Source organism: Pseudophryne corroboree, chromosome 3, assembly GCF_028390025.1.
Source record: "Pseudophryne corroboree isolate aPseCor3 chromosome 3, aPseCor3.hap2, whole genome shotgun sequence".
Taxonomy (NCBI): domain Eukaryota; kingdom Metazoa; phylum Chordata; class Amphibia; order Anura; family Myobatrachidae; genus Pseudophryne; species Pseudophryne corroboree.
Window position 1 is genome coordinate 241,103,101 of NC_086446.1, and position 144,179 is coordinate 241,247,279.

Consider the following 144,179-nt stretch of genomic DNA (forward strand, 5'->3'; position numbering starts at 1 on the left):
TGGTTGCGGAGAAACACTTACGCACAAGGGGAAACGATCGCATGCGCCTCTGGACATCCAGCTCCCGATTTTCAGCAATGATAACCGTTGAAGAGTGAGAGCTGGATGTGATCGGCTTGTCTATTTATGCCCCACACACAATACAATTCAATGGTCCCTACAATCTCATTGTTCATTGGACACAGGAATTCCTCCTCGCACTATAACAAAAGGTCATAGGTTGATTCATACAGGTGGGCTGTGACTATTTCCAACAGCTCAGGTGGGTGGGATACTGGGTTTCCCGCCGCATGACTAAGTAAGAGCAAATAATAGTAAATGGACATAAACTTCTTATGTCCATAACTATTCGCACGAGCGATTAATCCGCTCCAAACCAACACCGGAATATTGCTATTTAAATACTCTTCCGATGGGTACCAAACACCACTGTATGACCCCTGTTAGACCCTTCGTACAATACAAAGAGGGATCCCTCTGTCCAGGAACATGCTATATTAACTAAACTTTCAGAATCTATCAAAGGGACCATGATCTACAAAATACATTATATAGTGAAAATATGTAACGATTGAGTCGCACGCTACGATCACATAAACTCTACCGTAAATACGCATACCGTGCGCCTGCGGGTGCCCGCGACTGTGAGTATGCGCACGTACGGGAGAGCGTACGCATGCGCAGCACGGACCTGTGTGAGGTGCAAATATGGTAGTGTGCATAGAGATATTTTTCTGACTTTGACAGTCCACCCTTTGGCAGTCAACAATAACTGCCATCTTCTAAAACATTTCAAAAAGAGAAAAATATATGTCAGGGGTTAATACATTTCCATGGTTGGGTAAGGAGGAGAGAGGAGAAGGTGTGAAGAGGGTATGACCTAGTGAGATAGCAGAAGCATGTGTGTATGAGTCCATGTTTGGGGGGTCATGTATCATCGTGCCGTACGTGTGGTACATCAAGCTTCGAGGTATTGCGAAGTATACATTTGAATTCCTTCTTATCCCGTGGTACGGGTCTGTGGATGGGCTGTCAAACTTTACCGAGCTCTTTTCGGCTTTTGGTTGTAACAAAATGGGGGAGCACATTTTAGTTGATGATACATGAATGGGGGAATATGTGATTGCTGATATCTGTGCCTGGATTCCCTATCGACTATGTGTGTCATTACCTGAGGGTTGTAGAAATGAAGATAAAGAACACTTATGGTAAATGCTGTGGTATTCTATGTCAGGTTAATGTACATTTGTCGGTTGAAGTCTTGTTCGGTGTCTGTTGGTTGCAGTCTTCTTTGTGCTTTTGCCCATAAGGTGCGAGCAAAAGCTGTCAATGTCCATAGATTTACAAAAGTGTTGGGCTAGCGTAATTTTAAAATTTCTAGGAAAACTGGGGATCTATGGCAAAGTTCATCAAAAATCTGTGCATCAGGTTGTCAAAACTTCTTCTTTAATCCCTCTGTTGTCTGTATATCGGCTCATCAAATTCCTCGTCCAAGTGGGTCTTTTTACCTTGGAGGAAACGGAAAAACAGGTGAAAGAAACGGACCGTAGAAATCGCATTTTCATCACATCATTGTTTCTACATTTGGGTCATAAATCAGATCCATGGGAATTACAGTTTCCTCACTCCTTAAACTCATTACCCTAGTACGACGATTGCACTTCATTAAAGCCTGACCGCATCTAAATATCAAACCAATTGATATGACAACACCTAAGATACATAGGAGAAACTTCCCAACATCCATTATGACTCCTTGAGCCCACTCTCCTAAACCAGAGAACCAATTTCGCGGGTTCAACCATGACACCCAACCAGTCAGCTCATTACCTACAGCAGCAAGAGTGAGATTGTGTCTCCTGCGAAATTCCCACTTCAGTTGGAGAATATCGTCCATCTTTTGGTCTATGACCTCGACCGGGTCCTCGGTGCTATTCGTAATATATGTGCAACATTTCACGCCGTATTGTGTTGCCAGTGTGACACAATATCCGCCTGTCACTGCTGTGAGGTAATTAAGAACCATTCTATGCTGTACCAGTTCTGTTTTATAAGCTTGAAGTTCTCTTCCAGTATACCTAAACGTGTCATCATACATTTCAGTGATATTATCTAACAAATTTGCAAGCGCAGATATGTATTTATAATTCAGCACTCCTCTGGTGGTGCGAGTGATGTCTAACGCGATTAGAAACTGAATCCCGGTGGATTCATGGATCATGTCAGAGGCCGGATGCTCTGTTCTTTCTATCAGGTGCCGTTTAACTACGTGCTCGTAATGGGTGTGAGTATAAGGAGTTTGGGCAACACGGTGTATGTCTTTCATTTTGTCATGTGATACAGTCATTACTTCAGGCAGTACTTTTCCAATATAACACAATCCTTCAGAGTTTGTGGCAAGCCACTTATACGCCTTTCTCCCGCATATGAAATATGCATCATCGGGGAGAACATATGGGACGGAGTAAGACATAACCATATTACACACCTTCCATGTGAAATCTCCTAACCCTAATTCTTCCATCTGCTTAGTACACGTATCAGGTTGTACGATATGTACACAGTATCCTGGTGATACCTCTCCAACTCTCGTAATCCTATTTCCTAAGGTATACCTATATCGGAAAGATTTTCCTCTACTGGCTATGTGGCGTATAAGCTCTGTATCTGTAGGCATTCTATCTGCTCTATGCGAAAAGGTCATGGTTTGGTTACTCCATGATACTTCCCAATTTCCTGGCTTTCGGGGATTGGAGATGTTGAAACATAATAGGGACCTATCCACATGGTATTGGTGGAGCTTCAAACTAGGAGGGCTGGAGATATTAAACCTCCTGTCCACCGGTCTCCCACCACTTAACTCAAGTACCTCCCCTAACGTTAAAGGAAATGGTACTAGCCCTGATTTGCTATGACCTTGAGGTACTTGAGAGCATACCCAACAATCTGTTTTATTTAACACACTACCCACTAAGGAGTGATAGTCACTCAATGGATGCCGGTCCATATGGATATTAAAACTGGATTGGCATTTCTTAATGCACCCATCCTCCACTACGTTGTCACAGAGCCTACAGATACAGTTTTCTTCAGCTAACAATCCTTCACAATTCCTTCTATGGTCAATGCTATCGGATCGTTTTCTGATACTCGCCTTTGCTTGTTGATTATGTTGTTCTTGGAAAACTACGCCTCCATCTCTGTCATCAGAACCCATTCCAGAACCTCTCTCGACCTCCATGGTACTCTCGCCGGAACAGACTGCTCTGGTCAACATCATGGTCAACAGGAAAATCCGGATCACAGTCTCTTGGGGCAAGTCCATCTTGTAGGATGAAACGGAGAAGAATGAGAAGGGGAAAAAAATAATTTGAGGGAGAGGGGATGGGAAGTTGGAGAAAAACAATAAAAGGGAACAGGGGATCGACAACTGCTTTTGGTCTTGTGATTTTCAATGCTCAGGTGCCGCCTCAATCCTCCTGGAACAGACACTCCAGTGATACAACCTCTACCGTCTGTTCCTTATCACGGGACCTCTCTGGATCAGCAACCTTCTTACAGTGGGACGAATGAACCCAAGTCTCTCTCTCAGCAACCTTCAATGCTGTAGTGCTAGTCAATAAGACCTGGTATGGTCCTTCCCATCTGTCAATAAGGCAACCTGAGCGTAGAAAATTCCGTATCATTACATAATCCCCAGGTTCAATGTCATGACAATTACTATCTGGTAAATCAGGAATCACTAACTTCAGATTATCATTTTGATTCCTTAACTGTTTACTCATGTTAATCAAGTATTTTACAGTCACTTCATTGTTACACTTCAAATCATCCTGAGGGTTAATCATAACATGCGGTTGTCGACCAAACAAGATTTCAAAGGGAGACAGATTAAGAGGGGACCTGGGAGTGGTTCTGATGCTGTACAGTACAATGGGTAAAGCTTCTGGCCATGTCAATCCTGTCTCTGCCATCACTTTACTCAGTTTATTTTTAATAGTGCTGTTCACTCTTTCCACTTTCGCACTCGCCTGTGGACGGTATGGAGTATGCAGCTTGCTATCAATTCCCATCAATTTACACATTCCTTGAAAGACATCACCTGTAAAATGGGTACCCCTATCACTTTCAATTATTCTAGGGATACCATATCTACATACAAATTCCTGCACAATTTTCTTAGCAGTAAACATAGCGGTATTTGTGGCCGCCGGAAATGCTTCGACCCAATTTGAGAAAACATCTATACAAACAAGTACATATTTCAAATTTCGACACGGGGGTAATTGAATAAAGTCAATCTGTATTACCTGGAAAGGGCCTCCGGCAGGTGGGATATGAGATGGTTCTGTAGGTATTGCCTTTCCGATGTTCTTTCTCAAACAGGTAAGGCATGACATTGCTCTTTTACTCGCATGAGATGAAAATCCTGGGGCACACCAATATGCTCTTACCAACTTGCACATCCCTTCCTTGCCCAGATGAGTCAGCCCGTGAGCTGCCTCAGCTAAACATGGAAGGTATGCTCTGGGGGCCACTGGTTTACCGTGTCCATCCGTCCAGAGTCCTGAGGACTCCTGGCCATATCCTTTTGCCTTCCAGACTGCCTTTTCCTGTGTGGAACACAAATTTTGCATCTCACACAACTTCTGTGTGTTGATGGTATTAAATACCATCAGTTGTGTGGTGTCTGTCTGTCTGGGGGTAGCAGCTGCTAACTTAGCAGCTTCGTCTGCTCGGCTGTTACCAAGTGATACTGGGTCTTGGCTATATGTGTGTGCTTTACATTTGATAACAGCCACTCTGTCGGGTTCCTGTATCGCTGTTAGAAGCCTTTTTATGTGAGCTGCATGCGCTACCGGTGTACCAGCTGCCGTCATGAAATTTCTGAGGCGCCATAGGGCTCCGAAATCATGGACTACCCCGAATGCGTATCTAGAGTCGGTGTAGATATTGGCTGATTTGCCCTTAGCCAATTCGCATGCTCTGGTTAGGGCGACCAGTTCAGCAACCTGGGCTGAGTGAGGTGGGCCTAGCGGTTCCGCTTCTATGGTGCCTTGGTCATCTACGACTGCGTATCCAGTACACAAGTCTCCCGAGTCTGACTGTCTATGACAACTACCGTCCGTGTAGAACGTAAGTTCTACATCTTCCAGTGGGTTGTCACTGATGTCAGGCCTTGCGGTAAAATTTTGGGTCAAATATTCCATACAATCATGTGTGTCTTCCTTTGTATTAAATCCTCCTTCCCCACCACTCTCATCCTCCACCCTTTGTGCCTGTCCAGGCACACCTGGGAGATATGTTGCAGGATTTAATGCACTGCATCTCCTTATGGTGATGTTTACGGGGGCCATTAGTGCCAATTCCCATCTTGTAAACCGCGCTGATGAGACGTGCCTGGTTTGGGCAGAATTCAGCAAGGCTGACACTGCATGTGGTGTATGAATTGAGAGGTTGTGACCTAGCACTACATCTTCGCTTTTCGTTACTAGCAATGCTATCGCAGCAACGCTTCGCAAGCATGTGGGGAGGGATCGCGCTACCATGTCTAGCTGAGCGCTGTAATATGCTACTGGCCTGCTGGCATCACCGTGCTTTTGGGTTAGTACGCCTGCCGCGCAACCAGCACTTTCTGTTCCGTATAGTTCAAAGGGTTTCCCATAGTCTGGCATACCTAATGCTGGTGCCTGCGTTAGGCACTGTTTAAGTCTCTCAAATGCTGTCTCAGACTCGTCTGTATGCGAAATCCGATCAGGTTTGTTTGAGGAGACCATCTCCTGCAAGGGTAACGCTAGAATGGAAAACCCTGGGATCCAGTTACGGCAATACCCACACATTCCTAAAAACGTTCTGATCTGTTGCTGGGTTTGTGGCAGAGTCATGTCTCTAATTGCTTGAATTCTATCAGCGGTCAGGTGTCTCAGTCCTTGTGTTAGACAGTGTCCCAAATATTTTACCTTAGTTTGGCATAATTGCAACTTGTCTTAGGAAACCTTGTGTCCTGTGTCTGAAAGATGAAACAGGAGCTGTTTCGTATCCTTCAGGGATGCTTCCAATGAATCAGAACACAGTAGTAGATCATCCACGTACTGTATTAATACTGATCCACTCACTGGTTGGAAAGACTGTAAACAATCATGCAAAGCCTGGGAAAATATACTTGGACTATCTATGAATCCTTGTGGTAATCGAGTCCATGTGTATTGGACTCCTCTGTATGTAAATGCAAACAAATATTGGCTGTCAGGGTGCAGAGGTACCGAAAAGAAAGCGGAGCAGAGGTCAATAACAGTGAAAAATTTCGCAGTGGGAGGGATTTGCATTAGGATGACAGCTGGATTTGGCACTACGGGGAACTGACTCTCAACTATTTTGTTAATCCCCCTTAGATCCTGCACTAGCCGGTAACCCCTCCCCCCACTCTTTTTCACAGGGAAGATGGGACTATTGGCAGTGCTGGACGTTCTTACCAGAATGCCCTGTTGTAGCAAGCGCTCTATTACTGGGTAAACTCCTAACTCCACCTCTGGCTTCAGAGGGTACTGTGGGATTTTTGGAGCTATCCTTCCATCTTTTACTTGTACAACTACCGGAGCTACGTTTGCCATTAATCCAGTGTCCTGTCCATCTTTAGTCCAAAGTGACTCTGGTATCTGGGATGTCATTTCCTCTACTTGGGATGGAGTCCTATTTGTCATAATGGTATGTGACATTAATTTTGACGGGAGTCTAACATGTCTCGCACTTCCTGAGCGTGATTCTCAGGTATGTCCAAGAATACACCTTCAGGAGTACAATAAATGACGCACCCCATTTTGCACAACAAGTCTCTTCCCAGGAGATTAGTCGGTGCCGATGCAGCTAGCAAAAAGGAATGCTTGGTATGTAAAGGCCCTATTGTAATCTCGGCTGGTTTGCTAACAGGGTAGTGCTGGACTACTCCTGTTACTCCCATGGCTGGAATTGTCCTACCAGTGGTTCTCATGCCCACTGTCGAATTTATCACTGATTTGGCCGCCCCCGTATCTACAAGAAAGTTTAATGATTTACCAGCTACATTGATTGCAATTTCTGGTTCACTCCCAAGACTTGCAATCAATTTTACTGGCTGCAGATTACAGGTATGGCCACACCCCTATTGGGTATGGTGACCTCCCTGAATCCCGCTGGCAGCAACAACTTGTGATGGAGTTAGCTGGGAACTACCAGAGGCGTGCCAGTCTCTGTTCGGGGGATATCTTTTTGTTTCCCCTGCATGTGGCTCATAACTCCGTTTCTGCGGACCCTGATCCCAATGTCGTGTATCGTGTCGTTGTCTAGGGGGTTGATAAGATTTTTGTATATTTCTCGATCTACAGTCTCGTGCAAAGTGTCCCTGTTTGTGACAAAAATAACATGTTACCACATTTGACTTACCCACAGGGTTTGGTGATATTAACACAGGCTGTTTTGTGGTCAAGGCCTGTATACTTACTGCCATTAACTTATCACCTTGTTGTTCCCTGTGTCTGGTGATATTCCGGTCGTGATCAATAGCAGCCTCTCTCAAAGTAGCCACAGACAGACCTCGCCAACATGGTTGTGTGGTCTGTACCCTAGTCTTTAATGACTCTTTTAAACCATCCATCAGTACCGATACTGCTACTTCTCGATGGTTTATGTTTGTTTTAATGTCCTCTATGCCTGTGTATTTTGCCATCTCTAATAATGCTCTGTGAAAATACTCTGTAGCTGTTTCTGACTCCTTTTGTTTAATGGAGAATATCTTGTTCCATTTAACTACCGCTGGGAAATACTCTTTTAACTGTAAGCTTATTCTTTTTACATTGTCTTTGTTGTACACTTCTGTAAGAGGTACATCCTGATCTAATCCACAGTCAGCTAAAAATTGAGTTGCGTCAACATTGGAGGGTAAACATGCTCTCAGCAATATCTGCCAGTCTTTGTTGTTGGGCTCTAACGTGTTACCTAGGTCTCTGATGTATTTTTGGCTGGCAACTAAGTCTTTTCTAGGGTCAGGGAATTCAGACACTATGGTCCTTAATTCCATTCGGGAAAATGGGCTATACATGGCAATGTTCCTAACAGGAGTGACTCCTGAAGTGTCTGTTTTCCCATTTGGAACTACTATTACCTTAACAGGATTAACTCTAACAACCTCATTCTGTGTAGATTCTACAGGCTGTGGTGAAATAGTTTCAGCATAGTGTATGGTGCCGTACTTACCCGTTGATACGACCTCACCTATCCCTCCGCTAGGGGCCTTTGTTACTAATCTCGGGGGTGGAGCTGTGCCTACTGTGGTCTCTGCTATGGTGGCTGCTAGAGAGAGCGCTGAAATTGTTGCCTATTCGTCCTCTTGATCACACTCCTGAGGAAAGTTCAAAACAGGGTACAACTTGCACGGGTTAATACTTGCATTGGTTAATTGGTTAACATTATCTTTAACATTTACACAGTTGCTAAGTGTTTGTTTGTTACACCTTAGTGCGTCATTCTCCGCAACCAATTTCTCTCCTGATATGTATGGTGGCGGTGGGGCCGTGGCTATCAGTTTCCTGATCGAGCCAGATCCCGCCGCCTGAGCCAATCCTCTCTGTATGTCACCCTCCTGTTGCCACAGCTGCAAATAATCATAATGCTTGATTCGTCTCTTTGCTGATTTAATGAGACATATCCTTCTCCTTAAATTCGTTAACACTTCTGTGCTGAAGCTACCTACTCTTGGGAATTTCTCCCCGTCATGTACTGTCATTCTCTCCCATTCATCACATAAAGCTTCTGTGTGACTTCCGTACTTTTCACACATTACGTACCTTGCCGACCCGACTGGTCGGTTTATGGAATCAACCCGAACCGAGGTTGATCGCCCCCTTCCTGAAAACTGGCCCCCATAATTTGCAGGTGTTACGGACCCTTACAAAAAACCAAGATATTCACGATAGGTTGACGGTAAGGTTTACCGAGCACCTTACTCACTCTGCCCACGCCGACCAATACGACCTGATCACACCGATATGGTGCTGGCGTACTCGACCCAGGGCACCTATTAACCTTTGTTTACTGGAACATGCGAGGGATATCCGCAGAACACTTACTCTTTCCAGTAAAGGTGAGGTTGTTGGATAATTCCTGAGTGACCAGCGAACTTCCCTTTGTAAAAATAAAAAATTACACAAATCACGTCAGAATGTACAAATAGCGTTTATGACCTTCGTACACAAATAGTACCGGTCAGGTTTACTAATGCACACAATTACGTGCGGTACAATCGTTCAGCACATAAGCAACTAATCTTATGTACGGAGCGACCAGCGGAATCGAAAATTGCGGCTGCGAATTCCTTCAGCAAGAGCTTGTATGGCCTATATGGGTGTTGCACCAACCCTTTTAGGTGTTGTGCCTGTGGACTGTATAGCGGACTTCCTTGTCTGCTGTACCTGAACCTGCTGGTCTGCTATGACCTCCTGGTCTGTTACAGTATGACCTCCTGGTCTGCTATACTCTAATGCTCAATTTTTTTATGTTTAACCAAGGATGCCTCCCTAGCCACCGTGCATGTCACTTACACGTATGTACCTCACGAGAACTCGATGATTTCTTTTGGTTCAATCCTCAAAATTGTAAAAACACACTCACTCACCACATATACACTTTTGTTTCTATTTCTATTTCTGCGCAGAAATTTCTCTTTAGACCAGATGTGTTACAAATTAGGAGAAGGATCTGTTAATTTAAATTTCGAATTTAAAATAGATTTGCGCTATTTATCGCCTGTTGCGTTACTTAAAAATCAACACTATCGTGTGACTTGAGTTACGTGGGCGTACCCAGACGCTCCGTTGCGTAATTTACGCTGCGTGCGTCGGCCTTTGCGTACGCGAGTCTCCCTTTGTTAGAGACACGTGTACACCAGTCTTTGTCTACCGTAACACAACTAACACGTTTTATCAATGTAGATGATCCTCGATCATCTACCGCACACCACACCAATCTCTCCTTTTACCTTTAGGTAGAGCTGTGTGTATTTCTATACCTTAACTGTATTACCTTTACTCTTTAACTATGAAATAGCGGCAAATCTCTCTTAGTACGTTTATCAATTATACAATGGCAAACAGGAGAGTGATATATGAAAATACACGAATGAAAAGAAATGCAGATATGCGTGCGTGTGTACGCAAGACAGAAATAAACAGTTTAAAAAAAAAAAAGACACTATCGTTTTGTTCTTACCTCCGGTCCCGGATTCCTTCAGCACCCTTTACTAAGCGAAGCAGACGCTTATCCAAACAGCACTACGAGGAATATGACCTCCCGCCATTTGCTGCTGGATAATGTCTGCTGAAATTACCTAGTGCAGATATGTGAAGGACGGGCGAGCCGCCAATTGATAAAGCTGAATATTTATCTTATATAAAACCCTTTATGAGGTCTAAGAACACTGTACGCTATTTACGTATGGAGTACCGTAAGGGTACGCACGTTGCGTAGCAATCGCTTAGCCGTAGTCGAGACGCTCAAGCGTCACGTTCGCTCACGGCCAAGAGATCACGGGCAGGCACGCTATTGGCTGCTGACTAACGTAATGATTCGCTATAGCGTAGCGGACGCTCGGGACCAAGAGGAGATCACCAGCGGCGCTGACGCTAACAATGTTAAACCTTTGCATCTAAACCATAAACAGTGTATTGTGCAGTAAAACCTTAGTGTAATGATAGAGTGTAAATGCAACACAGTATAACCTTATTAACTCAAAAGCTGTTTGAGCGTCACCGACGCTCTGAGAATACTAAACACTATAAGAAATACACAGATACCTGGGCTTAGGGTCCAACGCCTAATAAATATATATTATGAATGATATACTTGCAAAAGAATTAACACAATACAAGTCATACACTACAATATAACATAGACTACCTAACCAGATAACTACACAGGAAATACAATACAATACAATTACGTTTTAAGGGAAAAATAAGAGAGAAAGAGGAGAAGAGAGAGAGAGAGAGAAATGGCCCACAATAACAGTAAGAACAATATGGTTGCGGAGAAACACTTACGCACAAGGGGAAACGATCGCATGCGCCTCTGGACATCCAGCTCCCGATTTTCAGCAATGATAACCGTTGAAGAGTGAGAGCTGGATGTGATCGGCTTGTCTATTTATGCCCCACACACAATACAATTCAATGGTCCCTACAATCTCATTGTTCATTGGACACAGGAATTCCTCCTCGCACTATAACAAAAGGTCATAGGTTGATTCATACAGGTGGGCTGTGACTATTTCCAACAGCTCAGGTGGGTGGGATACTGGGTTTCCCGCCGCATGACTAAGTAAGAGCAAATAATAGTAAATGGACATAAACTTCTTATGTCCATAACTATTCGCACGAGCGATTAATCCGCTCCAAACCAACACCGGAATATTGCTATTTAAATACTCTTCCGATGGGTACCAAACACCACTGTATGACCCCTGTTAGACCCTTCGTACAATACAAAGAGGGATCCCTCTGTCCAGGAACATGCTATATTAACTAAACTTTCAGAATCTATCAAAGGGACCATGATCTACAAAATACATTATATAGTGAAAATATGTAACGATTGAGTCGCACGCTACGATCACATAAACTCTACCGTAAATACGCATACCGTGCGCCTGCGGGTGCCCGCGACTGTGAGTATGCGCACGTACGGGAGAGCGTACGCATGCGCAGCACGGACCTGTGTGAGGTGCAAATATGGTAGTGTGCATAGAGATATTTTTCTGACTTTGACACTACTGTGCAATGTAATGTGAATTGATACGATTCTGTGGCCACACCTCTACCCCATGAACCCACGCCCCCTATACAGTATGTTCCTGGGCACATGCCTGCCTCATGCACTGTCCCTATTTTAAGTATCGGGTGGGAGACTGCACCAAATCTCTTTCTGACACAGGGCACCAAAATGACTAGTTACAGCACTGATAGAAGTGTTAATTGTGTGACACCCCATCAGAGTTGCCACAGACATTTAACTTATTTCTGCGCCCTTTTCCCCCCTCTACAAAATGCAGCCTGGCTAAACGCTTTGAGATTTCAGCAAGGAAAGGGTTAAGAACATTTTCTATGCTATAGCTGTCATGCGCTGGGACAGTTAACAGCCGTGTGCCGAGTCTGTTGGCAGTTGGGCGGCGGCCATCTTAAGAGGATGGGCAGAGTGGAACAGGACCTAGGAGCAGAAGGTGCTGAGCTGTACTTAACCTGATTTGGTGGTGTACATGGTGACCAAAGGAGACTCCTAATCTGATCTTCAGTAAATCAGAGTCCAGCAGCTGACAAAGAGAGTGTCTATGGAGTGGTGAGCAGATTACGTCAACCCTGAGGCAAAATAGCTACATCTAGTAAGATTCAGGAGACCCATTGCATTCTCACACTCCATAATAGGAGTCTCAGTAATTGTTGAATGATCACAGACTCCCTGCTGAAATACCCTGGTATACAAGAGAACACATTTTTATACAGTAAATTAGCCAGTTTCTATAGTACCAACACCCTTTATGAGACTGATAAGAGCCATCAAATAGTAGTAAGCAGACAGTCACGTGCTGCAGTTTTCACATCACACAGCCAGAACTTTGTAGCGCAGTAAGGAACATTACTGTCTTAGTTACACAGACAGCTTAAAGCAGGGGTAGGAAACCTCTGGCCCGCGGGCCGTATAAGGCCCGCAAAGCCGTTTGCTCCGGCCTACCCGCTTGTGTCAGTGAGACACGCCGCCGCTCAGTCTGGCAGCAGCGTGTCTCAGATGTCAGGGCAGGGAGGAGAGCGCAGCTACATGTCCGGCGGCAGGTAAGATCTCAAACCAGCCGCCGGTTCGTGAGCCAATCAGAGCTCGCGGACCGGCAGCCAATCAGAAACCGCCGCTGCCGGTCCGCGAGCTCTGATTGGTTCACAAACTTGCGGCTGGTTTGAAGTCCTACACGCCGCAGCCCGACATAGCTACGCTCTCCTCCCTGTCCTGACCCCCTGACACCCGAGACACGCCGCCGGATGGCGCAGCAGCAGCGGTAAGCAGCACAGTGGGGTGGGGGGGAGGGGCACTGTGGGGGCATTTGTGGATCTGGCACTGTGGGGACATTTGTATACCTGGCACTGTGGGGGCATTTGTGGAACTGGCATTGTGGGGGCATTTGTATACCTGGCATTGTGGGGGCATTTGTATACCTGACACTGTGGAGGCATTTGTATACCTGGCACTATGGGGGCATTTGTGAATCTGGCACTGTGGGGGCATTTGTATACATGGCACTGTGGGGGCATTTGTATACATGGCACTGTGGGGGCATTTGTGGATTTGGCATTGTGGGGGCATTTGTGGATTTGGCAGTGGGGGCATTTGTGGATTTGGCACTGTGGGGGCATTTGTGGATTTGGCACTGCGGGGGCATTTGTATACCTGACACTGTGGGGGCATTTACGGATCTGGCACTGTGGGGGCATTTGTATACCTGGCACTGTGGGGGCAATTGTGGATCTGGCACTGTGAGGACAATTGTGGATCTGGCACTGTGGGGGCATTTATGGATCTGGCACTGCATTATTGGGGGCATGTGTATCACGTCCCATTTTAATTGGCCACACCCATTTTTTGGGCTACTGGGGGGCAGGGTAATTTTTTAAGTTGAGAATTTTTGTATGGCCCCCGAAGGATTTTATAAATATCCAAATGGCCCTTGGTAGAAAAAAGGTTCCCCGCCCCTTGCTTAAAGGATTCAGGACTCAATATCACAGGGGCCTGTAGCTGATGTTGTACTGCTCTCAGTCAGACAGCGTAAATGTAACAATTGAGTACAGTATCCTTTTTGGAGCACAGGTTAGTTACTAGAGATGAGCGGGTTCGGTTCCTCTGAATCCGAACCCGCCCGAACTTCATGTTTTTTTTCACGGGTCCGAGCGACTCGGATCTTCCCGCCTTGCTCGGTTAACCCGAGCGCGCCCGAACGTCATCATCCCGCTGTCGGATTCTCGCGAGGCTCGGATTCTATCGCGAGACTCGGATTCTATATAAGGAGCCGCGCGTCGCCGCCATTTTCACACGTGCATTGAGAGTCATAGGGAGAGGACGTGGCTGGCGTCCTCTCCGTTTAGAGAAGAGAGAGACACAGTAGAGACGAGAGAGACACAGTAGTAGTAATTTTGGGGAGCATTATTAGGAGGAGTACTACTATACTACTATACTACTTGCTGAAGTGATATAGATTAGATAGTGTGACTGTAAGTGTATTGTATTATCTGACTTGTGGGGGAGACACTGACAGTGGGGAGCAGTTAGAGTCTGAGAGCAGGACTCAGGAGTACATATAACGTACAGTGCACACTTTTGCTGCCAGAGTCAGTGCCACACTGCCATTGTTTGTGACCACACTGACCACCAGTATAATAATATATTTTGTGATTGTCTGCTTAGGACTCGGAGTACTAGTTGCAAGTTGCAACGTGAGTGACCTGACCACCAGTTTAATAATCAATCACCACCAGTTTAATATATATATATATATATATATATAATTGTATATAATATATATATATATATATATATATATATAATATTGTATACCACCTACCCGTGTTTTTTTTTTTTTTTCATTCTTCTTTATACATACTACTATAGTAGCTTACTGTAGCAGTCTGCGGTGCTGCTGACCTGACAGTGTCCAGCAGGTCCGTCATCAGTCATTACATAATAAATATATATAGTACCTGTCCGGCTGCAGTACTAGTGATATTATATTGATTTCATCTCATTATCAATAATTTATCATCCAGTCTAGACTCTATATTAGCAGCAGACACAGTACGTTAGTCCACGGCTGTAGCTACCTCTGTGTCGGCACTCGGCAGTCCATCCATAATTGTATACCACCTACCCGTGGTTTTTTTTTTTCTTTCTTCTTTGTACATACTACTATAGTATAGTAGCTTACTGTAGCAGTCTGCGGTGCTGCTGAGCTGACAGTGTCCAGCAGGTCCGTCATCAGTCATCATTACCTAATAAATATATTATCTACCTGTCCGGCTGCAGTACTAGTGATATTATATATACATACATATATATATTGATTTCATATCATTATCATCCAGTCTATATTAGCAGCAGACACAGTACGTTAGTCCACGGCTGTAGCTATCTCTGTGTCGGCACTCGGCAGTCCATCCATAATTGTATACCACCTACCCGTGGTTTTTTTTTCTTTCTTTCTTCTTTGTTCATACTACTATAGTATAGTAGCTTACTGTAGCAGTCTGCGGTGCTGCTGAGCTGACAGTGTCCAGCAGGTCCGTCATCAGTCATCATTACCTAATAAATATATTATCTACCTGTCCGGCTGCAGTACTAGTGATATTATATATACATACATATATATATTGATTTCATATCATTATCATCCAGTCTATATTAGCAGCAGACACAGTACGTTAGTCCACGGCTGTAGCTACCTCTGTGTCGGCACTCGGCAGTCCATCCATAATTGTATACCACCTACCCGTGGTTTTTTTTTTTCTTTCTTCTTTGTACATACTACTATAGTATAGTAGCTTACTGTAGCAGTCTGCGGTGCTGCTGAGCTGACAGTGTCCAGCAGGTCCGTCATCAGTCATCATTACCTAATAAATATTATCTACCTGTCCGGCTGCAGTACTAGTGATATTATATATACATACATATATATATTGATTTCATATCATTATCATCCAGTCTATATTAGCAGCAGACACAGTACGTTAGTCCACGGCTGTAGCTACCTCTGTGTTGGCACTCGGCAGTCCATCCATAATTGTATACCACCTACCCGTGGTTTTTTTTTTTTCTTTCTTCTTTGTACATACTACTATATTATAGTAGCTTACTGTAGCAGTCTGCGGTGCTGCTGAGCTGACAGTGTCCAGCAGGTCCGTCATCAGTCATCATTACCTAATAAATATATTATCTACCTGTCCGGCTGCAGTACTAGTGATATTATATATACATACATATATATATATTGATTTCATATCATTATCATCCAGTCTATATTAGCAGCAGACACAGTACGTTAGTCCACGGCTGTAGCTACCTCTGTGTCGGCACTCGGCAGTCCATCCATAATTGTATACCACCTACCCGTGTTTTTTTTTTTTCTTTCTTCTTTGTACATACTACTATAGTATAGTAGCTTACTGTAGCAGTCTGCGGTGCTGCTGAGCTGACAGTGTCCAGCAGGTCCGTCATCAGTCATCATTACCTAATAAATATATTATCTACCTGTCCGGCTGCAGTACTAGTGATATTATATATACATACATATATATATTGATTTCATATCATTATCATCCAGTCTATATTAGCAGCAGACACAGTACGTTAGTCCACGGCTGTAGCTACCTCTGTGTCGCCACTCGGCAGTCCATCCATAATTGTATACCACCTACCCGTGGTTTTTATTTTTCTTTCTTCTTTGTACATACTACTATAGTATAGTAGCTTACTGTAGCAGTCTGCGGTGCTGCTGAGCTGACAGTGTCCAGCAGGTCCGTCATCAGTCATCATTACCTAATAAATATATTATCTACCTGTCCGGCTGCAGTACTAGTGATATTATATATACATACATATATATATTGATTTCATATCATTATCATCCAGTCTATATTAGCAGCAGACACAGTACGGTAGTCCACGGCTGTAGCTACCTCTGTGTCGGCACTCGGCAGTCCATCCATAATTGTATACCACCTACCCGTGGTTTTTTTTTTCTTTCTTCTTTGTACATACTACTATAGTATAGTAGCTTACTGTAGCAGTCTGCGGTGCTGCTGAGCTGACAGTGTCCAGCAGGTCCGTCATCAGTCATCATTACCTAATAAATATATTATCTACCTGTCCGGCTGCAGTACTAGTGATATTATATATACATACATATATATATTGATTTCATATCATTATCATCCAGTCTATATTAGCAGCAGACACAGTACGGTAGTCCACGGCTGTAGCTACCTCTGTGTCGGCACTCGGCAGTCCATCCATAATTGTATACCACCTACCCGTGGTTTTTTTTTTTCTTTCTTCTTTGTACATACTACTATAGTATAGTAGCTTACTGTAGCAGTCTGCGGTGCTGCTGAGCTGACAGTGTCCAGCAGGACCGTCATCAGTCATCATTACCTAATAAATATATTATCTACCTGTCCGGCTGCAGTACTAGTGATATTATATATACATACATATATATATTGATTTCATATCATTATCATCCAGTCTATATAGCAGCAGACACAGTACGGTAGTCCACGGCTGTAGCTACCTCTGTGTCGGCACTCGGCAGTCCATCCATAAGTATACTAGTATCCATCCATCTCCATTGTTTACCTGAGGTGCCTTTTAGTTGTGCCTATTAAAATATGGAGAACAAAAATGTTGAGGTTCCAAAATTAGGGAAAGATCAAGATCCACTTCCACCTCGTGCTGAAGCTGCTGCCACTAGTCATGGCCGAGACGATGAAATGCCAGCAACGTCGTCTGCCAAGGCCGATGCCCAATGTCATAGTACAGAGCATGTCAAATCCAAAACACCAAATATCAGTAAAAAAAGGACTCCAAAATCTAAAATAAAATTGTCGGAGGAGAAGCGTAAACTTGCCAATATGCCATTTACCACACGGAGTGGCAAGGAACGGCTGAGGCCCTGGCCTATGTTCATGGCTAGTGGTTCAGCTTCACATGAGGATGGAAGCACTCAGCCTCTTGCTAGAAAAATGAAAAGACTCAAGCTGGCAAAAGCACCGCAAAGAACTGTGCGTTCTTCGAAATCACAAATCCACAAGGAGAGTCCAATTGTGTCGGTTGCGATGCCTGACCTTCCCAACACTGGACGTGAAGAGCATGCGCCTTCCACCATTTGCACGCCCCCTGCAAGTGCTGGAAGGAGCACCCGCAGTCCAGTTCCTGATAGTCAGATTGAAGATGTCAGTGTTGAAGTACACCAGGATGAGGAGGATATGGGTGTTGCTGGCTCTGGGGAGGAAATTGACCAGGAGGATTCTGATGGTGAGGTGGTTTGTTTAAGTCAGGCACCCGGGGAGACACCTGTTGTCCGTGGGAGGAATATGGCCACTGACATGCCTGGTGAAAATACCAAAAAAATCAGCTCTTCGGTGTGGAAGTATTTCAACAGAAATGCGGACAACAGGTGTCAAGCCATGTGTTGCCTTTGTCAAGCTGTAATAAGTAGGGGTAAGGACGTTAACCACCTCGGAACATCCTCCCTTATACGTCACCTGCAGCGCATTCATAATAAGTCAGTGACAAGTTCAAAAACTTTGGGTGACAGCGGAAGCAGTCCACTGACCAGTAAATCCCTTCCTCTTGTAACCAAGCTCACGCAAACCACCCCACCAACTCCCTCAGTGTCAATTTCCTCCTTCCCCAGGAATGCCAATAGTCCTGCAGGCCATGTCACTGGCAATTCTGACGATTCCTCTCCTGCCTGGGATTCCTCCGAAGCATCCTTGCGTGTAACGCCTACTGCTGCTGGCGCTGCTGTTGTTGCTGCTGGGAGTCGATGGTCATCCCAGAGGGGAAGTCGTAAGACCACTTTTACTACTTCCACCAAGCAATTGACTGTCCAACAGACCTTTGCGAGGAAGATGAAATATCACAGCAGTCATCCTACTGCAAAGCGGATAACTGAGGCCTTGGCATCCTGGGTGGTGAGAAACGTGGTTCCGGTATCCATCATTACTGCAGAGCCAACTAGAGACTTGTTGGAGGTACTGTGTCCCCGGTACCAAATACCATCTAGGTCCCATTTCTCTAGGCAGGCGATACCGAAAATGTACACAGACCTCAGAAAAAGAGTCACCAGTGTCCTAAAAAATGCAGCTGTACCAAATGTCCACTTAACCACGGACATGTGGACAAGTGGAGCAGGGCAGGGTCAGGACTATATGACTGTGACAGCCCACTGGGTAGATGTATGGACTCCCGCCGCAAGAACAGCAGCGGCGGCACCAGTAGCAGCATCTCGCAAACGCCAACTCTTTCCTAGGCAGGCTACGCTTTGTATCACCGGTTTCCAGAATACGCACACAGCTGAAAACCTCTTACGGCAACTGAGGAAGATCATCGCGGAATGGCTTACCCCAATTGGACTCTCCTGTGGATTTGTGGCATCGGACAACGCCAGCAATATTGTGTGTGCATTAAATATGGGCAAATTCCAGCACGTCCCATGTTTTGCACATACCTTAAATTTGGTGGTGCAGAATTATTTAAAAAACGACAGGGGCGTGCAAGAGATGCTGTCGGTGGCCAGAAGAATTGCGGGACACTTTCGGCGTACAGGCACCACGTACAGAAGACTGGAGCACCACCAAAAACTACTGAACCTGCCCTGCCATCATCTGAAGCAAGAAGTGGTAACGAGGTGGTATTCAACCCTCTATATGCTTCAGAGGTTGGAGGAGCAGCAAAAGGCCATTCAAGCCTATACAATTGAGCACGATATAGGAGGTGGAATGCACCTGTCTCAAGCGCAGTGGAGAATGATTTCAACGTTGTGCAAGGTTCTGATGCCCTTTGAACTTGCCACACGTGAAGTCAGTTCAGACACTGCCAGCCTGAGTCAGGTCATTCCCCTCATCAGGCTTTTGCAGAAGAAGCTGGAGACATTGAAGGAGGAGCTAACACGGAGCGATTCCGCTAGGCATGTGGGACTTGTGGATGGAGCCCTTAATTCGCTTAACAAGGATTCACGGGTGGTCAATCTGTTGAAATCAGAGCACTACATTTTGGCCACCGTGCTCGATCCTAGATTTAAAGCCTACCTTGGATCTCTCTTTCCGGCAGACACAAGTCTGCTGGGGTTGAAAGACCTGCTGGTGAGAAAATTGTCAAGTCAAGCGGAACGCGACCTGTCAACATCTCCTCCTTCACATTCTCCCGCAACTGGGGGTGCGAGGAAAAGGCTCAGAATTCCGAGCCCACCCGCTGGCGGTGATGCAGGGCAGTCTGGAGCGACTGCTGATGCTGACATCTGGTCCGGACTGAAGGACCTGACAACGATTACGGACATGTCGTCTACTGTCACTGCATATGATTCTCTCAACATTGAAAGAATGGTGGAGGATTATATGAGTGACCGCATCCAAGTAGGCACGTCACACAGTCCGTACTTATACTGGCAGGAAAAAGAGGCAATTTGGAGGCCCTTGCACAAACTGGCTTTATTCTACCTAAGTTGCCCTCCCACAAGTGTGTACTCCGAAAGAGTGTTTAGTGCCGCCGCTCACCTTGTCAGCAATCGGCGTACGAGGTTACATCCAGAAAATGTGGAGAAGATGATGTTCATTAAAATGAATTATAATCAATTCCTCCGTGGAGACATTGACCAGCAGCAATTGCCTCCACAAAGTACACAGGGAGCTGAGATGGTGGATTCCAGTGGGGACGAATTGATAATCTGTGAGGAGGGGGATGTACACGGTGATATATCGGAGGATGATGATGAGGTGGACATCTTGCCTCTGTAGAGCCAGTTTGTGCAAGGAGAGATTAATTGCTTCTTTTTTGGTGGGGGTCCAAACCAACCCGTCATTTCAGTCACAGTCATGTGGCAGACCCTGTCACTGAAATGATGGGTTGGTTAAAGTGTGCATGTCCTGTTTATACAACATAAGGGTGGGTGGGAGGGCCCAAGGACAATTCCATCTTGCACCTCTTTTTTCTTTTCTTTTTCTTTGCATCATGTGCTGATTGGGGAGGGTTTTTTGGAAGGGACATCCTGCGTGACACTGCAGTGCCACTCCTAAATGGGCCCGGTGTTTGTGTCGGCCACTAGGGTCGCTAATCTTACTCACACAGTCAGCTACCTCATTGCGCCTCTTTTTTTCTTTGCGTCATGTGCTGTTTGGGGAGGGTTTTTTGGAAGGGACATCCTGCGTGACACTGCAGTGCCACTCCTAGATGGGCCCGGTGTTTGTGTCGGCCACTAGGGTCGCTAATCTTACTCACACAGCTACCTCATTGCGCCTCTTTTTTTCTTTGCGTCATGTGCTGTTTGGGGAGGGTTTTTTGGAAGGGACATCCTGCGTGACACTGCAGTGCCACTCCTAGATGGGCCCGGTGTTTGTGTCGGCCACTAGGGTCGCTTATCTTACTCACACAGCTACCTCATTGCGCCTCTTTTTTTCTTTGCGTCATGTGCTGTTTGGGGAGGGTTTTTTGGAAGGGACATCCTGCGTGACACTGCAGTGCCACTCCTAGATGGGCCCGGTGTTTGTGTCGGCCACTAGGGTCGCTTATCTTACTCACACAGCTACCTCATTGCGCCTCTTTTTTTCTTTGCGTCATGTGCTGTTTGGGGAGGGTTTTTTGGAAGGGACATCCTGCGTGACACTGCAGTGCCACTCCTAGATGGGCCCGGTGTTTGTGTCGGCCACTAGGGTCGCTTAGCTTAGTCATCCAGCGACCTAGGTGCAAATTTTAGGACTAAAAATAATATTGTGAGGTGTGAGGTATTCAGAATAGACTGAAAATGAGTGTAAATTATGGTTTTTGAGGTTAATAATACTTTGGGATCAAAATGACCCCCAAATTCTATGATTTAAGCTGTTTTTTAGTGTTTTTTTAAAAAAAACACCCGAATCCAAAACACACCCGAATCCGACAAAAAAAATTCGGTGAGGTTTTGCCAAAACGCGGTCGAACCCAAAACACGGCCGCGGAACCGAACCCAAAACCAAAACACAAAACCCGAAAAATTTCAAGTGCACATCTCTATTAGTTACCCTGTTTTACTAACTACTCATCGGAAGCCCTTCCAGAGATAGAGAGAGTGCTCATAACAGGGACAGAGACACCTTAGATGCCTATATTGCATTTAAGGGTGAGTCAGGATCAAGTGGCACAGTCGTAAACCTAGTTATTGCCTGACACAACCATGTGTATATAGCAGAGAGCCTCCTTTAAGAGAATAGTACCTACAGTACAGTCAGCTAATATAACATCCAGAGTAGCACAATAGACCCACAGTTGCCTAAAAATAGTGTGCTGCACCATATTAGAACTTGCAAAACTGCCTGGTTGGACAGAACCAGCTACACTTTATTTGTTGTAATCCATCCATCCATCGCTACATTCATCCCAGATTTGTATTAACTGTTCTCGGGATATAACTTTCCTAGAAAGGTGCACTATACTCAATGTAGCTAGCTACATAACTAAAGGCCCCAATTATGAAGGTGTGTACACACGGTGAGATCCTTGCTATGTCCGATTTTGACTATGCAATTTCCCTTGAACTCCCCCAGAGCACAGATAGCACAGATTTTGACTATCTGTGCTTGAGATTTTGTCTATGTACAATTTTGACTAAGTGCCAATTTTGACTATACTTTGTACTAGATAGTACACTAGATAGTCAAGATTGACTTGCCTGTCTATCTAGCCTTACGATACAGACCCCACGGGACCGCGCATCGGGATCAAATCTGTATCGCAAGCTGCCTAACACCTTGAGATATGCACTAACTTTTCATAAGATTTCTCATACGTCCTAGAAGATGCTGGGGTCCACTTCAGTACCATGGGGTATAGACGGTTCCGCAGGAGCCATGGGAACTTTAAGACTTTTCAAGGGTGTGAACTGGCTCCTCCCTCTATGCCCCTCCTCCAGACCTCAGTTTTAGAAATGTGCCCAGGCAGACTGGATGCACTCCAGAGGAGCTCTACTGAGTTTCTCTGAAAAGACTAATGTTAGGTTTTTTATTTTCAGGGAGAACTGCTGGCAGAAGTCTCCCTGCTTCGTGGGACTGAGGGGGCAGAAGTAGGAACCAACTTCCTAAAGAGTTTCATGGCTCTGCTTCTGGCTGACAGGACACCATTATCTCCTGAAGGGAACTGAACGCTAGCCGTGCCTAAATGCTCACTCCCACAGCACGCCGTCACTCCCTTCACAGAGCCAGAAGTCAGAAGACAGGTGAGTATTAGAAGACAGATCTTCAATCAAGAAAGTGACGGCTAAAGGTACCACGCGGCTGGTGGGAGCGCAGCGTGCCATACTGCCCACACAACACAGGCACTGCAGGGTGCAGGGCGGGGGGGGGGGGGCGCCCAGGGCAGCATGAAACCTATTGAAACTGGCATAAATAAGGGGCATAAGTTGCTGAGGTACAGTCCTACCCCCGCCAGTAAAAAAAAAATTACCTCATAAAAGCTGAGGAGAAACACGCCATTGAAGAGTGGAGCTTTCTCCTCAGTCAGCCAGCACACTGCTCAGCGCCATTTTCTCTCCTTCCAGGCTGCAGAGAAGAACGCTGGTCCTCCTCCACTGCTGAACAAGTATCAGGGTGCAAAACCGGGGGGGCCACAGTGAATTTGGTGCTATATAATTGTTTGATTAACATTATAAAAGTGCTGCATGTCGGTGGGCATTTTGTGTTCACAGTAGTGATGAGCGGATTCGGTTTTACTCGGTTTTACTCGGTTCACAGAATCTTATTGGCTATCCAAAACACGTGACATCAGTGAGTCAATAAGATTCTGTTTTGAGAACCGAGTAAAACCGAATCCGCTCATCACTAGTTCAGACATTGTGTTACTGGCGCTGGGTTGTGAACTGGCAAATCCTATCTGTGTCCTTCTGACAGATTTTACTGTGGGTCTGTCTCCTATAAGTCCCGGAGTGTCTGTGGTGTGGTTGTGCACGTGTGTGACATGTCTGAGGCAGGGAACTCTTCCTCTGTGGGAGACATGTTAGGGACACAGAGGTGTAATATGACGCCAAGAGCCTGACTGGGTGAAAGGTTACATGATAGTGTGAATCATATCAGTAAGAGGTTGGACTGAATCTCATGAAGAAAATAATCTGTTGAAGATGTGATTTTTAATAGTTCTGCCTTTCATCCACAGGGACTCCTCTGGGTCACATACAAATTTGCACAAGTAGTACAAACTGATACCAAGACGGACTCTGATTCCTGTGTCGACACTAGTGATTCCAGGGGAATAGGTCCTAAGTCAGCAAAAAGCATTCAAAACATGTTTTAGCTATAAAGGAGGTGTTAGAAGTTACGAAGCCCCCTCTTTTACCACAAGGAGAGGGTTTACTTTAGTAAAGAAGTAATGTCATTTTCCCTCCACCTCAGGAGTTGAACAGTCTCTTGGAGGGAGTCGGATTTAACCTGAAAAGAAATTTCAGGTTCCCAAAAGGAATTCAGGCAGCTTACCTTTTTCCAAAAGGTGGGAGTCACCCCGCATTTTAGACAGGGCCCTGTCATAAAAGAGAAAAGGTTTCTCCCTGCGCCTGGAATGGCTTCACTTAAGGAGCCGACAGACCGCAAGTGAGTGAGGTGATCTATTGATGTGGCCAATGGGACACTACTCAGGCCTACCATTGTCTGTGAGTGGGTAAGTAGTGCTATTGAAAAGTGGTCAGAAAACTTGTCATTAGACATTGACACAATAGATGGAGACGAGATACTCCTAACGTTAGGTCATATCAAAGACGCTGCTACGTACATACTAGAAACCATGAAATATATTGGTCTCTTGGGATCAAAAACCGCTACCATGGCAGTATCGGCTCGGAGGGCGTTGTGGATTCGCCAGTCGAATGCTGATGCAGATTCCAAAAGAAATATGGAGGCTCTCCCGTATAAAGGTGAGGCCTTGTTTGGTGATGGGCTGGATGCGTTAGTCTCGGCGGCTACCGCAGGTAAGTCGACATTCTTGCCTTATGCTCCTACACCGACGAAAAAGACACATCACTCTCACATGCAGTCCTTTCAGCCCAACAAATACAAAAAGGCCAAAGGTTCCCCCTTTTTTGCAGGTAGGGGAAGGGGAAAAGGAAAGAAATCTGCAGCGTCTCCCGGATCGCAGGAGCAGATGTCCACCCCTGCTTCTGCCAAATCTGCAGTATGATGCTGGGGCTCCCTTGCGGGAGTCCGCTTGGGTGGGAGCACGTCTGAAACTTTTCAGTCAAATCTGGATTCAATCTGGCCTGGACCCATGGGTCTTACAAATAGTGTCCCATGGGTACAAGCTAGAGTTTCAAGACGTCCCCCCATGCCGATTTTTCAAATCGACCTTGCCAGCTTCTCTTCCAGAAAGAGAGGCAGTAACAACGGCAATTCAAAAATGATGTCAGGATCAGGTCATTGTCCTGGTACCCTTGTCACAGCAAGGAGAAGGTTTTTATTCAAGCCTCTTTGTAGTTCCGAAGCCGGACGACTCGGTCAGACCGATTTTAAACCTGAAAAATCTGAATCTCTTCCTGAAAAGGTTCAAGTTCAAGATGGAATCCCTGATGGTAGTGATTTCAAGTCTGGAGGAGGGGGACTTCATGGTGTCAGTAGACATAAAGGATGCTTACTTGAATGTTCCCATTTATCCTCCTCACCAAGCTTATCTGAGATTCGCAGTACAGGATTGCCATTACCAGTTCCAGACGTTGCCGTTCGGACTCTCCACGGCACCGAGGGTATTCACCAAGGTGATGGCGGAGATGATGGTTCTCCTTCGTCAAAAAGGAGTCAATATAATTCCTTATCTGCACAATCTCCTGATAAAAGTGAGATCCAGGGAACAGTTGGTGCAGAACATCGCACTCTCCCTGTCAATACTCCAACAACACGGTTGGATCATGAATTTTCCAAAGTCGCATTTGGAACCGACGACAAGATTGTCCTTTTTAGGGATGATTCTGGACACAGAAGTACGGACAGTATTTCTTCCAGTGGAAAAGGCTCTGGAAATCCAGAAAATGGTCAAACAAATATTGAAAGCGTGTCGATCCATCAATGCATTTGGTTGTTGGGGAAAATGGTAGCAGCCTACGAGGCCATATAGTTTGGCCGATTCCATGCCAGAGTATTCCAGTGGGACCTGTTGGACAAGTGGTCCGGATCCCACCTACACATACACCGGAAAATAATCCTGTCCCCCAAAGCCAGGATTTTGCACCTGTAGTGGCTACACAGTTCTCACCTACTAGAGGGACGTAGGTTTGGGATTCACGACTGGGTCCTAGTAACCATGGATGCAAGTCTCCGAGGCTGGGGAGCTGTCACACAGGGGCAAAGCTTCCAAGGAAAATGGTCAAGTCAGGAAGCCTGCCTTCACATAAACGTTCTGGAATTGAGAGCCATTTACAGTGGCCTTCTACAAGCGGTACATCTTCTTCAAGATCATCCCGTGCAGATGTAACAGCAGTCGCGTACATAAACAGGCAAAGCGGAACGAAAAGCAGAGCGGCAATGGCAGAGGTGACAAGGATTCTCCTCTGGGCAGAGCTCTGTCAGCAATTTTCCTTCCGGGAGTGGACAACTGGGAAGCAGACTTCCTCAGCAGACGGGATCTCCATCCAGGAGAGTGGGGCCTCCACCAAGAAGTCTTCGCCGAGGTGACAAGTCTTTGGGGAGTTCCTCAAGTAGACATGGTGGCATCTCATCTAAACAAGAACCTTCAGAGATATTGTTCCAGGTCGAGAGACCCTCAAGCAATAGCAGTGGATGCACTGGTGATCCAGTGGGTGTTTCGGTCGGTATATGTTTTCCCTCCACTTCCACTGATTCCAAAAGTTCTCAAAATAATAAGAAGAACAAGAGTTTGAGCAATCTTCATTGCCCCAGACTGGCCAAGGAGGGCTTGGTATCCAGATCTTCAGGATTTGCTCATAGAAGATCCTCGGCCTCTTCCTCCTCGAGAGGACCTACTACAGCAGGGGCCGTGTGTGTATCAAGACTTACCGCGGCTACGTTTGACGGCATGGCTGTTGAGCGTCGGATCCTAGCCCGAAAGGGTATTCCCAAGGATCTCATCCCCACTAGGAGTAACAACTAAACATTACCACCGTATTTGGAGAAAATATGTGTCTTGGTGTGAATCCAAGAAGTATCCTACGGAATAGTTTGAGTTGGGACGTTTTCTCCATTTTCTGCAGGCTGGTGTGGATGCGGGCCTTAGATTGGGGTCAGTCAAGGTCCAGATTTCGGCCTTATCAGTTTTCTTTCAAAAACAATTGGCCTCCTTTCCAGAAGTTCAGACGTTCGTGAAAGGGGTTCTGCACATCCAGCCTCCATTTGTGCCTCCAGTGGCACCATGGGACCTTAATGTGGTGTTGCAGATCCTTCAATCAGATTGGTTTGAACCTCTGCATGAGATAGAATTAAAGTTTCTGCTGCGGGGTACACTGGGCTCCACAAGGAATGGACAGTGGGGAGTAGAGTAGGATCTTGATCCGAGGCACCAACAGGCTCAAAGCTTTGACTGTTCCCAGAATGCATAGCGCCGCTTCCTATATCACTCCGCCTCCCTGCACAGGATCTCAGTTTTGTAGTTGGTGCTGCAGTAGCAGGCACTTAACAGAGGGGCTGCTCCAAGCAGCCCTGAGAAGAGCTTTTTTTCTGAGGAAAAAAGTGAAGACTTCAAGGGCAGCAGCAGTGTTACATGTTAGTGGACATTCACGGCTGCAGCTCCGGCTCTCCCCAGCGGCGCTGTACACTCCCGAGCCCTGGTTGCCGGGTAACTACAGCAGGAGACTCCGGTTTTCTTCTTCTCAGGCACACACGACGGGGACTCTCCGGGATCGTGTGGCCGCGCTTCGGGAGGTGGTAAGTGGGATCCGGCGCGGTCAGTGGGAGGCGGGCCGCGCTCTGGCGGTGGACACTGTGGCAGTACAGGCGATCCCACTAGATCACCAGGGCATGGGACAGGTCAGGTTTTCTCTATAAACCGTTTTATTAGAGCCCGCAGTACCCGGTGGTTTTGCCAGCAGGGGGATAGAGCTTGGACCTCGGCTACATGGTCCTCTGTGAACACGTTCATAAGGTTCTATGCCTTCGATACTGCCGCTTCCCAGGATGCTTCCTTTGGACGCTGGGTTCTTGTGCCCGCTACAGTGCGTCCCCTCCCATAAGGAACTGCTTTAGGACATCCCCATTGTCCATTCCTTGTGGAGCCCAGTGTACCCCGCAGCAGAAAACGAGTTTTATGGTAAGAACTTACCTTTGTTAAAACTCTTTCTGCGAGGTACACTGGGCTCCACAAGGCGCCCACCCTGACGCACTTAGCTTCTTTGGGTTGGTATGGCATTAGCCGCTGACACGTCTCCTGTCGCGAGAATGCGGTGTTGTGGCTACTAACCGTTGTCGTCTCTTTTCCTGCTACTGCATTGGACTGGTTAACTAAAAACTGAGATCCTGTGCAGGGAGGCGGGGTGATATAGGAGGCGGCGCTATGCATTCTGGGAACAGTCAAAGCTTTGAGCCTGTTGGTGCCTCGGATCAAGATCCTACTCTACACCCCATTGTCCATTCCTTGTGGAGCCCAGTGTACCTCGCAGAAAGAGTTTTAACAAAGGTAAGTTCTTACCATAAAACTTGTTTTCTCACTTGGAAAGTGGTGATGCTTTTGGCCTTGGCATCCGCAAGGCGGGTGTCTGAGTTGGGGGCCTTGTCTCACAAGAGCCCTTACCTGATCTTCCATGAAGATAGGGCAGAGTAAAGAACTCGTCAACAATTTCTTCCAAAAGTGGTTTCGTCCTTCCACATAAACCAACCTATTGTGGTGCCAGTAGCTACTGACACTTTCACTGAGTCACAGTCTCTAGATGTGGTTAGAGCTTTGAAGATTTATGTCGCAAGAACAGCTCAGTTACGGAAAATAGAGACTCTGTTTGTCCTGTATGCTCCCAGCAAGATTAGGTGTCCTGCTTCTAAGCAGAATATTGCGCGTTGGATCAGAGGGACGATTCAGCATTCTACGGCAGGCTTGCCGGTACCGAAGTCGGTGAAGGGCCATTCTTCTAGGAAAGTGGGCTCATCCTGGGCGGCTGCTCGGGGCGTCTCGGCTTTACAACTTTGCCGAGCAGCTACTTGGTCAGGGTCAAACACATTTGCAAAATTTTATAAGTTTGACACTGGCCGATGAGGACCTCAAGTTTGGTCAATCGGTGCTGCAGGGTCATCCGCACTCTGCCGCCCATACTGGAGCTTTGGTATAACCCCAAGGTACTGAAGTGAACCCCAGCATCCTCTAGGACGTATGAGAAAATAGGATTTTAATACCTACCGGTAAATCCTTTTCTCCTAGTCCGTAGAGGATGCTGGGCACCCGACCCAGTACGTACTTTACTTGCAGTTTGTTCTTTATAGTTACACAAGTTGTGTTTCATTTGTTTTCAGCATGTTGCTGTAAAAAGTTCATGCCTGTTGGCGTGTGTCATGTTGAATGCCATGTTGTGCAGCATGGTTGAGGTGTGAGCTGGTATGAATCTCTCCATTAGTATAAAAGTAAATCCTTTCCTCGAAATGTCCGTCTCCCTGGGCACAGTTACTATAACTGAGGTCTGGAGGAGGGGCATAGAGGGAGGAGCCAGTTCACACCCTTGAAAAGTCTTAAAGTGCCCATGGCTCCTGCGGAACCGTCTATACCCCATGGTACTGAAGTGGACCCCAGCATCCTCTACGGACTAGGAGAAAAGGATTTACCGGTAGGTATTATAATCCTATTTTTGACTATATAGTCAAAATCTTACAGATTTATCTCACTGTGTGTACACACCTTAACAGGTGATTGTTAAAAACTTGATATTAGTGTGTAAAGATTGTCAAATGTAGATATTGTTTCTTGTGCTTTATTGTTCTTTGTGTGAAAATGGTATGTGACTAGCATACTCATTGAGGTTAATCTAAATTGCAATCATATGAGATAATCTCACATTTCTACATCTGAGAAAAATTTATAGCAGTGTTTCAGTTAAATAAAAAATTCATATAGAGAAATTGTGTAATTATTGTCTGTGTGCAATATATCCTGAACTATATTGTGAGTTGCTGGTGAAACTTATTCCTGTTAGAAGTTATAGACACTAGGTCCAGGTGAGGATCACCAGAAGAGATAAAGTAACACATTAAACCAGAGGGTTAGACTTCTTAATACTTACCTGTAAATTGTTGACTTTAGTGATACCTACTTCAGGATGTCACAATTGTTTCATTTTTATCAATTAGCAAAATGCAAAGTGAATGAACAGAGGACAGATACAAATCAAATCAATATTGGGCGTGACTGCCCTTTGCCTTCAAAACAGCTTCAAACTTCTAGGTGCACTTGCACACAGTTTTTGAAGGAACTCAGCAGGGAGATTGTTCCAAACATTTTGGAGAACTAACCACAGATCTTCTGTGGATGTAGACTTGCTGAAATCCTTCTGTCTCTTCATCTAATTCCAGACAGACTCGATGATGTTGAGACCAGGGCTCTGTGAGGGCCATATCATCACTTCCAGGACTCCTTGTTATTCTTTACGCTGAAGATTGTTAATGGCATTGGCTGTATGTTTGAGGTCGTTGTCCTATGGTAGAAGAATTTGGAGCCAATCAGACACCTCCCTGAAGGCATTGCATGATGGATAAGTATCCGCCTATAGGGCGTGGCTTGGCTGGCAAGTGGAGAGGACGTACAGTGTCCCAGCTCTCCCCAAACGGCACACATTAAAGCCCCTAATCCCCTATTCCCGCACCCCTGATAAACAAAAAGATACCCAGAGGGCCCTCCTTACCCTGCTGCTAACTCCTGGGGGACCCGCGGAGTCGGGGAGCGCTTTTAAGCGCTCCTGCGGGCTGCGGCCTACCCCCCCAAACGGAAGCCGGGGCCTGGAGTGGAGAAGACAGCCGACGGCACCCGCCCACCATCCACCAGCTACACATGGGCTCCCTGCTGGGAACGAGCAGCCCTCTCTGCACATACCGAGACCCGCCGGCGGGACGGATCTCCACGAGGCGGTGAGTGCGCTCCATAGCCGGAGCCCGCCCTGCGACTGCTGCGTCAACTACCCGCACTGATCCGCCAGGTCATTCACGGGCTGGCTCCCTCCCTTCCGCGGCTCCGAGTCACGGCTGCTTCTCCCACCCGGACCACACAGCTGCTCTGCGGCCTCGGGGAAGGGACACTCTGAGGTCACACCTCACACGCTCTGAGGTCTGCAAAGCCCACTGTACTCCTGGACACCCGGCCTTTGAAGAACACTGACCTGCCAGGCACAATACACCCCACATTAAAACACACTCCCACCTCACCTGCATACTCTCTGCTCTTGGGGCTGGGTTGTGGTGCTGAGGGGGGCTCCATCGCTCACCTGCAGGCCGGGGCCTAGTTCCCCTTCTGAATCCGGGGTCTCCATTCCTAAATAATACCCAGCAGGCACCGGTACTCACCAAGCCACAGGCTCTATATTGCAGCTCACATCGAAGACTCCCCCTAGTGGAGTAATTTACTGAAGAAATATACCTCTGCTTGAATGAGAGATATTATATGATCACATTTCAGCATCTCAGATCCTATAATGCTTTAAGATATACATTTAAACCGGCTGCCGTGGACACTGACGCCGTAATGTGCCGCTGATGCCAACCCACGGGGAGCCATACCGCTGAAGGCACTTTTATGCCAATCATGTAATCATATCTCACCTCGTCAACTCGATCCCGGGAAATTAAGCATCTCGACGCAAGCTGAGTGATGTCCAAGAACAAGAAATCTTCCCAGAAGACCGGCAAACCGACTCCTCGGGGGAACATGTCGCAATCTGCAATGAGGCCCTTCTTACAATCTACTTCGCCCGCTCCATCTAACAACCCTCCTGCAGCAACCTCCCCCATTCTCCCGCCAGCTCCCCACCCGTCTTCTCCAAGCGCAGATACACCATATGCTTGCCCCTCGGGTGACAAAGGCCTGCAAGATATATTAGCTTACATGAAGACCCTACCCACTAAACAAGACTTACAAGACACAGTGAGACGGGAACTGGCTGCTATGAGACAAGACATTTCCCACATCTCTGACCGGGTGTCGAGCTTGGAAGATCATCAAACCTCCTCTGATACTTTTCTAAAGTCATTGACGACCGTCATTGAAACTCAATCATCGGAGATCCGCTCCCTTCAGCTGCGGTTGACAGATTTGGACAATAGAGAGAGGAGAAACAATATTCGCATACGCGGCCTACCAGCAGAAGTTCCTCCAACTGGCCTGATCGACGCCCTAACGAAGATCTTTAACGAGATCCTAGGTAGCGACCCTAATGATACCATTACCTTTGATAGGGCCCATCGCGCTCTGAAACCAAGGGGCCTCCCCGCAGATAGACCACGAGATGTCATATGCAGGCTGCATTATTTCTCCCAAAAAGAAGACATCATGCGCAAAGTGCGCCAACTTGATGGAGTGGACTTTAACGGTTCCGCGATACAAATATACCAAGACCTGTCCTGGCACACATTACAACAACGTAAAGCCCTCAAGCCCCTGACGGAAGAATTTTGCAAACGTCAATTGAAATATCGGTGGGGCTTTCCCTTCAGCCTCTAGGTCTCTTCATCCGGAAAAACCCACACCCTAAACTCCCACTCGGATCTCCCAGAGTTTTGCATGGGACTTGGCATACCAAAACCTGACCTACGCGATTGGGACTTCCCTATTCCAGATTTACCATCTTTCCAACCCCTGAACACAGGACCACCTTGGCAGGTGGTACGAAAGGCTGGAGGGAAAGGCACAACTGGATCCCCTCCCAACAAAGATTCACATGTTACCTGACCGATTATCTAGACCCTTTTGTTTGCCCTAGTCCTACTTCTGGAACCTCTGCAGGTTACAGCGAGACACTATTCTTGGATTATAGCGTGATACCACTTCACGCTAATGAAGAACCTCCATGTGAACTTCCGCTGATACTGAGGCCCTGACCTCACCTCCCCAATACGTAATGGGTCATTGATTATTACTATGTCTTGTGCTATTATTACGGGACTTCTTATATATTTTTCACTATTTGAAGATTTCCTTATGTTGATAAGGTTTAAGATTTATAGCTTATTTACACTCAGTTAGTTTATATATGTATATTGTTTACTACAATGTCTTATCTCATTATCACTATGCCTTTGGCGGTGGCTCCCTTATCCGCCCCACACCCGCCTCTGGCTGTTTGGCCTCTTGGGTGTCCGATCCTTAGACGGATCGGTTACCCCAATGCAGGTTTTTTTGAATGTTGTTTGAATGTTATTATAGTTTTTTCTCCATGCTCTGTCCCTTTTCTTTTTATCCTCCCTACTTCTCTTTCTCTCCTTTCACTGACCATTCTGAACTCAACGCACTCCATCATAATACATATCTCCCATGACGTCCACCGGCAAAATTAAAATTGCTTCGATTAATGCGAAGGGTCTAAATGTCCCGGAGAAAAGGTCATCTCTTTTAAGGTCCCTTTGGGCCGATAGAATAGACGTTGCAATGGTCCAGGAGACGCATTTTAAAATTTCTGCTAAGAATCCTCCCCTGACCAATTACCGCTACCCCCAGGCTTTTTACAATAACAATCCAGATTCTAAATCGAAAGGCGTAGCGATAGTGTTTTCTAGGACCCTCCAGCTGTCAGACATCTCGGTCCATAAATTGGTCCCGGGTCGTCTCCTGATGGTGCGTTGTAAAATATGCACCTGTTCATACACATTTATTGCACTCTACGCCCCAAATAAGGATCAGGTTCCATTTTTCCGCAATGCACTCCTCCGAGTGGAGCCACTCCTTTCTGGGGTGGTGGTTCTTGGAGGTGATCTGAACTGGATAATGGATCCATCACTAGATTCATCTTCTAATGCTCCCCGGACTTCCCAACGCCAATACCGACAGGTTAGGAAAATGTTTCACGACCTCCAACTGGCTGACTCCTGGCGGATTCTTCACCCCTCAAACAGGGACTACTCTTTCTATTCCCCCCCACACAATGCCTATTCCCGCCTCGATTATATATTTTTGAGTCACAGACATCTCCCCTTATTGATAGACTCTTCTATAGGCTCGATAACCTGGTCTGATCATGCCCCAGCACACATGACGCTTTCGACCCCCCAGAATACCCCAGGTCAATGGACCTGGCGCCTCAACGAGTCACTGCTGCAAGATCAATATTGCAGAGGTGAAATAGAAAAAGCTCTGACTGAGTTCTTCTCCATGAATGACACCGATGATGTCTCAAAGATTACCCTATGGGAAGCACATAAATGCACCATACGAGGTAAACTCATACAGCTGGGGACATTTATGAAGAAGCAGAAATCAGCATTAATCACTAAACTGCTAAACCAACTACATCGTCTCGAATCCCTACATAAATCGACTATGTCGGAAACTGATTACCTAGAGCTGCTAGATACACGGGCCCAACTAAAGAAATCCCTTACTGATAGCATCCAACTCTCTGTACGAAAATGTAACTCTAAATACTACCAATGGGGTAATAAACCTGGACGCCTTTTGGCCCAGGCTCTCAAGGCCCAACACTCCTCCTTATACATTAATACTGTAAAGGACCTCGGGAATACCCTCCGATTCAAAACCCCAGAAATCGCGGCAAGCTTCAAACAGTACTACTCCCTTCTATATAATCTAGAAAATCGACCGGACAACACCGCTCCCCCATACGATTATTTACAGGCAAAGGCATACTTATAAAAGGTGTCCTACCCCGTCTTGCTACCTTTAGACAGGGAAGCATTGGAACTACCCTTTACCCAACAAGAACTGGAGACTGCCCTGACCATGACGCCGTCTGGTAAAAGCCCAGGACCAGATGGCTTCACCATCACCTATTATAAACAATTCAGAGATCTCACTTCTCCTTACCTTCTCCAAGCCTTTAATTCAATATCCGCAGACACCCATTTCTCTAGCCAATCCTTGGAAGCACACATCTCCGTTCTGCCCAAGTCTGGTAAGGACCCCTCGGTATGCTCCAGCTATAGACCCATATCTCTCCTAAACGTCGATGTCAAGCTCTTCCTAAAATTAATGGCAATCAGATTGAACGCATTCCTGCCTTCCCTAATCCACAACGACAAGGTGGGGTTTGTCCCTGGCCGCGAGGCCAAAGATAACACCACTAAGTTACTGAACCTGATTCATATCGCATCCCAAGGTGGCCCACCCACAGTGTTATTGTCCACTGATGCTGAAAAGGCTTTTGATAGGGTCGGTTGGGGCTTTATGAGGTCCGTGCTGGAGCATATTGGACTGGGTCCCCAGATGCTTAATAGGATAATGGGTCTTTATGGATCTCCCACAGCACGGGTACGAGTGAATGGATCTTTGTCCGAATCCTTCCCCATTAGCAATGGGACAAGACAGGGTTGCCCATTATCTCCTCTACTTTTTGTCCTCTGTATCGAAGCTCTTGCTAGAGCTATTAGGGCCAATGAAGACCTCAAGGTCTTGATGATTGCTGACACGGAGCACAAACTTTCCCTGTTTGCGGACGATCTACTAGCCACAATAACACACCCGATCTCCTCCCTCCCCCACTGTATGCGAGAGCTATCCCACTTCGGATCACTCTCCAACTTCAAGATCAACATGTCCAAATCATGTGCCTTGAACATCTCCCCCCCCCCCCCCCCCCGACACCGTAGCTAAACTTAAACAATCCTTCCCCTTTACTTGGAATGCCTCTCATTTGTCTTACCTGGGAATACAACTACCAAACGTCCTATCTCACTTATACACTTTAAACTTTACCCCCCTCCTCCGAACACGCAGGGCTGATTATAGCAGATGGTACCTCAGGCCACTCTCTTGGCTGGGGAGGGTGAACATTGTAAAGATGAATACTCTCCCTAAACTACTCTACAAACTACAAACCCTCCCCATACAGATCCCAGACTCCTGGTTCAGATCCATCCAACTTTTAATACAACAATTCATCTGGTCTCGGAGACGACCAAGAATAAGCCGATCCATTATGATCCGCTCTACCCGAAGTGGTGGTTTTCAATTGCCTGACATTAGAGGCTACTACTGGGCAATACTGCTCAATAGGGTTCTGGACTGTACGAGGAGTCGAGACACAAAGCAATGGGTGACTATAGAGGGACTATACATGCAACAATTCCCAGAGATCTTTCCCTGGCTCCCCTCCCTGCCCAAACCCCCCTCCCCTCACCCAACTATTACAGCGACCCTCTCCTTCTGGAAAAAGGCACGCCGTTGGCCCTTCCTCTCCTCTGATTTTGGCCCACTGACCTCTTTTCTAGCCAACCCCGACTTCCAGCCCGGCTTAACACCCTCTACTTTCGTGACTGGGCCCTCGAGGGCCTCTTTAGAGTGGGTCAGATGGCAGTATCCTCAGGAGTTAAGCAATTCTCAGAAATACGATCCAAGTGGGAAATCCCGCAACGCGACTTTTGGAAATACCTGCAACTTAGACACTTTTTGCACTCCGAGCGTAGGTATCTCCAGGCCTCACGAGAGTTAACCCAGTTCGAGGGGATGTGCGTCGCCACATGCCCCCCCCCAGCACACCATCTCCTCACTTTATAGGCTACTGCAGACCCCAAACGCCCAGATGCCCATACCCTTTAAGCTGGCCTGGGAAAGAGATCTCGGGATCTCCCTGACAGACAAAGACTGGCAGACGATATTCCTCAAATCCCACAAAAGCTCAGTCTGCATACAAGTTAGGGAAACCCAATATAAGCTCTTAATGAGATGGTACAGGCATCCCTCTCTCCTCCACTTCATGTATCCTGGAGTGACGGACAGATGCTGGAGATGTCTCAGCGCCACAGGTTCCCTAATGCATATCTGGTGGAACTGTCCCTTACTAAAACCATTCTGGAGGGATGTTATATCCACCTCTCAAGACATACTTCACACACCCGTTCCCACAGACCCAGCCTTCTGGTTACTTTCCCACTTCTCAATCTCACTGGCTCAACATAACACGTCGTTACTTCGACACCTGTCTAATGCAGCGAGGGCGGTCATCCCCACATTATGGAGATCACAACTTCCACCCACTAGGAAATTATGGTTTAACAGAATTAGTTATTACATGAATATGGAAAATATCCTTCTGGTCTCCAGAGATAAACTCTCGGAGTTTATGACCATATGGATGCCCTGGATGGAGTATGTGTCTTCCAGGGATTATAAGGACTATGTCTACGCTGTCAAATGATTTACCCACGCAATTGATTGAACAGATAGATTGTACCCCCCAATTTGATAGCTATCCCCAGTCTGGTCACACATTGCTCTCTCTCTTCTATTCCTCTCTTTTCATTCCTCTCTCTCTTCTACTACTTCTCCACAATGCTATTAGGGATACTACGATTGCATTATAGTATGGATTGATGCCGAAAGGACATCAGATGGATGTTACAGAAACACCTACTAACGCTAGTGCCTATACTAAACCCCAGCGATGGGGACGATGCGCTACCCTACTCTTTATAGCTATGATATATTAGACCTTCATTTGTGTCCTGGCGATCTCCTTCTTCTTTTGTTGAAACGTGATGCAACCCCTGTATTGTTATATTGTTCTAAATAAAAACAGATTATACAAAAAAAAGTATCCGCCTATATTTCTCAGAATAAAAGCAACAGGGCAACGTTGAGGACCATAGACGCAGCGGTCAGCCAAGCAAACTTAGGGTCTAATTCAGAATTGATTGCAGCAGCAAATTTGTTAGCAGTTGGGCAAAACCATGTGCAGTGCGGGGGGAGGTGTGGACAGATATAACATGTGCAGAGAGAGTTAGATTTGGGTGGGGTGTGTTCAAACTGCAATCTAAATTGCAGTGTAAAAATAAAGCAGCCAGTATTTACCCTGCACAGAAACAAAATAACCCACCCAAATCTTAAGGCCCATATAGACGGGAGAGATGTGTGCTGAGTGTACCGCTCAGCACACATCTCTCCCGCCGCTCAGCACAGTGCGATGTGGGGGAGGACATCAGATGAAATGAGCGACGTGCTAGATTGGTCTGCATGCAGGCCAATCAAGCACTGGCGATAGCGATGTGCGGGGCCGCGCATCGCTATCGCTGAGGGGGGTACACACGAGTGATCTGTGCTTAAAATCTAAGCAATCTAGTCATATTGCTTAGATTTTAAGCATGGATCTCTCTCTCTGTGCAAATTTTATATCTGCTCCACCTGCAGTGCACATGATTTTGCCCAATTGCTAACAAATTTGCTTCTGCAATCAACCCTGAAATACCCCCTTAGTACTTAGGATTGAGAATAGTAACCTGTGCAGCAAGGCACATTGCCTATGTTTGCCACGTGAGGGGATGCAGTACACTAATGGGAGCTTTTAGTAGGGCAAAAGTGAAAAAACATACAGAAAACTTGTGTCAATCCTTTTTTTGTGTCGACAATTTCCATATCAACCTTTTGACCCTAACAACCTTTTGATCCTGTTGAGCTTTTTCACATCGACCATTTGGGGATAACCTATTGACTATAGACCTTTTTACTGTAGATCTAATGAACCAAACCGAAGCCACACATGTGTAATGGGGGAAGGGGGGATCAGAGGCAGACATGGGTAATGGGGAACATAATAATGGGGCACCCCCTTTCATTTGGGAAAAATGTATTTTTTTATTTTTTTTATAACTTTTTATTAAAGCATCACATCATATAGATCAAATGTGGTGTTTCGATTTCTGAACAATAAATGTAAAAACATCACATCCACAACATCTTATCAAAGCATCAAAAACAGCAATTTTATCACCTTCCATATATCATGTCACAATTACACATGGCAGAATCCAATCAGTATATAAATCAAACAATAATCCAAATATCCCCTTTATCAGGGACACGGGGAGCCTAGAGTCTGAAGGAGCCAAAGTATCCCAGAAAATGCAAAGTGTCAAGCACTGTAGGAGTCTTCCCCAGTAACAATCTAGTCTCATACCATTCTGTCTTCCTTAGGGAATTTCTAATCCTTATTTGGAAATCTGCTGGCAGAGAAACAATATGGATTTCCCAAGAATCAAAAAATGCAGAAACACATTTTTCTGTATCTAAAGTTGTCTCCAACCAATCTAGTTGAACTATATTATGCAGGAAAATGTTCATTTTACTTTATTCAAATGCAGCAACACGGTGTGCACAGGCATGCATCGGTACAGGGGAGGGGGGACAAGGGGGCGAGAGTCAGTGTCATGGGGTGCAGTGCGCTGAAGAAACGAATACCGTTTGCCTGTCGCCTGCATGTCTCTGACTGCAGTGCTGCTGACTAGGCCAGGCGATCCCCCCACTTCCCTAGGACCGCCGTGCATCTTTGCACACTTTTGCTGCACTTGAATAAAATCAAGTAAAAATGTCCTTAAATGACAGGGGATACCTGTTTCTTGGTGACCCTCCCCCTCCCCGAATCTGCTTGTGCATGCGTACCTTGTTGCCGCATCACCACCACCACCACGCACAAGACAAAACCTGTGCAAGTGAGACAAACTAAAGTCTACGTTTATAGCACTCCCGGTCACATGGGCACTGTGTGAGTGGAATTATGCATTGGAAGTGTCCATGTGATCTTTAAGAATTTTCATTTTACGCCATCTTTGCACTTTTATTTAGATATAGTTTTATTTTTCAATGGTATTTTGTTGCTAAAAGAAATATTACTCAAATAAATAACTAGAAAATATTAAGACAGACGTGTGAACTAAAAAATTGTGAAAGAAAAAATGCATCATTGAATAAAATGGATAATCATTCGGCAACAATGGGTAGGCACTGCTAGTAGTAGTTGCATAAAAAGGGTATACCAAGGTGTATTTGGGCGCTGAGTAGATGAGATGCCTTGCTAAGCTGCAGCCAAATTTAGAGGGAAGTCACTCCCACTATAGCAGTGAAATACAACAAAATGGAGGATGTGCTCAAAATTAAATAAAACAGTGGTAACTAATTTCCAAATATGTCAATTAAAAAAGACAATTTAATAAAAAGCCACAATGGTATACATTAAACAACATACAACATGAATTCATGTAATTTAAAAGGAATATATTACCCTGGATATTGGGTCAGGACATGTATTTTTTATTTTTTTAAATCTGTTTATTATTAAAGAGAAAAATACACGTGTAACACACACACTGCACACAATAGCTGTATAGCGACAATATCAAATCTCAGGTTGTATAGGAATGTACAACATTATTTCCATACAGGAGCAATCACGTACATTAGTAGAGAAAGTGATAATAACAGTAGGTTACGGGTAATGCTAAATATATTGCAAGGATCTGTCATTTCTCGGTGTCATGCCATTAACAGTGTGTATATGCTAGTCTAAAACAGTGTTCCTGAAAACAGTAAAGTTGGGATTAGAAGGGTGGTGATCCCCTCGTAAGCATTTCTATATTGTACCATGTAGTATATTTAACCACTTTCCGCATGTTATCACGAATTGGTTGTGGCAAGGTTATCACATAGGGTAGCCATATTGTAAAAAACTTGGAAGAGTTGGATTCCGCTCTAAGAGAGCATTCAATCCAGTCCATTTGGTATAGATATGTCAGTCTAGGAAATAAAAGGGTTATGGGTATAGGGGTTCCGTGTATCCATTGGGATAGTATGGTCTTTTTCGAAGCTGCCGCTATCCGAGCTAATAGCAGTTTATTGCCTGTAGATAATGAGCAATGATCAGAATCATATTGATTCCAGAAAGCCCAGAGTAAAGTTGGTTTGATAGGGAAGTTTAGAGTCGTTGTAATATAATTACAGACGTCTTTCCAAAATAGCTGTATTATAGGACATGACAAAAGACAGTGGATGATGTCAGCATCATGTGTGGAGCACTTGAAGCAATTGGAGTTATCAGAGATGCCCGTGAGGTATCTGAGACGGGGAGTATAATATGCCCTGTGCAATATTTTTAAATGCATTTCTGCATAGGAGGAGGATACTAAATATTTCTTAAGTAACAAGTGCCAATGTATTATGGTCTGTAGAGGGATGTCTGGTAGAGTGGTCGACCATTTAGCTAGGCCCGTGGTTTGACAATCTAGGTCAAGTTGGCGTCTGGTGTGTGCATAAATAAAGGATGTTGGATAGGAAGACTGGGGGTTTAAACGCAGTTGGGTGTCCAGGGAAAGTTATAATCTGCTGGCCGTAAACGTGTTATCAATTGTGTTGCAAAGCTGCGTACTTGAAAATATGCGAATAGTGGTATATGTAAGTTCGGGAATTTAATCTTTAATTGCGACAAGGTAAGTACTTCGGTGCAGGTGACATTTAAGAATTGATATACTAAACGTAAGCCTTGGGAGTACCAAGTCTTGATAATAGCATCTGTGTCTCCGCCTTGAAAGTCTGGGTTATGCAGGAGCGGTTGGAATAGAGAGCAGGTAGTTGTCAGCCCTTTGCGTTTTCGAAGATGTTGCCACGCTTTGTATGGAGCGAGTAGCAGCTAGAGATGAGCGCCTGAAATTTTTCGGGTTTTGTGTTTTGGTTTTGGGTTCGGTTCCGCGGCCGTGTTTTGGGTTCGAACGCGTTTTGGCAAAACCTCACCGAATTTTTTTTGTCGGATTCGGGTGTGTTTTGGATTCGGGTGTTTTTTTCCAAAAACACTAAAAAACAGCTTAAATCATAGAATTTGGGGGTCATTTTGATCCCAAAGTATTATTAACCTCAAAAACCATAATTTACACTAATTTTCAGTCTATTCTGAATACCTCACACCTCACAATATTATTTTTAGTCCTAAAATTTGCACCGAGGTCGCTGTGTGAGTAAGATAAGCGACCCTAGTGGCCGACACAAACACCGGGCCCATCTAGGAGTGGCACTGCAGTCTCACGCAGGATGTCCCTTCCAAAAAACCCTCCCCAAACAGCACATGACGCAAAGAAAAAAAGAGGCGCAATGAGGTAGCTGTGTGAGTAAGATTAGCGACCCTAGTGGCCGACACAAACACCGGGCCCATCTAGGAGTGGCACTGCAGTGTCACGCAGGATGGCCCTTCCAAAAAACCCTCCCCAAACAGCACATGACGCAAAGAAAAAAAGAGGCGCAATGAGGTAGCTGTGTGAGTAAGATTAGCGACCCTAGTGGCCGACACAAACACCAGGCCCATCTAGGAGTGGCACTGCAGTGTCACGCAGGATGGCCCTTCCAAAAAACCCTCCCCAAACAGCACATGACGCAAAGAAAAAAAGAGGCGCAATGAGGTAGCTGACTGTGTGAGTAAGATTAGCGACCCTAGTGGCCGACACAAACACCGGGCCCATCTAGGAGTGGCACTGCAGTGTCACGCAGGATGTCCCTTCCAAAAAACCCTCCCCAAACAGCACATGACGCAAAGAAAAAAAGAGGCGCAATGAGGTAGCTGACTGTGTGAGTAAGATTAGCGACCCTAGTGGCCGACACAAACACCGGGCCCATCTAGGAGTGGCACTGCAGTGTCACGCAGGATGTCCCTTCCAAAAAACCCTCCCCAATCAGCACATGATGCAAAGAAAAAGAAAAGAAAAAAGAGGTGCAAGATGGAATTGTCCTTGGGCCCTCCCACCCACCCTTATGTTGTATAAACAAAACAGGACATGCACACTTTAACCAACCCATCATTTCAGTGACAGGGTCTGCCACACGACTGTGACTGATATGACGGGTTGGTTTGGACCCCCCCCAAAAAAGAAGCAATTAATCTCTCCTTGCACAAACTGGCTCTACAGAGGCAAGATGTCCACCTCATCTTCACCCTCCGATATATCACCGTGTACATCCCCCTCCTCACAGATTATCAATTCGTCCCCACTGGAATCCACCATCTCAGCTCCCTGTGTACTTTGTGGAGGCAATTGCTGCTGGTCAATGTCTCCGCGGAGGAATTGATTATAATTCATTTTAATGAACATCATCTTCTCCACATTTTCTGGATGTAACCTCGTACGCCGATTGCTGACAAGGTGAGCGGCGGCACTAAACACTCTTTCGGAGTACACACTTGTGGGAGGGCAACTTAGGTAGAATAAAGCCAGTTTGTGCAAGGGCCTCCAAATTGCCTCTTTTTCCTGCCAGTATAAGTACGGACTGTGTGACGTGCCTACTTGGATGCGGTCACTCATATAATCCTCCACCATTCTATCAATGTTGAGAGAATCATATGCAGTGACAGTAGACGACATGTCCGTAATCGTTGTCAGGTCCTTCAGTCCGGACCAGATGTCAGCATCAGCAGTCGCTCCAGACTGCCCTGCATCACCGCCAGCGGGTGGGCTCGGAATTCTGAGCCTTTTCCTCGCACCCCCAGTTGCGGGAGAATGTGAAGGAGGAGATGTTGACAGGTCGCGTTCCGCTTGACTTGACAATTTTGTCACCAGCAGGTCTTTCAACCCCAGCAGACCTGTGTCTGCCGGAAAGAGAGATCCAAGGTAGGCTTTAAATCTAGGATCGAGCACGGTGGCCAAAATGTAGTGCTCTGATTTCAACAGATTGACCACCCGTGAATCCTTGTTAAGCGAATTAAGGGCTGCATCCACAAGTCCCACATGCCTAGCGGAATCGCTCCGTGTTAGCTCCTCCTTCAATGCCTCCAGCTTCTTCTGCAAAAGCCTGATGAGGGGAATGACCTGACTCAGGCTGGCAGTGTCTGAACTGACTTCACGTGTGGCAAGTTCAAAGGGCATCAGAACCTTGCACAACGTTGAAATCATTCTCCACTGCACTTGAGACAGGTGCATTCCACCTACTATATCGTGCTCAATTGTATAGGCTTGAATGGCCTTTTGCTGCTCCTCCAACCTCTGAAGCATATAGAGGGTTGAATTCCACCTCGTTACCACTTCTTGCTTCAGATGATGGCAGGGCAGGTTCAGTAGTTTTTGGTGGTGCTCCAGTTTTCTGTACGTGGTGCCTGTACGCCGAAAGTGTCCCGCAATTCTTCTGGCCACCGACAGCATCTCTTGCACGCCCCTGTCGTTTTTAAAAAAATTCTGCACCACCAAATTCAAGGTATGTGCAAAACATGGGACGTGCTGGAATTGGCCCAGATTTAATGCACACACAATATTGCTGGCGTTGTCCGATGCCACAAATCCACAGGAGAGTCCAATTGGGGTAAGCCATTCCGCGATGATCTTCCTCAGTTGCCGTAAGAGGTTTTCAGCTGTGTGCGTATTCTGGAAAGCGGTGATACAAAGCGTAGCCTGCCTAGGAAAGAGTTGGCGTTTGCGAGATGCTGCTACTGGTGCCGCCGCTGCTGTTCTTGCGGCGGGAGTCCATACATCTACCCAGTGGGCTGTCACAGTCATATAGTCCTGACCCTGCCCTGCTCCACTTGTCCACATGTCCGTGGTTAAGTGGACATTGGGTACAGCTGCATTTTTTAGGACACTGGTGACTCTTTTTCTGAGGTCTGTGTACATTTTCGGTATCGCCTGCCTAGAGAAATGGAACCTAGATGGTATTTGGTACCGGGGACACAGTACCTCCAACAAGTCTCTAGTTGGCTCTGCAGTAATGATGGATACCGGAACCACGTTTCTCACCACCCAGGATGCCAAGGCCTCAGTTATCCGCTTTGCAGTAGGATGACTGCTGTGATATTTCATCTTCCTCGCAAAGGACTGTTGAACAGTCAATTGCTTACTGGAAGTAGTACAAGTGGGCTTACGACTTCCCCTCTGGGATGACCATCGACTCCCAGCGGCAACAACAGCAGCGCCAGCAGCAGTAGGCGTTACACGCAAGGATGCATCGGAGGAATCCCAGGCAGGAGAGGACTCGTCAGAATTGCCAGTGACATGGCCTGCAGGACTATTGGCATTCCTGGGGAAGGAGGAAATTGACACTGAGGGAGTTGGTGGGGTGGTTTGCGTGAGCTTGGTTACAAGAGGAAGGGATTTACTGGTCAGTGGACTGCTTCCGCTGTCACCCAAAGTTTTTGAACTTGTCACTGACTTATTATGAATGCGCTGCAGGTGACATATAAGGGAGGATGTTCCGAGGTGGTTAACGTCCTTACCCCTACTTATTACAGCTTGACAAAGGGAACACACGGCTTGACACCTGTTGTCCGCATTTCTGGTGAAATACCTCCACACCGAAGAGCTGATTTTTTTGGTATTTTCACCTGGCATGTCAACGGCCATATTCCTCCCACGGACAACAGGTGTCTCCCCGGGTGCCTGACTTAAACAAACCACCTCACCATCAGAATCCTCCTGGTCAATTTCCTCCCCAGCGCCAGCAACACCCATATCCTCCTCATCCTGGTGTACTTCAACACTGACATCTTCAATCTGACTATCAGGAACTGGACTGCGGGTGCTCCTTCCAGCACTTGCAGGGGGCGTGCAAATGGTGGAAGGCGCATGCTCTTCACGTCCAGTGTTGGGAAGGTCAGGCATCGCAACCGACACAATTGGACTCTCCTTGTGGATTTGGGATTTCAAAGAACGCACAGTTCTTTGCGGTGCTTTGCCTTTTGCCAGCTTGAGTCTTTTCAGTTTTCTAGCGAGAGGCTGAGTGCTTCCATCCTCATGTGAAGCTGAACCACTAGCCATGAACATAGGCCAGGGCCTCAGCCGTTCCTTGCCACTCCGTGTGGTAAATGGCATATTGGCAAGTTTACGCTTCTCCTCCGACAATTTTATTTTAGGTTTTGGAGTCCTTTTTTTACTGATATTTGGTGTTTTGGTTTTGACATGCTCTGTACTATGCCATTGGGCATCGGCCTTGGCAGACGACGTTGCTGGCATTTCATCGTCTCGGCCATGACTAGTGGCAGCAGCTTCAGCACGAGGTGGAAGTGGATCTTGATCTTTCCCTAATTTTGGAACCTCAACATTTTTGTTCTCCATATTTTAATAGGCACAACTAAAAGGCACCTCAGGTAAACAATGGAGATGGATGGATTGGATACTAGTATACAATTATGGACGGGCTGCCGAGTGCCGACACAGAGGTAGCCACAGCCGTGAACTACCGCACTGTACTGTGCCTGCTGCTAATATAGACTGGTTGATAAAGAGATAGTATACTCGTAACTAGTATGTATGTATAAAGAAAGAAAAAAAAACCACGGTTAGGTGGTATATACAATTATGGACGGGCTGCCGAGTGCCGACACAGAGGTAGCCACAGCCGTGAACTACCGCACTGTACTGTGTCTGCTGCTAATATATAGACTGGTTGATAAAGAGATAGTATACTCGTAACTAGTATGTATGTATAAAGAAAGAAAAAAAAACCACGGTTAGGTGGTATATACAATTATGGACGGGCTGCCGAGTGCCGACACAGAGGTAGCCACAGCCGTGAACTACCGCACTGTACTGTGTCTGCTGCTAATATATAGACTGGTTGATAAAGAGATAGTATACTCGTAACTAGTATGTATGTATAAAGAAAGAAAAAAAAAACACGGTTAGGTGGTATATACAATTATGGACGGGCTGCCGAGTGCCGACACAGAGGTAGCCACAGCCGTGAACTACCGCACTGTACTGTGTCTGCTGCTAATATATAGACTGGTTGATAAAGAGATAGTATACTCGTAACTAGTATGTATGTATAAGGAAAGAAAAAAAAACCACGGTTAGGTGGTATATACAATTATGGACGGGCTGCCGAGTGCCGACACAGAGGTAGCCACAGCCGTGAACTACCGCACTGTACTGTGTCTGCTGCTAATATATAGACTGGTTGATAAAGAGATAGTATACTCGTAACTAGTATGTATGTATAAAGAAAGAAAAAAAAACCACGGTTAGGTGGTATATACAATTATGGACGGGCTGCCGAGTGCCGACACAGAGGTAGCCACAGCCGTGAACTACCGCACTGTACTGTGTCTGCTGCTAATATATAGACTGGTTGATAAAGAGATAGTATACTCGTAACTAGTATGTATGTATAAAGAAAGAAAAAAAAACCACGGTTAGGTGGTATATACAATTATGGACGGGCTGCCGAGTGCCGACACAGAGGTAGCCACAGCCGTGAACTACCGCACTGTACTGTGTCTGCTGCTAATATAGACTGGTTGATAAAGAGATAGTATACTACTAATATTATATACTGGTGGTCAGGTCACTGGTCACTAGTCACACTGGCAGTGGCACTCCTGCAGCAAAAGTGTGCACTGTTTAATTTTAATATAATATTATGTACTCCTGGCTCCTGCTATAACCTATAACTGGCACTGCAGTAGTGCTCCCCAGTCTCCCCCACAATTATAAGCTGTGTGAGCTGAGCAGTCAGACAGATATATAATATATATAGATGATGCAGCACACTGGCCTGAGCCTGAGCAGTGCACACAGATATGGTATGTGACTGACTGAGTCACTGTGTGTATCGCTTTTTTCAGGCAGAGAACGGATATAATAAATAAACTGCACTGTGTGTCTGGTGGTCACTCACTATATAATATATTATGTACTCCTGGCTCCTGCTATAACCTATAACTGGCACTGCAGTAGTGCTCCCCAGTCTCCCCCACAATTATAAGCTGTGTGAGCTGAGCAGTCAGACAGATATATATAATATTATATATAGATAATAGATGATGCAGCACACTGGCCTGAGCCTGAGCAGTGCACACAGATATGGTATGTGACTGAGTCACTGTGTGCTGTGTATCGCTTTTTTCAGGCAGAGAACGGATTATATTATGTACTCCTGGCTCCTGCTATAACCTATAACTGGCACTGCAGTAGTGCTCCCCAGTCTCCCCCACAATTATAAGCTGTGTGAGCTGAGCAGTCAGACAGATATATATAATATTATATATAGATAATAGATGATGCAGCACACTGGCCTGAGCCTGAGCAGTGCACACAGATATGGTATGTGACTGAGTCACTGTGTGCTGTGTATCACTTTTTTCAGGCAGAGAACGGATTATAAATAAAAGTGGTGGTCACTGGTCACTATCAGCAAAACTCTGCACTGTACACTACTGAGTACTCCTAATGCTCCCCAAAATTAGTAAATCAAGTGTCTCTCTAATCTATTCTAATTCTAAACGGAGAGGACGCCAGCCACGTCCTCTCCCTATCAATCTCAATGCACGTGTGAAAATGGCGGCGACGCGCGGCTCCTTATATAGAATCCGAGTCTCGCGATAGAATCCGAGCCTCGCGAGAATCCGACAGCGTCATGATGACGTTCGGGCGCGCTCGGGTTAACCGAGCAAGGCGGGAAGATCCGAGTCGCTCGGACCCGTGAAAAAAAACATGAAGTTCTGGCGGGTTCGGATTCAGAGAAACCGAACCCGCTCATCTCTAGTAGCAGCGGGTTCGAGCGGATGGACGTCAGTGTGAAGGGGTCTGGAAAATGTAATATGGTAGACAAAGTACCATGGGATAGCATACTCTGTTCCAAAGATATATTAGTGTAGTCAGAGGAACCTCTCACCCAGTCAAGGGCATATCTGTAATTAGCGGCTAAAGAATAGTCTTCTGGGCATGGTATATTCACGCCACCCAGCGTTGTCTGTTGTTTCAGTTTAAAAAGGGCTATACGTGGACGTTTGTTTGTCCATATGAAAGTATTAAGGGCCTTGTTAATTGTTTGTATATCTCGTTTGGTCAGAAGATATGGGAGCATTTGGATCGGGTATAGTAGACGGGGAAAGGAGATCATTTTATATAAGTGGCATCTACCTATATATGAGATTGGTAAGGTTTGCCAGCGTGTAAAATCTTCAATCATTTTGTTAATGGCACGGGAAAAGTTCAGTGGGTACAGTTCGGCTAGGGTTGGTGAGAAGCGTAAGCCCAGGTAGGTTATGAAACCAGACGCCCATTTAAAGGGAAATCTGGAGCCCCAATTTCGTGCGGCCTTGGGTCCAAGAGCCAAAGCTTCTGTTTTATCGAAATTGATTAAGAAGCCCGAGATCAAGTGGAAATCATGTAGCGTGGTCAGTAATGAAGGGAACGCCTTTATAGGATCACTAAAATATAATAAAAGGTCATCCGCAAAGGCTGAAACCTTCACTGGTTGTGTGCCAATTTTTATTCCTTCCCAGGCAACATTTTGCACGCAAGTGCGTATCAGTGGATCTAGAGCTAGGTTAAAAAGTAAGGGAGATAGGGGGCATCCCTGGCGCATACCTCTATGTAAAGAAAAGGCCGGTGTGTTCAATCCATTAATGGTTAGGTGGGCTTGTGGATTAGAGTAAAGCATACTGAAGACTTTAGTGAACCCCTCTCCGAATTGTTGAGTGTGGAAAATTCTAAGTAGATGTGCCCATGATACACGGTCAAACGCTTTGTCAGCATCACAGCTGACCACAAGTGCCTTAGATGTTGTGGAGTCTTTGACACTATGTATTGCTGCTATCAGGGTTCGTACATTATGTATTGATGTTCTAGTTTTAACAAACCCCGTTTGGGCAGGATGTAAGATACGCATTAGTATCGGTTGGAGACGAGCGGCCAATAATTTGGTGAATAGTTTTAGATCTTGGTTAAGAAGAGATATGGGTCGGTAGGACTGGACATATGATGGGTCTTTACCCGGCTTAGGGAATACTACTATTCTAGCTTCTGTGAATCTCGGGGGTGGTGGGGACCCTTTCAGCAGTGAGTTAAACAACGTCAATAAATATGGTGTTATGTGGGGAGCTAGCATTTTGTAATATACTGCTCCAAACCCATCCGGGCCTGGTGATTTTCCATTGTGAAGTGACTTAATCAAGAACAACAGCTCTGTGTCTGTTATAGGGCACGTTAGTGATTCTCGTTCTTCCTCTGTCAATGTAGGTAAGTTAGCTTCGTCCAAAAACTTCATACCCTCTGTGGGCCTATCTAAAGGTGCCGCGTATAAGTTTGAATAGTATTGTAGGAAGGTGTTTGACATAATTTGTGTGTCCATAGTTGAGGAAGTCGGGTCGGTATGTAAGCTAGTTATACGGGAGGGGGCAGTAGATGATCTCACTAAGTTGGCCAATAATTTACCCGACTTATTACCCCCTCAGAAGAATTTATTCCTCTGTACGTCATAGGAGAAACTGGCTCTCTCGGTGCAAAGTGCATCATAGAGATGTTTTGCGTCAATATAATTTTGTCTGTTGTCTGAAGAATCATTTAATGTCAGTGTATTATACGCTGCGGTCAAAGCCTTGCTCAGGTCACTCAACTGGGTATTCAGATGTTTATGTTTTCTGGAAACGTATTCTAATATTTGTCCTCTGACAACTGGTTTGGAGGCCGACCAAAACAAATTAATGTCGTTCTCATGAACCTTATTATCCTCAGTGTAGTTAAGGAAGGCTCTGGTGAGAAATTGTTTAAAGTCCTCAGAAGTTTCTAGGTAAGCGGGGAAGCGCCAATTATAGGACCTAGGTAAGGGAGTATCTAGGTTGATTGATAACCAAATCGGAGCATGGTCCGAGAGTGAGATTGGTTCAATTTTAGTATCCACTACATGATGTAAAAGAGAATCAGTGATTAACCAATAGTCTAATCTGGAGGAGGAATGGTGCAGGTGGGAGTAGAAGGTATATTCGCGAGCGTCTGGGTTACGAATTCTCCAGGGGTCGGACAGTCGTAGAGAAGTGGTGAGTAAGGTGAGTGAGGGTGGAGTGGTGATCGTATGAGTACCGGATATAGTTGTTTTGTCAATAACAGCTGACTGTACACAATTAAAGTCTCCTCCCATGATAATTTCTCCCTCTGCCCAATCTTGCAAATTTTTGTAGATATCAGAAAAGAATGATGCGTTAGGGCCATTAGGGGCATATATGTTGGCTATCGTATAGGGCGTATTTAGTATTTTTATTTTCAAAAACAGGAATCTACCCTCTTGGTCGACCAAGCTATCTAAGATAGTGGCAGGGAGTGATCTATTGAGGATAGTTAGTACGCCTCTACGTTTGGATGTGAAGGAAGCTGTTCTATACTCTCCAACCCACGTATCCCGTAATACATTCGGATCTGACATCCGCCAATGAGTTTCCTGCAATAATACTATATCTGGTTTCAGTCGTTTCAGACAGGCCAGGACCTTTTTCCGTTTAATTGGAGTATTAAGCCCATCTACGTTCCAGGACACTAATCTAAATCGTGACTGCATTATGTGGAAGGATCATGAGTCGACGGCATTCAGCCGATACCAACCCTAGGCCATCCACGGGGAGTAATATACCATAACTGTCGATCCCAGTCCGTCCCAGCGAGCGGACCGATGTGGATCGTTGATGATAAATAATAAGTGTAAAACATCAGATACATTCCTATCATTATACGTAAACCATGTGTGTGCACAGTGTCAATATTATGAACTAAGTTATAAAACCATTTTAACTTTTTGCGAACCCAAATGGGCGCCCTGTTAAACAATAGCAATCTCCAAATGGAGAGCAGTAAAACATGTGAGGAGGATATTCTCCAACCTGGTAACCAGGAGCACCATATTCTAAAACAATATGTCAAAAGATGAGAAAAGAGGGTGAGGGGAAAGGGAGGAAACAAACAGAACAATGTCAGAGACAATTGTACAGGGGAAAAGTTATACAGAGAGAAAATTAGTAGAACACAACCAATATGGTGCTGTCGCACCGTAGCCTTCTCCAGGCTTCGGTCGCTACAGTAAGCCTTCTTCACAGTGTATAAATACCTAATATTCAGCTTATCAAACAAAAAGGCGTTATTTGACTGAAACATTAAAGAGTCAAGTAATGGTGGCGATCAACCCACTTGAGAAGGATGTATTAAGTCAGTCAGCATCATCTGTACCCGATAGAAGAGCTGCATCCAAGGAGTTCACAAAATTTCTAGCCTCTTGCGCTGTTTCAAAAAAGTGGATTTTTCCACCATAGGTGATTCTCAGCTTGGCTGGATACAATAACGCAAACCTGTGGCCCATCTCGAAGAGGCGTTTGCAAATAGGTGAGAATTCTCGTCGTCTTGCAGCAACCAGATATGAGAAGTCTTGGAATAATAGAATTCTGGAGTCTTGGTATCGGAGATCTGTGTGTCTTCTATAGGCCTCCAGCAACCGAACCTTATCGGCGTAGTTGAGAATTCTCATGATGACCGGCCTGGGTCTATCTCTGCCGGACTGACTATCAGGACCAATTCGATGGACACGTTCCACTAAGATGGAACCTGTGGCAGATACGCATCCTAGCTCTCTGGGTAACCACTGGGAGACCAGAGCCATGAGTTCGGAGAATTTCACAGATTCTGGTAAGCCCACCAGACGTACATTATTTCTTCTATTCCGATTTTCCAAATCTTCTAATTTGTCTTGCAGAGATGCCATCAGCTTGTAGTGTTCCACCTGAGTTGTTTTAGCTGCTGATAGATCATCCTCTAAATCCGAGATTCTTTGCTCTGCCTCCGAGATACGTTGATCATGGGCTGTGAGTTGTGCGAGCGCTGAATCTAGAGAGGTTTTCAAAGGTGCCAGTTTTTGATCTAGCAGGGATGATAGTATGTTTGTGATTTCATTCGTGGAGAGGGATTTAGATGGATCCATAATTGGTGCGGGTTGTCCCCGGGGGCTAGAGCCTTGACTATACGTCGGGAAGACAGGGGCACTACTAGCGGGATTTTCACGATTTTTGCCTTTACCCGACTGAGCACCCCGTGGGTTCCGTAATGATTTAGACATGAATTTGTCCATAGCAATTATAGACTCACTGTGCACTTCTAGCCTGCAATCTGCAGGGGGCGTCAGGCTTATGTTTCTTCTATGTGCTTCCACGTTACTCCTCTCCTTTTCTCTCTTTCCCTCTCCTTCCCTCTCCTTATTGAAGTTTGAAGGTATGAAAATGTATAATATCGGGGGGGGGGGGAGGGGGGTGTCAGGTGGGGGAGGTTTTATTCAGTTGCTGATGCTTCAGTATCTGGCTAACCAGCATAAAAATAGATAGTGTCTCAATATGAGTATGGAGAATGCAAGGCCCTCTGGTGGATGAACTGCAGGTAATAATTGAGGGTCCAGTCACCGCTGTCCAGTACACCTCTTTGCAATATCACTGCCCTGCTACCTCCTTGCTCCGCTGGGGTCCCTCAGATAAGTGTAGTGATGTGTGAATGTACTTACAGGGCCCAGCAGGAGTGGAGTAGCAGAGATGTGGCAGCTGGGAGCCGTAGGCGTGCAGCTGGGGCCGTCTCCGGTCGTCCTGCGGCCTCGTCCCGCGTTGCGGTGTTCAGCGGCTCTGTGTAGTGAGGGTGTGCGGCGGGTGGTAAGGAAGGTCCCTCAGCCGCGGCCAGCGGCAGTGCGGGTGTCCGGCGTCCATGAGCTATTCACGGCCGGATCTGTGAGTCTCCGGAGCCACCTCCGGTGTGGGGTGAAAATCGAGGCCCCGGCTTGTGGGCTTCTCCTAGGCCGCAATCCGCGGGAGCAGTAAAAACTACTCCCCGATTCCGCGGCTCGTTCAGGGGTGCTGCAGGGGGAATAAGGGGGACAGGAGGGGCACTAAGTGTCAGTTTGAAGCCCTGGAGTGGGTTATTTGATGAGTTAGGAGCCCCGTTTTGCAGGAGCTCCTGTGATGCACTTCTGTCTCCTTCTGCAGCCAGGCCATTCCCCCCAGGACATGTATTTTTAATGCAGAAAAAGGAGTCTGTTCCAAAAAGTGCCCTTTGTTGCAAAAGGAGTCCAGTGAGCAAGAGTTTCTTGTGTATGTAGAGAGTCTAGTAGGTGAAAATACGTGCACCATTAGAGGAGTTGGCAATATAAGTAGTCCCGTTTTGTTGGTGGGTACCTCCTGCAATACGGTGTTTGGAGTAGATTAAGCCTCTCATAAACTCTTCTGGTTAGCTGGCACATAGCAAGGGCTGGTCCAAATGGAAAAGTCATCCTGGTCCAATAGGTAACACTAACGCGTTTCGCTGCATATAGCTTGCAGCTTTTTCAAAGGTATGGTGTGTTGTCTGTGTTTGGGGTTTATGTGTTTGGGGTTTATATACCCTGAACAAAATGGTGGCTTAATTAGCACCTGGGTGTATAATTCCATTGATCAAATACAATATGCCTACAAACAATTAAAACATATATATGTGTGAGGACACTGGGTTTATGTGCACTTATTATGGGAGCAGCCTTCAGAAAGGCTGCCCTTTACAGCTCTGTGCGGTTACCCCAGTGCCCGGTATGGGTCGGGCATCACACAGTAAGGCCACAATAGCAAGGTACAAAACGCACCTTTATTTCATATTTAACATTGCATATGAAAACCATAACCACCTTTGTAACACACTATACGGGTAGCACCACTACATAACAAACACAGACTAAACTACTATGAAAAACCACACAAGGAACTCTCCCCGTCCCTAAGCAGTTAATAGTCACCTCAGGCAATATGTGAGCTGGGACACAGCATGCTGGGAGGATCCTGCTGTCTGCAAAAAGGCCACTGGTGAGCTGGTTGTGAGTTCTGGCTGCTCGGCCTGCTTGTGATGAATCCCGGCCGCTCGGCCTGCTTGCGATGAATCCCGGCCGCTTGGCCTGCCTGTGATGAATCCCGGCCGCTTGGCCTGCTTGTCCTCTATTTCTGAGAATAGGAGGCACTGGGGAGTCACCAGCTTTTGGCCGGCCCACTCGACCCAATTACCTAGGACAGTTCCTGTGAGAGCGGCTAGCCCTGCCTGTGTCTCTGCTGCTGGGGAGCTGGCTCTGCTGGAGGGTATGCTGTTGGTCTGGCTGATGTCAATAAGCCTAGCTGGGACTGGAGGGATCTCAGCCTCCTCCACTCTGGATATTGGGTATAAATGAATCATGGTTAGCATTAGTACACACAGAGCCGGCCATAGGCATATGCAAAATAGGCAATTGCCTAGGGGCATCATCAGCTTCTGCTGATTAAAATGATATGCGACATGCCTATATTCTGAATGTAGCATTTCATATGCAGATACAGCCACAGTCTCACACAGTATATTGGCATGCTGCATATCAGTTTAATCAGCAGAAGCTGCTTGTGCATCCTAGCCACATAGCAATGCAAATAAGATGCATTTTCATTAAAAAAAAAGTGGCCGACGTTAGCATTGATGCAAGATTTGTGAGGACACATCTGTATCCAAGCAGAGGCAGAGGTCACAGTGTTAGTGGAAGTGTGAGTGCTGTGTGCATGTGACTGGATTGGTTGTGCAGTAGTGTTCAGAATATGTGTAAGGAGCATTATGTGTGTCATGTAAAAATGCATTAATAATGTGCAACATATGTGTAAAGGGCCACTATGTGTGTCATTATGTGTATAAGGGCATTAATAATGTGCGGCATATGTGTAACAGGGTACTACTGTATGTGTGTCATTATGTGTATAGGGGCACTAATAATGTGCAGCAAATATGTAGGGGGCACTATGTGTGTCATTATGTGTATAAGGGCATTAATAATGTGCGGCATATGTGTAAGGGACATTATGTGTAACAGGGCATTAATAAAGGTTGTCATAATGTGTAAGGTGCATTATGTTTATAAGGACATTAATGTGTCTCATATGTGTAAGGGGCATTACTGTGTGGAATTGTGTATAAATGCATTACTAATGTGTGGCATTATGTGTATAAGGTGCTCTACTATGTGGCGTTGCAAATAGAAAAGGCACTACTGTGTCGTCTAATGTGAATAAAGAGCAATAAGGTGTGGTGTAATGTGAATAAGGAGCAATTCAGTGTGATGTAATGTGAATAAGGGGCTCTACTGTGAGGAGTAACGTTTATAAGGTAAAGTGATACTACTGTGGGATGTAATATGAATTATGGACACTATCGCAAGATAAAATGTGAATAAAGTTGCAGTACTGTGTGGCGTAATTGGAATTGGGGTTACTATTGTGTGGCCATGTCCCTTCCCAGCAAGAAGATGCCCCTTTTTGGGCTGTGCGTCAAATGTGCAAACTGTTCCTATTTAAAATATAGGGGGTACAAGGACTGCTATGGGTGAGGGGTAATGGTGCTGGGAAAGAGGTGCAAGGTCAGAGGCAGAACCAGCGGTGGTGCTAGGGGGCACCAGCCAAAATCTTGCCTAGGGCATCATATTGGTTAGGGCCGGCTCTGAGTACACATTGGTACAAAATACTGTGGTAAATTTTGGGATGTGATATTAGTATAGTAGCCTCTTATCTTCTTTAATATAGTTATACTGTTGCGCCATAATGGTGGTGTTTGACATTTTTCGTTCCACACTGTCTGGTTTAGTATGGGTAAATAGAAGTGATGTCTCCTATTGGCGCTGGTCCTGAATCCATGACCCCACCCCTTTTATTCTGGCGGTGAGTGTGGCAATAAATGATGTGAGTGTCTGAATAGACGGGTGGTCAACGTAAAAAAAATGTACAGATTTATTGCACAATACTGACACAGACTTACACATTTAAACCACATAAAATCAACACAGTTGGTATGGGCCAGATGGAAAGCCAAAAAATTGAATTAGTCCTACTGATGTTAGAATCTGAGCCACAGGTGTAATTGGTGCAAGGTACTCCCGGGAAATACCCTGCATCTGGCTCTGAGAGGCTTTTCCCCAAAAGTAGAGCTCCCAACAGGTCCAAACATCCTCAACTGGTCCACAGCACTGGATGACTCACCGACGCGTTTCGGGACACTTCAGGTCCCTTTTTCAAGGCTTGATGTCCCCCAGTGCTGATGGAATAATTGCTGACCATGTGTCCAATGTCACTTCTGGTCCGGAGCTTACCGGAACCGGAAGTGACGTCCATTTGCGTTCCACCCGATGACCGGAAGTCATATGCGTTCCACCTGACCGGAAGTGTCCCGCAAAAAGGTCCTCCCGCAGGTAAACAATGGATTGGTCGATTTACTTGGTTCCATATTTCCAATTTTAATTCTGGGATTTCTTTAATGGTGGGCCTTAGTTTCAAGTTTCATGACTACTGGTCAATTGCCTTGACATCTATAGTCATAAAAACATTTGAACATTTAGTGCTAAACCATCTGAAAGTGATGGCAGGTCCACGCCTGGACTGCTTGCAGTTTATCTATCGGACAAATACGTCAGTTGATGATGCAGTCAATATGCGGCTGCATCATATTTTGCGACATGCTGACCTGCCTGGAACAAATGCAAGGGTCCTGTTCATTGACTTCAGTTTAGCATTCAACATGATTGTTCCAGGGATATTGTTCTCCAAATTGTTGAATTTGGGGGTTCCGGATTCCACTTGTGAATGGATTGTTGATTTTCTGACAGATATTAGACAGCATGTGAAAGTAGGAATGTAGGATTAGCACAGGGCCCCCCAAGGGTGTGTCCTTTCCCCCATGCTTTTCTCTCTGTATACCAAGGAGTCAGCATACAGAAGTGGTGGACTAGTTTGCCCTGTGGTGTTGCAAGAACAGTATCTGGACTCTAGTTTGACACTGTCTAAGATGACACATTAGGTCAATGCCTATTTGTCGACATTGAGTAGGTCAACACAGGAAATAGGTTGACACGGCCATTAGATCGACATGAACAAGGTCGACATGGAAAAAGCACAGTCTTCAGACTTAAACACCATCAAACTGGTTTGGGGATGAACTGTACAGAAGGGTGAAAGCAAACCAACTACAGTACAACACATTTGTGCCAATTTCTGCATCATTGTTGTTAAGAACTTCCCAAACAATATTTGATTTCATATATATTACCAATAATTCTTTTGACATGGTTATATACCTGTGCAGTCCTCTAGCACTGTCATAGCTCTATCTAATCATGTATTCAGCATACAGTAGTTTTCAATGGTGACAAAAAAGGAAGAAATCGACAAGCAGTTAAAATAGGGAAAAGGAAAAAGTCTTGTGACAGAATTTCTGACTGACCCTTTTCAGAAAAGGGAAGGTTCACAAATGATAGTACATGTATCTATTTTTGTATAAATTCTGTGTAGTCTACAGTAGATTGAGAAACATAAGCCATGTCAGCAGAAAATGTTTTGTGAAATGGATAAAACTTGGACTACAATGAGTCAGATAAGGTTTCCTGTGCAGAGTAAGTAACAAAAGCCATAATGTACATTATACAGTAACACTGCTGGTCTAACCTCACACGCTGACAACAGGATAGGATACTGTATAAGAATGTGTACTGTACACACTGTGACAGCATTAGACGTTAAACCGTATAATAATGCTCAACATCATGTACAAATGACGGGACAATCATTTAAAACCTTTTGTTTCCATATACAAAGGGGGCTCATCCACACGTCTCCTTCCAACTGTAACTATTTTGAAACTGTTAAATGATGTTCTCCTTGTATTTATGTTATTTTACCCAAGAAGAAAGTAAAAGTCACCTATACTTTTGAAGTGTGTCCTGAATACATCTTTAGCCCCTGAACATCCATGTGCCAATTAGCAAATGTGGGAGAAGGGTGCTAAAACCTCGTCTTACCTTCACTGCAAAGTGTGACTAGTTATATTATATATGGTATATCAAAAGTGCTAAGGACAAGTCGCACTCATACTCCGCATTGCCAGGATCAAGGAGGGTATGCCTACAAGTCCACTATGCCTTCTTTCAGGCACTACACACAGAATGTATTTAGACATTACATTTCTATATATCTCCCATTACAGCACCTAGAAACTTGGAGGCATCCTCCTTTGAGAGGGCATTCCGCTCCAGGGCCGAAACTAGGATTTCGTCACCCAGGGCAAGGCAGTAATTTGGCACACAATTCCCCCCCCCCCCCCCCATCCAGCCCACACCCCCAAAAAACAAACAAAAAAACCCAAGCCATGTCAAAACTAAAATAATCAGATTATCAAAAATTTTGAAGAAAAGAGGATACTATTGGACAATATTCCCCTATGTGCCCCATATGCCCTAAGCGTCACATGCCCCCCCAGCAGCGTGTTCCACTACATGCCCCCCTGTGTGTCCCCGTACAGTGCACTATACCATAACCCTTGATCACTGCACTACATCACTATACTACATCCCCTACACTCTGAACTACATTACTACACTACATGTCCCTATACACTGCACTACATAACCTATACTACACTATACTACATCCCCTACACTCTGAACTACATCACTACACTACATGTCCCTATAAGCTACACCAAATCCCACTAATCTGGGAGGCAAAGCGAAGGTTGATACTACTAACTGGGAGCACAGTGCCAATAATAACGTCTGTCTTTAAACTCACCACAAAGCTGCTGTAGTGATACTCTGTGAGAGTTGGAGATTGTCCAGGCTCTTAGTTTCCACTGTCAAGTGGATAGCTAGCAAAGGTATCCTTTTATTTCTGTAACATCGGTGACTGCACCTGTTAACAAGCAAAAGCCTGGGGCAGCGTGTCCTCTCAATGGTGTGTAGCCGGCAGCTTGTTATTAGAGATGTGCACTTGAAATTTTTCGGGTTTTGTGTTTTGGTTTTGGGTTCGGTTCCGCGGCCGTGTTTTGGGTTCGACCGCGTTTTGGCAAAACCTCACCAAATTTTTTTTGTCGGATTCGGGTGTGTTTTGGATTCGGGTGTTTTTTTCAAAAAACCCTAAAAAACAGCTTAAATCATAGAATTTGGGGGTCATTTTGATCCCAAAGTATTATTAACCTCAAAAACCATAATTTTCACTCATTTTCAGTCTATTCTGAATACCTCACACCTCACAATATTATTTTTAGTCCTAAAATTTGCACCGAGGTAGCTGTGTGAGTAAGATAAGCGACCATAGTGGCCGACACAAACACCGGGCCCATCTAGGAGTGGCACTGCAGTGTCACGCAGGATGGCCCTTCCAAAAAACACTCCCCAAACAGCACATGACGCAAAGAAAAAAAGAGGCGCAATGAGGTAGCTGTGTGAGTAAGATAAGCGACCCTAGTGGCCGACACAAACACCTGGCCCATCTAGGAGTGGCACTGCAGTGTCACGCAGGATGGCCCTTCCAAAAAACACTCCCCAAACAGCACATGACGCAAAGAAAAAAAGAGGCGCAATGAGGTAGCTATGTGAGTAAGATAAGCGACCCTAGTGGCCGACACAAACACCGGGCCCATCTAGGAGTGGCACTGCAGTGTCACGCAGGATGGCCCTTCCAAAAAACACTCCCCAAACAGCACATGACGCAAAGAAAAAAAGAGGCGCAATGAGGTAGCTGTGTGAGTAAGATAAGCGACCCTAGTGGCCGACACAAACACCGGGCCCATCTAGGAGTGGCACTGCAGTGTCACGCAGGATGGCCCTTCCAAAAAACACTCCCCAAACAGCACATGACGCAAAGAAAAAAAGAGGCGCAATGAGGTAGCTGTGTGAGTAAGATAAGCGACCCTAGTGGCCGACACAAACACCGGGCCCATCTAGGAGTGGCACTGCAGTGTCACGCAGGATGGCCCTTCCAAAAAACACTCCCCAAACAGCACATGACGCAAAGAAAAAAAGAGGCGCAATGAGGTAGCTGTGTGAGTAAGATAAGCGACCCTAGTGGCCGACACAAACACCGGGCCCATCTAGGAGTGGCACTGCAGTGTCACGCAGGATGGCCCTTCCAAAAAACACTCCCCAAACAGCACATGACGCAAAGAAAAAAAGAGGCGCAATGAGGTAGCTGTGTGAGTAAGATAAGCGACCCTAGTGGCCGACACAAACACCTGGCCCATCTAGGAGTGGCACTGCAGTGTCACGCAGGATGGCCCTTCCAAAAAACACTCCCCAAACAGCACATGACGCAAAGAAAAAAAGAGGCGCAATGAGGTAGCTGTGTGAGTAAGCTAAGCGACCCTAGTGGCCGACACAAACACCTGGCCCATCTAGGAGTGGCACTGCAGTGTCACGCAGGATGGCCCTTCCAAAAAACACTCCCCAAACAGCACATGACGCAAAGAAAAATTAAAGAAAAAAGAGGTGCAAGATGGAATTGTCCTTGGGCCCTCCCACCCACCCTTATGTTGTATAAACAGGACATGCACACTTTAACCAACCCATCATTTCAGTGACAGGGTCTGCCAGACTGCCACACGACTGTGACTGAAATGACGGGTTGGTTTGGACCCCCACCGAAAAAGAAGCAATTAATCTCTCCTGGCACAAACTGGCTCTACAGAGGCAAGAGGTCCACCTCATCATCATCCTCCGATATATCACCGTGTACATCCCCCTCCTCACAGATTATCAATTCGTCCCCACTGGAATCCACCATCTCAGCTCCCTGTGTACTTTGTGGAGGCAATTGCTGCTGGTCAATGTCTCCACGGAGGAATTGATTATAATTCATTTTAATGAACATCATCTTCTCCACATTTTCTGGAAGTAACCTCGTACGCCGATTGCTGACAAGGTGAGCGGCGGCACTAAACACTCTTTCGGAGTACACACTTGTGGGAGGGCAACTTAGGTAGAATAAAGCCAGTTTGTGCAAGGGCCTCCAAATTGCCTCTTTTTCCTGCCAGTATAAGTACGGACTGTGTGACGTGCCTACTTGGATGCGGTCACTCATATAATCCTCCACCATTCTTTCAATGGGGAGAGAATCATATGCAGTGACAGTAGACGACATGTCCGTAATCGTTGACAGGTCCTTCAGTCCGGACCAGATGTCAGCATCAGCAGTCGCTCCAGACTGCCCTGCATCACCGCCAGCGGGTGGGCTCGGAATTCTCAGCCTTTTCCTCGCACCCCCAGTTGCGGGAGAATGTGAAGGAGGAGATGTTGACAGGTCGCGTTCCGCTTGACTTGACAATTTTCTCACCAGCAGGTCTTTGAACCCCAGCAGACTTGTGTCTGCCGGAAAGAGAGATCCAAGGTAGGTTTTAAATCTAGGATCGAGCACGGTGGCCAAAATGTAGTGCTCTGATTTCAACAGATTGACCACCCGTGAATCCTTGTTAAGCGAATTAAGGGCTCCATCCACAAGTCCCACATGCCTAGCGGAATCGCTCCGTGTTAGCTCCTCCTTCAATGTCTCCAGCTTCTTCTGCAAAAGCCTGATGAGGGGAATGACCTGACTCAGGCTGGCAGTGTCTGAACTGACTTCACGTGTGGCAAGTTCAAAGGGCAGCAGAACCTTGCACAACGTTGAAATCATTCTCCACTGCGCTTGAGAAAGGTGCATTCCACCTCCTATATCGTGCTGAATTGTATAGGCTTGAATGGCCTTTTGCTGCTCCTCCAACCTCTGAAGCATATATAGGGTTGAATTCCACCTCGTTACCACTTCTTGCTTCAGATGATGGCAGGGCAGGTTCAGGCGTTTTTGGTGTTGCTCCAGTCTTCTGTACGTGGTGCCTGTACGCCGAAAGTGTCCCGCAATTCTTCTGGCCACCGACAGCATCTCTTGCACGCCCCTGTCATTTTTTTAAAAATTCTGCACCACCAAATTCAAGGTATGTGCAAAACATGGGACGTGCTGGAATTTGCCCAGATTTAATGCACACACAATATTGCTGGCGTTGTCCGATGCCACAAATCCACAGGAGAGTCCAATTGGGGTAAGCCATTCCGCGATGATCTTCCTCAGTTGCCGTAAGAGGTTTTCAGCTGTGTACGTATTCTGGAAACCGGTGATACAAAGCGTAGCCTGCCTAGGAAAGAGTTGGCGTTTGCGAGATGCTGCTACTGGTGCCGCCGCTGCTGTTCTTGCGGCGGGAGTCCATACATCTACCCAGTGGGCTGTCACAGTCATATAGTCCTGACCCTGCCCTGCTCCACTTGTCCACATGTCCGTGGTTAAGTGGACATTGGGTACAGCTGCATTTTTTAGGACACTGGTGACTCTTTTTCTGAGGTCTGTGTACATTTTCGGTATCGCCTGCCTAGAGAAATGGAACCTAGATGGTATTTGGTACCGGGGACACAGTACCTCCAACAAGTCTCTAGTTGGCTCTGCAGTAATGATGGATACCGGAACCACGTTTCTCACCACCCAGGATGCCAAGGCCTCAGTTATCCGCTTTGCAGCAGGATGACTGCTGTGATATTTCATCTTCCTCGCAAAGGACTGTTGAACAGTCAATTGCTTACTGGAAGTAGTAAAAGTGGTCTTACGATTTCCCCTCTGGGATGACCATCGACTCCAAGCAGCAACAACAGCAGCGCCAGCAGCAGTAGGCGTTACACGCAAGGATGCATCGGAGGAATCCCAGGCAGGAGAGGAATCGTCAGAATTGCCAGTGACATGGCCTGCAGGACTATTGGCATTCCTGGGGAAGGAGGAAATTGACACTGAGGGAGTTGGTGGGGTGGTTTGCGTGAGCTTGGTTACAAGAGGAAGGGATTTACTGGTCAGTGGACTGCTTCCGCTGTCGCCCAAAGTTTTTGAACTTGTCACTGACTTATTATAAATGCGCTGCAGGTGACGTATAAGGGAGGATGTTCCGAGGTGGTTAACGTCCTTACCCCTACTTATTACAGCTTGACAAAGGCAACACACGGCTTGACAAATGTTGTCCGCATTTCTGTTGAAATACTTCCACACCGAAGAGCTGATTTTTTTGGTATTTTCACCAGGCATGTCAACGGCCATATTCCTCCCACGGACAACAGGTGTCTCCCCGGGTGCCTGACTTAAACAAACCACCTCACCATCAGAATCCTCCTTGTCAATTTCCTCCCCAGCGCCAGCAACACCCATATCCTCCTCATCCTGGTGTACTTCAACACTGACATCTTCAATCTGACTATCAGGAACTGGACTGCGGGTGCTCCTTCCAGCACTTGCAGGGGGCGTGCAAATGGTGGAAGGCGCATGCTCTTCACGTCCAGTGTTGGGAAGGTCAGGCATCGCAACCGACACAATTGGACTCTCCTTGTGGATTTGGGATTTCGAAGAACGCACAGTTCTTTGCGGTGCTTTTGCCAGCTTGAGTCTTTTCATTTTTCTAGCGAGAGGCTGAGTGCTTCCATCCTCATGTGAAGCTGAACCACTAGCCATGAACATAGGCCAGGGCCTCAGCCGTTCCTTGCCACTCCGTGTGGTAAATGGCATATTGGCAAGTTTACGCTTCTCCTCCGACAATTTTATTTTAGATTTTGGAGTCCTTTTTTTACTGATATTTGGTGTTTTGGATTTTACATGCTCTGTACTATGACATTGGGCATCGGCCTTGGCAGACGACGTTGCTGGCATTTCATCGTCTCGGCCATGACTAGTGGCAGCAGCTTCAGCACGAGGTGGAAGTGGATCTTGATCTTTCCCTAATTTTGGAACCTCAACATTTTTGTTCTCCATATTTTAATAGGCACAACTAAAAGGCACCTCAGGTAAACAATGGAGATGGATGGATACTAGTATACTTATGGATGGACGAGCGACTGCCGACACAGAGGTAGCTACAGCCGTGGACTACCGTACTGTGTCTGCTGCTAATATAGACTGGATGATAATGAGATGAAATCAATATATATTATATCACACTAGTACTGCAGCCGGACAGGTAGATATATTTATTATGTAATGACTGATGACGGACCTGCTGGACACTGTCAGCTCAGCAGCACCGCAGACTGCTACAGTAAGCTACTATAGTAGTATGTATAAAGAAGAAAGAAAAAAAAAAAACACGGGTAGGTGGTATACAATTATGGATGGACGAGCGACTGCCGACACAGAGGTAGCTACAGCCGTGGACTACCGTACTGTGTCTGCTGCTAATATAGACTGGATGATAATGAGATGAAATCAATATATATTATATCACACTAGTACTGCAGCCGGACAGGTAGATATATTTATTATGTAATGACTGATGACGGACCTGCTGGACACAGTCAGCTCAGCAGCACCGCAGACTGCTACAGTAAGCTACTATAGTAGTATGTATAAAGAAGAAAGAAAAAAAAAACCACGGGTAGGTGGTATACAATTATGGATGGACGAGCGACTGCCGACACAGAGGTAGCTACAGCCGTGGACTACCGTACTGTGTCTGCTGCTAATATAGACTGGATGATAATGAGATGAAATCAATATATATTATATCACACTAGTACTGCAGCCGGACAGGTAGATATATTTATTATGTAATGACTGATGACGGACCTGCTGGACACAGTCAGCTCAGCAGCACCGCAGACTGCTACAGTAAGCTACTATAGTAGTATGTATAAAGAAGAAAAAAAGAAAACCACGGGTAGGTGGTATACAATTATGGATGGACGAGCGACTGCCGACACAGAGGTAGCTACAGCCGTGGACTACCGTACTGTGTCTGCTGCTAATATAGACTGGATGATAATGAGATGAAATCAATATATATATATATAATATCACTAGTACTGCAGCCGGACAGGTATATATATTTATTATGTAATGACTGATGACGGACCTGCTGGACACTGTCAGCTCAGCAGCACCGCAGACTGCTACAGTAAGCTACTATGGTAGTATGTATAAAGAAGAAAGAAAAAGAAAAAACCACGGGTAGGTGGTATACAATTATGGATGGACGAGCGACTGCCGACACAGAGGTAGCTACAGCCGTGGACTACCGTACTGTGTCTGCTGCTAATATAGACTGGATGATAATGAGATGAAATCAATATATATATATATAATATCACTAGTACTGCAGCCGGACAGGTAGATATATTTATTATGTAATGACTGATGACGGACCTGCTGGACACTGTCAGCTCAGCAGCACCGCAGACTGCTACAGTAAGCTACTATAGTAGTATGTATAAAGAAGAAAGAAAAAGAAAAACCACGGGTAGGTGGTATACAATTATGGATGGACGAGCGACTGACGACACAGAGGTAGCTACAGCCGTGGACTACCGTACTGTGTCTGCTGCTAATATAGACTGGATGATAATGAGATGAAATCAATATATATATATATATATATATATATAATATCACTAGTACTGCAGCCGGACAGGTATATATATTTATTATGTAATGACTGATGACGGACCTGCTGGACACTGTCAGCTCAGCAGCACCGCAGACTGCTACAGTAAGCTACTATAGTAGTATGTATAAAGAAGAAAGAAAAAAAAAAAACACGGGTAGGTGGTATACAATTATGGATGGACGAGCGACTGCCGACACAGAGGTAGCTACAGCCGTGGACTACCGTACTGTGTCTGCTGCTAATATAGACTGGATGATAATGAGATGAAATCAATATATATTATATCACACTAGTACTGCAGCCGGACAGGTAGATATATTTATTATGTAATGACTGATGACGGACCTGCTGGACACAGTCAGCTCAGCAGCACCGCAGACTGCTAGAGTAAGCTACTATAGTAGTATGTATAAAGAAGAAAGAAAAAAAAAACCACGGGTAGGTGGTATACAATATTATATATATATATTATATACAATTATATATATATATATATATATATATATATTAAACTGGTGGTGACTGGTGGTCAGGTCACTGGTCACACTATCAGCAACTTGCAAGTAGTACTCCTAAGCAGACAATCACAATATATATTATACTGGTGGTCAGTGTGGTCACAATGGCAGTGTGGCACTCTGGCAGCAAAAGTGTGCACTGTACGTTATATGTACTCCTGAGTCCTGCTCTCAGACTCTAACTGCTCCCCACTGTCAGTGTCTCCCCCACAAGTCAGATAATATACAGTCACACTATCTATCACTTCAGCAAGTAACTAGTACTCCTCCTAATGCTCCCCAAAATTACTACTGTGTCTCTCTCTACTGTCTCACTCTCTTCTCTATAAACGGAGAGGACGCCAGCCACGTCCTCTCCCTATGAATCTCAATGCACGTGTGAAAATGGCGGCGACGCGCGGCTCCTTATATAGAATCCGAGTCTCGCGATAGAATCCGAGCCTCGCGAGAATCCGACAGCGGGATGATGACGTTCGGGAGCGCTCGGGTTAACCGAGCAAGGCGGGAAGATCCGAGTCGCTCGGACCCGTGTAAAAAAACATGAAGTTCGGGCGGGTTCGGATTCCGAGGAACGGAACCCGCTCATCCCTACTTGTTATCGGTTGGTGCTGGGCAGACAGCCGGGATCATAGCCTGCTGAAAAACACACCACCAACACCTTGCTTCTATAGTTTGTATGGTGCACTACACGCTAGCCGGAGCACTGCATGGCAAAGAAGAGAGTTTAAGACAGTAGCCGGCATAGGAGAGATTCCAGGTACTGGAGCTCACCCGCACAGCATCGGAACCAGCTGTGGGCAGACAGGTGGGTCAGAGACACTGCCCGGGTGTCTCACTGGAGCAGCACAGCACTGCAGGTAAATAAAAACCCCAAAACCCCACTCCTTTGTAACTCCTTGGCGCCCCTTCAAATCCTGCACCCGGGCGCATGCCCCCTTAGGGCCCCCCCCCCCCCCTAGTTGAGGCCCTGTCCCCTCATTCAAATTTCTCATACGTCCTAGAGGATGCTGGGGTCCACTTTAGTACCATGGGGTATAGACGGTTCCGCAGGAGCCATGGGCACTTTAAGACTTTTTCAGAGTGTGACCTGGCTCCTCCCTCTATGCCCCTCCTTCAGACCTCAGTTTAGAAAATGTGCCCAGGCAGACTGGTCGCACTCTAGTGGAGCTCTACTGAGTTTCACTAAAAGACTTTATGTTAGGTTTTTTATTTTCAGGGAGACTGCTGGCAACAGTCTCCCTGCTTCGTGGGACTTAGGGGGAAGAAGTAGGAACCAACTTCCTGAATAGTTTCATGGCTCTGCTTCTTGCTGACAGGACACCATTAGCTCCTGAAGGGAACTGAACACTAGCTGCGGCTATGCGCTCACTCCCGCAGCACGCCGTCACCCCCCTAACAGAGCCAGAAGTCAGAACACTGATGAGTAGTATTACCGGAGGTCTGCAGAGAGGGATCTCCGGTCATCATGACAGATTAAGGTACCGCGCAGCGAGCGAGAACGCTGCGCGAGCATGCTATCCATAACACAGTGCACAGCAGGGTGCAGGGGGGGGGGGGCGCCCTGGGCAGCATGAAACCTACTCTCACTGACAAAAGGTGGCATATGATGCTCTGGCACAGTCCTACACCCCCGCCAGTATAAATATCTAGTTCAATAGCTGAGGAAAAACGCGCCATTGCAGGGGGCAGGGCTTCTTCCTCAGGCAGCCAGCACACTGCTCAGCGCCATTTTCTTCCAGCACACAGCAGGGGAAGAAACGCTGATCCTCCTCTCCACTTCTGAATCAAGTAACAGGGTGCTAAAGGGGGGGAGAGTGTATATTGTGGTACTATAACCTAATATTGGCAATATATATATAGCGCGGAAAGTCTCTGTGTACAAAGTACGTGACACAGGGATTTTTTTTTCTTTAGGCGCTGAGTTGTGGACTGGCAATTCCTTTCTGTGTCCCTCTGACAGATTTTACTGTGGGTCTGTCCCCTATAAGCCCCGGAGTGTCTGTGGTGTGATTGTGCACGTGTGTGACATGTCTGAGGCAGGGAGCTCTTCCCTTGAGGGAGCCATTTTAGGGACACAGAGTTGTAATGTGGTGGCGCTGCCGGCACACCATGATCCTGAATGGGTGAAAGAATTACGTGATAGTGTGAATCATATCAGTAAGAGATTGGATAAGTCTGAGTCTCATGCAGAAACCTGGAGAAAATCCGTGGAAGATGTGAGTTTTAGTAGTTCTGCTTTTTCATCCACAGGGGATCCCTCTGGGTCACATAAAAGGTAATTTGCACAAATAGTACAAACTGATACCGACACGGACTCTGATTCCTATGTCGACACTAGTGATTCCAGGGGAATAGATCCAAAATTAGTGAAAAACATTCAATACATGATTGTGGCTATAAAGGAGGTTTTAGAAGTTGCGGAGCCACCTCCTTTACCACAGGAGAAGGCTTACTTTTATAAAGAAAAGAAACTTAATGTAACTTTCCCTCCATCTCATGCACTGAACAGTTTATTTGAGGGAGTCTGGGTAAACCCTGAAAAGAAGTTTCAGATTCCAAAAATAATTCAGGTAGCGTACCCTTTCCCTGCAGAGGACAGGAAAAGGTGGGAGTCACCCCCTGTTTTAGACAGTGCCTTGTCACGGTTAACAAAAAAGGTGATTCTCCCTGCACCTGGGACGGCTTCACTAAAAGAGCTGGCAGACCGCAAGTTAGAGAATACGTTGAAATCTATTTATGTGGCCAATGGGACATTACTCAGACCTACCATTGCCTGTGCGTGGGTGAGTAATGCTATTGAAAAGTGGTCAGAAAACTTGTCATCAGAAATTGACACAATAGATAAAGACGAGATACTCCTAACTTTAGGTCACATCAAAGACGCTGCTGCGTATATGCTAGAAGCCATGAAAGATATTGGTCTCTTGGGATCAAAAGTCGCTACCATGGCAATCTCGCAATCTCCGCACGGAGGGCGTTGTGGATTCGCCAATGGAATGCTGATGCAGATTCTAAAAGGAATATGGAGGCTCTCGCGTACAAAGGTATGCCCTTGTTTGGAGATGGGCTGGATGCCTTAGATTCTGCGGCTACCGCAGGTAAGTCGACATTCTTGCCTTATGCTCCTGCACCGGCGAAAAACACACATCACTTTCAGATGCAGTCCTTTCGGCCCAATAGATACAAAAAGGGTAAAGGTTCCCCTTTTTTTGCGGGTAGAGGAAGGGGAAAAGGAAAAAAGCCCACAGTGTCTCCAGGATCACAGGAACAGAAATCAACCTCTGCTTCTGCCAAACCTGCAGCATGACGCTGGGGCTCCCTTGCGGGAGTCCGCTCAGGTGGGGGCACGTGTGAAACTTTACAGTCACTTATGGGTTCAATCTGGCCTAGACCCGTGGGTCGTACGAATAGTGTCCCAAGGGTACAAACTGGAGTTTCAAGACATTCCCCCATGCCGATTTTTCATATCGGCCTTACCAGCTTCTGTCCCAGACAGGGAAGTGGTAGCAGCAGCAGTACAAAAATTGTGTCAGGAACAAGTCATTGTCCTGGTTCCCTTGTTACAACAAGGAGAAGGGTTTTATTCAAGCCTATTTGTAAATCCGAAGCCGGACAGCTCGGTCAGACCAATTCTAAAACTGAAAAATCTGAATCTCTACCTGCAAAGGTTCAAGTTCAAGATGGAATCTCTGAGGGCAGTGATTTCCAGTCTGGAGGATGGGGAATTCATGGTGTCAGTGGACATAAAGGATCTCTACTTACATGTTCCCATTTATCCTCCGCATTAAGCTTATCTGAGATTCGCAGTGCACGATTGTCATTACCAATTTCAGACGTTGCCGTTCGGACTCTCCATGGCACCGAGGGTGTTCACCAAGGTGATGGCGGAGATGATGGTCCTCCTTCGACAGCAAGGAGTCAATATAATTCTTTCCCTGGACGATCTCCTGATAAAAGCGAGGTCCAGGGAAAAGTTGGTGCAGAACATTGCACTCTCCCTGACAGTACTTCAACTGGTCCGCATCCCATCTACACATGCATCAGAGGATAGTCAAGCAATAGCAGTGGATGCACTGGTGACCCAGTGGGTGTTTCGGTCGGTATATGTTTTTCCTCCACTTCCACTGATACCAAAAGTTCTCAAAACCATAAGAAGAACGGGAGTTCGAGCAATCCTCATTGCCCCAGACTGGCCAAGGAGGGCTTGGTATCCAGATCTTCAGGAGTTGCTCATAGAGGATCCTCGGCCTCTTTCTCTTCGCGAGGACCTGCTGCAGCAGGGGCCGTGCGTGTATCAAGACTTACCGCGGCTACGTTTGACGGCATGGCTGTTGAGCGCCAGATCCTAGCCCGATATGGTATTCCCAAAGAAGACATTCCCACTATTATTCAGGTCAGGAAAGGAGTAACGTCTAAACATTACCACCGTATTTGGAGAAAATATGTGTCTTGGTGTGAAACCAAGAAGACTCCAACGGAAGAGTTTCAGTTAGGACGTTTCTCCATTTTCTCCAGGCGGGTGTGGATGCAAGCCTACGATTGGGATCTATCAAGGTCCAGATTTCGGCCTTGTCTGTTTTCTTTCAGAAACAATTGGCCTCCCTTCCAGAAGTTCAGAGTGCGTACTTTACCTGCAGTTTAGTTATTAGAGTTACACAAGTTGTGTTATCTTAGTTTTCAGCATGTTGCTGCAATTGGTTCATGCCTGTTGGCGTGTGTTATGTTGAATGCCATGTGTGCGGCATGGTTGAGGGTGTGAGTTGGTAGATATCTCACCACTAATTTAAGTAAATCTTTTCCTCAAAATGTCAGTCTCCCTGGGCACAGTTCCTCCAACTGGGGTATGGAGGAGGGGCATAGAGGGAGGACCCAGTTCACACTCTGAAAAAGTCTTAAAGTGCCCATGGCTCCTGCGGAACCGTCTATACCCCATAGTACTGAAGTGGACCCCAGCATCCTCTACGGACTAGGAGAAAAGGATTTACCGGTACGTATTAAAATCCTGTTTTTGTGCTCCAGTAGTGTCTGTAATGTCTTATAATCAGTGTCATCACCAGACAGTAACTCCCTACAGAACTAAACTCAGAATTAAGTCCATGGATGGTGTTACAGGAATACAGGAACTACTTCATTTTTCTAGTGATCATCAGGTAATAACACCGATACTATAGGAAGCTATAAGAAGTACAGACATGGGGAACTTTTAATATCCAGATATCCACCACCCTAGTTTTAATAAATTCAATGGTGCCATAACTTGATATATAGGTTTTTAATATTGTGTGACTTGTTATACTGTATGTAGACTTGCCCATTCATTTTGTTCAAACTAGCAAAAAATAATCAATGCAGATGGCATAAGCAGGCCATTTCCAACGGAAATACCCATAAGAAAGTGAAGAGAGATCTCTGTCTTGGGAGAATAAACTGACAAATAAAAATCTCATCGCATATCACAATATTGCTCATTTTCACCCTTCTGAGCGACATTGTTTAACACATAGGTCTTCAACCTGTGGCCCTCCAGCTGCTGCGGAACTACACATCCCAGCATGCCCTGCCTCAGTTTTACCATGCCTTAATAGCAAAACTGTGGCAGGGCATGGTGGGATGTGTAGTTCCGCAGCAGCTGGAGGGCCACAGGTTGAAGACCCATGGTTTAACATATCGGCCAGTGTGTACACCACGACTTACAGATGAAGCCACGCTAGTCGTGGCTCTGTCTGTGACTAGGCGAGCCCGCCCGTGCGCGCCGAGAGCGTCTCCCTCTGGGCGTATGCACCCACGATGGAGACGCGCCCTATTCACTTGAATGGAGAGTGCTTACGTATGGGCGGGCACGCGCGTGTCCGGACAGAGATGCTCAGAATGGGAGTGTCTCTGTGCACTCCCAGCGTGACTAGGCAGATGGATCACCTAGTCATGCCGGGAGTGCACGTCTGCGATGGAGCCGCCTCAGATGAATGCGACTCCATCTCTATGAACAATGCGTGCTCCCGTGCATCATTATTGCCCCCCTCCATAGCCTGTGCATGCAGGCCAGTTTGAACTAATCGTCCAAAAGTCCACATACGGACTGGCCGCTGCATGACGTCAAGTGATATCGCACGGTGTGTACGCACTATGGCCCTCATTCCGAGTTGTTCGCTCGCAAGCTGCTTTTAGCAGCATTGCACATGCTAAGCCGACGCCTACTGGGAGTGAATCTTAGCTTAGCAGAATTGCGAACGAAGTATTCGCAATATTGCGAAAATATTTTTCTTTGCAGTTTCTGAGTAGCTCGAGACTTACTCTTCCAGTGCGATCAGTTCAGTGCTTGTCGTTCCTGGTTTGACGTCACAAACACACCCAGCGTTCGCCCAGACACTCCCCCGTTTCTCCAGCCACTCCCGCGTTTTTCCCAGAAACGGCAGCGTTTTTTCACACACTCCCATAAAACGGCCAGTTTCCGCCCAGAAACACCCACTTCCTGTCAATCACACTCCGATCACCAGAACGAAGAAAAAACCTCGTAATGCCGTGAGTAAAATGCCTAACTTCTTGGCAAATTTACTTGACGCAGCCGCAGTGCGAACATTGCGCATGCGCAGTTAGCGGAAAATCGCACCGATGCGAAGAAAAATAACGAGCGAACTCGGAATGAGGGCCCATGTAGGCAACCCGGGAGAGGAGGGGAAACATTATGCAATATCGCTCATGGAGCGTATCGCATAGTGTGTACCCACCATTACTCAAATTGTCTAGTTACCCAGGGAAGTCGATAGAGTTCACCTGAAAGCTTGAATCCCAATTGTCCCAGTGAGATGCTTCTCTGAAAAATATAAAAAATCTTCCTCTGTAATATGCAACTGCTTCAGAGCAGTAGGTGTAGGCTGCAGAGGAACTGAGGGGACAGCAATGACAGAGTCACTGAGTTCCTCTAGGGGATCACAGGCAAATCCAAAAATCGATCCAAACGAGATATCAGACTATTAAATTTGTCGTCAAAGTATACCAGCAGAACTTTACTTATCTCTGTCATCAGAGAGGTAGTGGCGGCAGTTACAGCAGGCATCAGAATAGACATTCCCATTTTTAAGTTTGTGGTGACCGCTGTATATACTGAGCATTACAGAGTCCCAGGTTGAACCCGCTGACAGCAGGAATGAGTATAGCGAGGCAGGCAGTCGTCAGGAGAGTGTTCCTCAGACCACAGGAGACGAGCAGCAGGGGGTCGCAGAAGAATCAAGTCCAAGCAGCGCAATGCTGCGGATGGAGATAGCAGGTCCAGACACACAGGCACAGTCACCGCCCACAGCCCCCGCAGGCAGCCTCCAGAACAACAAGTCAGCGCCGCAATAGATGTCCCCTCACGGGTTCAAGTAGGGAGACAGCTGGGATTGTAGTTCCAGTCCATCTGGGAGGAAGCTAGGCAACCTTCAGTAGCTTCACACCAACAGCAATGCAGTAATCATGCAGGCCATTCATGCCGATGGGGGGAACTCCGGCAGAAATCCCAGAGCCACAATGTTCACCAATGTGATACTCCCTTTGTAAGGAATGTAGGCGGATCACTAAGGGAGTTTTATCCCACAGGAGAGAGCAGGATGGTGGCAGATAGAATTCAGGCTCAGGAGCAGAGCTAAAACACAGCCATGCTCGAGGCACCGCCCACAGGAAGTCCTCAGACTAGGTTTAAAAGCCTAGAATGTATTTTTTTTTTTTCACTTTAACATTTTTATGAATTTTTATCATTTGTCTCTTCAAACAGGGCCGGATCTAAACCTTGTGGCGCCCAGGGTGAAAAAATAGGGGCGTGGCTTCATGGAGAAGAGGCGTGGTCAGGTATGCCCCTGTAGCTGTGCCCTCAGTAGTTGTGCCCCTAGTACTGTGCCCTCTGTAGAGTTGTGCCCCCTGTAGAGTTTTGCCCCTAGTAGTATTGCCCCCAGTACAGTTGTGCCCCCTGTAGAGTTGTGCCCCCAGTACTGTGCCCCCTGTAGAGTTGTGTCCCTTAGTTGCGCCGCTTACAAAAAAAAATAAGATTTTACTTTCCGATAAATCTATTTCTCGTAGTCCGTAGTGGATGCTGGGGACTCCGTCAGGACCATGGGGATTAGCGGCTCCGCAGGAGACAGGGCACAAAAATAAAGCTTTAGGATCAGGTGGTGTGCACTGGCTCCTCCCCCTATGACCCTCCTCCAAGCCTCAGTTAGGATACTGTGCCCGGACGAGCGTACACAATAAGGAAGGATTTTGAATCCCGGGTAAGACTCATACCAGCCACACCAATCACACCGTACAACTTGTGATCTGAACCCAGTTAACAGTATGACAACGTAGGAGCCTCTGAACAGACGGCTCACAACAAGAACAACCCGATTTTTTTGTAACAATAACTATGTACAAGTATTGCAGACAATCCGCACTTGGGATGGGCGCCCAGCATCCACTATGGACTACGAGAAATAGATTTATCGGTAAGTAAAATCTTATTTTCTCTAACGTCCTAGTGGATGCTGGGGACTCCGTCAGGACCATGGGGATTATACCAAAGCTCCCAAATGGGCGGGAGAGTGCGGATGACTCTGCAGCACCGAATGAGAGAACTCCAGGTCCTCTTTAGCCAGGGTATCAAATTTGTAGAATTTTACAAACGTGTTCTCCCCCGACCACGTAGCTGCTCGGCAGAGTTGTAATGCCGAGACCCCTCGGGCAGCCGCCCAGGATGAGCCCACCTTCCTTGTGGAATGGGCCTTGACAGATTTAGGCTGTGGCAGGCCTGCCACAGAATGTGCAAGTTGAATTGTGCTACAAATCCAACGAGCAATCGTCTGCTTAGAAGCAGGAGCACCCAGCTTGTTGGGTGCATACAGTATAAACAGCGAGTCAGATTTTCTGACTCCAGCCGTCCTTGAAATATATATTTTCAATGCCCTGACAACGTCCAGCAACTTGGAATCCTCCAAATCGCTAGTAGCCGCAGGCACCACAATAGGCTGGTTCAGGTGAAACGCTGACACCACCTTAGGCAGAAAATGAGGACGCGTCTGCAGTTCTGCCCTGTCCGAATGGAAAATCAGATATGGGCTTTTATACGATAAAGCCGCCAATTCTGACACTCTCCTGGCTGAAGCCAGGGCCAGTAGCATGGTTACTTTCCATGTAAGATATTTCAAATCCGCCGATTTGAGTGGCTCAAACCAATGGGATTTGAGAAAATCCAAAACTACATTAAGGTCCCACGGAGCCACTGGGGGCACAACCGGGGGCTGTATATGTAGTACTCCTTTTACAAAAGTCTGGACTTCAGGAACTGAAGCCAATTCTTTCTGGAAGAAAATCGACAGGGCCGAAATTTGAACCTTAATGGACCCCAACTTGAGGCCCATAGACAATCCTGTTTGCAGGAAATGTAGGAATCGACCCAATTGAAATTCCTCCGTGGGGGCCTTCCTGGCCTCACACCACGCAACATATTTCCTCCAAATGCGGTGATAATGTTGTGCAGTCACCTCCTTCCTGGCTTTAACCAGTGTAGGAATGACCTCTTCTGGAATGCCTTTTTCCCTTAGAATTCGGCGTTCAACCGCCACGCCGTCAAACGCAGCCGCGGTAAGTCTTGGAATAGACACGGTCCCTGCTGAATCAGGTCCCGTCTTAGAGGTAGAGGCCACGGATTTTCCGTGAGCATCTCCTGAAGTTCCGGGTACCAAGTTCTTCTTGGCCAATCCGGAGCCACGAGTATCGTTCTTACTCCCCTTTGCCGTATAATTCTCAGTACTTTGGGTATGAGAGGCAGAGGAGGAAACACATACACTGACTGGAACACCCACGGTGTTACCAGAGCGTCCACAGCTATTGCCTGAGGGTCTCTTGACCTGGCGCAATACCTGTCCAGTTTTTTGTTGAGGCGAGACGCCATCATATCCACCTTTGGTTTTTCCCAACGGTTCACAATAATGTGGAAGACTTCTGGAGGAAGTCCCCACTCTCCCGGGTGTAGATCGTGTCTGCTGAGGAAGTCTGCTTCCCAGTTGTCCACTCCCGGAATGAACACTGCTGACAGTGCTATCACATGATCTTCCGCCCAGCGAAGAATCCTTGCAGCTTCTGCCATTGCTCTCCTGCTTCTTGTGCCGCCCTGTCTGGTTACGTGGGCGACTGCCGTGATGTTGTCCGACTGGATCAACACCGGCTGACCCTGAAGCAGGGGTTTTGCCAGGCTTAGAGCATTGTAAATCGCTCTTAGCTCCAGTATATTTATGTGAAGAAACATCTCCAGGCTTGACCATACTCCCTGGAAGTTTCTTCCCTGTGTGACCGCTCCCCAGCCTCTCAGACTGGCATCCGTGGTCACCAGGACCCAGTCCTGTATGCCGAATCTGCGGCCTTCTAACAGATGAGCACTCTGCAACCACCACAGAAGAGACACCCTTGTCCGTGGCGATAAGGTTATCCGCTGATGCATCTGCAGATGCGATCCGGACCATTTGTCCAGCAGATCCCACTGAAAAGTTCGTGCGTGGAATCTGCCGAATGGGATTGCTTCGTAAGAAGCCACTATCTTTCCCAGGACTCTTGTGCATTGATGCACAGACACTTTTCCTGGTTTTAGGAGGTTCCTGACAAGTTCGGATAACTCCTTGGCTTTCTCCTCCGGAAGAAACACCTTTTTATGAACCGTGTCCAGAATCATTCCCAGGAACAGCAGACGTGTTGTCGGGGTCAACTGAGATTTTGGAAAATTCAGAATCCACTAGAGATGAGCGGGTTCGGTTTCTCTGAATCCGAACCCGCCAGAACTTCATGTTTTTTTTCACGGGTCCGAGCGACTCGGATCTTCCCGCCTTGCTCGGTTAACCCGAGCGCGCCCGAACGTCATCATGACGCTGTCGGATTCTCGCGAGGCTCGGATTCTATCGCGAGACTCGGCTTCTATATAAGGAGCCGCGCGTCGCCGCCATTTTCACACGTGCATTGAGATTGATAGGGAGAGGACGTGGCTGGCGTCCTCTCCGTTTAGAATTAGAATAGATTAGAGAGACACTTGATTTACTAATTTTGGGGAGCATTAGGAGTACTCAGTAGTGTACAGTGCAGAGTTTTGCTGATAGTGACCAGTGACCACCACTTTTATTTATAATCCGTTCTCTGCCTGAAAAAAGCGATACACAGCACACAGTGACTCAGTCACATACCATATCTGTGTGCACTGCTCAGGCTCAGGCCAGTGTGCTGCATCATCTATTATCTATATATAATATTATATATATCTGTCTGACTGCTCAGCTCACACAGCTTATAATTGTGGGGGAGACTGGGGAGCACTACTGCAGTGCCAGTTATAGGTTATAGCAGGAGCCAGGAGTACATAATATTATATTAAAATTAAACAGTGCACACTTTTGCTGCAGGAGTGCCACTGCCAGTGTGACTAGTGACCAGTGACCTGACCACCAGTATATAATATTAGTAGTATACTATCTCTTTATCAACCAGTCTATATTAGCAGCAGACACAGTACAGTGCGGTAGTTCACGGCTGTGGCTACCTCTGTGTCGGCACTCGGCAGCCCGTCCATAATTGTATATACCAGTGACCTAACCGTGGTTTTTTTTTCTTTCTTTATACATACATACTAGTTACGAGTATACTATCTCTTTATCAACCAGTCTATATATTAGCAGCAGACACAGTACAGTGCGGTAGTTCACGGCTGTGGCTACCTCTGTGTCGGCACTCGGCAGCCCGTCCATAATTGTATACTAGTATCCAATCCATCCATCTCCATTGTTTACCTGAGGTGCCTTTTAGTTGTGCCTATTAAAATATGGAGAACAAAAATGTTGAGGTTCCAAAATTAGGGAAAGATCAAGATCCACTTCCACCTCGTGCTGAAGCTGCTGCCACTAGTCATGGCCGAGACGATGAAATGCCAGCAACGTCGTCTGCCAAGGCCGATGCCCAATGGCATAGTACAGAGCATGTCAAAACCAAAACACCAAATATCAGTAAAAAAAGGACTCCAAAACCTAAAATAAAATTGTCGGAGGAGAAGCGTAAACTTTTTTGGTTTTTTGGAAGGGACATCCTGCGTGACACTGCAGTGCCACTCCTAGATGGGCCCGGTGTTTGTGTCGGCCACTAGGGTCGCTAATCTTACTCACACAGTCAGCTACCTCATTGCGCCTCTTTTTTTCTTTGCGTCATGTGCTGTTTGGGGAGGGTTTTTTGGAAGGGCCATCCTGCGTGACACTGCAGTGCCACTCCTAGATGGGCCCGGTGTTTGTGTCGGCCACTAGGGTCGCTAATCTTACTCACACAGCTACCTCATTGCGCCTCTTTTTTTCTTTGCGTCATGTGCTGTTTGGGGAGGGTTTTTTGGAAGGGCCATCCTGCGTGACACTGCAGTGCCACTCCTAGATGGGCCCGGTGTTTGTGTCGGCCACTAGGGTCGCTAATCTTACTCACACAGCTACCTCATTGCGCCTCTTTTTTTCTTTGCGTCATGTGCTGTTTGGGGAGGGTTTTTTGGAAGGGACATCCTGCGTGACACTGCAGTGCCACTCCTAGATGGGCCCGGTGTTTGTGTCGGCCACTAGGGTCGCTTATCTTACTCACACAGCGACCTCGGTGCAAATTTTAGGACTAAAAATAATATTGTGAGGTGTGAGGTATTCAGAATAGACTGAAAATGAGTGTAAATTATGGTTTTTGAGGTTAATAATACTTTGGGATCAAAATGACCCCCAAATTCTATGATTTAAGCTGTTTTTTAGTGTTTTTGGAAAAAAACACCCGAATCCAAAACACACCCGAATCCGACAAAAAAAATTCGGTGAGGTTTTGCCAAAACGCGTTCGAACCCAAAACACGGCCGCGGAACCGAACCCAAAACCAAAACACAAAACCCGAAAAATTTCAGGCGCTCATCTCTAGAATCCACCCGTGTTGTTGCAGCACTACTTGGGTTAGTGCTACTCCGTCCTCCAGCTGTTCTCTGGACCTTGCCCTTATCAGGAGATCGTCCAAGTAAGGGATAATTAATACGCCTCTTCTTCGCAGAAGAATCATCATTTCGGCCATTACCTTGGTAAAGACCCGAGGTGCCGTGGACAATCCAAACGGCAGCGTCTGAAACTGATAATGACAGTTTTGCACCACGAACCTGAGGTACCCTTGATGTGAAGGGCAAATTGGGACATGCAGGTAAGCATCTTTTATGTCCAGGGACACCATAAAGTCCCCTTCTTCCAGATTCGCTATCACTGCTCTGAGTGATTCCATCTTGAACTTGAATTTTTGTATGTACAGGTTCAAAGATTTCAGATTTAGAATAGGTCTTACCGAGCCGTCCGGCTTCGGTACCACAAATAGCGTGGAGTAATACCCCTTTCCCTGTTGTAGGAGGGGTACCTTGACTATCACCTGCTGAGAAAACAGCTTGTGAATGGCTTCCAATACCGTCGCCCTGTCTGAGGGAGACGTTGGCAAAGCAGACTTTAGGAACCGGCGAGGGGGAGACTTCTCGAATTCCAACCTGTAACCCTGAGATACTACCTGCAGGATCCAGGGGTCCACCTGTGAGCAAGCCCACTGCGCGCTGAAATTCTTGAGTCGACCCCCCACCGTTCCTGAGTCCGCTTGTAAAGCCCCAGCGTCATGCTGAGGGCTTTGCAGAACCCGCGGAGGGCTTCTGTTCCTGGGAAGGAGCTGCTTGCTGCCCTCTCTTACCCTTTCCTCTGCCTCGGGGCAGATATGACTGTCCTTTTGCCCGCTTGTTCTTATAGGACCGAAAGGACTGCGGCTGAAAAGACGGTGTCTTTTTCTGTTGGGAGGGGGTCTGAGGTAAAAAGGTGGATTTCCCGGCAGTTGCCGTGGCCACCAAATCCGATAGACCGACGCCAAATAATTCCTCCCCTTTATACGGCAATACTTCCATATGCCGTTTGGAATCCGCATCACCTGACCACTGTCGTGTCCATAAACTTCTTCTGGCAGATATGGACATCGCACTTACTCTCGATGCCAGAGTGCAAATATCCCTCTGAGCATCTCGCATATAAAGAAAAGCATTGCTCTAAAGTCTGTAAAATACTGTCCCTACCCAGGGTATCAATATTTTCAGTCAGGGAATCTGACCAGACCACCCCAGCACTGCACATCCAGGCTGAGGCGATGGCTGGTCGCAGTATAACACCAGTATGTGTGTATATACTTTTTAGGGTAGTTTCCAGCCTCCTATCAGCTGGATCCTTGAGGGCGGCCGTATCAGGAGACGGTAACGCCACTTGTTTTGATAAGCGTGTGAGCGCCTTATCCACCTTAGGGGGTGTTTCCCAGCGCGCCCTAACCTCTGGCGGGAAAGGGTATAATGCCAATAACTTTTTTGAAATTAGCACTTTTCTATCTGGGTTAACCCACGCTTCATCACATACATCATTCAATTCCTCTGATTCAGGAAAAACTACAGGTAGTTTTTTCACCCCCCACATAATACCCCTTTTTGTGGTACTTGTAGTATCAGAGATATGCAAAGCCTCCTTCATTGCCGTGATCATATAACGTGTGGCCCTACTGGAAAATACGTTTGTTTCTTCACCGTCGACACTAGATTCAGTGTCCGTGTCTGGGTCTGTGTCGACCGACTGAGGTAAAGGGCGTTTTACAGCCCCTGACGGTGTCTGAGACGCCTGGGCAGGTACTAACTGGTTTGCCGGCCGTCTCATGTCGTCAACTGATTTTTGTAATGTGCTGACATTATCACGTAATTCCATAAACAAAGCCATCCATTCCGGTGTCGACTCCCTGGGGGGTGACATCACCATTACCGGCAATTGCTCTGCCTCCACACCAACATCGTCCTCATACATGTCGACACACACGTACCGACACACAGCAGACACACAGGGAATGCTCTATTGAAGACAGGACCCCACTAGCCCTTTGGGAAGACAGAGGGAGAGTTTGCCAGCACACACCCAAGCGCTATAATATATATGGGAACAACCCTATATAAGTGTTGTATCCTTATAGCAGCTAAAATATAGTAATATCGCCAAAAAAAGTGCCCCCCCTCTCTGTTTTACCCTGTTTCTGTAGTGCAGTGCAGGGGAGAGTCCTGGGAGCCTTCCTCACAGCGGAGCTGAGCAGGAAAATGGCGCTGTGTGCTGAGGAGAATAAGCCCCGCCCCCTATTTCGGCGGGCTCTTCTCCGGAGTTTGTGAGATCTGGCAGGGGTTAAATACATCCATATAGCCTCAAGGGCTATATGTGATGTATTTTTAGCCATAAAAAGGTATTATACATTGCTGCCCAGGGCGCCCCCCCAGCGCCCTGCACCCTCCGTGACCGCTGTGTGAAGTGTGCTGACAACAATGGCGCACAGCTGCAGTGCTGTGCGCTACCTCAGGAAGACTGAAAAGTCTTCTGTCGCCTGCTTCTGGACCTCTTCCATCTTCGGCATCTGCAAGGGGGGTCGGCGGCGCGGCTCCGGGACCGGACTCCATGGCTGGGCCTGTGTTCGATCCCTCTGGAGCTAATGGTGTCCAGTAGCCTAAGAAGCCAATCCATCCTGCACGCAGGTGAGTTGACTTCTCTCCCCTAAGTCCCTCGATGCAGTGAGCCTGTTGCCAGCAGGACTCACTGAAAATAAAAAACCTAAAAACTTTTTCTAAGCAGCTCTTTAGGAGAGCCACCTAGATTGCACCCTGCTCGGACGGGCACAAAAACCTAACTGAGGCTTGGAGGAGGGTCATAGGGGGAGGAGCCAGTGCACACCACCTGATCCTAAAGCTTTATTTTTGTGCCCTGTCTCCTGCGGAGCCGCTAATCCCCATGGTCCTGACGGAGTCCCCAGCATCCACTAGGACGTTAGAGAAAAATAATTAATACTTACAATCCCCACTCCTACTTCCCGACCGCTACTGCCCTCTGTCTCCGTCTCTGGCCGCCAGGGACATCTCTCCCATAGCACCGCATAGACACTAGAGGTCAATAATGACCTCTAGCGTCCATGTGCCACTCCCACAATGCAGTGCGGGTGCGCTATGACTTCATGACGCACCGGCAGCAGTAGCGGATCTTGCCACGGCGGCAGCACCCTCTGGAAGGCGGCGCCCCGGGCAAAAATCCTGCTTGCCCGTAGCAAGATCCGCTACTGTCTTCAAAGTCACTTGCCAGAAGCAGGTCATTGATTTGAGCAGGTTTGCAGTGAGTTCTAAACCCACCGCTTGGTAAATCTAGGGTTTCTATAATTATATTGGAAAAAACATTGACACAGTCATTTAATGTTCTATTTAATTATAAAGTGTTGGTTTTCAGCAGTTTTGGAGTGGGTTTGATCTGCTGGGATCTCAAACACGCTGCATAGTAGATTTAGGTCCATGTGGCTTAATGTGTGAGTGTCTGTAGATCCTAATAGCCTAGACTCAGTCTCAGACTTCAAGAGAAAACATATTCGGGAATATATACTGAATAACAATAACAAATTATACTGGAATGAAAATAAATTTCAGTACATTTTCTTTTCACATCATGACAAGAAAAATCATCTGGAAAACATTTCTTTCTAAGATTTTTGGAACATCTTCTGCAATCATCACAATGAGCTTTCCAACATAACACTTTCTTCTTTCCAAACTCCTGGGAGTCTTACTCTAAAAGTCTCTGATGAAGATTCAGCTCTGACTTTACCCTTAGATCAGTTCATTATCGAGAGCGATAAGCTGTTTGTGAGAAGAAATTTGTGTTCTGGAGCTCTGGGCACAAACATATAGGAAAAAAATGGAATCAGGAGACTTCAATAGCCATCAAAAACAAATGTATTAATTAATTGTGATCATATCTCTCTACTGGGTATTACAGCTCTTGAGAGCAACAAGTCACATGTCACATATTCCAAGGCACTATGGGGGTTAGAAGCGACAGCCATAAAGTGCTAGAGAAATAGCTGGAAAGCTGGCACCTCATTACCATCATCATTGAATAAAAAACTGCTCTACTGTGTTTCTCGGTGACATGCGCAACCACACAGCACAACCGCTTATTACTTAGAAATGTATTGCCCCCTATAAGCCTACATCTTAAGGAGCAAGTATTATAATACATTACACTACATTATATGATAGGCTGCATATTACAGAAGTGAAAAACATGGACAATATAAACAAAAGTCTTTATGCCATGGTTGCTTTCACGTATGTACAGAAAGTCAATATGTTATGAGTGCAGGTCCTTTGTTATCTGAGAGAGAACCTTTGGTAACATAACTACTAAAGAAATAGGTGAACAAGCTTAAAGTACAATGAAACCGGGATGGTATTTGAACAACAGAAGTCTACATTATGGTTCATTTAAGATACCATGATGCCAATATCAGGTTGACCTAACTTTTAAACTATCTTTAGAAAAAAAACTCTGGCTGCATAGTCCTTTATCCAGAATGTAGAGGCTTTCTACTACTCCCAATACCCCTAGTATCAACCCAGCAGGGATCTCTGGAACAATAAGTTAAGCATAGCACATTATTAATTGATTTCTTTGTTAAACCAGAAGCTTGTGGTGGATCCCTCATGTTTGGTATATGCCACTAATATGGCCTTGCATTTTTTTATTCTTTTTCTTAGGAGAGGTCGTGTTTTGACTAGAGTTTTTAAAGTTGCTTATAGATCCAGAATATTGATACATTTCCTCTGCAGACAGGACTGAAGAGCTATAGTTCCCAAACCCTTAGGACTCACATCTGTTTTAATGAATTCCAGACAATAAAACTGCATACACATTTGCCAATCGTCTGCCCGATGTGCCCGCCCAGTTTCCATGTTTACATGTGCCCGCCTAGTTGTGATGGCAGTCGGGCGGTTGCCTGACCGCCCACACACACAGCACAATGCGCCGATATATCTGCAGATATATCAGCCATCAGTTGTTCTGAACAGCTGACACGATATGTCTTTGTACGACGACATTCACAGACATATCGCTGGTATACACCCACCGACGCACCCATGATATTTTGGGCGTTCAACTTAATACACACTGGCCAATTCAATGTATCGACCAGTGTGTACCAAACTTAAGTGGTTTATTTACTAAGCGTTGGGTTCTATAACCTGACATTTCCAATTGTGTTTAAACCCGAAATTTAAAAGGGCAATGCTTTTACCAGCTGTGTTTTGCTAGTAATATCTTTCTCTTTTTAAATTTCAAGTATAAACACAATCAGAAGTGCCAGGTTTTAGAAACTGAAGTTTAGTAAATAAACCTCTATAAGTCTTGGCCAACGTCTACGTATGAACCTGGAGTAGGAACTAGGGTTCTTCTTGATTAACAAGTCGTTCATACCAGTAAGCGCCATCATTGCTGACGTGAGTTTGGTAAAAACTAGAGATGAGCGGGTTCGGTTCTGTCACGATCCGGGTATCTGGACGCCATTACTTACCCTTCAGATGCCTCCTAAGGCGGGCTCAGCATTCCAGGACCAGATTCCGCTGTTCCTGAGTTTCCACATGCAGAGTGTCAGAGTGGTGTTTTCATCAGCCGCGGCCTCCGCTGTGCCCGCGTGGTTAAATGTGCATCTATCAGCCTGGCGTCTCCTGTCTCCGGTGGCCGGCGCCGCCATTACTGTTTCCCAGACCACATGGATTACAAACCAAACTTCCCTCCAAGTGTCTGCATGGGCGCAGCCATCTTGGATTCTGTCATCTGATCATTTCCACCAATCTGCTGTTTGTATTGTTGATTTGCATAATTGCCTAGCCAACCCCTTCCTTGCTGCAGGTATAAGTAAGCTGTGCCTGAGCAAGGAAGACGTCAGTGCTTTGGTTGTCAAACCTAGTTCCTGTTTGTCTCTCTTCTATGATTATCTTCCAGGTTCCAGCTCCTGTCTCAAGACTTCCACCATAGAGACCCGCACCAGCATTCCACCTGCGGTGTAGCCTGACTCTCCAATCCATTGTGGATTCATCTGTTTCCAGCTACAACACTACCTGCTTCCAGCCTCAGCTTCCAGCAGAATACAGCTTCCCTTAAAGGGCCGGTGTCCTTTCTACACTTTACCACTCTCCACCGGAATTATTATTTCTCCGCTCTCAAGTTCTACATTTCAGTTCACATTTCATCGCTCCCAAAGTTCATTTATTATTTAACTGGTTCCAGCCAGTATCCACTCCGTGCTAACAACAGTCTGGTTCCAGCCAGTATCCACAGCAGCTGTTTTACCTTCAGCAACCCAGCTCTTCCTGGAACACCAGCTGGTACAATCCTGGGTTATCTCCATTGCTACAGCCGGGCCTGGTAAGGACTTTCCATCTAGAAGATCATAAGAACTATCTCACACTACCAGTGCCCTGTGGCTCCTGCCATGCTGTAGTACTCAGGAACTGTATTTATTCTTTGCTGACTTTTACGTTTTCTTTTATTGCTGCTGTGATGCGGAGTTGTCATAATAAACATCATTGACTTTTATCTAAGTTGTCGTGGTCACGCCTTCGGGCAGTTATTATCCATGTTACTTACATGTCCAGGGGTCTGATACAACCTCCCAGGTTCCGGTACATCTCAGCCCCTACAACTGAGGCTGCCTCCCGTCAGCTCAGGCCCTCAGTTGTGACAGTAAGCACTGACCTAATGAATCCAGCCGGAGACCAGGATCAAGCGGCTAGGCCGATGCAAGAACTGGCAGCCCGACTAGAACATCAGGAGGCTGCACAGGGCCACATCATCCGCTGTCTCCAGGATCTCTCTACTCGGCTGGATGGGATTCAGACCACTCTCCGTGGATCAGGCGCGTCTGGTACGTCAACCACAGTGACTCCAGCTATAACCCCACCCACCTTACCCATTCCTGCTCCACGTCTTCATCTTCCAACGCCAGCAAAATTTGACGGATCTCCAAGATTCTGCAGGGGATTTCTCAACCAGTGTGAGATTCAGTTTGAGCTACAACCTGGCAATTTCCCCAGTGACCGTACAAAAATTGCCTACATTATTTCTCTTCTCAGTGGCTCAGCCCTCGATTGGGCATCACCGTTATGGGAGAGGTCCGACACCCTGCTATCTTCTTACACTGCATTCGTGTCAACATTCAGGCGCATCTTCGACGAGCCAGGCCGGGTAACTTCAGCTTCGTCTGAGATTCTCCGTTTACGCCAGGGATCACGTACTGTAGGACAATATCTTATACAGTTCCAGATCCTGGCATCCGAACTGGCATGGAACGACGAGGCCCTGTATGCTGCATTCTGGCATGGTTTATCCGAGCGTATTAAAGATGAGTTAGCTACCAGAGACTTACCCTCCAAGTTAGATGAGTTAATCTCACTTTGTACGAAAGTTGACTTACGTTTCAGAGAGAGAGCAACTGAGCGTGGAAGATCATCTGCTCCAAAATCTTCTGCTCCTCCTCCTCGCCAACTGTCACCAACTAAAGATGAACCCATGCAAATTGGCCGTTCCCGTTTAACTCCTGCTGAGCGCCGAAGACGTCTCTCCGAGTTTCTCTGTTTGTACTGTGCAGCTCCGTCTCACACCATTAATGCCTGTCCCAAACGTCCGGGAAACTCCAAATCCTAGCTCGCCAAGGAGAGGGCCGGCTAGGAGTAATGATCTCCTCTCCATCTCCTCAAGATTGTAACCTCCCAGTCTCGCTTCAAGTTGCTCAACGTTATCAGAACGTCATTGCCCTCCTGGATTCCGGAGCAGCTGGGAACTTTATTACCGAAGCCTATGTTAAACGGTGGTCCCTACCCACCGAGAGACTTCCTTCGTCCTTTTCCTTAACTGCTGTGGATGGCAGTAAAATTTTTGATACAGTTATTTCTCTAAGGACTCTACCAGTTCGTCTGAGAGTGGGAGTTCTTCATTCCGAACTTATTTCACTTTTAGTGATTCCAAGAGCCACACATCCTGTGGTCCTGGGCCTTCCATGGCTCCGTCTTCACAATCCTACAATTGATTGGACGACTACGCAAATCCTGGCATGGGGTTCCTCCTGTACTAAGACATGTTTGTTTAAAGTGTTGCCTGTCTGTTCCTCCTCCCCCAGGTCGTCTGATGTTCCACCTCCTCCATATCAAGATTTCACGGATGTGTTCAGTAAAGCTTCTGCTGATATCCTTCCCCCTCATAGAGAATGGGACTGCCCGATTGATCTCGTTCCAGGGAAGGTTCCACCTCGAGGCCGAACTTATCCGTTGTCTCTCCCCGAGACGCATTCTATGGAGGAATACATAAAAGAGAACCTAGCAAAGGGGTTCATTCGACCTTCTTCTTCTCCAGCCGGCGCAGGCTTCTTTTTTGTAAAGAAGAAAGATGGTGGTCTGCGGCCGTGCATCGACTACAGAGGTTTGAACGACATTACCATCAAGAACCGCTATCCTTTACCCCTGATTACTGAGCTCTTTGACAGAGTTAGCGGAGCTACCATCTTTACAAAGCTGGACCTGAGAGGTGCATACAATCTCATCCGGATCCGTGAGGGTGACGAGTGGAAGACCGCATTTAACACCCGTGACGGACATTATGAGTACCTCGTCATGCCCTTCGGATTGAGCAATGCTCCAGCTGTCTTCCAGCATTTCGTCAATGAGATCTTCAGAGACATTCTATACCGTCATGTCGTGGTCTATCTAGATGATATCCTCATTTTTGCCAACAATTTAGAGGAACATCGTTTCTGGGTAAAGGAGGTTCTGTCCCGTCTCCGTGTCAATCATCTTTACTGCAAATTAGAGAAATGCGTCTTTGAAGTCAAGTCCATTCCGTTTCTAGGGTACATTGTGTCCGGTTCCGGACTAGAGATGGATCCTGAGAAACTACAAGCAATCCAGAATTGGCCAGTACCCTTAACCCTCAAAGGGGTCCAGAGGTTCTTAGGGTTCGCCAATTATTACCGAAAGTTTATACGAGACTTTTCCACCATTGTGGCGCCTATTACTGCTTTCACCAAGAAGGGTGCTAACCCGTCCAAGTGGTCTGAAGAAGCCATGCAAGCTTTTCATCTTTTAAAACAGAGGTTCATCTCTGCACCTGTCCTGAAACAGCCTGACGTCGACTCTCCTTTCATCTTAGAGGTGGATGCCTCCTCCGTTGGAGTAGGAGCGGTGTTATCTCAGAGGGCTAAAGATGGTCATTTACATCCTTGCAGTTTCTTCTCACGGAAGTTCTCCCCAGCGGAGCGCAACTATGCCATTGGCGACCAGGAGTTGCTAGCCATCAAGCTCGCTCTAGAGGAGTGGAGATATCTGTTGGAGGGAGCTTCTCATTCAATCACCATCCTTACAGACCACAAGAACCTTCTATATCTAAAAGGCGCACAATGTCTCAACCCTCGTCAGGCCAGATGGGCACTTTTCTTTTCCAGGTTCGACTTTAAACTCCAGTTCTGTCCGGGCTCTCAGAATCGCAAGGCCGATGCCCTTTCCCGCTCATGGGAGCAAGAAAATGAGTCAGAGTCTTCAGACAAGCATCCTATTATAAATCCGTTGGCATTCTCCACGGTAGGGATGGACTCTACGCCCCCATCAGGGAAAAGTTTTGTGAAGCCGACACTAAGGAAGAAGCTCATGCATTGGGCCCATGCTTCCCGTTTTGCCGGACATACAGGTATCCAAAAAACCCTGGAGTTTATCTCTAGGTCCTATTGGTGGCCAACTCTGAAAAAGGACGTTTTGGAGTTTATTGCATCTTGCCCAAAGTGTGCTCAACATAAAGTATCCCGCCAGTCGCCTGCGGGGCAACTGGTTCCACTATCTGTTCCCCGTCGACCATGGACCCATTTGTCGATGGATTTTATTACAGATTTGCCCATGTGCAACAAGTTCAATACCATCTGGGTGGTAGTTGACCGGTTCACCAAGATGGCACACTTCATTCCTCTCACCGGTCTTCCGTCAGCTTCCAAGTTGGCTCAAGTATTCATACAAGAGATCTTCCGACTCCACGGTCTTCCAGAAGAAATTATCTCAGATCGAGGAGTTCAATTCACAGCCAAATTCTGGCGAAGTTTATGTCAAGTCCTCCAAGTCAAGTTAAAGTTTTCCACGGCTTACCATCCTCAGACCAATGGTCAAACTGAGAGGGTGAATCAGGACTTGGAGGCCTTCCTCCGCATCTATGTGTCCTCCTCTCAAGATGACTGGGTTCAATTACTTCCCTGGGCCGAGTTCTGTCATAACAACCAGTATCATTCTTCATCTTCTTCAACACCATTCTTCACCAACTTTGGATTCCACCCTAAAGTCCCTGAGTTCCAACCGCTTCCAGCAACTTCTGTTCCCGCAGTGGATATCACCTTGCATCAGTTTGCCAATATCTGGAAGAGCGTACGATCAGCTCTGCTCAAGGCATCGTTCAGGTACAAGAAGTTTGCGGATAAGAAGCGTCGAGCAGTTCCTGCTCTCAAGGTGGGTGATCGGGTATGGTTATCCACGAAGAATTTGAGGTTAAGAGTTCCCAGTATGAAGTTTGCACCTCGCTACATCGGTCCTTTTAAAATTGATCAAGTCATCAATCCTGTTGCTTACAGACTCCAGTTACCTCCCTTCTTAAAAATACCCAGGACATTCCATGTTTCCCTGTTGAAACCGCTAATCTTGAATCGGTTTCATTCCTCACTTCCACCAACTCCGAAAGTCCAAACTCAACGAGGCGTTGAGTATGAAGTGGCCAAGATCCTGGACTCACGTCACCGTTACGGTCAACTTCAGTATCTCATTGACTGGAAGGGCTATGGTCCTGAAGAACGCTCTTGGACCAATGCCTCTGACGTCCATGCTCCTGCCTTGGTCCGAAATTTCCACGCAAAGTTTCCTTTAAAGCCTAAGAAGTGTCCTGGGGCCACTCCTAAAGGGGGGGGTGCTGTCACGATCCGGGTATCTGGACGCCATTACTTACCCTTCAGATGCCTCCTAAGGCGGGCTCAGCATTCCAGGACCAGATTCCGCTGTTCCTGAGTTTCCACATGCAGAGTGTCAGAGTGGTGTTTTCATCAGCCGCGGCCTCCGCTGTGCCCGCGTGGTTAAATGTGCATCTATCAGCCTGGCGTCTCCTGTCTCCGGTGGCCGGCGCCGCCATTACTGTTTCCCAGACCACATGGATTACAAACCAAACTTCCCTCCAAGTGTCTGCATGGGCGCAGCCATCTTGGATTCTGTCATCTGATCATTTCCACCAATCTGCTGTTTGTATTGTTGATTTGCATAATTGCCTAGCCAACCCCTTCCTTGCTGCAGGTATAAGTAAGCTGTGCCTGAGCAAGGAAGACGTCAGTGCTTTGGTTGTCAAACCTAGTTCCTGTTTGTCTCTCTTCTATGATTGTCTTCCAGGTTCCAGCTCCTGTCTCAAGACTTCCACCATAGAGACCCGCACCAGCATTCCACCTGCGGTGTAGCCTGACTCTCCAATCCATTGTGGATTCATCTGTTTCCAGCTACAACACTACCTGCTTCCAGCCTCAGCTTCCAGCAGAATACAGCTTCCCTTAAAGGGCCGGTGTCCTTTCTACACTTTACCACTCTCCACCGGAATTATTATTTCTCCGCTCTCAAGTTCTACATTTCAGTTCACATTTCATCGCTCCCAAAGTTCATTTATTATTTAACTGGTTCCAGCCAGTATCCACTCCGTGCTAACAACAGTCTGGTTCCAGCCAGTATCCACAGCAGCTGTTTTACCTTCAGCAACCCAGCTCTTCCTGGAACACCAGCTGGTACAATCCTGGGTTATCTCCATTGCTACAGCCGGGCCTGGTAAGGACTTTCCATCTAGAAGATCATAAGAACTATCTCACACTACCAGTGCCCTGTGGCTCCTGCCATGCTGTAGTACTCAGGAACTGTATTTATTCTTTGCTGACTTTTACGTTTTCTTTTATTGCTGCTGTGATGCGGAGTTGTCATAATAAACATCATTGACTTTTATCTAAGTTGTCGTGGTCACGCCTTCGGGCAGTTATTATCCATGTTACTTACATGTCCAGGGGTCTGATACAACCTCCCAGGTTCCGGTACATCTCAGCCCCTACAACTGAGGCTGCCTCCCGTCAGCTCAGGCCCTCAGTTGTGACAGGTTCGTTGAGATCCGAACCCCCCCGAACTTCACCCATTTTACACGGGTCCGAGACAGCCTCGGATCTTCCTGCCTTGCTCGGTTAACCAGAACGCGCCCGAACGTCATCATCCCGCTGTCCGATTCTCGCGAGATTCGTATTCTATATAAGGAGCGGCGCGTCGCCGCCATTTTCACTCGTGAATTGGAGATTGAACGGAGGGGACGTGGCAGTGTTCTCTCCCTGAAAAGCTCCGTAATCTGTGCTCAGTGTGCTGAAAATATCTACGTTCTCTGCCTGAAAACGCTCCATATCTGTGCTCAGTGTGCTGCAAATCTTTGTGCTCAGTGTGCTGCATTGTGGGGACTGGGGAACACCAGTATAATAATATATACTATTCTATAGCTTCTATACTGCTTGTCAGGACACATGTGTCACAGTTACACCGCTCTGTACTGATATATATATATATACAGTAATATATATACTATTCTATAGCTTCTATACTGCTTGTCAGAACACATGTGTCACAGTTACACCGCTCTGTACTGATATATATATACAGTAATATATATATACTATTATATAGCTTCTATACTGCTTGTCAAGACACATGTGTCACAGTTACACCGCTCTGTACTGATATATATATATATACAGTAATATATATACTATTCTATAGCTTCTATACTGCTTGTCAGAACACATGTGTCACAGTTACACCGCTCTGTACTGATATATATATACAGTAATATATATATACTATTCTATAGCTTCTATACTGCTTGTCAGGACACATGTGTCACAGTTACACCGCTCTTTACTGATATATATATACAGTAATATATATACTATTCTATAGCTTCTATACTGCTTGTCAGGACACATGTGTCACAGTTACACCGCTCTGTACTGATATATATATATATACATTAATATATATACTTTTCTATAGCTTCTATACTGCTTGTCAGGACACACGTGTCACAGTTACACCGCTCTGTACTGATATATACAATAATATATATACTTTTCTATAGCTTCTAGTATTACAGTGCAGCATTTTGGTGACCAACAGTATACATATATAGTACAGTACAGTAGGCCATTGCTATTGATATATTACTGGCATATAATTCCACACATTAGAAAATGGAGAACAAAAATGTGGAGGGTAAAATAGGGAAAGATCAAGATCCACTTCCACCTCGTGCTGAAGCTGCTGCCACTAGTCATGGCCGAGACGATGAAATGCCATCAACGTCGTCTGCCAAGGACGATGCCCAATATCATAGTAGAGAGCATGTAAAATCCAAAACACAAAAGTTCAGTAAAATGACCCAAAAATCAAAATTAAAAGCGTCTGAGGAGAAGCGTAAACTTGCCAATATGCTATTTACGACACGGAGTGGCAAGGAACGGCTGAGGCCCTGGCCTATGTTCATGGCTAGTGGTTCAGCTTCACATGGGGATGGAAGCACTCATCCTCTCGCTAGAAAAATGAAAAGACATAAGCTGGCAAAAGCACAGCAAAGAACTGTGCGTTCTTCTAAATCACAAATCCCCAAGGAGAGTCCAATTGAGTCGGCTGTGATGCCTGACCTTCCCAACACTGGACGGGAAGAGGTGGCGCCTTCCACCATTTGCACGCCCCCTGCAAGTGCTGGAAGGAGCACCCGCAGTCCAGTTCCTGATAGTCAAATTGAAGATGTCACTGTTGAAGTACACCAGGATGAGGATATGGGTGTTGCTGGCGCTGAGGAGGAAATTGACAAGGAGGAGTCTGATTTTGAGGTGGTTTGTTTAAGTCAGGCACCCGGGGAGACACCTGTTGTCCATGGGACAAATATGGTCATTGACATGCCTGGTCAAATTACAAAAAAAATCACCTCTTCGGTGTGGAATTATTTTAACAGAAATGCAAACAACAGGTGTCAAGCCGTGTGTTGCCTTTGTCAAGCTGTAATAAGTAGGGGTAAGGACGTTAACCACATAGGAACATCCTCCCTTATACGTCACCTGCAGCGCATTCATCAGAAGTCATTGACAAGTTCAAAAACTTTGGGTGACAGCGGAAGCAGTCCACTGACAACTAAATCCCTTCCTCTTGTAACCAAGCTCCTGCAAACCACACCACCAACTCCCTCAGTGTCAATTTCCTCATTAGACATGAAAAACAATAGTACTGCAGGCCATGTCACTGACAAGTCTGACGAGTCCTCTCCTGACTGGGATTCCTCCGATGCATCCTTGAGTGTAACGCCTACTGCTGCTGGGAGTCGATCGTCATCCCAGAGAGGAAGTCGGAAGACCACTTGTACTACTTCCAGTAAGCAATTGACTGTCCAACAGTCCTTTGTGAGGAAGATGAAATATAACAGCAGTCATCCTGCTGCAAAGCGGATAACTCGGGTCTTGGCAGCTGCGGTGGTGTTAAACGTGTGTCCGGTATCCACCGTTAATTCACAGGGAATTAGAGAATTGTTTGAGGTACTGTGTCCCCGGTACCAAATACCATGTAGGTTCCATTTCTCTAGGCAGGCGATACCGAGAATGTACACAGACGTCAGAAAAAGAGTCACCAGTGTCCTAAAAAATGCAGTTGTACCCAATGTCCACTTAACCACGGACATGTGGACAAGTGGAGCAGGGCAGACTCAGGACTATATGACTGTGACAGCCCACTGGGTAGATGTATTGCCTCCCGCAGCAAGAACAGCAGGGCGGCACCAGTAGCAACATCTCACAAACGCCAACTCATTCCTAGGCAGGCTACGCTTTGTATCACCGCTTTTCATAAGAGGCACACAGCTGACAACCTCTTACGTAAACTGAGGAACATGATCGCAGAATGGCTTACCCCAATTGGACTCTCCTGGGGATTTGTGACATCGGACAACGCCACCAATATTGTGCATGCATTACATGTGGGCAAATTCCAGCACGTCCCATGTTTTGCACATACATTGAATTTGGTGGTGCAGAATTATTTAAAAAACGACAGGGGCGTGCAAGAGATGCTGTCGGTGGCCCGAAGAATTGCGGGCCACTTTCGGCATTCAGCCACCGCGTGCCGAAGACTGGAGCACCAGAAAACACTCCTAAACCTGCCCCGCCATCATCTGAAGCAAGAGGTGGTAACGAGGTGGAATTCAACCCTCTATATGCTTCAGAGGATGGAGGAGCAGCAAAAGGCCATTCAAGCCTATACAGCTACCTATGATATAGGCAAAGGAGGGGGAATGCACCTGACTCAAGTGCAGTGGAGAATGATTTCAACGTTGTGCAAGGTTCTGCAACCCTTTGAACTTGCCACACGTGAAGTCAGTTCAGACACTGCCAGCCTGAGTCAGGTCATTCCCCTCATCAGGCTTTTGCAGAAGAGGCTGGAGAGATTGAAGGAGGAGCTAAAATGGAGCGATTCCGCTAGGCATGTGGGACTTGTGGATGGAGCCCTTAATTAGCTTAACCAGGATTCAAGGGTGGTCAATCTATTGAAATCAGAGCACTACATTTTGGCCACCGTGCTCGATCCTAGATTTAAAACCTACATTTTATCTTTCTTTCTGGCAGACACAAGTCAGCAGAGGTGCAAAGACCTGCTGGTGAGACACTTGTCAAGTCAAGCGGAACGTGACCCGTCAACAGCTCCTCCTTCACATTCTCCCACAACTGGGGCTGTGAGGAAAAGGCTAAGAATTCCGAGCCCACCCGCTGGCGGTGATGCAGGGCAGTCTGGAGCGAGTGCTGACATCTGGTCCAGACTGAAGGACCTGCCAACGATTACTGACATGTCGCCTACTGTCACTGCATATGATTCTGTCACCATTGAAAGAATGGTGGAGGATTATATGAGTGACCGCATCCAAGTAGGCACGTCAGACAGTCCGTACGTATACTGGCAGAAAAAAGAGGCAATTTGGAGGCCCTTGCACAAACTGGCTTTATTTTACCTAAGTTGCCCCCCCTCCAGTGTGTACTCCAAAAGAGTGTTTAGTGCAGCCGGTCACCTTGTCAGCAATCGGCGTACGAGGTTACTTCCAGAAAATGTGGAGAAGATGATGTTCATCAAAATTAATTATAATCAATTCCTCCGTGGATACATTCACCAGCAATTGCCTCCTGAAAGTACACAGGGACCTGAGATGGTGGATTCCAGTGGGGACGAATTAATAATCTGTGAGGAGGGGGATGTACACAGTGAAAGGGGTGAGGAATCAGACAATGAGGAGGAGGTGGACATCTTGCCTCTGTAGAGCCAGTTTGTGCAAGGAGAGATTGATTGCTTCTTTTTTGGTGGGGGCCCAAACCAACCAGTCATTTCAGTCACAGTTGTGTGGCAGACCCTGTCGCTGAAATGATGGGTTTGTTAAAGTGTGCATGTCCTGTTTATACAACATAAGGGTGGGTGGGAGGGCCCAAGGACAATTCCATCTTGTACCTCTTTTTTCTTTAATTTATCTTTGCATCATGTGATGTTTGGGGCCAATTTTTTTAAGTGCCATCCTGTCTGACACTGCAGTGCCACTCCTAGATGGGCCAGGTGTTTGTGCCGGCCACTTGGGTCACTTAGATTAGTTATCCAGCGACCTTGGTGCAAATTTTAGGACTAAAAATAATATTGTGAGGTGTGAGGTGTTCAGAATAGACTGGAAATGAGTGGAAATTATGGTTATTGAGGTTAATAATACTATGGGATCAAAATGACCCCCAAATTCTATGATTTAAGCTGTTTTTGAGGGTTTTTTGAAAAAAAAACACCCGAATCCAAAACACACCCGAATCCGACAAAAAAATTTCAGGGAGGTTTTGCCAAAACGCGTCCGAATCCAAAACACGGCCGCGGAACCGAATCCCAAACCAAAACACAAAACCCAAAAAATGTCCGGTGTACATCTCTAGTAAAAACCCATTGCCATTTGTCACTAGATTAAGTAAGAGACTGAAACTGAAAATGTTCAGGCTGGATTGCGAATCTGAGGCAGTCATGACTCTCAAACAAGTGGAAATGCATACCTGATGTCCATGGATACCAGGAAGTTGTTATTCTCTCTACTACATATAATTTCTCTCAGAGACTCCATCTTGGACCTATCAAGTCAAAGATGGATGTTCAGATCTTTCAGGTTCAAACTGAAACAGAAAAGTCTGTCTGGTTTCTGGAACAAGAAAAGTATTTGAATAGAATTCCAATATAGATGTTTTTAGTGCAGCTGCAGCACCGATGTGGGACTTCAGAAAGGTAAGTAATTAAACATGGATGCAGTGTGTGCGATGTGGGGCCCTTGTGCACTGTACACATTGCACCCATTATAGAAACGTCAATGGACCTCCAACAGATAAAATCATTTTGTCTTCTCTCCAGGAATACCTTCTAGGATGTGGCTTCACAGATCTAAGATATAGCCCTTGTCTGTGATTCCTCTCCTCCTGGTATTTGAAGGCGAAAACAACCACTGATCCCTAAAGAGAAGAAGACACGGTTCAGCCACAGAAATTCCCAGGTGTTACTTCTCTGAAGGCTTATTTGTTTCCCTTAAGGGAGATACACACCTAGAGATGTGTGCTGAGCGATCTAGCACAGACCACTCAGCACACATCTCTCCCCCAGCTCAGCACTCAGCGCGATGTGTGCTGAGCGAGGGGATGTACGGGGGGATGCTCACTTTACACAGCGCTGAAGGGCTCAATCTAGCACTGGTGATAGCGATGCGCAAGGACGTGCATCGCTATCGCTAGGGGGCATACACACGAGAGATCCGTGCTTAATTTCTAAGCAATCTAGTCAGATTGCTTAGATTTTAGAATCAGAATCTAGCTGTTATCTTCTAGAATGTGCTAAATGAATGATAAGTAGAATCTGATTGTACGACATCTCAACTTCTGTAAACCCGCACTTTTGTAAATATACCCCCAGGTAGTCAGAAAACAGTTCGATTTACCAACCTCTTTGGTAACCCAGATCTACGACATGAAAATAGTCTGTACAATTTGCTAGGATTTTCTAACTGAAACTTTATCGAGGAAGCATTAAGAGAACTGTGGTCTTCTACAACTGCACTGTAGGGGCATCCATGTTTCTAGTGGAGGATAACACAATTTTTAAAAGGAATTTATATTTATTACTTTATATACAGCTAGTTCAGGTACCAGGGGAAGGTTGGCAAAGGTGTAATGAGTGTGGCTCAGTACTGAGTTTTACTTAAGGAAGGAATGAGAATAAAAGGAATGTGTATATATTTCAGATACCCATGTCAGATACATAAAGATGTTAGTGTGTTGCAGTGTCAGATTATGGTGGTTGTATCTTCAATGATGGAGAATTAGGTAGGGGTTTAGAGTGCAAAGAAGCTTCTTTACAAATACAATATAGGGTATTGGTATTAATCAGCTATGACGCACTATACACTACACAACATATGTCACAATCCATCAGAAACAAATCCAACAAAATAATTTCTTTCCACTGGGCTATTTCTTTGTGGAGTATGTATGTCGTGTCCCCAATACAGCCCCCTGTGACTTTTAAAACATAACCTCATTGTTTGCTCATTGGCACAGTAAGACCCGGTAACATGACTGAACAACTGCAAAACCCTTTTGATCGGACTAGGAATTACATTAACAACATTCTTCCGATGTTTGAGGCAGAACTCAGCTCCTCTTTACCACACTGGGGTTTTCCAGATCTTGGCGCAGTCGCTACTGCAACTTGAAAGTATTTCTTCTGAATGAATTTATAAGGTGCTTGATGCCATCCATTATGTGTAACAGCTTTAAAGAAAACAAAGCTGGAGATAAGACTGGATTTTATACTGTAACCTCTTTACACTGATACCAGTTTGTTAAACATCCTATGGAAAATTTTTACTTGGAGCATATCCTGCATTTTATCATACTACTTGTACAGGTATTTCTCTGACGTCCTAGTGGATGCTGGGGACTCCGTCAGGACCATGGGGATATAGCGGCTCCGCAGGAGACAGGGCACAATAATAAAAGCTTTAGGATCAGGTGGTGTGCACTGGCTCCTCCCCCTATGACCCTCCTCCAAGCCTCAGTTAGATTTTTGTGCCCGACGAGAAGGGTGCAATCTAGGTGGCTCTCCTGAGCTGCTTAGAATAAAAGTTTAAGTTAGGTTTTTTATTTTCAGTGAGTCCTGCTGGCAACAGGCTCACTGCTACGAGGGACTTAGGGGAGAGAAGAAAACTCACCTGCGTGCAGGATGGATTTGCTTCTTAGGCTACTGGACACCATTAGCTCCAGAGGGAGTCGGAACACAGGTCTCACCCTGGGGTTCGTCCCGGAGCCGTGCCGCCGACCCCCTTGCAGATGCCGAAGTTGAAGAGGTCCAGAGGTTCAGAAACAGGCGGCAGAAGACTTTCAGTCTTCATAAGGTAGCGCACAGCACTGCAGCTGTGCGCCATTGTTGTCAGCACACTTCACCAACAGTCACCAACTGTCACTGAGGGTGCAGGGCGCTGGGGGGGGCGCCCTGGGCAGCAATGTATAATACCTTTTTATGGCTAAAATACATCACATATAGCCCTTGAGGCTATATGGATGTATTTAACCCCTGCCAGATCTCACAAACTCCGGGAGAAGAGCCCGCCGAAAAGGGGGCGGGGCCTATTCTCCTCAGCACACGGCGCCATTTTCCTGCTCAGCTCTGCTGTGAGGAAGGCTCCCAGGCTCTCCCCTGCACTGCACTACAGAAACAGGGTTAAAACAGAGAGGGGGGGCACTTATTTGGCGATATGATTACATATATAAAAATGCTATAAGGGAAAACACTTGTATAAGGGGTTGTCCCTGTATAATTATAGCGTTTTTGGTGTGTGCTGGCAAACTCTCCCTCTGTCTCCCCAAAGGGCTAGTGGGGTCCTGTCCTCTGTCAGAGCATTCCCTGTGTGTGTGCTGTGTGTCGGTACGTGTGTGTCGACATGTAGGAGGACGATGTTGGTGAGGAGGCGGAGCAAATTGCCTGTATTGGTGATGTCACTCTCTAGGGAGTCGACACCGGAATGGATGGCTTATTTAGGAATTACGTGATAATGTCAACACGCTGCAAGGTCGGTTGACGACATGAGACGGCCGGCAAACAAATTAGTACCTGTCCAGGCGTCTCAGACACCGTCAGGGGCTTGTAAAAACGCCCATTTACCTCAGTCGGTCGACACAGACACGGACACTGACTCCAGTGTCGACGGTGAAGAAACAAACGTATTTTCCTTTAGGGCCACACGTTTCATGTTAAGGGCAATGAAGGAGGTGTTACATATTTCTGATACTACAAGTACCACAAATAAGGGTATTATGTAGGGTGTGAATAAACTACTTGTAGTTTTTCCTGAATCAGATAAATTAAATGAAGTGTGTGATGATACGTGGGTTTCCTCCGATAGAAAATTATTGGCGGTATACCCTTTCCCGCCAGAAGTTAGGGCGAGTTGGGAAACACACCTTAGGGTGAATAAGGCGCTCACACGCTTATAAAAACAAGTGGCGTTACCGTCTCCAGATACGGCAGCCCTCAAGGAGCCAGCTGATAGGAAGCTGAAAAATATCCTAAAAGTATATACACATATACTGGTGTTATACTACGACCAGCAATCGCCTCAGCCTGGATGTGCAGCGCTGAGGGGGCTTGGTCGGATTTCCTGACTGAAAATATTGATACCCTTGACAGGGACAAGATTTTATTGACTATAGAGCATTTTAAGGATGCATTTCTATATATGCGAGATGCGCAGAGGGATATTTGCATTCTGGCATCAAGAGTAAATGTGATGTCCATATCTGCCAGACGACAGTGGTCAGGTGATGCAGATTCCAGACGGCACATGGAAGTATTGCCGTATAAAGGGGCGGTCCATCGGACCTGGTGGCCATGGCAACAGCTGAAAAATCCACCTTTTGTTACCCCAAGTCACATCTCAGCAGAAAAGGACACAGTCTTTTCAGTCTCAGTCCTTTCGTCCCCATAAGGGCAGGCGGGCAAAAGGGCCAGTCATATCTGCCCAGGGGTAGAGGAAAGGGAAGAAGACTGCAGCAGGCAGCCCATTCCCAGGAACAGAAGCCCTCCACAGCTTCTGCCAAGTCCGCAGCATGACGCTGGGGCCGTACAAGCGGACTCAGGTGCGGTAGGGGGTCATCTCAAGAGTTTCAGCACGCAGTGGGCTCACTCACAAGTGGACTCCTGGATCCTACACGTAGTATCCCAGGTGTACATTGGAAATTCGAGACGTCTCCCCCTCACAAGTTCCTGAAGTCTGCTTTACCAACGTCTCCCTCCGACAGGGAGGCAGTATTGGGAACAATTCACAGGCTGTATTCCCAGCAGGTGATAATCAAAGTACCCCTTCTACAACAAGGGAAGGGGTATTATTCCACACTATATTGTGGTACTGAAGCCAGACGGCTAGGTGAGATCTGAAATATTTGAACACTTACATACAAGCGTTCAAATCAAGATGGAGTCACTCAGAGCAGTGATAGCGAACCAGGAAGAAGGGGACGATATGGTGTCACTGGATATCAGGGACGCTTACCTACATGTCCAAATTTGCCCTTCTCACCAAGGGTACCTCAGGTTCGTGGTACAGAACTGTCACTATCAGTTCAGACGCTGCCGTTTGGATTGTCCACGGCACCCCGGGTCTTTACCAAGGTAATGGCCGAAATGATGATTCTTCTTAAAAGAAATATGGACGCTTTCCTGATAAGGGCAAGGTCCAGAGAACAGTTGGAGGTCGGAGTAGCACTATCTTAAGTAGTTCTACGACAGCACGAGTGGATTCTAAATATTCCAAAATCGCAGTTTTTTCCGACGACACGTCTACTGTTCCTAGGGATGATTCTGGACACAGTCCAGAAAAGGATGTTTTCTCCCGGAGAAGAAAGCCAGGGAGTTATCCGAGCTAGTCAGGAACCTCCTAAAACCAGGAAAAGTATCAGTGCATCATTGCACAAGGATCCTGTGAAAAATGGTGGTTTCTTACAAAGCGATCCCATTCGGTAGATTTCACGCAAGAACCTTTACGTGGGATCTGCTGGAAAAATGGTCCGGATCGCATCTTCAGATGCATCAGCGGATAACCCTGTCTCCAAGGACAAGGGTGTTTCTTCTGCGGTGGCTGCAGAGTGCTCATCTATGAAAGGGCCGCAGATTCGGCATTCAGGACTGGGTCCTGGTGACCACGGATGCCAGCCTGAGTGGCTGGGGAGCAGTCACACAAGGAAAAAATTTCCAGAGAGTGTGATCGAGTCTGGAGACTTCTCTCCACATAAATATACTGGAGCTAAGGGCAATTTACAATGCTCTAAGCTTAGCAAGACCTCTGCTTCAAGGTCAGCCGGTATTGATCCAGTGGGACAACATCACGGCAGTCGCCCACGTAAACAGACAGGGCGGCACAAGAAGCAGGAGGGAAATGGCAGAAACTGCAAGGATTCTTCGCTGGGCGAAAAATCATGTGATAACACTCTCAGCAGTGTTCATTCCGGGAGTGGAAAACTGGGAAGCAGACTTCCTCAGCAGGCATGACCTCCACCCGGGAGAGTGGGGACTTCATCGGGAAGTCTTCCACATGATTGTAAACCGTTGTGAAAAACCAAAGGTGGACATGATGGCGTCCCGCCTGAACAAAAAACTAGATATTGCGCCAGGTCAAGGGACCCTCAGGCAATAGCGGTGGACGCTCTGGTAACACTGTGGATGTACCAGTCAGAGTATGTGTTCCCTCCTATGCCTCTCATACAAAAAGTACTGAGAATCATAAGAGGGAGATGAGTAAGAATGATACTCGTGGTTCCGGATTGGCCAAGAAGGACTTGGTACCCGAAACTTCAAGAGATGTTCACGGAAGACCCGTGGCCTCTACCTTTAAGAAAGGACCTGCTCCAGCAGGGGCCTTGTCTGTTCCAAGACTTACCGCGGCCGCGTTTGACGGCATGGCTGTTGAACGCCGGATCCTGAAAGGGCATTCCAGATGAAGTCATCCCTACCCTGGTCGAAGACAGGAAGGATGTAACCGCAAAACATTTTCACCGCATTTGGCGAAGATATGTTGCGTGGTGTGGGGCCAAGAAGGCCCCTACAGAGGAATTCCAACTGGGTCGTTTCCTACATTTCCTGAAAACAGGACTGTCTATGGGCCTAAAATTAGGGTCCATTAAGGTTCAAATTTCGGCCCTGTCGAATTTCTTCCAGAAAGAACTGGCTTTAGTGCCTGACGTTCAGATGTTTGTAAAAGGGGTACTGCATATACAGCCTCCTTTTGTGCCCCAGTGGCACCTTGGGATCTCAATGTTGTTTTGAGTTTCCTAAAGTCACATTGGTTTGAACCACTCACCCCTGTGGACTTAAAATATCTCACATGGAAGGTGACGATGCTATTAGCCCTGGCTTCAGCCAGGCGTGTGTCAGAATTGGCGGCTTTATCATATATAAAGCCCTTACTTAATTTTTCATTCTGACAGGGCAGAATTGAGGACTCGTCCTCAATTTCTCCTTAAGGTGTTTTCTGTTTTTCACATGAACCAACCTATTGTGGTACCTGCGGGTACTAGGGACTTGGAGGACTCCAAGTTACTTGACGTTGTCAGGGCCCTGAAAAATATGTTTCCAGGAAGGCTGGAGTCAGAAAATCTGACTCGCTGTTTAGCCTGTATGCACCCAACAAGATGGGTGCTCCTGCTTCTAAGCAGACGATTGCTCGCTGGATTTGTAATACAATTCAGTTTACACATTCTGTGGCAGGCCTGCCACAGCCAAAATCGGTAAAAGCCCATTCCAAAAGGAAGGGGGCTCATCTTGGGCGACTGCCCGAGGTGTCTCGGCTTTACAACTTTGCCGAGCAGTTACTTGGTCAGGGGAAAACACGTTTGCTAAATTCTACAAATTTGATACCCTGGCTGAGGAGGACATGGAGTTCTCTCATTCGGTGCTGCAGGGTCATCCGCACTCTCCCGCCCGTTTGGGAGCTTTGGTATAATCCCCATGGTCCTGACGGAGTCCCCAGCATCCACTAGGATGTCAGAGAAAATAAGATTTTACTTACCGATAAATCTATTTCTCGTAGTCCGTAGTGGATGCTGGGCGCCCATCCCAAGTGCGGATTGTCTGCAATACTTGTACATAGTTATTGTTACAAAAATCGGGTTATTCTTGTTGTGAGCCATCTTTTCAGAGGCTCCTTCGTTGTTATCATACTGTTAACTGGGTTCAGATCACAGGTTGTACGGTGTGATTGGTGTGGCTGGTATGAGTCTTACCCGGGATTCAATATCCTTCCTTATTATGCACGCTCGTCCGGGCACAGTATCCTAACTGAGGCTTGGAGGAGGGTCATAGGGGGAGGAGCCAGTGCACACCACCTGATCCTAAAGCTTTTATTATTGTGCCCTGTCTCCTGCAGAGCCGCTATATCCCCATGGTCCTGACGGAGTCCCCAGCATCCACTACGGACTACGAGAAATAGATTTATCGGTAAGTAAAATCTTATTTTTCCATCATTTTCAGTGCATAACCCTTATGGCAACTTTAGCCATATAAGGTAATGATTGCCAAATTTAAGACCAACTGTGTTTTTTAGCTACATCTGTCATGATGTTCAGACAAATACAAGTATGTCTAGTACTGTGTGTTTAATAACAGTAATTCACTTTCTTACAAGAAACCTCTAAGCTTATACCATTTATTATAGCTGTAGTAATAGGACGTAGGGGTCTGTTTACTAAGTCGTGAAGAGAGATAAAGTGGACAGAGATAAAGTACCAACCAAACAGCTCCTAACTGTCATTTTTCAAACACAGCCTGCAACATGGCAGTTAGGAGCTGATTGGCTGGTACTTTATCACTGTGATATTTATCACTTTTCAGGCTTAGTACATCTGGCCCTTTATCTCCATCCACTTTATCTCTCTCCAAGGGTTAATAAATAGACTCATATTGCTCTAAGCAGGGCATCAGTCTGAGATCCTCTATAGTCCTGGTGCTGAAGTCTGAAGTCCAATACCCCATGGGGTATATTTACAAAAATTCAATTTTGGAATAATTTTATGAATCTCCAAAATTGATTGAAATAGATTACTTTTGGTTTTCTAAAATCCTTAAAAAATCCCTAATTTACTAAAATTAGATTTTTCATTTGATTTTCAAACCAAATTCAATGTTGATTCATGTTTGGAAGGAAATTAGAGTTGCATTTACGAAATCCCTTCCAAAATCGAACCTCAAATTCCCAGCAAAATCGAACAGAAACTTCCTCATTGCTTCCTATTGGTCCAAACGTATCATATGCACAATAATTAAAGGGGAAGCTCTCACTTTACACTGTTGTATACATGAAAACTTAAGTGATTTAAAAAAAAATACTTACAGTACAGCTGAAATATTTGGAAATAAATTTAGCCCTAATCTACCTTCCAGTCTCCCTTCTACTTTCTGTGCTCACATAGTCAGTTGTTGTTAAAAAAATGTTGCCTGCTCCCTGTTTATTGCATAATCTGGAGGGAGTGAATTATTTAATGAGCAATTATGCAATAAACATCAGAAGAGCACAATAGCAAACACTTTTTTTCAAATGATATAATAATATGCCTTCCAAATACTTTTTTTTTTTTTAAATAAACCAAAGATGCATTATGTCAGGGGTTGGGTGGCTATATGTCCCTCTTTATACTTATGCTCAGCAGGAGTTTGTGGATTTGACAATGGAGTCAGAAGCCAGGAGCAACAGCCATAGCCTAAATAACCTTTATTTGTGGAAGGGGAACAAATTAGAACAATATAGCAACAATTACTATTACCTTCTTTATTAGCACATACTCGTACCTTACACAACAACCATCCCTCTGGCATTTGTCCCACAAGAATTTTTGCAGACAGGGATGAATTGCTGAGTATGTAGGCATCATGTAATGAACCAGGATAGCCAGTTACAACACTCATGATTTTAAAATTCATTATATCATCATGTCAAATTGCCCAATATTGTGCTGTGGTGCTATCTATTGCACATTCATGCAATAAGTATAAAGTCTATAAGTATAAATATGTGCACTATTGAGCTCATGAAGCTGCTGATGGTGCTTTGACTGACCTTTCAGGGTTATCTCAGTCAGGTGGTGATTTGAATTTTGCAGGTAGGTGCACAATATACTGTACTATAACCTTGGACATCCATTATTACTGCTTCCACACTGCCCTACATGATTTAGGGTACTTAAAAAGTCATCACTATCGATTTCATACCATTAGAATTGTGTTTAGAAGCCAAAATCGAATGTCAGACATCATTCTAAACATTTTTTGGATTTGTGGTTCGATTTTAAGTTCAATTTCAAATTGATTTGCAAATCGAATTTTAATAAACGAGGGGAATTTATGTTGGGCTATGGGAAAACATTAATATTTTTCAGAAATTCGATTTCTATTGGTTTGTGAGTTGAATTTGTCTTTAGAATCAATTTGACATTTGATTTGGTCTTAAGTAAATCTCTTTAATCCAAATTGGAATGGAATTCAAATGGAATTTGAATGTCAAATCCCTTGAAACTCCAAAATCGAATTTTAGTAAATATACCCCCAGGTGTTACTAATGCATGCATTGTCATACCAAACCTTTAATTGCATCTGCAATACTATAGGCAATACTAATACATGACTATATATGAACTGTGCCATCATTTAATAAAAGAGCAGTGCCCATAATTGTTGTTTTTGATTTGTACTGTAAGCCACCACAGTGCTCAGCAATGCCACAAAAAAAGGGAAGCAGAACAAACATAAACAGGGAGTTACAAACCAGAAAAAAATCAAATTAGAAAAGGGCACAGTAGCAACAAAATAAGTAAGTGTGGTTTAGAGCAGCGATTATGATGCCAGTGTGAGTAGTGTAAGTAGAAGTTGGGTAGGTGGAGGGTTTACTAGTGTGAGTGGTACGCCTTCACTCCTTAATCTTCTCTACATTGTTATTCTGTTTACTGTAATTACGTACACATGGAATTTATATTTAGTCTGTTTAAATCTGTACTTACTGTATGTATCTTGTTGTCCAGCGCTATGGAATAATGAAGGGCATTTTAAATAAAACATAATAATAATAATAATAGGTTGGAATAGAGTAGGTTCTATCAAAAAGTTGGGTTGTCAGAGAAAATCTTTAAAGGCTGGGTCTGATCAGAGTGTGGGAAATTCCATAACAAAATGGGAGGAAGAGATGGAAACGTAGGAGGGAGAGAGATGGGAGGAGCAGGGGGAAGAGAGAGAGAAAGAGAGAGAGAGAGAGAGAGAGAGAGAGAGAGAGAGAGATGGGAGTAATGGTGCATACACACTGTGGGATTTCGGCTTATAGCCGATATCGGCTAGAAACTGCCTGGAGGCATGAGCCTCCGATCTAGCCAATATCAGCCCTGCCTGCACAAGCTATTTTTTCTTATGATGCCGATCCCAAGAGCATACACATGGTACGATTTGCATTAACTTTTCTTACAATTTTGATAATATAGTCAAAATCGTAAGGACAAATCGCAGCGGAAGAATGAGAGATAGTTAGAAAGAGAGAGATAGAGAGGTATTTGAAAGGAAGAGGGGAAGACGTGGAAGAGAGATGGTAACTGGGTGAAGATCAGTGGAGGCTGCTGCGCAGAACAAACATTGCATGGATTAGACTGGTTAACACACATAAAAATACATGTAATGTTGTATGTAATTAATGTGTAATATATAATTATACTCACTTGTACACTAATACTTATGTTTTTGGGCTTGTTACACTTTAAAATGCATCTGTTATGATTCCCGTACTCCAGACCAGAGGAGATCTTATGGCAGAGGTCTGAGTACTGGGAAGATATGCTGGTTGTGGGAGCAGGAGAGCCTAGTAACCCCTGGCGCCCTAACTCCGTTGTCTCGCCCGTGTTATCAGAAATCCCCTGCGAGACTATGGTTGCTTGAGCCCATGGCAGCCGCGTTCGAAGGGCGGATTATGTCTGCCCAACCCCGATGCCCCCGCAGGTCTTAATGGGAGACAAAGGGAAATCCGAGACAGGGTGATAACAAGGGGCCCTCTGACTAAGCAACCAGGCCAGGGGTTACAAGCTAACTAACTTAAACCAAAGGTATGTGCGGACTAGCCGCCAGGGAAAAGGACAACCAAGGATCCACTGATCCGTTACTCCTATCCAGCACCGCTGGATACCAGAGTGGATCTGTGGGAGCGGAATCCTCCGCAAAAGCTCCAGAACACCAATAAACTAAATAATAAACAGTAAGCGGACAAGCCGCAACACACGGCTGCGCCGCGACTCACGAACACCACAGGATGTTAAAGGTGCTCGGTCAGACTCCAGGAAAAGATGACAAACTTCCGAGTACAGGATCACTGAGGACAGGAACAACCGGATTGAGCAGGACTGGAAACTCTCTGTAGCTGACACAGGCAAACAGGAAGCTATCACCGGCGTCTGTAAGAAGTCCTGAGAATGCCTTTATTCAGGAACCCTCCAATCAGGACCCAGACAAGGTAATCTCAGGTAATGCCGTGCAGCTTGCATGCTGCATGGCCAGCACACCACAATGTAATTAGAACAGACCCAGCAACGGGGAACGCGGCCGAACGTGGCGTCCCCGTTGCTAAGGTCAGAGCGGCTCCGTGCGCCCGGCGTCTAGCGTTGCCAGGGAGCCGGCGGCTGTACGCGCACGGCGTCCCTGGTTGCTAGGCGCCGGGCCGCACCGACGAGCGGACCCCGGCGCCTAACAGTACCCCCCCCCCCTTGAGGAGGGGTCAAGGAACCCCTAAAACCAGGTTTCTGAGGAAATTCTCGAAAAAATGCCCTTTTGAGCCTCGGGGCATGAAGATCCTCATCCAGGACCCAAGACCTTTCCTCTGGCCCATAACCTCTCCAATGTACCAAAAAATAAAGCCGACCCCGGGACAACTTGGAATCGAGAACCTTCTCCACCAAGAACTCCTGCTGACCCTGTACATTTATTGGTGATCTCCCCTGAGATATTTTACGAGGAAATCTACTAGACGAAACATATGGTTTCAGCAATGAGCAATGGAAGGTATTTCCGATCCGTAAAGTTTTTGGTAAACGTAACCGGAAAGCAACTGGATTGACTTTTTTGATAATGTGAAATGGTCCAATAAATCTAGGACCCAATCTGGCTGAGGTTTGTCGAAGTTTAATGTTGCGAGTCGACAACCACACCCTGTCTCCTACTTTAAAAGTGCACGGCCGCCGGAGCCTGTCAGAAAATTTCTTTTCCCGGAATGCTGCTTTTCTGAGAGCCAGGTGCACTTTTCTCCAAATAAGTTTAAGATGAGAGGTCAGGGCCAGAGAGGAGACAGAGGAATGTTGAAAAAATGAATTAGCTCTGGGGTGAAAACCAAAAACTGCAAAAAATGGAGACACATTGGTGGAGGAATGACAGGCATTATTATAAGCAAACTCCGCCAATGGAAGAAACTCAGACCAGTCATTTTGGAGTTTGGCCGAGTACAAACGCAAATATTGTTTTAGAGATTGGTTAACTCGCTCAGTCTGCCCATTGGATTGGGGATGATAGCCGGACGTTAAAGATAATTTCATCTTTAACGAAGCACAAAAAGACTTCCAAAATTGTGCAATGAATTGTGGACCCCGATCAGAAACAATATCAGTGGGTAAGCCATGGAGTCTGAAAACATGGCGGAGGAACAAGACTGCCAATCCCTGGGCAGATGGCAATCGGGGAAGAGCAATGAAATGGGCCATTTTGCTAAAACGGTCCACTACCACCCATATGACTCGGCATCCGGCTGACAGAGGAAGGTCCACCACAAAATCCATGGAGATATGCGACCATGGCCTAAGAGGAACATTCAAGGGCATAAGTTGACCTATAGGCAAAGAACGGGGAACTTTATGCTGTGCACAGACCTGACACGAAAAAACAAACTCTTTAATGTCTTTGGAAAGACCAGGCCACCATACTGAGCGGGAGACTAATTCCAAAGTCTTAGCGATTCCCGGATGCCCGGCAACTTTGCTATCATGAAACTCCGTCAAAACAGTTGCTCTCAAAAACTCAGGGACAAAAAGGCGACCAGCAGGAGTATTTCCAGGAGCTTGATGTTGAAGCAGCTTTAACTGGGTAAATACATCCTGTGTGAGGCCTGCCCGAATGACTGAAGACGGAAGTATGGGAGTAACAGGACTGTTGTCTTGAACTGGAAGAAAACTACGTGACAGGGCATCTGCCTTAGTATTCTTGGAACCTGGCCTAAAGGTGATAATGAATTTGAAACGAGTAAAAAATAAAGCCCAACGAGCCTGCCGGGCATTCAGTCGTTTAGCTGATTCAATATATTGAAGATTTTTGTTATCAGTCAAAACTGAAATGGTATGAGTCGCTCCTTCAAGCCAATGCCTCCACTCCTCGAAAGCCCATTTAATAGCCAGCAATTCCCGGTTACCAACATCGTAGTTGGATTCTGCAGATGAGAATTTCCTGGACATAAAGGCACAAGGATGTAATTCAAGGGAATCCGGATCCTTCTGAGAAAGGATAGCCCCTACTCCAACCTCCGAGGCATCAACCTCAACAATGAAAGGCAATTCTGGGTTGGGATGTCTAAGGACAGGGGCTGAGACAAAGGCTTGTTTCAAGGCCTGAAAAGATAACTCAGCTTCACGTGACCAATTGGTAGGATCTGCTCCCTTCTTAGTCAGTGCCACAATGGGAGCAACTAGGTCAGAGAAAGAGTGAATAAATCTTCTGTAGTAGTTCGCAAACCCTAAAAAGCGCTGAATTGCTTTTAAGTTGGTGGGTTGCGCCCAACTAAGGATGGCTTGGAGCTTCTTTGGTTCCATACGGAATCCCCGAGGGGAAATAATGTACCCTAAAAAGGATACCTCCGTGACATGAAATTCACACTTCTCCAGCTTGGCATATAGGTGATTTTCACGTAATTTCTTTAGAACCTGACGCACCTGGGTAACATGTTGTTCTACAGAGTCAGAATATATCAAAATATCGTCTAAGTAGACTACAACGAATCTTCCAAGAAATTCACGGAGCACATCGTTAATGAGATCCTGGAAAACTGCCGGAGCGTTAGACAGGCCGAATGGCATAACCAGATACTCATAGTGGCCTGACTGAGTACTGAATGCCGTTTTCCACTCATCCCCTGACTTGATTCTGATGAGGTTATATGCTCCTCTCAGGTCAATCTTAGAAAAAATCACAGCCGAACGTAGCTGATCAAAGAGGACAGAGATCAGCGGCAGAGGGTAAGTATTCTTTACCGAGATTTTATTCAAAGCTCTAAAGTCAATGCAGGGTCTGAGTGAACCATCCTTCTTCTCTACGAAGAAGAAACCTGCACTTAAAGGGGATTTAGATGGCCTGATAAATCCTTTCCCAAGGCTTTCTTTCACATACTCATTCATGGCCACAGTTTCAGGACCAGACAATGCATATAACCTTCCTTTAGGCAACGTGGCACCAGGAATTAGCTCAATGGCACAATCATAAGGCCTATGGGGAGGCAGAATATCCGCATTGCCCTTGGAAAATACATCAACAAAATCCTGGTATGGAATGGGTGCGGGAACGGCGGCAGCTACTCGGATAGGAAGCGTAATACATTCTTTATTACAGATGGTACCCCATTGTAAGATCTCCCCCGACTGCCAATCAATGATGGGATTATGAAAGGCCAGCCAAGGGTGACCCAGAACCACAGGAACTGCTGGACAATGGGTAAGGAAAAACTCAATCTTTTCAGAATGCAGAGCTCCTACCGAGAGTAAAACAGGAGGTGTACATAGAGAAATAACCCCATTGGACAAGGGACTCCCATCTAAACCATGCATGGTGACACACCTACCCAAGGTTAACTGAGGAATACCTAAGGCCTTGGCCCATGTTAAATCCATAAAGTTCCCTGCAGCTCCACTGTCCACAAAAGCAGAGACCGAGGAACAGAGGCTGCCAAAGGAAACTTTAGCAGGAACCAACAGTGAATTATTTGAGGAGATAAGCTGCAGACCAAAGTGAACCCCCTCACAACTCACTTGGTCAGGAAGTTTCCCGACTTGTTCGGACAACTACGGGCAAAATGTCCCTTACCTCCACAGTATAAACAAAGACCAGAATTTTGCCTCCTGGTTCTTTCTTCAGGAGACAATTTGGAGAGACCTATCTGCATAGGCTCCTCCATTTCTACAGGAATGGAAAGAACACAAGGAGTAGACCCGACAGATGCCCCTTTTTCAGCCCTCCGCTCTCTGAGCCGACGATCTATTTTAATAGAGAGCTCCATGAGTTTATCGAGAGTCTCAGGAGCGGGATACTGAAGGAGACTGTCTTTTATAGATTCAGATAAGCCGAGGCGAAACTGACTGCGTAGGGCTGGGTCATTCCATCCACAGTCGTTCGACCAACGGCGAAACTCCGTACAATAATTCTCTGCGGGATTCCTACCCTGTCTAAGAGCACGCAACTGACTCTCAGCGGACGCCTCTCTATCAGGGTCGTCATACAATAGCCCTAAAGATTTTAAAAAGGCGTCTACAGACGATAAGGCCGGATCGTCTGTCTTTAAACCAAAAGCCCAGGTCTGAGGATCCCCCTGAAGCAGAGAAATAATAATTCCAACCCGCTGAGCCTCCGTACCTGAGGAGACTGGTCTTAAACGAAAATAAAGTTTACAAGACTCTTTAAAATTAAAAAACTGTTTTCTATCCCCAGAAAAACAGTCAGGCAGATGCATTTTTGGTTCAGGGATGACCCTTGGGGAAGTCCGTAACAGATCTTCCTGTGACCTCACCCGGAGGGACAGATCCTGAACCATCTGAGTAAGTTCTTGAATCTGACTAACTAGAAGCTGGCCAGGATTTGGCCCAACACCGGCGGGATTCATGAGGCCGACAAAATCTCCCAACTGAATAAGTGGAAAAAAATTAACTCCTGTTAATTTAAATTTTTTTTCTTTTGTCTGGCCGGTGATAATGTTATGATTCCCGTACTCCAGACCAGAGGAGATCTTATGGCAGAGGTCTGAGTACTGGGAAGATATGCTGGTTGTGGGAGCAGGAGAGCCTAGTAACCCCTGGCGCCCTAACTCCGTTGTCTCGCCCGTGTTATCAGAAATCCCCTGCGAGACTATGGTTGCTTGAGCCCATGGCAGCCGCGTTCGAAGGGCGGATTATGTCTGCCCAACCCCGATGCCCCCGCAGGTCTTAATGGGAGACAAAGGGAAATCCGAGACAGGGTGATAACAAGGGGCCCTCTGGCTAAGCAACCAGGCCAGGGGTTACAAGCTAACTAACTTAAACCAAAGGTATGTGCGGACTAGCCGCCAGGGAAAAGGACAACCAAGGATCCACTGATCCGTTACTCCTATCCAGCACCGCTGGATACCAGAGTGGATCTGTGGGAGCGGAATCCTCCGCAAAAGCTCCAGAACACCAATAAACTAAATAATAAACAGTAAGCGGACAAGCCGCAACACACGGCTGCGCCGCGACTCACGAACACCACAGGATGTTAAAGGTGCTCGGTCAGACTCCAGGAAAAGATGACAAACTTCCGAGTACAGGATCACTGAGGACAGGAACAACCGGATTGAGCAGGACTGGAAACTCTCTGTAGCTGACACAGGCAAACAGGAAGCTATCACCGGCGTCTGTAAGAAGTCCTGAGAGTGCCTTTATTCAGGAACCCTCCAATCAGGACCCAGACAAGGTAATCTCAGGTAATGCCGTGCAGCTTGCATGCTGCACGGCCAGCACACCACAGTGTAATTAGAACAGACCAAGCAACGGGGAACGCGGCCGAACGTGGCGTCCCCGTTGCTAAGGTCAGAGCGGCTCCGTGCGCCCGGCGTCTAGCGTTGCCAGGGAGCCGGCGGCTGTACGCGCACGGCGTCCCTGGTTGCTAGGCGCCGGGCCGCACCGACGAGCGGACCCCGGCGCCTAACAGCATCTAACTGAACGTATGCACATAAAGCTGCATTTTCTTTTACAATATACTGTAGCATTTCTTTTTAATATTCAGAAAGCAAATGTGTCCCCATTGATAAGAGTTCCCTTTCATTTATTTTTATTCAGGAGCACTACTTACTGTAATCCTTGTTGTGCCATGTCTACAAAATAGTCAACATTCAGTAACTGTATTTTGCGTGCGATTCTTTGAGAATGTCTAGCATTCCGGTGGTATGTCACTGAGAGCTGAACTGTAACAGTCTACAGCCAGCCCCCAGAATTATGCTCTGCGTGGAATTATCTGACAGTATGAATAAAACTGCTGGGCCACCAACGCTTTTCTGTAAATGACACCTAAAATCACGTCACAGGAAGCAATGTCATCATTAAATCTGTCATTGCTATCTTACTTTCTCACACCAGATGGAATAATTATAGTTGTAGCATCTGGATCTGATTTATGCCATTGAATGTGCTTATATAAATGTTTCCAGAGAGTTACAAGTGAGTTCTGGTTATCATAAAGAATAACAGCTCATCAGCCAAGGTGGCACTGTAGGTACATGTGGGAGGCATAGTTAATGGGCAAAGTTGAGTTCAGTAGTGTATATAAGAGAGTGGAATAATAACATTGTCTACGTTCACAATGTCAGCAGTGGAACTTCACAGTTTGCAGATACAGCAGTAAAATTAGTCATAGCATTGTAACTAGAGATGAGCGGGTACGGTTCCCTGAGAACCGAACCCCCCCGAACTTCACTACCCGAGCCCGGATCCGAGTCAGGCTCGGGTTTTCCGCCTTACTCGGAAACCAGAACGAGGCAAAACGTCATCATCCCGCTGTCGGATTCTTGCGGGGTTTGGATTCCATATAAGGAGCCGCGCATCGCCGCCATTTTCACTCCGGCATTGGAGAGTGTAGAGAGAGGACGTGTCTCCATCCTCAGTGTCCTGCATCAGTTCAGTGGTAGTGTCTTGTGCTGCATCAGTCCAGTCACAGTGGTTGTGTCCTCTGCTGCCATATGTCCAGTGCTGCTGTATAAGTCCAGTGCAGTGGTGCTGTGTTGTGCTGCATCAGTACAGGGGTAGTGTCTTTTGCTGCATCAGTCTAGTCACAGTGGTGGTGTCCTCCGCTGCCATATGTCCAGTGCTGCTGTATAACTCCAGTTCATTGCAGTGGTGCTGTGTTGTCCTGCATCAGTAAAGTAGGGGTGTCCCTGTGCTGCTGTATATGTCCAGTGGAACTGACGGATATGTCCAGTGATACTGCCGTATATGTCCAGTGATACTGCCGTATATGTCCAGTGGTACTGCCGTATAAATCCAGTGGTACTGCCGTATAAATCCAGTGGTACTGCCGTATACGTCCAGTGGTACTGCCAAATAATTCCAGTGGTACTGGCGTATAAATCCAGTCCAGTGATACTGCCGTATACAGTATGTCCATTGATACTGCCATATATGTCCAGTGGTACTGCCGTATAATTCCAGTGATAATGCCGTATAATTCCAGGGGTACTGGCATATAATTCCAGCGGTACTGGCATATAAATCCAGTGGTACTGCCAAATAATTCCAGTGATACTGCCGTAAAATTCCTGTGGTACTGCCGTATAATTTCAGTGGTACTAGTGTATAAATTCAGTCCAGTGATACTGCCATACATGTCCAGTGGTACTGCCATATAATTCCAGTGATACTGCCGTATATGTCCAGTGGTCATGCCGTATAAATCTAGTGGTACTGGCGTATAAATCCAGTCTAGTGATACTGCCGTATATGTCCAGTGGTACTGCCGTATAAATCCAGTGATACTGCCGTATATGTACAGTGGTGCTGTCGTATAATTCCAGTGAGACTGCCGTATAATTCCAGTGATAATGCCGTATAATTCCAGTGGTACTGCCGTATATGTCCATAGGTACTGCCATATAATTCCAGTGATATTGCTGTATATGTCCGGTGGTACTGGTGTAAAAATCCAGTCCAGTGATACTGCTGTATATGTCCAGTGATACTGCCATATATTTCCAGCGGTACTGCCGCATAAATCCAGTGATACTACCGTATATGTCCAGTGATACTGCTGTATATGTTCACTGGTACTGCCGTATAAATCCAATGGTACTGGCGTATAAATCCATTCCAGTGATACTGCCGTATATGTCCAGTGGTACTGCCATATAAATTCAGTGATACCGCCGGATATGTCCAGTGGCACTGCCGTATAAATCCAGTGGTACTGGCATATAAATCTAGTCCAGTGATACTGCGTACATGTCCAGTGGTAGTGCCGTATAAATCCAGTGATTCTGCCGTATATGTCCAGTGGTACTGCCGTATAATTCCAGTGGTACAGGCATATAAATCCAGTCCAGTGATACTGCCGTATATGTCCAGTGGTACTGCCTTATAATTCCAGTGATACTGCTGTATAATTCCATTGGTAATGGCGTATAAGTCCAGTGATACTGCCGTATAAATCCAGTCCAGTGGTACTGCCATATAAATCCAGTGGTACTACCATATAAATCCAGTGGTACTGCCGTATAATTCCAGTGATACTGCCATATAATTCCAGTGATACTGCCGTATAATTTAAGTGGTACTGACATATAAATCCAGTTATACTACCATATAAATCCAGTCCAGTGGTACTGCCGTATAAGTCCAGTGGTGCTGCCGTATAATTCCAGTGATACTGCCGTATAATTCCAGTGGTACTGGCGTATAAATCCAGTGACACTGCCGTATAAATCCAGTACAGTGGTACTGCCGTATACATGTAAGTCCAGTGGTAGTGCCATATAATTCCAGTGATACTGCCATATAATTCCAGTGATGCTGCCGTATGATTCCAGTGGTACTGCCGTATAAGTCTAGTCCAGTGGTGCTGCCATATAAGTTCAGTGGTGCTGTCCTGTGCTGTATATTATTTACTCCAAATTAAGGGGTTATTAATATTTAATCCAAACCTGTGTGGTGTAGGGGTATGCTCTTCTGTACCGCATATTGTTGTCTAATAACGGAGAACAAAAATTCGGAGGATAAAATATGGAAAGATCAAGAACCACTTCCTCCTAATGCTGAAGCTGCTGCCACTAGTCATGACATAGATGATGAAATGCCATCAACGTCGTCTGCCAAGGCCGATGCCCAATGTGATAGTAGAGGGCATGTAAAATTCAAAACGCCAAAGTTCAGTAAAAAGACCCCAAAAAATAAATTGAAATGGAGGAGGAGAAACGTAAACTTGCCAATAACGAGATTTATGGTAAGAACTTACCTTTGTTAAATCTCTTTCTGCAAGGTACACTGGGCTCCACAAGGATAGACATTGGGGTGTAGAGTAGGATCTTGATCCGAGGCACCAACAGGCTCAAAGCTTTGACTGTTCCCAGAATGCACAGCGCCGCCTCCTCTATAACCCCACCTCCCTGCCCAGGAGCTCAGTTTTTAGTTAACCAGCCAAATGCAGTAGCAGGAAAAGAGACGACAACGGTTAGTAGCCACATACACCACACTCTCACGACAGGAGAAGTGTCAGCGGCTAATAACATACCAACCCAAAGAAGCTAAGTGCGTCAGGGTGGGCGCCTTGTGGAGCCCAGTGTACCTCGCAGAAAGAGATTTAACAAAGGTAAGTTCTTACCATAAATCTCGTTTTCTGCTGCGGGGTACACTGGGCTCCACAAGGATAGACATTGGGGATGTCCTAAAGCAGTTCCTTATGGGAGGGGACGCACTGTAGCGGGCACAAGAACCTGGCGTCCAAAGGAAGCATCCTGGGAAGTGGCAGTATTGAAGGCATAGAACCTTATGAACGTGTTCACTGAGGACCACGTAGCCGCCTTGCACAATTGTTCAAGGGTCGCACCACGGCGGGCTGCCCAAGAAGGTCCAACAGACCGAGTAGAATGGGCCGTAATGTGAGCAGGAGCCGACAGACCAGCCCTCACATAAGCATGTGCAATCACCATTCTAATCCATCTGGCCAAAGTCTGCTTGCGAGCAGGCCAGCCCCGTTTGTGAAATCCAAACCATACAAAGAGAGAATTAGATTTCCTAATGGAAGCAGTTCTCTTCACATAGATACGGAGAGCCCGTACCACATCCAAAGACTTCTCTTTGGGAGACAGATCAGGAGAAACAAGTGCCGGAACCACAATCTCCTGGTTAAGGTGGAACGAGGAAACCACCTTAGGTAAATAACCGGGACGAGTCCTAAGAACCGCCCGGTCACGGTGAAATATCAGATATGGGGAACTACAGGACAAGGCACCCAAATCCGACACTCTTCTAGATGAAGCAATAGCCAGCAGAAACACCACCTTAAGGGAAAGCCACTTAAGATCAGCTGAACCAAGAGGTTCAAACGGAGACTCTTGTAACGCCTCCAAAACCACCGACAAGTCCCAAGGAGCCACAGGCGTGACATAGGGAGGTTGGATACGCAACACACCCTGAGTAAAGGTTTGCACATCAGGTAAGGTCGCAATTTTTCTTCTTGAGGGAGGCCATACGTAGGCCTAAGTCCAGGCCCTGCTGAAGAAAAGCCAACAACTTGGCTATACTAAACTTGGAAGCATCATAATCGTTAGATGCGCACCAAACAAAGTAAGAATGCCAGACCCTATAGTAAATCCGAGCCGAAGCCGGTTTTCAGGCCCGCAACATAGTTTGAATGACCGCCTCAGAAAACCCTTTAGCCCTTAAGATGGAAGCTTCAAGATCCACGCCGTCAAAGACAGCCGGGCTAGGTCCTGGTAGACACAGGGGCCCTGAATGAGGAGGTCTGGGCATTGTGGAAGTAGAATTGGATGCTCTGACGATAGGCCTTGCAGGTCTGAGAACCAGTGCCGTCTGGGTCATGCTGGAGCTATGAGAAGCAGATTTCCTTTTTCTTGCTTGAACTTCCAAATTACCCTGGGCAGGAGTGACACCGGAGGGAACACGTACGGAAGCCGAAACCTCCACGGCACCACTAGCGCATCCACGAATGCTGCTTGAGGATCCCTTGTCCTTGCTCCGAAGACTGGAACCTTGTGATTGTGTCGAGACGCCATCAGATCTACGTCTGGAAGACCCCACTTTTCCACTAGGAGTTGAAACACTTCTGGATGAAGGCCCCACTCGCCGGCATGTATGTCCTGACGACTGAGAAAGTCCGCTTCCCAATTCAGGACTCCCGGAATGAAGATTGCCGATATGGCCAGTAGATGGCGTTCCGCCCAATGTAGAATCCGTGAGACTTCCTTCATTGCCAGACGGCTTCGAGTGCCGCCTTGATGATTTATGTAAGCCACTGTGGTGGCGTTGTCCGACTGCACTTGAACAGGACGGTTCTGAATTAAATGCTGGGTTAGGTTCAATGCATTGAAGACAGCCCGCAATTCCAGAATGTTGATTGAGAGGAGGGACTCCTCCTTGGTCCACCGACCCTGAAGGAAGTGTTGATCCAGCACCGCGCCCCAACCTCTTAGACTGGCATCTGTCGTCAACAGGACCCAGTTGGATATCCAGAAGGGACGGCCCCTGTACAATTGTTGGTCCTGGAGATACCAGAGCAGCAACAGACGGACCTCCGGAGTCAATGAGATCATTTGAGACCTGATCCGGTGAGGCAGGCCGTCGCACTTGGCTAGAATCAGCCTCTGGAGGGGGCGAGAAAGGAATTGAGCATACTCCACCATGTCGAATGCTGATACCATGAGGCCCAGCACCTGCATCGCCGAATGTATCGACACTTGTGGATGAGAAAGGAAGCAACGAATCCTGTCCTGAAGCTTCAGGACTTTCTCCTGACACAAGAACAACCTCTGGTTGTGAGTGACATAATCACAGAGAAAAATACGTATTAAAGTATATCTTTGTGAAAATCCTATATAAATATAAAACCTGACGCACCAAGCCCCCCTCAGGTTATAGAATATAGGGATAGCAAGTTGAGTGAAAGACACGAAATGGACACCACTCAGCTATCTAATGCACACACAGATAGTCACAGTTTGTACAATGCAGAAGTTATTACTAACAATAATACTGCACTGGACTAGCTTATATATATAGCTATATAGTCAATAGATATAACACTGCACAGTAAGAACTGGATGTATATCACAGGGTAATTGTACTAGAAAACCCTGACTAAATGCACTCTTTCTTAACTAGCACTGTCTAAAAAGGCAGGTAGAATACTTAAGTGTCATGTAAAGTCACAGCACTGACAACCAGGCGGCTTTACACAGGAGAATTTGCCCAAGCAGTCCCAGGAACAGTGAAGCTGAGAGATAATGGCGCTCAGACACTGACAGGGAGGGAGAGACAGATATGCAGCTCCAGGGTGGGAACATTTGCGGGAAATGGCGCCCTGGGGCTGGGCTTCAGGTCTAAGCCTTATCCCCCTGCTGGCAACTGAAAATGGTTTAGAAAGAAAATCTGACCTGCACCCATGCCCTGGTGATCTACTGGGATCACCTGTACTGCCACAGTGTCCACCGCCAGCGTGCGCGGCCCGCCTCCCACTGACCGCGCCGGATCGCGATAAAGACTGGGTCCCGCAAGCGGGACCCACTCACCACCTCCCGAAGCGCGGCCACGCGATCCTGGAGAGCCCCCGTCGTGTGTGCCTGACGTGAAGAAAACTGGAGCCTCCTGCTGTAGTTAAGCGTCAACCAGGGCTCGGGAGTGTACAGCGCCACTGGGGAGAGCTGGAGCTGCAGCACTGAATGTCTTCTGACATTTACCACTGCTGCTGCCCTTGTAGTCTTCACTTTTTTCTTCAAAAAAAGCTCTTCTTAGGGCTGCCTGGAGCAGCCCCTCTGTTATGTGCCTGCTTACTGCAGCACCAACTACAAAACTGAGCTCCTGTGCAGGGAGGCGGGGTTATAGAGGAGGTGGCGCTGTGCATACTGGGAACAGTCAAGGCTTTGAGCCTGTTGGTGCCTCGGATCAAGATCCTACTCTACACCCCAATGTCTATTCTTATGGAGCCCAGTGTACCCCGCAGCAGAAATGCCATTTACGACACGGAGTGGCAAGGAACGGCTAAGGCCCTAGCCTATGTTCATGACTAGTGGTTCAGCTTCACATGATGATGGAAGCCCTCATCCTCCCGCTAGAAAAATGATAAGAGTTAATCTGGCAAAAGCACAGCAAAGAACTGTGCGTTCTAAGATGGTATCACAAATTCCCAAGGAGAGTCCAAATAAGTCGGCGGTTGCGATGCCTAACCTTTCCAATCAGAAAAAAGGTTTTTAGGCGCTGAACAGGGTCGTGCAAATATAGCACTGGTAATGGCAGCCACTTGGTAAGGAGGTAGCCGGCCTCCTGAAAGTGAAACAACTAAAACAAAATCACCAAGTAGGCGCACGGTACCAGTGATGTTGATAAAAACACAATTTATTAACATAAAACCAATAACAAACTGATTAAAAGACACAACACTACACAGAGCATATAACTGAGGTATTATACCTTATAGTTCACACATAAAGTGTATAAATAAGTGAAAGGGACACTAATATGCAGGAGAACCCGTCTCTGTAAGATAGGGTTAATCTCTCACATTAATTCCATATCAGACAGTTTAAATGAAAAGGAAGTCCTGTAAACTGATGTAATTAGCGTTTGTGACCATAAAGGTGTCCAGATTTAAATAGTGTTTCCTTGGAGCAAAATAAACCAGCCGATTAATGTTACTCACTGAGACGTAATGATCTCTTGCTGTACGGGATAAATGGTTAAGAAACCGCTTGTTATCACCCTGTGCATGGGTGAGACATCCGTCAGCGGTATATTCAGATGAAAGCCACTTCTTTCTGTGCAGCACCAGTTGCCTGTATTAGATCACCATACAGATCCTCCAGCTTGCTGAGCGACGCCCGGCCGGGCAGGAGGTAACAATGTTCCAAATGCAAGGAGAGTTAGAGTGGAGTGATTGAATCACAGGCTGGATCATTCACCGGTAACTTGTAACAAACGGCTGAAAGTGATGGATGTCGTGCTCCGTGGGACACTTAATGGTCAAGTGTGGCCCTTACTTCTGTACCCTCAACGCGTTTCTCCGCACCTCAGGCGGCTTCTTCAAGAGGCAGAGTGTTCAACTGGTGCTGCACAGAAAGAAGTGGCTTTCATCTGAATATACCGCTGACGGATGTCTCACCCATGCACAGGGTGATAACAAGCGGTTTCTTAACCATTTATCCCGTACAGCAAGAGATCATTACGTCTCAGTGAGTAACATTAATCGGCTGGTTTATTTTGCTCCAAGGAAACACTATTTAAATCTGGACACCTTTATGGTCACAAACGCTAATTACATCAGTTTACAGGACTTCCTTTTCATTTAAACTGTCTGATATGGAATTAATGTGAGAGATTAACCCTATCTTACAGAGACGGGTTCTCCTGCATATTAGTGTCCCTTTCACTTATTTATACACTTTATGTGTGAACTATAAGGTATAATACCTCAGTTATATGCTCTGTGTAGTGTCTTTTAATCAGTTTGTTATTGGTTTTATGTTAATAAATTGTGTTTTTATCAACATCACTGGTACCGTGCGCCTACTTGGTGATTTTGTTTTAGTTGTCTAACCTTTCCAATACTGGACGGGAAGAGTTAGCTCCTTCCACCATTTGCACGCCCCCTGCAAGTGATGGAAGTAGCACCCATAGTCCAGTTTCTAATATTCAAATTGAAGATGTCACTGTTGAAGTACACCAGGATGAGGATATGGGAGTTGCTGTCACTGAGGAGGAAGTTGACGATGAGGATTCTGATACTGGCGTGGTTTGTTTAATACCAAAATACCAAAAAAGCCACCTCTTCGGTGCAGAATTATTTCTCCACAAATCCGGACAAAAGGTGTCAAGCCGTGTGTTGTCTCTGTCAATCTGTAATAAGTAGGGGTAAAGATGTTAATCACCTAGGAACATCCTCCCTTATACGTCACTTGCTGCGCATTCATCAGAAGTCAGTGTCAAGTGGTGAAACTTTGGGTAAGAGCGTAAGCAGTCCACTGATACCTAAATCCCTTCTTCCTCTTGTACCCAAGCTCCTGCAAGCCACACAACTAACTCCCTCAACGTCAACTTCTCAGTCAGGAACATCAGTAGTCCTGCAGGCCATGTCAATGGCAAGACTGAGGAGTCCTCTCCTAACCGGTATTCCTCCGGAGGATCCTTAAGTGGTATGCCTACTGCTGCTGTTGCTGCCGCTGCTGCTGGGAGTTGATCATCATCCCAGATCGGAAGACCAGTTTCCAGTAAGCAACTGACTGTCCAACAGTCTTTTGTGAGTAAGATGAAATATGACAGCAGTCATCCTGTTGCAAAGCGGATAACTGAGGCCTTGACAGCTATGTTAGTGTTAGATGTGCGTCCGGTATCCGCTATTATTTCAATGGGACTTAGAGAATTGATGGAGGTAGTGTCCCTCCAGTACCAAATCCCATCTAGGTTCCACTTCACTAGGCAGGCGATACCGAGAATGTACGGAGACGTCAGAAAAAGTGTCCTCAGTGTCCTAAAAAATGCAGTTGTACCCACTGTCCACTTAACCACGGACATGTGGACAAGTGGAACAGGGCAGACTAAGGACTATATGACTATGACAGCCCACTGGGTAGATGTATTGCCTCCCGCAGCAACAGCAGCAGCGGCACCCGTAGCAGCATCTCGCAAATGCCAACTCGTTCCTATACGCTATGTATCACCACTTTCCGTAAGAGTCACACCGCTGACAACCTCTTACGGAAACTGAGGGACATCATCGCACAATGGCTTACCCCAATTGGACTCTCCTGGGGATTTGTGATATCGGACACCACCAATATTGTGCATGCATTACATCTGGGCAAATTCCAGTACGTCCCATGTTTTGCACATATAATTAATTTGGTGGTGCAGATTTTTTGTAAAAATGACAGGGGCATGTAGGAACTGCTGTAGGTGACCTGAAAAATTGCGGCCCACTTTCGACATTCAGCCACCGCATGCCAAAGACTAGAGCGCCAGCAAACACTCCTGAACCTGCCCTGACATCAGCTGAAGAAAGAGGTGATAACGAGGTGGAATTCAACACTCTATATGCTTCAGAGGATGGAGGAGCAGCAAAAGGCCCTTAAAGTCTATACATCCACCTATGATATAGGCGAAGGATGGGGAATGCACCAGACTCAAGCACAGTGGAGAATGATTTCCGACTTGTGCAAGGTTCTCCAACCCTTTGAACTTGCCACACGTGAAGTTAGTTCAGACACTGCCAGCTTGAGTCAGGTCATTCCCCTCATCAGGCTTTTGCAGAAGCAGCTGGAGAAATTGAAGGAGGAGCTAAGACAGAGCGATTCCGCAAAGTATATGGGACTTGTGGATGGAGCCCTTCATTCGCTTTGCCAGGATTCAAGGGTGGTCAAACTGTTGAAATCGGAGCACTACATTTTGGCCACCATGCTCGATCCTAGGTTTAAAGCCTACATTGTATCTCTCTTTCTGGCAGACACAAGTCTGCAGAGGTGCAAAGACCTGCTAGTGAGAAAATTGTCAACTCAAGCGGAACGTGACCCATCAACAGCTCCTCCTTCTTTTTATCCTGCAACTGGGGCTGCAAGGAAAAGGATGAGATTTCCTAGCCCACCCGCTGGCGGTGATGCAGGGCAGTCAGGAGCGAAAACTGACATCTGGTCCGGACTGAAGGACCTGCCAACGATTACTTACATGTCTACTGTCACTGCATATGATTCTGTCACCATTGAAAGAATGGTGAAGGATTATATGATTGACAGCATCCAAGTAGGCATGCCAGACAGTCCGTATGATTTCTGGCAGGAAAAAGAGGCAATTTGGATGCCCTTGCACAAACTGGCTTTATTTTACCTAAGTTCTCCCCCCTCCAGTGTGTACTCCGAAAGAGTGTTTAGTGCAGCCGGTCACCTTGTCAGCGATCGGCGTAGGAGGTTACTTCCACAAAATGTGGAGATGAGGATGTTCATCAAAATTAATAATAAATTCCTCCGGGAAGACATTTACCGGCAATTGCCTCCAGAAAGTACACAGGGATCTGTGATGGTGGATTCCAGTGGGGTGAGGAATCGGAGGATGAGGACGACATCTTGCCTCTGTAGAGCCAGTTTGTGCAAGGAGAGATTGATTGCTTCTTTTTTGGTGGGGGCCCAAACAAAACAGCCATTTTAGCCAGTCGTGTGGCAGATCCTGTCTCTAAAATGATTGGTTTGTTAAAGTGTGCATATCCTGTTTATACAACATAAGGGTGGGTGGGAGGGCCCAAGGACAATTCCTTCTTGCACCTCTTTTTCTTCTTTGCATCATATGCTGTTTGGGGACTAATTTTTTAAAATGCCATCCTGTCTAACACTGCCGTACAACTCCAGGGGTACTGCGGCTGCCGTATAAGTCCAGGGGTACTGCCGAATAAGTCCTGTCCAGTGGTGCTGTCTTGTGCTGCATCAGTCCAGTGGTGGTGTCTTGTGCTGCCATAAGTCCAGTGGTGATGTCCTGTGCTGTATATTATTTACTCCAAATAAAATGGTTATATACATTACTTATATAATATTATTATCCAAATAATTTTTAAAGGGTTTGCCCTGTGTGGTGTAGGGGTACGCGCGCCTGTGCTGCATATTATTATCATAGCTCCAAATAAAAGGGTTATCATTATCCAGATTAATTTTACAGGCTTTGCCATGTGTGTGTGTGGTTTAGGGGTACGCTCTCCTGTGCCACCAATATTGTGCGTGTATTACATCTGGGCAAAATCCAGCACGTCCCATGTTGTTTGTGCCGCAGACTTGTGTCGCTTAGCTTAGTCATACAGCAATCTCATCGCACCTATTTTTCTTCTTTGCATGATGTGCTGTTTGGGGCCTATTTTTTTTAAGTGCCATCCTGTCTGCGATTGCAGTGCTACTCCTAGGTGGGCCAGGTGTTTGTGCCACATACTTGTGTCGCTTAGCTTATCCATCCAGCTTCCTAATTGCACCTCTTTTTCTTCTTTGCATCATGTGCTGTTTGGGGCCTATTTTTTTAAATCTGCCATCCTGTCTGCCACTGCAGTGCCACTTCTAGATGGGCCAGGTGTTTGTGCCGCACACTTGTGTCGCTTAGCTTAGTCATCCAGCCACCTCAGTGCAACCTTTTGGCCTAAACACAATATTGTGAGGTGTTCAGAATAGACTGCAAATGAGTGGAAATGAATGTTATTGAGGTTAATAATACTGTAGGATCAAAATTACCCCCAAATTATGTGATTTTAGCTGTCTTTCTGTTTTTTCCCCCAACATTCATCCAGATCCAAAACCAAAACACGAAAGAGTGGTTTTGGCAGAACCAATCCAGATCCAAAACACAAGCATGGATCCAGAACCGAAACCAAAACACAAAAAGTGCCCGCCGCACATCTCTAATTGTAACCAGGTCAGCACTATAACTTTCAACATGATGTCAAAGCACCATGTTTAAAGTCATGTTATTGTAGACATTGTGACTGTCGCATAATTAACTACCTCCCTTGGTGACTCACAACAACAGATGTGTGGTGTGATATTTGTGACTGCCCTGCTGTTGTCTATGAAAATATTTATAATATATCCGGTAAAACACAGTGTCTTTACTGGCATTAGACACTGAATATAGCATACACAGGTTTGGGCCTCATCACACAGGTACATAACTTAAAATGAACAAATGAAAGTAAATGTCTTAGGCACTCCCCATGCTCAACAGTTAGTCTGCTGCAACGACCTACAGCTACCATCCACCATGCTCTCCTGGCACGGCCAATGTTCACAGTCCCTGGCACTATAAAACTGCAGCCTACTCATTGGCCTCTAACAGGGAGTTTTAAACTACTCTCCTGCTTCTGACTTCCTAATGGCTCTGGGTGAGTTGGAAAACCCGGACTTCTATGTTTCCTCTTGGAGCTGTGCAATCCAGAAAGCCCGGAGTTTCAAATTACTACTGTAGGTGCAGAATGTTCAGGTCTTGTTTTCTTCTCCCTTGGAGGAAGTTAATACCACCAGAATGTGAACAAATCAGGTGAGAGACCACCCTTCTCACCACGGTTGTTTTAATTATATTGTTCTCAACAACCCTGCACACCATCCGCAAAATATGCATTAATGTCTATGTGGCCGGAGAGACCACCAGCCACATGTGTGATGGCGGCCACGGCACTGAAAGTATTAACCCTTAAGTGCTGGCGCCATTATGGAGAACACTTTTAAACTGTTTACTGGCGCTGGGCGCCATCTTTAAAATGTATAGGGCGCTAGGCGCCATGTATTTAAAATGTTTAAAATGTATATTTCTGTGTGCCACGGTCCCGGACCTCCCTGGTGACCGCGGCAGTGAGGGGGGGGGGGGAGTGCTGCATGGTGCCGCAGCTTGGAGCCCGGGACCTCTGGCTCCCGGTGTGTGGCGCCGGAGAAGGGAGCCCCCAGCACGCAGAGCTGTGTGTGCGCGCCGAGGGGAGAAGGGAGAGCCGCTGTGTGTGCTGAGGTCCGGGAGCTACGCTCCCGGCACCTCAGCGCTACAGAGGAGGGAAGCCGCTTCAGATGGGAGATCAGCTCCCGCTGCAGCGCTCAGTGCTGATCGCCGCCCGCGGCAGAGAGGGAGCTGCTGCAGCTGGGATAAGTAGTCCCGGGGCTGCAGGGATGTGGGTGCACTGCTTACAGGGGACCGGGCTAGCCGGTTCCCTAGTGGCAGAGGCACGTGCAGGGAACTGGACGCTGGGGACCGGGAGCTATGCTCCCGGCACCTCAGCGCCATGGAAGCACAGAGCCGTGGTGGCCGAGACGAGCGTCCTGAGCCGCTGGGCTATCAGAAGGGGGGGTGCACCACAGCCTCGGATCCGGAGGTTGTGGTGAGACAACAGGTTTCTGCCTCACTGGGGGATGGAGGGCAGCAGCGGGGCATGCAAAACCCTGCTACAGCCAGTTCCTCCAGCCTCAGCAGTGCTGCTAGCCCCCAGTGTACCCTGCTGCCCCTGAGGAGAGCCCAGCGGTCCCCCAGGCTGCAGGGTTAAGGTAGCCCAGCGCTGAGCGCTGGGCAGAGTATAAAACAAGGCAATGTTTTACAAATGTATAAAGAATATTGTGTTGTGAGGCACTGCAGTGCCTGGGTGTGTGGAGCTCAGTATATATTTAACAGACATGTATGTGAAGTATATTCAATGTATTTAAAGGTAAAATGCACTTACTTGGTTGTTGTGTCCCAGGAGGGAGAAATCCATGGCTGTGCAGGCTGATGGATTCCCCCAGACGTTTTCCCCAAATACGGAATGGTTTCTCTTCCAGCCTCAAACTTAAAAGTAGCATTGGAAGAGAGGAAAAGCTCAGCATTAAAACAAGCTGAGTGGTTTTCTGGAGCTCCATGGAGATCACCCGTAATGGCCAGGAAACCCTGACCAGGGGATCTAGGCTGCCCAGCTCTGGAGCCCGATTTCAGGCTGCAGATGGTGAGCTAGGTCCCGGGCAGGTTTCTGGAAGTACGTTTAGGTGGGAAAACTTCCCCCAGCCTAGACTGAACGGCACCAAGGCATATCCATAGAGGACAATGTTAGCTGTGCATGTGACCAAGGCATGCACAGCACATGGGTAAACATTGATTGGCTGTAAACCACAGGGCGGGCATACCCCCTGTGGTACTGTGTGGAAGAAGGCCTGCAAGCATCCAGAGTGTATTATACCAGTTTCATTCTGCTGTAACATCTGCTGTATTGCTGAGTTTTTTTCAGAACTATTTGTTGGCAAATAAACATTTTCTGACGCAAGATGACCTCTTCATCTTGTGACCTGCAGGGCTAGGCGATACCTAGCTCTATTCTCCGGCTGTCTAGGGTGTAACCAGCGTTTCCAAGCTCCACTTTCTGCCAGCTACCGGCAGAGGCCTAGTCAAGCTACTAGTGGGGATTCGTTAATACCACACAGGTGTGGTAAGGCGGCATGTCGATGCATACAGAGCAGAACCGTGGTCCAAACGCCACGGCAGGTTAGGAGTTTGGTGGTGGCAGCGTAAACCCACCCACTGCGCAGTGGGTGGAGTCAGTAAGAGGCGGTTACTGACGGTAAGCGGGAATCCCCATGTGGCCAGGTCCGGCGTGACCTAGACATCCATTCTGTGTACTGGGGACGGGACGCGAAAGTGGTGAGGGCTTTCATACGGGACCATCCGGTCACAGTCTACAACAAGCCTCCTCCACCTGTCCAGTAACAATGTGGTGTCCATCGCATTTTGGGAGGAGTTCCTGCTGTCTCTTGATGCCCCATAGCTCACATGTCTATAGCTATACAGAGAAAGTGGACAAGATCCAGACATTGCTGATCAAGTGGTTGATAATTTTCAAAGGTTATTGGGGCCTGTGAGTGTAGCATGAAGATGGCCATACACACACAGGCATATAACAGCATCTGACATGTTTTATGTAGAGATGAGCGGATTTGGATACCTGAGATCTGAACCCTATCGAATCTCCCTACCCAAATCCAGTTCCGAGTTAGGCTCGGGTTTTCCCGCCTGACTCGGAAACCCAGAACGAGGCAAAACGTCATCATCCCGCTGTCGGATTCTCGCTGGATTTTGATTCCATATAAGGAGCCGCGCTTTGCAGCCATTTTCACTCCAGTCTCAGAGAGTGTAGTGAAAGGACGTGTCTCCGTCCTAAGTGTCTGTGTGGGCGGGAAAGTGGGGTGGCGATTCTAGTGCTGTCTTGTGCTGCTCAGTCCAGTGTAGTCAGTGTATTGTGCTGCATCAGTCCAGCCAGTCACAGTGTTGGTGTTCTCTGCTGCTATATGTCCCCAGTGCTACTGGCTGCTGTATAAGTCCCTTGCAGTTTTGCTGCGTTGTCTTGCATCAGACCAGGGGAAGTGTCTCTCTTGTGCAGAATCAGTCCGGTGACCAGTCACAGTGGTGGTGTCCTCTGCTGCCATATATCCAGTGTTACTGGTGTATAATACCAGTGATATTACCGTATAATTCCTGTGATATTGCTGTATAATTCCCGTGATACTGGCGTATAATTACAGCGATATTGCCGTATAATTCTCGGGATACTGGCGTATAATTCCTGTGATATTGCTGTATAATTCCTGTGATATTGCCATATAATTCCAGTGATATTGCCATATAATTCCCGTGATACTGGCGTTTAATTCCTGTGATATTGCCGTATAATTCTCGGAAAACTGGCGTATAATTCCTGTGATATTGTCGTATAATTCCTGTGATATTGCCGTATAATCCCAGTGATATTGCCATGTAATTCCAGTAATCCTGCCGCATAATTCCAGTGATCCTGCCATATTATTCCATAAAAGTCCATATAATTCCATAGAAATCTAGTCCAGCGGTGATGCCATATAAGTTCAGTGGTGCTGTCCTGTGCTATATATTATTTATTCCAAATAAAAGGATTATTAATATTTAATCCAAATAATTTTTACAGGGTTTGCCCTGTGAAGTGTAGGGGTATGCTCTCCTGTGCCACATATTGTGTTATAAAACTCCAGAAAAATAATGGAGAACAAAAATTTGGAGGATAAAATAGGGAAAGATCAAGAACCACTTCCTCCTAGTGCTGAAGCTGCTGCCACTAGTCATGACATAGATGATGAAATGCCATCAACATCATCTGCCAGGGCCGATGCCCATTGTAATAGTAGAGGGCATGTAAAATAAAAAAAAACAAAGTTCAGTAAAAAGATCCAAAAACAGAAATTTAAATGGTCTGAGAAACGTAAACTTGCCAATATGCCATTTACGACACGGAGTGGCAAGGAACGGCTAAGGTCCTGGCCTATGTTCATTACTAGTGGTTCGGCTTCACATGACGATGGAAGCCCTCATCCTCCCGCTAGAAAAATGAAAAGAGTTAAGCTGGAAAAAGCACAGGAACTGTGCGTTCGAAGATGGTATCACAAATCCCCAAGGAGAGTCCAAGTGTGTCGGCGGTTGCAATGCCTGACCTTCCCAACACTGGATGGGAAGAGGTGGCTCCTTCCACCATTTGCACACCCCCTGCAAGTGCTGGAAGGAGCACCCACAGTCCAGTTCCTGATATTGAAATTGAAGCTGTCACTGTTGAAGTACACCAGGATGAGGATATGGGTGTTGCTGGCGCTGAGGAGGAAGTTGACAATGAGGATTCTGATGGTGATGTGGTTTGTTTAAGTCAGGCACCGGGGGAGACACCTGTTGTCCATGGGATGAATAAGCCCATTGTGATGCCTGGGCAAAATACCAAAAAAGCCACCTCTTCAGTGCGGAAATATTTTTCCACAAATCTGGACAACAGGTGTCAAGCTGTGTGTTGCCTGTATCAAAATGTAATAAGTAGGGGTAAGAAGGTTAACCACCTAGGAACATCCTACCTTATACGTCACCTGCTGCGCATTCATCAGAAGTCAGTGTCAAGTGGTGAAACTTTGGGTAAGAGCGTTAGCAGTCCACTGACACCTAAATCCCTTCTTACTCTCGTACCCAAGCTCCTGCAAGCCACACCACCAACTCCCTCAACGTCAACTTCCTCCTCAGCCATGAACGTTAGTAGTCCTGCAGGCCATGTCCCTGGCAAGACTAGTCCTCTCCTAACCAGGATTCCTCAGGAGGATCCTTGAGTGGTACGCCTACTGCTGCTGTTGCTACCACCGCTGCTGTTGTTGCTGCTGGGAGTCGATCATCATCCCAGAGGGGAAGTCGGAAGACCACTTGTACTACTTCAACTAAGCAATTGACTGTCCAGCAGTCCTTTGTGAAGTAGATGAAATATGACAGCAGTCATCCTGTTGCAAAGCAGATAACTGAGGCCTTGACACTTATGTTGGTGCTAGACGTGCGTCCGGTATCTGCCATTAGTGCAGTGGGATTTAGACAATTGATGGAGGTATCACTAGGCAGGCGATACCGAGAATGTACAGAGACATCAGAAAAAGTGTCGCCAGTGTCCTAATAAATGCGGTTGTATCCAGTGTCCACTTAACCACGGACATGTGGACTAGTGGAACAGGTCAGACTAAGGACTATATGACTGTGACAGCCCACTGGGTAGATGTATTGCCTCCCACAGCAACAACAACAGCAGCGGCAACAGTAGCACCATCTTGCAAACCCAAACTTGTTTCTAGGCACGCTATGCTGTGTATCACCGCTTTCCATAAGAGGAACACAGCTGACAACCTCTTATGGAAACTGAGGGACATCATCGCGCATTGGCTTACCCCACTTAGACTCTCCTGGGGATTTGTGATATCGGACAACGCCACCAATATTGTGCATGCATTACAACTGAGCAAATTCCAGCACGTCCCATTTTGCACATATAATTAATTTGGTGGTGCAGAATTTTTTTAAAAATGACATGGGTGTACAGGAGATGCTGTCGGTGGCCCGAAAAATTGCGGGCCACTTTCGACATTCTGTCACTGCGTGCCGAATATTGGAGCACCAGCAAACACTCCTGAACCTGCCCTGCCATCAACTGAAGCAAGAGGTGGTGACGAGGTGGAATTCAAAAATCTATATGCTTCAGAGGATGGAGGAGCAGTAAAAGGCCATTAAAGCCTGCACATCCACCTACGGTATAGGCAAAGGAGGGGGAATGCACCAGACTCAAGCGCAGTGGAGAATGATTTCCGTCTTGTGCAAGGTTCTCCAGCCCTTTGAACTTGCCACACGTGAAGTCAGTTCAGACACTGCCAGCTTGAGTCAGGTCATTCCCCTCATCAGGCTTTTGCAAATGCAGCAGGAGAAATTGAAGGAGGAGCTAAAATGGAGCGATTCCGCAAAGTATTTGGGACTTGTGGATGGAGCCCTTCATTCGCTTTGCCAGGATTCAAGGTAGTGATGTGCACCGGACATTTTTCGGGTTTTGTGTTTTGGATTTGGATTTGGTTCCGCGGGCGTGTTTTGGATCCGGACGCGTTTTGGCAAAACCTCCCTGAAAATTTTTTGTCGGATTCGGGTGTGTTTTGGATTCGGGTGTTTTTTACAAAAACCCCTCAAAAACAGCTTAAATCATAGAATTTGGGGGTCATTTTGATCCCATAGTATTATTAACCTCAATAACCATAATTTCCACTCATTTCCAGTCTATTCTGAACACCTCACACCTCACAATATTATTTTTAGTCCTAAAATTTGCACCGAGGTCGTTGGATGACTAAGCTAAGCAACCCAGGTGGCCGACACAAACACCTGGCCCATCTAGGAGTGGCACTGCAGTGTCAGGCAGGATGGCACTTCAAAAAAATAGTCCCCAAACAGCACATGATGCAAAGAAAAAAAGAGGTGCACCAAGGTCGCTGGATGGCTAAGCTAAGCGACACAAGTGGCCGACACAAACACCTGGCCCATCTAGGAGTGGCACTGCAGTGTCAGGCAGGATGGCACTTCAAAAAAATAGTCCCCAAACAGCACATGATGCAAAGAAAAATGAAAGAAAAAAGAGGTGCAAGATGAAATTGTCCTTGGGCCCTCCCACCCACCCTTATGTTGTATAAACAGGACATGCACACTTTAACAAACCCATCATTTCAGTGACAGGGTCTGCCACACAACTGTGACTGAAATGACTGGTTGGTTTGGGCCCCCACCAAAAAAGAAGCAATCAATCTCTCCTTGCACAAACTGGCTCTACAGAGGCAAGATGTCCACCTCCTCCTCATCGTCCGATTCCTCACCCCTTTCACTGTGTACATCCCCCTCCTCACAGATTATTAATTCGTCCCCACTGGAATCCACCATCTCAGGTCCCTGTGTACTTTCTGGAGGCAATTGCTGGTGAATGTCTCCACGGAGGAATTGATTATAATTCATTTTGATGAACATCATCTTCTCCACATTTTCTGGAAGTAACCTCGTACGCCGATTGCTGACAAGGTGAGCGGCTGCACTAAACACTCTTTCGGAGTACACACTGGAGGGTGGGCAACTTAGGTAAAATAAAGCCAGTTTTTGCAAGGGCCTCCAAATTGCATCTTTTTCCTGCCAGTATACGTACGGACTGTCTGACGTGCCTACTTGGAAGCGGTCACTCATATAATCCTCCACCATTCTTTCAATGGTGAGAGAATCATATGCAGTGACAGTAGATGACATGTCAGTAATCGTTGGCAGGTCCTTCAGTCCGGACCAGATGTCAGCACTCGCTCCAGACTGCCCTGCATCACTGCCAGCGGGTGGGCTCGGAATTCTTAGCCTTTTCCTCGCACCCCCAGTTGCGGGAGAATGTGAAGGAGGAGCTGTTGATGGGTCACGTTCCGCTTGACTTGACAATTTTCTCACCAGCAGGTCTTTGAACCTCTGCAGACTTGTGTCTGCCGGAAAGAGAGATATAACGTAGGTTTGAAATCTAGGATCGAGCACGGTGGCCAAAATGTAGTGCTCTGATTTCAACAGATTGACCACCCGTGAATCCTGGTTAAGCGAATTAAGGGCTCCATCCACAAGTCCCACATGCCTAGCGGAATCGCTCTGTTTTAGCTCCTCCTTCAATGTCTCCAGCTTCTTCTGCAAAAGCCTGATGAGGGGAATGACCTGACTCAGGCTTGCAGTGTCTGAACTGACTTCACGTGTGGCAAGTTCAAAGGGTTGCAGAACCTTGCACAACGTTGAAATCATTCTCCACTGCGCTTGAGTCAGGTGCATTCCCCCTCCTTTGCCTATATCGTAGGCAGATGTATAGGCTTGAATGGCCTTTTGCTGCTCCTCCATCCTCTGAAGCATATAGAGGGTTGAATTCCACCTCGTTACCATCTCTTGCTTCAGATGATGGCAGGGCAGGTTCAGGAGTGTTTGCTGGTGCTCCAGTCTTCGGCACGCGGTGGCTGAATGCCGAAAGTGGCCCGCAATTCTTCGGGCCACCGACAGCATCTCTTGCACGCCCCTGTCGGTTTTTAAATAATTCTGCACCACCAAATTCAATGTATGTGCAAAACATGGGACGTGCAGGAATTTGCCCAGATGTAATGCACGCACAATATTGCTGGCGTTGTCCGATGTCATAAATCCCCAGGAGAGTCCATTTGGGGTAAGCCATTCTGCGATGATGTTCCTCAGTTTCCGTAAGAGGTTGTCAGCTGTGTGCCTCTTCTGGAAAGCGGTGATCCAAAGCGTAGCCTGCCTAGGAATGAGTTGGCGTTTGCGAGATGCTGCTACTGGTGCCGCCGCTGCTGTTCTTGCTGCGGGAGGCAATACATCTACCCAGTGGGCTGTCACAGTCATATAGTCCTGAATCTGCCCTGCTCCACTTGTCCACATGTCCGTGGTTAAGTGGACATTGGGTACAACTGCATTTTTTAGGACACTGGTGACTCTTTTTCTGACGTCTGTGTACATTTTCGGTATCGCCTGCCTAGAGAAATGGAACCTAGATGGTATTTGGTACCGGGGACACAGTATCTCAATCAAGTCTGTAGTTGCCTGTGAATTAACAGTGGATACCGGAAACACGGCCTGAGTTATCCGCTTTGCAACAGGATGACTGCTGTGATATTTCATCTTCCTCGCAAAGGACTGTTGGACAGTCAATTGCTTACTGGAAGTAGTACAAGTGGTCTTCCGACTTCCCCTCTGGGATGACGATCGACTCCCAGCAGCAACAACAGCAGCGCCAGCAGCAGTAGGCGTTACACTCAAGGATGCATCGGAGGAATCCCAGGCAGGAGAGGACTCGTCAGACTTGCCAGTGACATGGCCTGCAGGACTTTTGGCTTTCCTGTGTAAGGAGGAAATTGACACTGAGGGAGTTGGTGGTGTGGTTTGCAGGAGCTTGGTTAAAAGAGGAAGGGATTTAGTGGTCAGTGGACTGCTTCCTCTGTCATCCAAAGTTTTTGAACTTGTCACTGACTTATGATGAATGCGCTGCAGGTGACATATAAGGGAGGATGTTCCGAGGTGGTAAATGTCCTTACCCCTACTTATTACAGCTTGACAAAGGCAACACACGGCTTGACACCTGTTGTCCGCATTTGTGTTAAAATAATTCCACACCGAAGAGGTGATTTTTTTTGTAATTTGACCAGGCATGTCAATGGCCATATTCGTCCCACGGACAACAGGTGTCTCCCCGGGTGCCTGGCTTAAACAAACCACCTCACCGTCAGAATCCTCCTTGTCAATCTCCTCCTCAGCGCCAGCAACACCCATATCCTCATCCTGGTGTACTTCAACAGTGACATCTTCAATTTGACTATCAGGAACTGGACTGCGGGTGCTACTTCCAGCACTTGCAGGGTCGTGCAAATGGTGGAAGGCGCCACCTCTTCCCGTCCAGTGTTGGGAAGGTCAGGCATCGCAGCCGACACAATTGGACTCTCCTTGGGGATTTGTGATTTAGAAGAACGCACAGTTATTTGCTGTGCTTTTGCCAGCTTAAGTCTTTTCATTTTTCTAGCGAGAGGATGAGTGCTTCCATCCTCATGTGAAACTGAACCACTAGCCATGAACATAAGCCAGGGCCTCAGCCGTTCCTTGCCACTCCGTGTCGTAAATGGCATATTGGCAATTTTACGCTTCTCCTCAGACGCTTTTAATTTTGATTTTTGGGTCATTTTACTGAACTTTTGTGTTTTGGATTTTACATTCTCTCTACTATGACATTGGGCATCGGCCTTGGCAGACGACGTTGATGGCATTTCATCGTCTCGGCCATGACTAGTGGCAGCAGCTTCAGCACGAGGTGGAAGTGGATCTTGATCTTTCCCTATTTTACCTTCCACATTTTTGTTCTCCATTTTTTAATGTGTGGAATTATATGCCAGTATCAATAGCAATGGCCTACTACTATATATACTGCGCACAACTGAAATGCACCACAGGTATGGATGGATAGTATACTTGACGACACAGAGGTAGGTAGAGCAGTGGCCTACTGTACCGTACTGCTATATATTATATACTGGTGGTCAGCAAACTGTGCAAAACTGAAACGCACCACAGGTATGGATGGAAAGTATACTTGACGACACAGAGGTAGGTAGAGCAGTGGCCTACTGTACCGTACTGCTATATATTATATAGTGGTGGTCAGCAAACTGTGCAAAACTGAAATGCACTACAGGTATGGATGGATAGTATACTTGACGACACAGAGGTAGGTAGAGCAGTGACCTACTGTACCGTACTGCTATATATTATATACTGGTGGTCAGCAAACTGTGCAAAACTGAAATGCACCACAGGTATGGATGGATAGTATACTTGACGACACAGAGGTAGGTAGAGCAGTGGCCTACTGTACCGTAATGCTATATATTATATACTGGTGGTCAGCAAACTGTGCAAAACTTAAATGCACCACAGGTATGGATGGATAGTATACTTGACGACACAGAGGTGGGTAGAGCAGTGGCCTACTGTACCGTACTGCTATATATTATATACTGGTGGTCAGCAAACTGTGCAAAACTGAAATGCACCACAGGTATGGATGGATAGTATACTTGACGACACAGAGGTAGGTAGAGCAGTGGCCTACTGTACCGTACTGCTATATATTATATACTGGTGGTCAGCAAACTGTGCAAAACTTAAATGCACCACAGGTATGGATGGATAGTATACTTGACGACACAGAGGTAGGTAGAGCAGTGGCCTACTGTACCGTACTGCTATATATTATATACCGGTGGCCAGCAAACTGTGCAAAACTGAAATGCACCACAGGTATGGATGGATAGTATACTTGACGACACAGAGGTAGGTAGAGCAGTGGCCTACTGTACCGTACTGCTATATATTATATACTGGTGGTCAGCAAACTGTGCAAAACTTAAATGCACCACAGGTATGGATGGATAGTATACTTGACGACACAGAGGTAGGTAGAGCAGTGGCCTACTGTACCGTACTGCTATATAGTACTGCTATATATTATATACTGGTGGTCAGCAAACTGTGCAAAACTTAAATGCACCACAGGTATGGATGGATAGTATACTTGACGACACAAAGGTAGGTAGAGCAATGGCCTACTGTACCGTACTGCTATATATTATATACTGGTGGTCAGCAAATTGTGCAAAACTGAAATGCACCACAGGTATGGATGGATAGTATACTTGACGACACAGAGGTAGGTAGAGCAGTGGCCTACTGTACCGTACTGCTATATATTATATACTGGTGGTCAGTAAACTGTGCAAAACTGAAATACACCACAGGTATGGATGGATAGTATACTTGACGACACAGAGGTAGGTAGAGCAGTGGCCTACTGTACCATAATACTATATATTATATACTGGTGGTCAGCAAACTGTGCAAAACTTAAATGCACCACAGGTATGGATCACAGAGGTAGGTAGAGCAGTGGCCTACTGTACCGTACTGCTATAAATTATATACTGGTGGTCAGCAAACTGTGCAAAACTTAAATCCACCACAGGTATGGATGGATAGTATACTTGACGACACAGAGGTAGGTAGAGCAGTGGCCTACTGTACCGTACTGCTATATATTATATACTGGTGGTCAGCAAACTGTGCAAAACTGAAATACACCACAGGTATGGATGTATAGTATACTTGACGACACAGAGGTAGGTAGAGCAGTGGCCTGCTGTACCGTACTGCTATATATTATATACTGGTGGTCAGCAAACTGTGCAAAACTGAAATGCACCACAGGTATGGATGGATAGTATACTTGACGACACAGAGGTAGGTAGAGCAGTGGCCTACTGTACCGTACTGCTATATATTATATACTGGTGGTCAGCAAACTGTGCAAAACTGAAATGCACCACAGGTATGGATGGATAGTATACTTGACGACACAGAGGTAGGTAGAGCAGTGGCCTACTGTACCGTACTGCTATATATTATATACTGGTGGTCAGCAAACTGTACAAAACTGAAATCCACCACAGGTATGGATGGATAGTATACTTGACGACACAGAGGTAGGTAGAGCAGTGGCCTACTGTACCGTACTGCTATATATTATATACTGGTGGTCAGCAAACTGTGCAAAACTGAAATGCACCACGGGTATGGATGTATAGTATACTTGACGACACAGAGGTAGGTAGAGCAGTGGCCTACTGTACCGTACTGCTATATATTATATACTGGTGGTCAGCAAACTGTGCAAAACTGAAATGCACCACAGGAATGGACGGATAGTATACTTGACGAAACAGAGGTAGGTAGAGCAGTGGCCTACTGTACCGTACTGCTATATATTATATACTGGTGGTCAGCAAACTGTGCAAAACGTAAATCCACCACAGGTATGGATGGATAGTATACTTGACGACACAGAGGTAGGTAGAGCAGTGGCCTACTGTACCGTACTGCTATATATTATATACTGGTGGTCAGCAAACTGTGCAAAACTGAAATGCACCACAGGAATGGACGGATAGTATACTTGACGACACAGAGGTAGGTAGAGCAGTGGCCTACTGTACCGTACTGCTATATATTATATACTAGTGGTCAGCAAACTGTGCATAACGTAAATCCACCACAGGTATGGATGGATAGTATACTTGACGACACAGAGGTAAGTAGAGCAGTGGCCTACTGTACCGTACTGCTATATATTATATACTGGTGGTCAGCAAACTGTGCAAAACTGAAATGCACCACAGGTATGTATGGATAGTATACTTGACGACACAGAGGTAGGTAGAGCAGTGGCCTTCTGTACCGTACTCCTATATATTATATACTGGTGGTCAGCAAAATTATGCACTGTATTCCTACTATATACTACAATGCAGCACAGATATGTAGCGTTTTTCAGGCAGAGAACGTATAATACTGGTGGTCACTGGTCAGCAAAACTCTGCACTGTACTCCTCCTATATAATACAGCTGGTCCCCAGTCCCCACAATAAAGCAGTGTGAGCACAGATATATGCAGCACACTGAGCACAGATATGGAGCGTTTTTCAGGCAGACAACATATACTGGTGGTCACTGGTCAGCAAAACTCTGCACTGTACTCCTCCTATATAATACTGCTGGTCCCCAGTCCCCACAATAAAGCAGTGTGAGCACAGATATATGCAGCACACTGAGCACAGATATGGAGCGTTTTTCAGGCAGACAACGTATACTGGTGGTCACTGGTCAGCAAAACTCTGCACTGTACTCCTTCTATATAATACTGCTGGTCCCCAGTCCCCACAATAAAGCAGTGTGAGCACAGATATATGCAGCACACTGAGCACAGATATGGAGCGTTTTTCAGGCAGACAACGTATAATACTGGTGGTCACTGGTCAGCAAAACTCTGCACTGTACTCCTCCTATATTACTGCTGGTCCCCAGAATAAAGATATGCAGCCCCCTGAAACAAAGTGAGAGGACGCCAGCCACGTCCTCTCACTATCATTTCCAATACACGAGTGAAAAATGGCGGCGACGCGCGGCTCCTTATATAGAATCCGAATTTCGCGAGAATCCGACAGCGGGATAATGACGTACGGGCGCGCTCGGGTTAACCGAGCCATACGGGAGAATCCGAGTATGCCTCGGACCCGTGTAAAATGGGTGAAGTTCGGGGGGGGTTCGGATTCCGAGGAACCGAACCCGCTCATCTCTAATTCAAGGGTGGTCAGTCTGTTGAAATCAGAGCACTACATTTTGTCCATCGTGCTCAATCCTAAATTTAAAGCCTACGTTGTATCTCTCTTTTCGGAAGACACAAGTCTGCAGAGGTGCAAAGACCTGCTGGTGAGTAAATTGTCAACTCAAGCGGAATGTGACCCGTCAACAGCTCCTCCTTCAATTTCTCCCACCACTGGGGCTGCAAGGAAAAGGATATTTCCTAGCCCACCCGCTGACGCAGGGCAGTCAGGAGCGAAAATTGACATCTGGTCCGGACTGAAGGACCTGCCAACGATTACTTACATGTCTACTGTCACTGTATATGATTCTGTCACCATAGAAAGAATGGTGGAGGATTATATGAGTGACAGCATCCAAGTAGGCATGTCAGACAGTCCGTATGTATACTGGCAGGAAAAAGAGGCAATTTGGATGCCCTTTCACAAACTGGCTTTATTTTACCTAAGTTCTCCCCCCTCCAGTGTGTACTCTGAAAGAGTGTTTAGTGCAGCCGGTAACCTTGTCAGCGATCGGCGTAGGAGGTTACTGAAGATGATGTTCATCAAAATTAATAATAAATTCCTCCGGGAAGACCTTTACCAGCAATTGTCTCCAGAAAGTACACAGGGACCTGTGATGGTGGATTCCAGTGGGGTGGGGAATCGGAGGATGAGGTTGACATCTTGCCATTGTAGAGCCAGTTTGTGCAAGGAGAGATTGATTGCTTCTTTTTTGGTGGGCGCCCAAACAAAACAGTAATTTCAGCCACAGTCGTGTGGCAGACCCTGTCACTGAAATGATTGGTTTGTTAAAGTGTGCATATCCTGTTTATAAAACATAAGGGTGGGTGGTAGGGCCCAAGGACATTTCCATCTCGCACCTCTTTTTCTTCTTTGCATCATGTGCTGTTTGGGGCCTTTTTTTTATATCTGCCCTCCTGTCTGACACTGCAGTGCCACTCCTAGATGGGCCAGGTGTTTGTGTTGTCCACTTGTGTCGCTTAGCTTAGCCATCCAGCCACCTCGGTGCAACCTTTTGGCCTAAAAAGAATATTGTGAGGTGTTCAGAATAGACTGGAAATGAGTGTAAATGAATGTTATTGAGGTTAATAATACCGTAGGATCAAAATTACCCCCAAATTCTGTGATTTTAGCCATTTTTATGTTGGTTTTTTTTAAATCATCCAAATCCAAAACCAAAACATGAAAGGGTGGTTTTGACAAAACCAAACCAAAACCAAAATACGAAAGTGAAATTAGAACCAAAACCAAAACACAAAACACGAAAAGTGCCAGCCACACATCTTTAGTTTTATGGGCATGTTTTATGTTTTAGATTGCAGTTCTGAGAGGAACAGATCGGACAAGCATGCTGGCTCTTGTAGTGCCATTTGGAAGACCTAGGGGTGACTCCAGGCAAGTTGGCTCTCAATTTAGATTTATTTTGTATGTGCTATTATCATGTGGCCTTACAGTAGACAATTTTATAGCCCAGGGTGGGTACTGTTATAATGCACTGTAGGGACCCCAGAGAAGCTGTGATGTGGCCTGGAATCTTACCATATCTTTGCAAATATATGTAACTAAGAATTTTCTACCACCAAGTAGTGTTCAAGTCTTATTGCTAATGCCCCTTGGTGTGTTGGGAAAAATCAGTTTTGTGTATTTTTTATGTTTTATGGGCTTGACTAATATAGGGTTTAATTAATGTGTAATATATTTGGTTAAAAATGAACATTAAACCAAAATAAATCTAATAAACCTGTTTATATGTATATATAAAACCACTATAAATATATATAATCACAAAAGAAGGTCAAAACATACACAATGTATACAATATATGCTTATACTAAAAATGAATAATCTGTATTTTCATGAATATATAATACCTTCTAAAATGATACACTTGGAAGCAGATGTATAGTCATGGAATACTGTGACTTAGGAGCCTTTGTAGTAATAATAGTAGCAATTCTGTGGTTATTAACAATCAGTATTGCAGTGGATATTTTCATTCACTACTTTCACAACATACTAGAAGAGCCTTTCACATTTGGGGCAGGCTGACAGGGCCATCGCCTGGAAGGGCACAGACGCTATCAGTCCGGCCCCTCGGTCTACAAATCATTCAGCCTCCTCACCTGGGCCCTCATTCCGAGTTGTTCGCTCGCTAGCTGCTTTTAGCAGCATTGCACACGCTAAGCCGCCGCCCTCTGGGAGTGTATCTTAGCTTAGCAGAATTACGAACGAAAGATTAGCAGAATTGCGAATAGAAATTTCTTAGCAGTTTCTGAGTAGCTCCAGACATACTCCTACACTGCGATCAGTTCAGTCAGTTTCGTTCCTGGTTTGACGTCACAAACACACCCAGCGTTCGCCCAGACACTCACCCGTTTCTTCAGACACTCCTGCGTTTTTCCCAGAAACGCCAACGTTTTTTCGCACACGTCCAGAAAACGGCAAGTTTCCGCCCAGAAACACCCACTTCCTGTCAATCACAGTACGATCACCAGAACGATGAAAAAAACCTTGTTATGCCGTGAGTAAAATACCTAACTTTTGTGTAAAATAACAAAGCGCATGCGCTCTGCGAACCTTGCGCATGCGCAGTAAGCGACTAATCGCAATATAGCGAAAATCGGCAACGAGCGAACAACTCGGAATGACCCCCCTGGTCCGTGCAACTGCTACCTCTCCTCTGCTCCGCCACGCCCCCTGATCTGTCCCACCACCCCTCTTGTTCCAAGCAGCTGCTGCCTCTTCCCTACTCCATCCCATCCCCTGGTCCGTGCTATGTTCTCTCACTACATACTGCCTCTCCATGCTCTGTGGTGCTTGGTGTGCTCACTTGTATGTATTAAGGACTGACTTACCATCCAAGGCGTAGCCTCCCCCTGCAACCAGTGCTTACCTCATGCCTGAGAACAGTCTCTGTACCACAGGCTTAATTTGCGCTGCCACTGTTTACTACCAAGGCTGCCGGGTACTAGCTAGACTCACCAGAGCAGCTATTGCCAGAGGCACAACCTAAGGTTCTTCTGCACTTGCATGGCTTCCTAATGTATTTTCCAAGTTCTTCTCGTTTCCATCAGCACCATCGCATGTGCCCCTAAGTGTTCTGTAAAACGGGTGGGCCTATAAGACCCTTATTCCACTGTGCCACCACCACACAATTTACTAATATATACTGCTGCCACCACTGCATCTAAGCAGTACAGTGAGCATGCATACCAGCACACCACAATGCCCAGCAAGCTATAAATGCCCTTAGCTGCAACTGGACAATCCAGATAACCTGTACATGCTATTAGCCCTGTGTTTACACCTGGTTAATAAGCATTCATCTGGTTAAGTCATCTGTCGTGTGGACTTACCACCATTGCACACCACTGCACATACCACCTGCCAATATACTGCCTGTTGTAGTAGGAACTGTCACGTTACACCTCCAAGCATTCCCCGCAAATGGCTGTCTTTCTCGTCACCAAATGCTGCGGCATTCTGTGAAGTCCCAGTGCTTAAATGTGACACTATATTATATCAGCAGTCTTGAATCATTGGTCTTGAATATTTGATATAACTGCTGGATATTTGCCTTTCCTCCTGAGAGTGTGGGAGTTTTTCCAGTAATCCATGAGTCTCCTGTACATTATGCAAAAAACTCAAAATTTCCTATCCTACCATGTATTTTTAATGTATTTGTACTGTGTATTTTTCTAAACAATGCTGATAGTTTAAATATACAGTAGATAAGAAGAAGTTTAAGGGCTCGTTTACACATACGAACTAAGGGGGTCATTCCGACCTGTTCGCTCGCTGCTGTTTTTCACAGCGGTGCGAACGGGTCGGTTCTGCACATGCGCGGTGGCCGCAATGCGCAGGCGCATCGTTGCCCCACCTGCTGTACAACTTGGTTTTGCCCAGTGTCTTGCCAATTGGTGTATATGAATTTAAAACAGAATGGACCTTACTGCACCATAAAAACATTTTAGGGGAAAAGAAAACAGCATCAATGGGTCCCATATCAAACGTTGAGCCAAGTGATGCTATTCCACACTTCGGAGGCACCAGGTCTGTGGTGATAATTCTACCATTGTTTCTGTAGGTAAGAGAGGGGATTTTCGATACATGAAAACCTTGATAAAAGAAATGTGGTTATAGCTCATAAATGGGGATATTAATTAATGAGATAAAAGGTCTATCTCCAGAACAGACAATAGGAGGTTTTCTATCGCAGTCCAGCCCTATCACCACTTTCTAGTGAACAGATCCAAAACTACAGGATGCACCAGTCTTATGAAAGGAAGAGCACACTGCAGAAGCTCACTGGCATACTAGTGGAAATGGAGAGTGAATATCATTAACCGATAAAAAGAAAAATGTATTCCCATTATATATGACTAATAGAGATCAATTCCAAACTGCAGCTCTCTCCAAGATATGACTGG

The 144,179-nt window shown here is 46.3% G+C and overlaps 1 long non-coding RNA gene across 1 annotated transcript; it reads left to right on the forward strand.

The window, feature by feature from the left end:
- The first annotated feature begins 12,218 nt into the window (after positions 1-12,218).
- Positions 12,219-83,907, forward strand: LOC135057651 (uncharacterized). The gene is made up of 3 exons (XR_010244265.1): positions 12,219-12,360; positions 73,896-73,969; positions 83,751-83,907. It is a non-coding gene; the product is annotated as an uncharacterized LOC135057651 (long non-coding RNA).
- Positions 83,908-144,179: the final 60,272 nt, after the last annotated feature.